The sequence below is a fragment of the Carex rostrata genome, chromosome 3 (genome assembly GCF_964058835.1).
Source record: "Carex rostrata chromosome 3, lpCarRost1.2, whole genome shotgun sequence".
NCBI lineage: Eukaryota > Viridiplantae > Streptophyta > Magnoliopsida > Poales > Cyperaceae > Carex > Carex rostrata.
In genome coordinates this window covers 15,525,683-15,668,533 of record NC_135920.1, presented here as the reverse complement: position 1 = coordinate 15,668,533, position 142,851 = coordinate 15,525,683, and the positions used below count along the sequence as shown (strand labels likewise).

The 142,851-nt window shown below is 34.8% G+C and overlaps 15 protein-coding genes across 17 annotated transcripts; 4 read left to right on the top strand and 11 right to left on the bottom strand.

Moving 5' to 3' along the window:
- Positions 1–4,469: 4,469 nt before the first annotated feature.
- LOC144551890 (uncharacterized) lies at positions 4,470–4,910 on the bottom strand. Its single transcript, XM_078299989.1, has one exon. The coding sequence runs from the start codon at positions 4,908–4,910 to the stop codon at positions 4,470–4,472; it is 441 nt and encodes a 146-aa protein (XP_078156115.1).
- Positions 4,911–9,752: 4,842 nt separating this feature from the next.
- Positions 9,753–14,989, top strand: LOC144551785 (histidine--tRNA ligase, cytoplasmic-like). Its single transcript, XM_078299895.1, has 7 exons — positions 9,753–11,265; positions 12,051–12,230; positions 12,520–12,777; positions 13,003–13,137; positions 13,246–13,527; positions 13,738–13,878; positions 14,442–14,989. Exons 1-7 carry the CDS (start codon positions 9,835–9,837, stop codon positions 14,733–14,735), a joined length of 2,721 nt encoding a protein of 906 aa, XP_078156021.1. The 5' UTR covers positions 9,753–9,834; the 3' UTR covers positions 14,736–14,989.
- A 4,716-nt stretch (positions 14,990–19,705) lies between these two features.
- LOC144551990 (myb-related protein Zm1-like) lies at positions 19,706–21,341 on the bottom strand. Its single transcript, XM_078300101.1, has 3 exons — positions 21,061–21,341; positions 20,688–20,817; positions 19,706–20,593 (listed from the first exon to the last, which is right to left on the bottom strand). The coding sequence occupies exons 1-3, from the start codon at positions 21,197–21,199 to the stop codon at positions 19,912–19,914; spliced, it is 951 nt and encodes a 316-aa protein (XP_078156227.1). The 5' UTR covers positions 21,200–21,341; the 3' UTR covers positions 19,706–19,911.
- Positions 21,342–24,921: 3,580 nt separating this feature from the next.
- On the bottom strand, positions 24,922–25,911 carry LOC144551989 (putative calcium-binding protein CML18). Its single transcript, XM_078300100.1, has 2 exons — positions 25,452–25,911; positions 24,922–25,324 (listed from the first exon to the last, which is right to left on the bottom strand). The coding sequence occupies exons 1-2, from the start codon at positions 25,786–25,788 to the stop codon at positions 25,143–25,145; spliced, it is 519 nt and encodes a 172-aa protein (XP_078156226.1). The 5' UTR covers positions 25,789–25,911; the 3' UTR covers positions 24,922–25,142.
- A 2,514-nt stretch (positions 25,912–28,425) lies between these two features.
- On the bottom strand, positions 28,426–29,503 carry SAMBA (valine-tRNA ligase). The gene is made up of 3 exons (XM_078299892.1): positions 29,224–29,503; positions 29,020–29,130; positions 28,426–28,649 (listed from the first exon to the last, which is right to left on the bottom strand). The coding sequence occupies exons 1-3, from the start codon at positions 29,375–29,377 to the stop codon at positions 28,585–28,587; spliced, it is 330 nt and encodes a 109-aa protein (XP_078156018.1). The 5' UTR covers positions 29,378–29,503; the 3' UTR covers positions 28,426–28,584.
- A 198-nt stretch (positions 29,504–29,701) lies between these two features.
- LOC144551784 (NADH dehydrogenase [ubiquinone] 1 beta subcomplex subunit 10-B-like) lies at positions 29,702–110,445 on the top strand. 2 transcript variants are annotated; one of them, XM_078299894.1, is made up of 3 exons: positions 29,702–30,055; positions 30,195–30,248; positions 110,435–110,445. In XM_078299894.1, the coding sequence occupies exons 1-2, from the start codon at positions 29,773–29,775 to the stop codon at positions 30,221–30,223; spliced, it is 312 nt and encodes a 103-aa protein (XP_078156020.1). In that variant the 5' UTR covers positions 29,702–29,772; the 3' UTR covers positions 30,224–30,248; positions 110,435–110,445. The 2 variants fall into 2 exon arrangements, with proteins under 2 accessions (XP_078156020.1, XP_078156019.1); XM_078299893.1 differs by lacking the exon at positions 110,435–110,445 and adding an exon at positions 30,972–31,236.
- Positions 32,258–34,942, bottom strand: LOC144551782 (heat stress transcription factor A-1-like). Its single transcript, XM_078299891.1, has 3 exons — positions 34,533–34,942; positions 34,061–34,387; positions 32,258–33,256 (listed from the first exon to the last, which is right to left on the bottom strand). Exons 1-3 carry the CDS (start codon positions 34,809–34,811, stop codon positions 32,393–32,395), a joined length of 1,470 nt encoding a protein of 489 aa, XP_078156017.1. The 5' UTR covers positions 34,812–34,942; the 3' UTR covers positions 32,258–32,392.
- On the bottom strand, positions 38,384–43,382 carry LOC144551781 (alpha,alpha-trehalose-phosphate synthase [UDP-forming] 5-like). Of its 2 annotated transcripts, none has more exons than XM_078299888.1 (4): positions 43,027–43,382; positions 40,426–42,469; positions 39,669–39,942; positions 38,384–38,858 (listed from the first exon to the last, which is right to left on the bottom strand). In XM_078299888.1, exons 2-4 carry the CDS (start codon positions 42,432–42,434, stop codon positions 38,556–38,558), a joined length of 2,586 nt encoding a protein of 861 aa, XP_078156014.1. In that variant the 5' UTR covers positions 42,435–42,469; positions 43,027–43,382; the 3' UTR covers positions 38,384–38,555. The 2 variants fall into 2 exon arrangements, with proteins under 2 accessions (XP_078156014.1, XP_078156015.1); XM_078299889.1 differs by having other exon boundaries at positions 43,092–43,382.
- Positions 57,848–59,314, bottom strand: ITPK1 (Inositol 1,3,4-trisphosphate 5/6-kinase family protein). Its single transcript, XM_078299887.1, has one exon. It carries the CDS (start codon positions 59,086–59,088, stop codon positions 58,066–58,068), a length of 1,023 nt encoding a protein of 340 aa, XP_078156013.1. The 5' UTR covers positions 59,089–59,314; the 3' UTR covers positions 57,848–58,065.
- LOC144551779 (uncharacterized) lies at positions 61,702–63,804 on the bottom strand. The gene is made up of 3 exons (XM_078299886.1): positions 63,415–63,804; positions 63,122–63,315; positions 61,702–62,926 (listed from the first exon to the last, which is right to left on the bottom strand). Exons 1-3 carry the CDS (start codon positions 63,766–63,768, stop codon positions 62,791–62,793), a joined length of 684 nt encoding a protein of 227 aa, XP_078156012.1. The 5' UTR covers positions 63,769–63,804; the 3' UTR covers positions 61,702–62,790.
- On the bottom strand, positions 74,506–75,961 carry LOC144551778 (uncharacterized). The gene is made up of 3 exons (XM_078299885.1): positions 75,372–75,961; positions 75,054–75,232; positions 74,506–74,892 (listed from the first exon to the last, which is right to left on the bottom strand). Exons 1-3 carry the CDS (start codon positions 75,909–75,911, stop codon positions 74,772–74,774), a joined length of 840 nt encoding a protein of 279 aa, XP_078156011.1. The 5' UTR covers positions 75,912–75,961; the 3' UTR covers positions 74,506–74,771.
- LOC144551777 (ER-based factor for assembly of V-ATPase) lies at positions 95,134–96,951 on the bottom strand. Its single transcript, XM_078299884.1, has 4 exons — positions 96,678–96,951; positions 96,207–96,345; positions 95,719–95,804; positions 95,134–95,404 (listed from the first exon to the last, which is right to left on the bottom strand). The coding sequence occupies exons 1-4, from the start codon at positions 96,924–96,926 to the stop codon at positions 95,261–95,263; spliced, it is 618 nt and encodes a 205-aa protein (XP_078156010.1). The 5' UTR covers positions 96,927–96,951; the 3' UTR covers positions 95,134–95,260.
- Positions 110,446–113,054: 2,609 nt separating the features above from the next.
- Positions 113,055–113,997, top strand: LOC144551889 (serine/threonine-protein phosphatase 7 long form homolog). Its single transcript, XM_078299987.1, has 4 exons — positions 113,055–113,126; positions 113,230–113,476; positions 113,565–113,950; positions 113,992–113,997. Exons 1-4 carry the CDS (start codon positions 113,055–113,057, stop codon positions 113,995–113,997), a joined length of 711 nt encoding a protein of 236 aa, XP_078156113.1.
- Positions 113,998–116,482: 2,485 nt separating this feature from the next.
- Positions 116,483–119,362, top strand: LOC144551776 (cinnamoyl-CoA reductase-like SNL6). The gene is made up of 5 exons (XM_078299883.1): positions 116,483–116,662; positions 116,780–116,937; positions 117,155–117,343; positions 118,745–119,085; positions 119,179–119,362. The coding sequence occupies exons 1-5, from the start codon at positions 116,545–116,547 to the stop codon at positions 119,276–119,278; spliced, it is 906 nt and encodes a 301-aa protein (XP_078156009.1). The 5' UTR covers positions 116,483–116,544; the 3' UTR covers positions 119,279–119,362.
- Positions 119,363–124,369: 5,007 nt separating this feature from the next.
- Positions 124,370–129,401, bottom strand: LOC144551775 (plasma protein). Its single transcript, XM_078299881.1, has 7 exons — positions 129,095–129,401; positions 128,678–128,779; positions 127,414–127,528; positions 127,212–127,327; positions 126,550–126,738; positions 125,499–125,641; positions 124,370–124,785 (listed from the first exon to the last, which is right to left on the bottom strand). The coding sequence occupies exons 1-7, from the start codon at positions 129,220–129,222 to the stop codon at positions 124,604–124,606; spliced, it is 975 nt and encodes a 324-aa protein (XP_078156007.1). The 5' UTR covers positions 129,223–129,401; the 3' UTR covers positions 124,370–124,603.
- Positions 129,402–142,851: the final 13,450 nt, after the last annotated feature.

Below are 142,851 nucleotides of genomic sequence, written 5' to 3'. Positions count from 1 at the left end.
ATTTCACCTCTCGGTTACTATTGATCTTAGATCTACTTCAAGTGCTCAATTACAATTGCAAGATACATCAAGGCCTAATTACTAGAAGAGATGCTATAGACATCTAACAGTAGACAATCAAGAATCAATCAAGAAATCACAATCAAGCAAACGATGAATACTCAAACAACAATCACACAAGTTCAACATTAGATCAAAACATCATTCAACTCAAAGAAAAGGTTTGGAGATTACATCTTAACCCTAAGAACTAGAGATCTACTCAAGCATAACAAAAGTAAACATGAAAGAGAGAGAGAATAAGCAAATCATGATGGAGCTCGAAGATCCAAAGTAGATTGGAGAGGATCTTGAAATCTTCCCTTCTCTTCTTCTTCAATCAAGCTCCAATCTCCTTCTTCTCTCTTGATCTTCGCTCTTTTTGTGTTCTGGAATGTAGAGGGGGAAAAAGCTCTCTAATTTCTGGCTTAGGACCTCTTTATATAGGCATTAGATCTGACTTGGAGCTTATCAGGTCGAATTTGAATTGGGCGGCAACAGTTGATGCGACTCGCATCAACTGGATGCGACTCGCATCAGATGGTCTTCAAGAGAGAGCAGTGAGGGTCGCATCGCAGGTCACTTTGGGCTTGGATGCGACTCGCACCAGGTGAATGCGACTCGCATCAGAGCTTTCTGAAGTCTGCCTTTTGCTTGATTTCACCTGATTCCTGCAAAGTAGGAACCAAAACATAGCAGTACCACATTCTAGGGATATTCAATGTAAAAGGTGCTATTTGTTGGTTCAAAATATCATTTTCTGTATGGAAACAAGTCAATATAATAGGTCTAATAATGTGACATCACCAGCCATTACTAAGTTGTCGGGGCGACCGAGACCTTGATTGTATCGTGTCTCGGACATCGTTTTCTGCTCTAATATACCCTTCTACTAGTTTCAGGAATTCGCCGAGGGTGTGTATCTCTTTGAGGTGAGCGTCATGTCTCAACGTTCCGACCCCGCCTCGTCGGAGTCCCTTTCGCAAAGCTGCGATGGCAATCTCTTCATTCAAATCATGTACCTTCCTGGAAGCATGCATGAACCATTCCAAAAATTTGCCGGTTCCTTCTTTCGGCCCTTGTTCTATGTCAAACAGCATTTCACAAGTGACTCTGGGCTGGCGGACTGCCAAGTACCTAGTCAGGAAGGCTTTGACCAAATCGTCAAACCTGTTGATGGATTTGCGTGGTAGTCGCATGTACCACTCCCAAGCTTCGCCTTCCAGACATGTAGTAAAAACGCGACACATTATTGAGTCCGAAGCCCCTTGGAGGCGAAGTCGCTCTCGGAAGCCGAAAATGAAGCTTTGCGGATCTTGAGAGTCCCCACTCCCCCGGAAGGAAGGAAGGTGATTGGGGTACTTGAAGTCAACCATTGACTCGGCATACACTCCAGGTGCTAAGGGGCCATCTTCCTCATTCATAGTATAGGTATACCGTCCCGACTTCTTCAATTCATATTCCTCGAGCTTAGCTGCCACTCGTACCTGGATCATCTCCTCTACTTGCGTCAAACTCAGCCTTCCAGCTGGGCTCCCGGACTTGCGTTTCTCTTGTCGTCCGTGTTTATCACGATATCTCCCTTTTTCTTGGGAATTCTGTCGCTTTCGCCTGTTATTCTCGAGACGTTCCCGCCTGTCCCTATCTTTGGGGGGCGAACGTTCCTTGTTCCTTCAGGGAGATATTTCGGCATCGTGATGAGAGGCTTCCCTTCGCAGGGAATGTGGTCGACGATCTCGCCTATCGACAGCGTCCTCATTTGGAGGGGACCGCTGGCGTCTATCTTCCTCATCCCGCTGGATTCCAGCATTATTCCCCGCGTTCTCTCTTCTGTTGCCTCCCGCTGATGCTGGCCCTGTCCCTTCGGGATTGTCCATGAGGTGTTCTGGCTGCGATCGTTCTGCGTGCCCTGTTTCTCGAGCAGTGGAACTTTCGCCGCTCCCTTCAGTTCTGACATTATAGAATTCTTCATCCAGGTTACGGATCGGGATACTGGGACCTGTTCTGTCGCGGTCCGGGTTGTTAAGTTGGAGACCTAGATGAGAGACAGTTGGGCGGACTGGTGCTATGGGTTCCCGTTGTCCAGCTGGTGAGGGATGTGGAAAGTAAGCAAGGGCGGGAGCAGAGTATTGGCCTTGCATTGTCGGATGGGTCTGGTATGCGTAATGGGTGTGCGGGTGGGTAAGGTGCGCATAAGCGTATGATGGGGGATATGAAAATATTTGTGGAGCATAGGAATACGAGAACATCTGGCTGTATGGGTCCAATGACGGTTGTTGTCCTCCTTGGGGGGTGTAAAGAGGTGGTAGTTGCCCTCCCGGCAGAGGTGGGACGAATGGTCTCGGGTTGACCGAGACATCGGTGTTAGGCGGGACGATATTCCCTCCTCTTGTCGGTGGGGCAATAGGTCTCGAATTGTTCGAAACCTCGGCGAAAGGCCGGGTACTGTTGCCCAGCTGCGGATTAGGAAGAGTTTCGGGAGGGTCTAAAGGCATTCCTAAAGGTAATGTCCCTAGGTCTCCTCCCGTCCCTTCTTGCGTCATCTAAAACTCAGGAGGTGAAGCTTATCTGGCCCCACGGTGGTTGATACGGATCAAGTCCCGGAGAACGAGACCGTAAGGGTTTGGTGGTTTCGGCAGCTCGACTCGTCCCAACCCCGAAGAGCTTGGTTCGAGTCTCGCGATGGGAACTTAGGGGAATTATCGAGGTACTCGCACTCTAACCTGTTGGTACCTTTAATTGTCCAAAAGTTCAGCCCCTAATATCAGTTTTTATTTCAGATTCTTGGTCAGAAGCATTATTTGGAATGTCAAATTCTGCCTTTTATTTTTATTTCGCATAATGTCGATAAAATGATAGATGTTTCGCTTGCATGGTTAAGCTAGTTAGTGTCATTTGCTGGTTTTGTAAAATGAGAACTTGAGAAGGGCTTATTTGCAACTTTTAGGCATTTGGTTGCTTCTGATAAGGTAGAATCGACCATGCATTTATTCATTAAATGTGTACATGCAGCAAGAGTGTGGGCTAGAGTTAATTCCATATTGGATATATCTATTATGTATGAGAAGGAAACTGTGCAGGAAACTTTTGCTGCATCTCGACACAGAGCAATTCGAGCAGGGTTCTTTACAAAAGCATGGCAGGTGGTTCATGAAGAGACCAAATGAGAAGGAGCTTACTGAGCATGTGGTTCATGAAGCACTGATGTGGAGTAATTATTGTTAGAGTTACAGTTTAATTTTTCGAAGCTGTGATGTAATAGTTGAACACAATTTACTTTCCTGTACAATTGACAGCCACTATCAAATATATGAAAAAAGAAAAGAAAAGATAAGGGCTCATCTGCTACCAGTACATGGATGGTCATAGATAGTTTGGTTGCTTTGGGCATTTGATTTTTCTCAAGTGAAATCCATAAAACTTAAGTGTAATCCATAATTGTGGTATGCATTAGTATATTTCTGTTCATGTGAGTAATGGAATTGACTGGTTAAAATGTGTTGGATTAGTTACAAGGACAGATACTAAGCAATTTAAGAGAGTAATCAAACTACAGTTTATGTGCCTATTCTTATATGAATTCAAATATTCAATACAATAACAGCAACAATAACAACAACCACCAAGCCTTTAATTCCAAACAAGTTGGAGTAAACTAGAAATGAAACTCAATCACAATCATAAAATAAAGATAAGTAGTAATAAAATAAAAATAATAAAAGTGAAAGTGAAAATGAAAGTGATAGTAATAATACTAATATTAACTATATTCTACCTAATCGTAGGGGTCAAAGTCCTAAGTTTACATCATTGACTCCAAATTCCTACACTTAGGATCTATAGTATTATCCCTAAATAATCCCTAACCAGCACTAGGTCATGGTTCTGATACGTGGATCGCTAGCTTTCACGCGCTTCTGTTCGAAGCCCACTCCTTAGCTATATTCTACTCCTTCAAGTCCCTTTTTACTGCTTCGTCCCATGTCAATTGTGGCCGACCTCTGCCTCTCCTTGTGTTTTCGATACGCCTTATAATTCCAGTACACACCGGTGCTTCAGGAGGCCTCCTTTGGAGATGTCCAAACCATCTCAAACGATTTGGATGATAACTCTTCAATCGGTGCTACCCTAAGTCTATCATGTATATCATCATTTCTGATGCGGTACCGTTTTATATGACCACAACTCCATCGCAACATACGCATCTTTGCTACACTTATCTTCTGAACATGTTGTCTTTTAGTAGCCCAACATTCTACACCATATAACATCGCAGGTCTGATAGCCATCATGTAGAAATTGCCTTTGAGCTTTTGTCAGACTTTTCTGTCACATAGGATGTCAGATGCCTGTCGCCATTTGACCCACCCCGCTCGAATCCTATGGCTAACTTCTTCATCAATCTCACCATCCCTCTGCAACATCAAACCCTAATATCGAAAAGTGTCATTCCTAGGCACTACTTGTTCATCCAAAGTGACATCTCCATCATCTGACCTGACACCACTGAACTCGCACCTCATATACTCGATTTTAGTCTTACTAAGTCTAAAACCCTTCGATTCTAGAGTATGTCTCCACAACTCTAGTTGCCCATCAACTCCTATCCTACTCTCGTTGATTAGCACCACATCATCAGCAAAGAGCATACACCAAGGGATCTCTCCTTGTATGTCCCTTGTAACTTCGTCTATCACTAGGGCAAAAATGTAGGGGCTCAAAGCTGACTCTTGATGTAATCTTATCTTAAGAAGAAAGTCATTGGTTTCGCTATTGCATGCTCTGATACTAGTCACAACGTCATTGTACATATCCTTGATGAGGGTAACGTACTTTGTTGGAACTTTCTTCTTTTCAAGAGCCCACCACATGACATTCCTAGTACTTTGTCGTACGCCTTCTCCAAGTCGATAAATATCATGTGTAGGTCCTTCCTCTGCTCGCTATATCTCTCCATAAGTTGTCTCGTCAAGAAATCGCCTCTGTGGTCGACCTCCCAAGCATAAAACCAAATTGGTTCTTCGTAATGCTTATCATTTTTCTTAAGCGATGTTTGGTGACTCTCTCCCAAAGCTTCATTGTATGACTCATAAGTTTAATCCCTCTGTAATTTGTACAACTTTGAATATCTCCCTTATTCTTGAAGATTGGTACTAATATGTTTCTCCTCTACTTGTCAGGCATCTTGTTTGATCTGAAAATGCTATTGAACAACTTAGTTAGCCAAGCTACTCCTACGTCTCCAAGGCACCTCCACGCTGTTAGTTTGTAATAATATAGAAGTTAATAATATGATAATTTATCATAAAGCTTTGTTCATGAATTGAATGTTTAATTATATATCATTTTGTTGCCTTGAATATTATTGAATTATGGATCATTTCGAGTTCATGACTGGAATTGTGAAACTCCATAATAAAGATGATATATATTCTTAAGAAGTCACTAACCGAGGTAATTAGCAGGAACACTAATTAACCGTTACTAGGTTAGTATGTGGATTAAAAGTGTTAGATATGTGTTCTAAAAGTTATCTTATGTTGATCACTTTTACATGTTATGTTAATGAATTGGATGCTACATGCATTTTGTTCCATGAAATTTATGTTTATCTATAGAAGTGTTCAAGAAGATGCTCTTGGTCTTGAACCATAGAACTCTATATGATGACAAACATAAATCTCTAAAATGTTCACAGACTTGGTTATTAGCATGGAACACTAATATACCATGATAAATTTGTCATGCTGATTAAAGTACATTGTAGTTCTATAAATGTTGATAAAGGCTTATCGTTTAATAACATGAGTATATGAAAGGTTTCATATATTGAACAGACCTAATGAATGAAAATATTATATGGGTTATGTTAGTGTCATTAATATTTTCATTGTGTCTCAGAATTCTAAGATATGAGATGTATTTATTTTTCACATGAGAAATATATAATGTAATTAGTATTAAAAGATGCTTATCATAAGTGGTGATAAAAATATTAGTTCCTTGTATATAACTTGTGCGGGAGAAAGTTATATGTCAATAGTATCATTGCCCCTCATTTATAATGAGTGATGATATTTTGTGGGCCCCTTGGTAAAGTAGAATTATAATGCATGCAATATAACTGAAGTGCAGTTATATATTTATATAATTTACTTAAGAGACCAAGAAACGAATATAATACAAAGATGACACGGTCCGACTTTGTATATTATTCATAATATCATGTGGCAAGGAATAGACACAAGTAATGTTATTTGTAACGTTACTTTAAAGGATCATGTATTGTAAAAAGGATATTTTACATCTATGTTATTTGGGTAACTATAATGTATAGCTAAAATACCGCTTATAGTTTATGGTAATAAAATATTTTATGTCATTGCCAACATAACACAGATCCTCCATATAGGTCACACCAACTGAACGAGAAACAAGAAGGATATTTTATTTATATGATGTATATTGTTTCATATGACATGAAATAATATATATGTGATAAATAAATATCATGACTGCTTAGAACGAGGATAAATTTATGAGAAATGTGCATGTATATTATTTGGTATAATATGGTGCATATTTTATAGTATAATATACATGACACATAATTAATAATGTGCAAAACATTGTTATAACATAAGTTTATTAAAACCCAAAATGAATATGAGTTGATGCTGGTACTGTAGCGCGCACTGTAGCAGTTACTGTAGTGCGCACTGTAGCAGCGGCTAGGGTTGTATCTTTTATTAAAGAGAATTATACTAGGAAGATTACACAATGGAAACCCTAGTATATTTGTATATAAGGAGGTAAAGAAGGTATTTAAAAAGTAAGCAAGCAAGAAATTTTCTAAAAAATTTATTTCCTTCTCTTCCTCTCCCTCCTAGCCGCCATTCCTATTCCTCTCATATTATTGGTTTCTCTAATAAGAAATTATTAGAAGAACAAGAAGGGTTATTAACTAGGTTCTAAGCTTAGATTAGATTAAGATCTCTAACAAGGTATTTCTAATCCTTGTTTAGTTCAAGGTGAACACTAGGAGGCCGTTTCGACAAACGAAGGTATCCAAGAGATCTAGAAGAGAATTCGACTTCTCTCTATTTACCAAATTGACATTTGGTAGAGGTATATCCAAATCACTTTTAGTAAATAGATTTGTGATTAATGAATGAGTAGATATCCATTTGCATACATTTGAATTGCTTTAATATAATTAGCATAATAAAGTAGATCCGTAGATGCTTGTAAGAAGGTTAAAAATTTTGAATTTATTGCCTTGCCGCATCATGAAATCCTTCAATTGGTATCAGAGCCAGGTTATTTATTATGCTAATTAGAATATTTTAATTATGTGATTTAATCCATAAGTGCCTAGTTAATCTATCTCTTGCAATATGGTGCAGTTTTATTTTCATGTTTGAAGTCCTTTTGATTTAAATTGCTAAAAGAATTTTTGGTATGTTATTTTTGGTAGTTCTAAAATTCTAATGTTTATTTAGGATGTTTAGAACAGAAAGAAAATATAAATCTAGGGTTTTATTCGGATTTATATAGCAATACAAAATTAACAAAAAAACGGAACAGCAGAAAAATTCCAGCAAGCAGTTCCAGATTTGTCTGAAATTAAAATCATTATTCCTGGAGTTTGGCTACACAGAATATTTAGTTCTTTATATCAAATTAAAGGTCTTTGAGTCTAGTTTTCAGAAAGTATAATTTCGCTTCACAAAAATATTTTATATTTTTCGGAAAAATTAAAAAGGCAGAGACTGCGCAGCAGCTCTTGCTCACTGCTTGGATGGGTGGCATTTTGCTACTTTGCTTCAAATTATTTTTGCAAATTCTACTTTACTAGATCTCATTAATATGATATAAAAGTGGTGAAAAATCGATCTGATTAGAGTGTTGGCCACTACTGAAGGTAACTATATGAGATTGTCTCTTTATAAATAAGGTATTAGCTAACATGAGGTCTAGGTATAACCTTACAATTTACGCAAGCTTGTTTGTCATCTCTCCTAGTAAGGACAAAATCGATCTGATTAGAGTGCTGGCCACTACTGAAGGTAACTATATGGGGCTGTTCGGCTGGACAGGATTAAGCCCCCTTAAGGCTAAAGGAGCCTCATTTAGCTTCCTTAGCCGCTTAGTCCTGCTGAACACCGGTTCCTTAGCACGGATTAAGCTTACCTCATTTAGCCTTCTTTTGCCCGGATCTTAATCCGCTGCCTATTCCTTAAGGCAACTTGCCCCCTCCTTTAGCTTCCTTAATCCGTTGACCATTCTTTTAACTTACCAAACACCGGTTCCTTAAGCTTCCTTAGGACTTAATCCTAAGATTAAGGGGTGTTGCCAAACAGCCCCTATGAGATTGTCTTTTTCTAAAGAAGGTATTAGCTAACATGAGGTCATAAGCTATGGCGAAATTCAAGATCTCTTCTCCTTCTTGGTTCTTATCGCCATATCCAAAACCTCCATCCACCCTCTCAAATCCCCCACTAGTTGTACCAACATGGCCGTTAAAATCTCCTCCTATGAAAAGTTTCTCACTACTAGACACACCTCTGACCATGCTATCAAGGTCTTCCCAAAATCCCCTCTTGGCAGCCTCACTTAGACCTACTTGTGGGGCATACGCACTAATGGCGTTCAAAACCTTATCGCCAACTACCAACTTAACTAGAATGATCCTATCCCCTTGTCTCCTAACGTCGACAACTCTGTTCTTGAGGCTCTTATCAATTAAGATGCCCACCCCATTCTTGTTTCGTTCTTTTCATGTGTACCATAGTTTGAAGCTTGTATCCTCCACCTCCTTCGCCTTCTGGCCCGTCCATTTAGTCTCCTGAACGCATAAGATATTCACGTCTCCTAGTCGCAGCATCAACTATCTCTCTTAGCTTATCTGTTAAGGACCCTACATTCCAACTACCTAAACAAATCCTACTTTCCTCGGCTAGCTTCCTTGCCTCTCGCACCTGTCGAGTAAGGTGCGAAGACTCTTGCTCATTTACCACTACATCCGGGCGCCGATGTAGTGCGCCACTAATGAGGTGACGACCCGGCCCTTGCTCATTTAACACCACACTCGAGTTCCGATATGGCACATCGCTAAGAGGGTTACGCCCTAACAAAATATCTATGAGTTTCATTTCATAAGAGAATGTTTTTTTTTTTTTTTACTGCTGGCTCACCAAGCCTATCACGAACCCTCCTCCTTTATTCTGACTTGGAACAGACTGTGTAGAAACTACACCGGCGGAGTTTATGAATTCAATGATATACTAATTTTTTTGTTTGTTTGTTAATAATTAGGGTCGAAAATACAATATTTGTAGGATTAGATGTAAGGACCAATAATTCTATATAATACTATCTACTAATAGTTACTGGGAAATGCTACATTATTGAGGATTCAAATCTGCTTCTTTTCTTAAGAAAAGGAGCACCCTTCTATTCCTCCATCTGAACCGTTCAAAATTGATCCAACGGCTTTGATTATATCTAATTTGTTTTAATATATTATATTGATATAAAAGAAAAAGTAATCGAAGCCGTTGGATCAATTTTGAACGGTTCAGATGAAGGAATAGGAGGGTGCTCCTTTTTGAATCCCATTATTGATATCATATTTCTTGGGAAATGCTACATTTTTTTTTTTTTTTCACTTGCTCAAGGCGATTCCGTCTCACAGCACTGCCACTGCACAGCCACCCCTAAACCTAAATCGCACCACTCAGGCAATAATCTCCTCTCCACTCAGTCATCTCTCTCTCTCTCAATCTCACATCCATGGCGGCGCCCACCGTCACCGTTGAGCTTGGCGCCAAGGGATTCTCTCTCTCCGCCGCCACGATATACTCCATCGCCAACTCACTTTCCCATGTCCAGATCGACTCTTCAGCTCTCGATAAACTTAAACCCTCTTCTTCTTCTTCCTTCTCTCTACCCCAGACCCTAGATTCAAACCCTAACCCTACATTCCTCCCTCCCTCCCTCGCTCGTGCTTCCATTGCTGTCTTCTTGAACAAGCTTCTCTCCTCAGACTCCTCAGTCCGCCGATCCCTCCCTCTACTACTCCAACAAACCCTTGCACTCTCCTCCGGATTCGATCAACTCGATTTCTCTTCTCCACCTGCTCTTCTTCATTCCCTCTGCACCATAACCAACACTGACATTAATTCCATTTCAGTTTCTTATGAAGAAATTGGCTTTTTCCAGACCTCCTCATCCCTCCTAATTGCCACTGCTGCCATCTTGGACTGCTGTGCTACCGCTCTCATTAGAGTTTCTGATGCCGTTGCAGCTTTGTCGTGTGAGGCGGCCAGGGCTGACTTGGCAGCATTTGATTTGCCAGTGTCAGGCGATGGGTTCTCCAGGAAAGATGAGACTGATGTGGCAGCTGACATCAAGATGCTTCTCTTTGGATCTAAACTTGCCGGAAAGAATGGTTCCGCTGTATTTTTACAAATTCCTTCTTCTTTTGGTCTTTTTAGAGAGGCTGTTAGGTTGCTTCATGCATGTACACGCATAGAATTGAATTCATCAGTTAAATTAAGGAAACCTGCACAGAATGATAATTGTGGGAATGAGGCATCTGTGGTTGATTTGGTTTGGTTTCTTGTAAAACCTATCAAAACCATGGCTCAGACTAGTTTCAAGAGAGCTAAATTGAATATTGAATCGATTACAGATGAAAGGATTCTATCAGAAGTTGAATCCTTGTTTAACCAACAGTGTGTTGGTTTTGATGGGTTCAAAGAGAGCTTCGATTCAGTACTTGTTAACTATATGAAAGGGAATGATAGTGTTGCCTTTTTGCAAGGAGTGTATGATCTTTTGGTTAAGTTTAGATCGATTCTTGCTTGGGAGGCAGCATTGGCTCTCTTCTCCATTGAAATTGATGATTCTATAGAGAAAAATCGTGATGCATTGGTAAATGCACAGCCAAATGGAGAGAATGCGAAGGGGGATAAGAAGGGAGAGAAGAAAAAGAAGAAAAAGACCTTGGGGAAGGGCACTTCTGCTATTTTGCAACTTCTCACTGACCATGTTGCTAATGGAAAGGAGGCTTCACGTGACAAAGTTGCAGTTTTGGCCGAGTGGGCCCGTGATCTCTCAGCATATTTTGACCCAATGGATAGCCGGCTTGAGATTTTGGTGGCCAAAGTAAAAGAAATTGTTGAGACCAATGAAGTTAGGAGACTTCCCAAAATTCCAAAGGTTAGATTCACATATTTATTTTATGGTTTTGAAGGTTAGCAGGCGAATCGGCCACTAAAAACTTGTATTGATGAAAAAAACTTTACAATTTATGTATATAGAGATTTGCATATTATTTCTTTCTCGGAAAGAATGAATAAAATTGATTTTCATGAAAATTTCTGTAAATATTATAGGCAATAGTCTGTAGAGGTTCTTATGCTATTTTGATTTCTTTTTAATTATGCATAAATGGTAACTTCAGTATTCGTTTAGTACACTCTTTACAGAGATTAAATTAACTGTGTTATATATCCATATGCACCAATTTGAGTCAGTGTTGTTACTAACTGTATCTTGAAGGACTTTGTGATGTGTCACAAGCAAAATTTAAACAATCATTTAGGGCCTCTTTTCTTGCATGGTTTTCCCAAATCCTTGTAATTATTTTTGTTTTGAAATATCTGACATAATTTTCATCAAATATTTTAAAACAAAACAGTACCCAAATAACTGTATTCGAGGGCCTCATCTCTGGACTCCAAATGGAAAAAAAAAATAGTGGCCACAACAATTGCAGACTTTAGTCTGGTTTTCGGCATTTCCCATGGCTTCCTATAACTTCTAAATAATTTGCTGCACCATCTTTAGCATATTTCAATCACAGCTCTCAATAAAGACACTAAGCTGAAAATTTGCATTATCAAACAGGCCGTTAACTTTCACAAAAATCTTTGCTCTTAATTTTGTGTTATCTGGGGTTACTAGATTTGAATACTGTTCCATCTCCTTTTATGGGTGTGTAGGGGACCCGTGATTTTGCTGGAGAACAAATGGCGATTAGAGAACAGGCCTTTGCTATTATTGCGTCAGTGTTCAAAATGCATGGAGCAGAGGCACTGGATACACCTGTTTTTGAATTGAAAGAAACACTAATGGGTAAATATGGGGAAGATTCAAAATTGATTTACGACCTTGCTGACCAGGTTGGTGCATTCTATATTCTTAATTTTCTTATGAAACATTTTTTAAATTTAGCTGTAGTAACCTTCTCCTCTGCTGTTGGTTATCAGTTCTCATGACAATTTCTTATGCACCATTTCAAGATGCCTTCTATACTTTTCTGTTACGTCCAGTTATCCATCATCTGCCAGCGTTTTTTTCTTAAAAATAAATATAGAAGGAAACAATAATAAAATGAGTGCAACTGGTATTATATACTATTTGAGCTTTCTTATGTCTTTTATTGGCAATAACTAGTAAATTTGTTTACAGGGCGGTGAGTTGTGCTCTTTGCGATATGATTTGACAGTACCATTTGCACGGCACCTTGCAATGAACAACCTAAGTTCGATGACACGGTATCAGATAGCTAAGGTGTACCGAAGGGACAACCCATCAAAGGGTCGATATCGCGAGTTTTACCAGTGTGACTTTGATATTGCGGGGCAGTATGAGCCAATGTTGGCTGATTTTGAGGTTATTGTAGTTCTAACCCAATTACTTGACAGGCTCGACATCGGTACCTATGAGGTAAGTTAACTTCCCTATACAACTCAATTTTAACAGTCTATGCATCAGTTACATGAGATTTCTATGGTGATTTTTGGCAAAAGTTGAGCAAGTGAGACCTTGTGCTGTATCTGCTGTATCTTTCCATACAGCAAAGTATTATAATCTAAATTCAAATAAGGGCCGATAGTTATTTTAGCACTTTCAAAACAAAAGTTAGCTGTTAATCGTTGCTTGTAATTTCAGATAAAGTTCAACCACAGGAAGTTATTGGACGGGATGTTGGATATCTGTGGTGTACCTGCTGAAAAATTCAGAACTGTGTGCTCCAGCATTGACAAGCTAGACAAGCTAACTTTTGAGCAAGTCAAGAAGGAACTGGTACGCACAATTGCTTTGTAGTTGGTACATACTATGTTGGATTGACCCTGATTTAATTTGTACCAAATACTAATATTTTCTAAATTGTATAAAAATGTTGGAACCTAGGTGGACGAGAAAGGGCTATCTGCTGAGACTGCCGACAAAATAGGAGCAATTGTCAAAAAGCGTGGATCCCCATTTGAAATTCTGTCAGAACTGAAAGCAGAAGGGAGTAAATTTTTGGAGAATAGTGGATCAGTAATTGCACTAGGTGAATTGGATATTTTGTTTCGGGCTCTAAAAGAGGCAAACTGCCTTGACAATCTGGTTTTTGATCTGAGCCTTGCCAGAGGGCTTGACTATTATACCGGGGTTATATACGAGGCTGTCTTCAAGGGTACCACTCAGGTATTTTACTCATTTATTGTATTAACTAATCAATTGTGTACCTATGGTAGGACTGTGTTTTCAAGGATTGTGTCACTACTAACCTGCAAAAACATGAAATTTATGGTGCCCTTGCTGTTCAAAACTTCTTTTTGATGTAATCCAAGTTTTACAGTGTGGATGGGTTATTTTCTGTTTTGATTTGCATCATTTTTCTTTACCGGAATATAGGTTGGTTCAATTGCGGCCGGAGGACGATATGATAATTTGGTAGGCATGTTCAGTGGAAAACAGGTACCAGCAGTAGGTGTTAGCCTTGGAATTGAACGAGTTTTTGCTATTAAGGAACAGCAGGCCAAGGACAGGAACCAGGTAAATATCTTTGGTCATAACCCTGATAGCAGTTTGTTTGCTATTGTTATAGAGAATAGCCTGTCCAACAGCTTTTTAAGGAAGCTTTTCCTCCTGGGGAAGAATAATCTCTCAGCATTAGCTAGGAAATAAATAGAATATTATTCATATCCCCATTCTTTGTTTTTTGCTGGATCAGTGCTGTTCCTTTTTAACTTTTCCTATAATTTATAAAGTTGCTTGCTATCAGAATCCATACTTCCCATTAATAAGAGAAGAGAGACCGTTGCAAAAAAAACCGAAAGACCAAAAAACCAAAAAACAAAAAACAACAAAGCCTGCCCTTCTTTCTTGAGGTCAACAAAAATACAAAAGCAAGTGTTTTGAGATAAAAAGCATAACCTAGTGAGAGAAGATCAGCTAGACTCAATTGCTCATGGTCAGTATAAATGAAATTGTAACCTGGTAATCAGGCAATGCAGGACAGTTATATCGTCAAAGAGCCAAAGGCCTTACATAATTTAAGTTAGTATGGTTGTAAGTTAGTTAACTATGAGTCCCAACTCACCCTAATATTTTGATAGGTTGTACGAGCAACGGAAACACAAGTGTTGGTATCCATTTTGGGTAAAGACGTGATCTCAGCTGCAAAGCTGGTGGGACCTTTATGGAATGCAAATATTAGTGCTAAAATGAAGGTTTCAAAGAGGGTGATGGATCATATAACATTTGCAAAGCAAAAGGGAATCCCGTGGATGGTCCTTGTTGGTGAATCAGAAATAGCAAGTGGTGTGGTCAAGTTGAAGAATATTGAGTTGAACGAAGAAATTACAGTATCTAGAGAAGATTATGTTGAAGAGCTACAGAAAAGGCTCTAATGGTGCTTGGGAAGAAGTGGTATTTCTTGGTAAGGTTTTTGTTCATAAGTACCTGTTGAAAATTAGTCTACGATTGATAGAAACTGATGGATGTTGCCTGTCAGATCTAATTGTGCTTGTTATAGTTGAGTGTTTTTTATAATAGTCTGTTTCTTGTAAGATTAATTTTGACCCAGCAAAGCTAAAGAATTGGAAAGCACATGATTATTTTTCTTCTTATTTCTGCAATGCAAATTGGTGATCTCTGTGTTATAGCTTTGGCATTGTTCTCGAGAATTTTTGCTGCATTATTAATACCCAAACAAAATCTCCAAATAAGTCTTCCAAGTAATTAATATCTAACTTCTATTTTCAACACTAATATTTAAGCATTTAAAGCTCTGTTTATAAGCATTCACGAAACATGTAAACCTCTATATATAGGTATTTAACTCCTAACTACTTTTGTCTTCAAGTTAAAAAAAAAAAGATTCATTTCATCACTTTTTTTTATCATTCTCGTTTATTTCCTTGACAATTCGTAATGAATTTTGCGGATTTAAAAATATAAATGTTTTATACTTGATTTTATTTTTCAAATGAGATTCATAAAGAAATACTTTTGAATTTTTTTTAAAAAAAAATTGTTATTTTTATTTTTTGTAAATAAAGTCAACAAGTACTTTACATTCTAAAGCTTTTAAACCTCAGCCTACAACTTTTTTAAATTAACTCATGCTACAGTCAAGCATTAAACCTCATATCAAACATATAAATTTCTTAAATTTTTTACAGCTGATACTTTTAACCATGACGACATTCTAGAAAGTCTGTAGCATCTTTTAGAGTGAATATTTTAAATCATTTAAACATCTAATGCTTACTATTTAACCTGCTACGTTCAAGCATTTAAGCGTCAAATCTAGGTTAATTTTTTATTTTTTACGGCTTGCACTTTTAACAACAACGACCTTTTAGAAGGTCGGTATGCTTCTTGAAACACAACTTCTGAACCATTTAAACTACTGCTTCCAAACGTTTGAACATCAAATCTATTTTTTTTTATTTACAACTGACACTTTTGACGACGAAGACCTTCTAGAAAGTCAGTGTGTCTCTTGGAACGCAACTTCTCAATTAAACCTCTTATACAATTAACATTTTAAACAAGGTTTGAGTGTGGTTTCCATTTGATTAAAACATTCTCCATTATTTTTGCTAGAGAACAACTATTCAAACCTATAGTATCACTCGTTTAAAGTAGTACACTCGAACATTTAAAACACACAATCAAGCTTTCAAAACTACATGAAACAAAAACACCAAATAAAAATAAACAACATATAAAGCATCTGTTCATTCCATCAAGTAAAATTTAATTACACGAACAAAATTAAAACATTTAAAGCTACAAAAGACCTAATTGTTAAATGAAACAGTAAAGCATTTGTACCACCCACCAGGTAAAAATTAACAACATATATCATCTCCTTATGATCAATAAGGACAAACATATTTTTAGTTTGCTCAGCTCACTCGAACAAGTAGAAAAGAAAAGAAAAGAAAAAAAGAAAAAGATAACTTATTATAAGTAGAGGCTTGAGTAGACAAAGAAATTTAAACATAGGCCATGATGCAGTTAATAGCTCGCTTGCATATTCCAGTCAAATTCACTCAAAGATATATGATCAATCTCACTCAAATATGACTGCGGAGTAGGTCTGATGTATGTTGGATTCTCTTTTCCGTAGCGCCCTTCTTCCATCATATACTGCAAGTGTCATTTCAAAAACAATTAACTGCAAAGCAACATATTTCCTTCTTAGTTAATATTTTGATATGAAAAAAAAGAGGCTGGAATCTGGGTGAGGTAACAATAAAAATTAAGTTGGAAAAATCTAGGTCAGAACATGCAGCTAGCACAGCCCACATTCGGATGCAGCTGAAAATAGGTTCCACATTATTAAGTTGTTTAATTTGTTCTATTGGCATATTTGGAGCTTAATTGAAGATTTGGGAAAAATTAAGGCTTAATTTGGCACAGTTGTTTTGTTCTATTGGTAATTTGGCATCCGGATCGGATGTGCCCTATGCATGCTTATTAAATTACACTCGATCGGTATTTTACAATTTTGTTGGATACAAATGAAATTCTCCATTGGGTCTACACAAATGGAGAATTTGCTCCATATGGCATTGACGAGAGTCGATCAGCCCTCAGAAAGAGAAGAACAAGAGCGATGACATCACACTCATCTCTGTAACTTTCCCTTCTAAACGTCTGACAAGTGACAACCCTTTCTTTTTACCAGAAAAATTCAAAAGTCGCCCTGTTTCCATGCTTAACTATTTGCATGACATATCACTCTGAACTGAACAGAATCTATAATCATCCCCATCCGTCTTAGCATTGTTTCCAAATGTCGCCGCCTTTGATCTATCTCTTCACTGACCTGAGTGCATTTTACAACTCAAAATTCTTCAACAACCAGTGTGGAGTGTGGTAAAATGGTAAGGTGATAGTATCCTGCTAGCTGTGTTATGCATATTCCTGTGCTCTTGTATTGCACTCATCAGTTTTAGCAACAACTAATATCCAATTTGCACTCATGTCATTAGAGCATTAATTTCTTAGAAATTAACTAGATCTTCAATTTATTTACAGTGAGATCTAACCTTTAAACCTCAATGGCCAACCATTCAAAATAAAATAATGAAGCATTTAAATCTAATGATCAACTAAATAAAAAATGAAATATACAACGATTTAACCTCAACAATGACACTTCAAATCTCTAGAATAATAAGCATATAAACCTATCGATCCTTTAAGTTGAGTTACCTCAGCATTTAAACATATCGATCCATTATAGTACTCCACAAATTTGGCGTCGTCTCGTGCGAACCTTGCAACCAATGTTTATAAAATACTGAAAGAAAGTACTTAAATGAAAGAAAATACTTAAATTTTAGAATGTACAATTACAATACTGCTATAAGGTGGAATGTTAATACTTGAAGCAACAAATTGCCAGAGGTAATTGTTTACTGTTTAAGAAAGGAATGAAATGAAGAAAGGGGAGCTCCAATTCTCACAAACTTACAGGAACACCAGGATTGATTCCTGAAGCAACCATCTGACCTTATCACCAATGTGATGCTATTGATATGGTGTGCAAAGTAAGAACATATTTTGTTAATTTGGGCAAATTTCACCAGAGTTGGTTTTTAAAATTGAAGTTCAATACTTCATGCGTAGTAAATAAGTATCATATCTACAGGCGATTTGAAAGGAGAAAACTAACTTGTGATTGCAATTTGCGACTATGAGAGTGTAGAAAGAGGATGCGATGGTGCGACGGAATACGAATTGGAAATGAAGATGGGTTTCAACGTTTCTTTAAGCTTCTCACTCACCGGAGAAGAGTGAAAGGTAAGATCTGTCTCTACGTCATGATCTGATCTGTCTTCAAGCTTCTCACTAATCGATTTGTCTGTAGGTCATGATCAGGTCAATTATTGCGCGAGTTGTCTCATCCAAGACGTCATCGGAGCTATAACAAACAAACGCTAAACTCGGAGCGCTTGAAAGGAGTTTAGCATCACCTCTGTCTCTGATCTCTCTCGTTCTCTCTCATTCACTCTGTCGAGTTCTCTGCCTCCGGTCTCTCTCGCTCTCTTTCTCGTTCTCTCTCTATCGGATTGAATGGGAGAGAAGAAAAAGGATCGATGTGTTTTGGCGGGGGTGGAGATGATCCAATAGGAGAGAAGCAAAGAATCCATCGGAGCTGATTAGGTTTTGACTGTTTTTCCATTTTGGAGCTGGACATTGGAGTAGGAGGCACCACCAGGAGAGGACTCTCATTCCATGGAGTCTCTGGCTTGAATTGCTTTGCAGTTATTATTATGTTTTGTAATATATTAGAACTTAGGCCTTTTGGAACTCAGTGTTATTTTGCAACATTTTGCGCACTTATGCCAGTAGTTATGTTTTCAAATATTTTGGACAATGGTTGTAATGTTTGAATGGTTTCTTTAATGAAACGGGCGTAAAGCCTTTTACCAAAAAATGTTGGAGTAGGAGGAAAACCGATCGGATTGGGGCTTAGGCGGAGCGCTTGGACAGAGTGCTTAGGTGGAAACAGAGGAAGGGATTGGGATTGAGAAAATAACAGCGGAGATGGGAAAAAAGAGGGAGGAAAGAGATGGGAAGCGGAAAGGAGAAATGGAAAAACATCGGCCGTTATTCGTGATAAAAAATGGAAAGGTATCGGTTGTTATTAGCAATAAAAAATGGAAAGTTTTTGGTTGGGGGATTGTCCAGGTTTGATGGCTCGGGGTATTGCTGTTAAAATAATGGAGATATGAAAAGAAAAAAAATAACCCTGGGGGATAGCTTATAATCCCCTGTTCATTACCATTTAGATGATGTTGAAGTGCCACAGAAGATCTGGAGTATATCAGAATGGAAAGTGGTGCACAATATTTGAAAGGCAAGCTGGTGCGCAATATTTGGAAGGAGATTAATCTTTGCTGTATACGATTATTATTTGTTGCATTATAATATTATGTAAACATAGAATTAGTTAAGCTAAGTTTGGAAAGTAGAATAAGGCAGATTGTTGCCTTCCTACGCATGACTCCTCTATATATTGATATATCTCCTGTAAGCAATGTACACAAGAATTATTATTTCATTAAAATAAAATTGGGAGGGAAGGGAGTTTCATGGGAGAGCTGTATTCTTTATCTTTATTCCGTTAAATTAACAGATGATTCCTTTTTGTCCTTCCCTTTTGGGAATTCTTTTCTCAAGGACATAACATTGGCCTTTTGCTCAAAAATTTTGAAGGACTGGCTGCAAACGTAGAGCCATAAAAGAAAAACTTCTTATATTATACTGTAGTTAGTTTGGGTGCAAATGCCAATACTTTATAAGATGATCTCTTGCTTACAGCACCATGACGCTCCAATAAAGAAGCAAGAAATGATTGGTGAGGAGTCGGTATAATCCTTTATGTCGTATAAATAAAACATATAATAATAAAGTCACCTACAATTTGACTCTTTTCACATCCTTCTTTAACCTGACTACTACTTGACATGCAAAGTAACCTACCTGTGACTCTCGTCAACAATCTTTGAAAATGTATTACAGAGTATCCCAACTATATCTAGATACATTTCTACATCATCACTAGTCAACATATGAAGACTCTATGTTCACATCATACAAATATTCTAATAGTAAGGGAGAAGCTGGCTCAATTTGAAAATCATCAATGCACAAACCATTTCCCTCCTTTAGACCGGTATCATCCCTCCTGAGTAAGCTTTCTTGGTTCTCATCTTGTGGTTCACACAACCCGAGTTCAATCTCGAGGCTTTCTAACCAGTCTGTTGTTTCATTAGTTGCTGTAGTATTTTTCTCAACAGCAAGGGATTCCCCGTGATCGTCTTCTTCAATCATACTCCAAAGTTCGGGTTCAATTGTCATTTCAGGAATCTCCAAAAATTCATATCCATTCTCTTCCCTGCGACAATTCTCAACTGTTGCAAATGAAAGCGATGAAGAGCAGCTTGACAAAGCAGATGAATTAGATTTAGGTTGCACTTCTAAGTCACTTTTATCATCTTTGCGCTCCATCTGTACCTCAGTTGTGTCGGTAGTTGGGTCTTTGTCGTTCTCTCTGTTTTGAACTTGTAATTGATTAGAATTACAGTAAGATCCGTTTAAGAAAAAATTTGGTTTATCTGTTGCCTTGTGCTCTCCTTCCTCCTCTTCTCTTGATCTTAATTTCTTCTTCAAGTATGTATTCCAGACATTTTTGATCTCATTGTCAGTTCTACCAGGCAGGTGTGAAGCAATTTTTGACCATCTGATGAAAAACTTGAGTTAAAAAAAAAATACCAGAATTCTAATAACGGCAAGAAAATAATGGGCCAAATGTAAGCTATACAAATTGTGATTACTTGTTTCCAAGCAAGGCATGAAGCTTTATGATGGTCTCCTCTTCTTCTTCGGTGAAGTGCCCACGTTTGATATCAGGACGAAGATAATTAATCCACCTCAGTCGACAGCTCTTCCCGCACCTAAGCAACCCTAATATAAACCAAAAGAAAAAAGATGTACTATTTATACTAGATAAATCTGTTTTTTTAATTGCCAAATGTTGGTATCCAATAAAAAACATGAAGAAAATTCTCTAATATGAAAACAATGTGCATTAATAATACCCATATTACTCTATTATTCCTTGTTTAATCACACTAGACAGGAGAAGTGAGATAAACATTGATATTAAAGAAAGCTTTAAAAGGAAAAAAAAATGATGAAACGGAGTACCGGCTTTCTTAGGCAGGGCACGCCAATTTGCATGCCCATACCTTTGAATGTGAGCAATTAGCCTCAGGTCTTCCTCAGGGCTCCATGTACCCTTGTTTAGTCCAACCTTGTCACAACACGGTGCTCGACCCTTGCCCATAGCCAACCCTCAACACTAAATTTTAACACTTTTAGAGCTTAAACTCAAAATTGTAGATAGATAGAAGAGCCAGTGACTTCATACATGTATGTGTGTGTTATATATAATACTAGGACAAAAAGGAGGCAGTTTTGTGAAAGTGATGTTTTTGCCAAGATTTGGGTGTCTTAACAACTCCCAACTTCAACAAGATTTGTTGACAAATGGCTCACAGACATAAAGCAAATACTCTTTTTTTTTTTTTTTATTATTGTAAGGCTTCTGATTATTTGCGTATGTCGTATAAAAACAAGAAACAGAGGTCTCATTTGTATATTTTCAAAATCTTGACTTGGACTTGTCATGCTTTTGTAACCAATAATTACGGAAGCAAGCTCCCAAACTTGCTAACATCAGGAGAAAATTGACATCAAAATAAAACTACCAAAAGAGATGGACGTAGAAAACCTAATTTACTTAGTCTGTGTCAATTTGACAATTTACTTCTTCTTCTTTTGTTGAGAAAAGGGATCTCAAGAGGCCACCTGTTTCCAATTAAATGATAAAAATTAAAACCCAAACTTCTTCAGTTTTTGTTTTTATCCCCCTAAACCGATACAATCACAACACACCTCACCAAAATGCAAGAACCCTAGCTAAAATTATATTGTTATTCTAATTCCTGTTCAGTTCGAACGTTCCATGGCCTTGCTCCTATTTATTTTCATTTCTTTTGGGGAATCCCAATGGTAAAATTGTTTAGTTTTTTTAAAAGATAAAACCAAACTTGAATTCCAATTTCAATCCCCCAATGTCGGCAACCAACTTTATCTCTCAAACAAATTAAGGCAGACAAGGTAGTGCAAACACTGTACAATTAACATAGTATAGAACTAGAGTGTTAATCAAGTTTGTCTCCCGATCACTGCTAATCGATAAAGATGTGTCTGTTTCTAGTGATATATGATTATGACCTCTACGAGTATAGAACTGGTATGTCATCTTCACAAATATCCTAAGAATGTTCTCGACTAAAGTATGTGTAATGTACGTAGAAGAAGAAATCCCTCTGATGTGTTAAATTCTATCCCTAGCCTGTTACATCACATGACGCCGTAACAAATTAGAAAAAAGAATTGAATACAGATTCTCCTTCTCTCCCAAGAACACATGCAGGGTGTCAGGGGCGGACGCAGGATTTTTGTCAGGGCGGGGCAATAATCGGATGCAAATAGCTTATCGGGTTCAAATCCAATAGCTTATCGGGTACAATTCAACATAACAAAAAAAAATACCAATCAATATAATAAAAATCTAAAATTACTTGAAAAAAATCAACAATTCAACATTTATAGGGAATTTTGGTTCAACTAATTTTCGCTATTTGGGATCAGCGCCTATTTGGGCTATGCTAATTTGTTTCGCTCAGAGTTTATATGGGCTCCGTTCCGTCTATTAGAATTCCAGAATGGGCTATGGGGGGCAATTTGAATTCCAGGGAGGGGCAAAGGTCCGAAAAGCAGATTTTTAGCACTATTTTTGAAAATCCAGCGGAGGGCAGCTGACCCCCCCTGTGCTACAGTGGATCCGCCCCTGCAGGGTGTACTGTACAAAAAATCAGTGAAATTCTCAAGCTGATATCAAGAGGCCATAATCAAGGTAAAAATCAAAAGTTGAATAAGAGCTACTTTTAATGAAGCTTGGCAGAGCTTGTATTGATGTGCAGGTACAAAAAATCGGTGAAATATTAGTCGCTGAAACATGCCAGAGACCCGTTGGGGACAAGTTGGGGCTGGTTATCATTTTACTATCAGAAGCTCAAGGAAACTTTGAATCAGCTTTGAGAGTACACATCATTAGTAACTTTAAAAAATAAACTTTTTGTTGTTTCAAAAAAATAAATAATAAATAAACCTGCTTAAGCAAAGTTGTACATCTCTTGTGCTTCTAATGTGCCAGCCACCACTCTAATTGCTACAAGGAAACCCGACGTGGAATAACAGAATCCACACAAACGGTTAAATCCAGATTTGCTATATTGCATTGGAGGTGTCACTCTTAGTAAAAACCCCTCAAACAAGAAATCAAGAAAGATACAGGATAGCCACATAAGCAAAAACTCGGGTCAAATTTTGGTTATGGTACCTACATTTTTTGTGTTTTTTATTATTTGAAATGTTCTGTGCTGGGTCCATAGTTTGGTCTGATTTTGCATCTTTCAAGTTATAGAAGTCTTGACCTTATCTGATAAACTGATACAACAAAAGGTTAAACAAAGCTAACCTGATAACATGATGACCTAATTTGAAGGAACCCGACTTATGTTAGTGCAGTTGAAGGTTATTTGGAATTTACACTTGACAGTCGATTTAATGTGGCGGGTCCAAGTCGAGATTGGTGCCTCTAATGGCCAGGTTCCATGAAGTGTTTGTTTATAAAGGTGAAATGCACTTCTTTAATAATGAAAATAGAATAGGCAAAGGACAATTAATGAAAAAGAGTGTCTCTGTTTCGCTTGGGTGAAATGATTCAAAGTTGATAAAATGGATATACCAGCCACAGATATCAGGTGATTTCAAAATCTTGCTAGTGATATCAAACGTGGATAGATCGCAGTATCATTTCTCTTTTTTTTATAAGATGCTTTATTTTTGTATCTTGATAATTTTGTCTTAATATTCAAAGGGGGTAGCTTTCACAAAATATAAAATATAGGAAATGGTTAGCACAATTTATATATATATACACATGATGCCTATGCTGTGGCCACCGGTGTGTGTCTTTTTGTATACGTGCAAATCCCTGTCATCTTTTTTTAATTGTGCTTGTGACTTGTGAGCGTGGCACTAAGCAGGGTGTCAGCATGATGAAAGTTTTGTTATTTTGCTTAAAATTATCAACATAAATAAATATGCTGGATTGACTTTAACTTTAAATCCAAGTATGAGGGATTTTGTTGAATAGCATTTTTAATTTAGTCAAATTGAATGATGTAACTGATCTATAATCCTATATAAGTTATCTTATGTTATATTATATATCAAAAAAATTGGTCCATAAAGCAAAAAAAAGATGTTTAAGTTGTCAAATCATTTTTAAATCAGTGAGAGAGAAAATATTTGATACAGTACATCCCGACTATTTACATTAATTGATCTATATATAATCGGTAGATTCAAGACAGATTTCATTGGGCTTCATTAATTGCAGCCCAAATTATAGCTTTGTAATCCTAAAACAATTTTAATTGCTCCAAATTAAAATGGATAGTTTAAATTAGCTGGAAGAAATATAGTATAGACTAGTATACACCTCGTTGAACCTCTCACTGGTTGGTGCGTGGTGAGTGGTGAGTAAAACATCATTGGAGTCTTTCTCAGCACAAAAGATTTGCAAATTATGATGTAACTGGCACTATATTAATCATCTGTTACATCTCTATCTGATTTTGAATGTTTTCTTTTCTTATACTAGAAATTGATAGATAGTCTGGTACATCATATCTCCGCTATGCTATTGCACTTATTAAGTATGATACTTATTTGTTGTTATCATTCGAATTAGCTCCTTCAATTAACTGCAAGTTGGTATTAAAGGATCTGCTACTGCCACTCTGCCAGTACCAGTATGAAATCACCTGTCATTCTTTTCACACAATTATTCAAGTACCAATAATAACTTCCTTCACCTTCACATGTATGATGTATCTATCTTATTCTTATCTAAGTTGTACCATCTTAATAAAAAATTGCAAATAGTTCCAATATTACGTAAAGTTATCAAAAAGAACATAATTAAGTAGAAAAAAAAAAAAAAACAACTAACTCTAATAAAGTGTTTTTTGTCCTCTATAGCTTTGAAACAGCCCCAACAAACTAAAACAAAGAATAGAAAAGAATAGAATTACACATACATACATACATGCCAAAAGAGTTTTGAGTGAGCAAGAGCAAGAGCAAGCAAGTCACGGCCAGGAGTTATCAAAGGCAGCGGCGGTAATTGCACGTGCAAACTCATGGAAGTTGATCTGACCGTCTCCATCGGTATCGGCCTCCTTAATCATACCAGTAAGCTCTTCAGCGGTTAGCGCATGTCCTAATTTTGCCATAGAGTGTGCCAGCTCAGCAGCAGTTATATACCCATTGCCTGATCGCCTCATAGTATTATTGTATTGTATTGTATTTTATTGAACAATTAAAATTAATTAATAAGCAAATTAACAATTGATATAAAGATTAAATAAGTTCAAATAAAATAACCCTCATTTGATTACCATCTCGATCAAACATGTGAAAGAGGTGTTTCAATTGATCCTGGGAGTAGGGGCAATTGTTGGAAAGGAGGTCAGGTGAGACTAATGCGACGAATTCAGAGAACTCAACAAGGCCATTTGAATTTATGTCAGCTCGTTGGATGAGGGCATCCAGTTGGTCTTGAGTCGGCTTCAGGCCAAGAGATCGAAGAAGTGATCTAAGCTCGAGTTGTGTGAGGCTGCCATCGTTGTTTCGGTCGTATGATCTAAATATTTCTCGCAATTGAACGACTTGCTCTTCATCTAGGCTTGATTGTTGGTCTTCGACGTTGCCGTTGCCGTTGCTGGTACTCATCATGTCTAATTTGGTTATTGTTTTGAGATGGAATATTAATTATCAATCAAATTGGGAGAGGGAAGAGGGAAGAGGGAAGAGGGAAGACTCCAGGCTAGTTACGATCGAATAATATCAAATTGGGAGAAATGGCAGTGTCTGTCGGACGGAGGAGGAATTAATCGGTCGGCATCAGCGATTCCCTTTTCGTTTGAATAAATTAAGCTTAATTTCCAAGGAGAAAGAAAGTGTGTTTTGTGTTTTGTGTTTTGTTTCAATTTCAATCTCAAATTCTCAATCAATCAAAGCCCTCCCTGACCAAATGGCCTGCAAGCGCAATCCTGCAAGCCCAATTTATTAATTTATTTCCTACGTGCAGGTGCAGGTGCAGGTGCAGGTGCAGCGTGCGACTAATTTTTTTCTCGTGTGTTGGAATTAGATCTGTGACAGTGACCCTTTATATTTGGAATTCATTTCTTTTTCGAACTTAAATGAAAAAAAAAAACGATACTTTTTGTTGTCATGTATTATTCATTTTTGTTATTTTTTAACTTTAATCATGCCTGTTGGCCTTTTACCCCCAAAAGTGGCCAAAAGGCATTTCGTATTTTCTTTAATCTTTTAAAAGGGACAACGATTTTGATAACTTTTGTAAGTGATATTAACTTTTCTTTTTACTTTCTGCCCAAAGCGTGAAAGGTCACAAAATCTGCTCACGTTCAATGTTAATGGAATGCTCATTATTAAAGCTCTCTTTAAACGTTAAATTAGCGACGACGGATACTGGATAGATATTAATTATCTAAATTTGTGGCGACTTATCAGAACCGTTGGTTTCTGAATTGCGGATGGACAATACGATACGATACGACCCCGCCACCCATTCCATTCCATTCCATTCCATGGCTATTGTCTCATTGTCTCTCACAACTCCTCCTCCTCTATCTACTCTCCTCCCCCAACCCAACCCAAACCCCTCTCTCTTCTAAAAATGCAGCGCCTGTCAATCGGGTCCCCGTCCAGAGTACACGTCATCGCCAGAGAGGTGGCTCCCACAGCACCGGAGGAGGAGATAAGACCAGAGAAACCAATCCGACAGAGCTATACAACGAAAGAGAGGTTGGTGCATGTCATACCTGTGCTCACCCTGCTGTGCGTGCTAGTTCTCTACCTCTCTTCACACGATCTGTCCTCCAATGCTGCTCTAGTTTCTACTACTACAGATACAGCGAGCTTTGGTGATGCATCGCGTTTTATACACTCCAACTCCAATTGTACATAGGGCTCTCTTAATTAATTACCTTAAATATTCTAAGTAATTAATTCTATAATCTATATGTATATATATATATATATATATATGGAATTTCTTTCTGATTATTGTTTAATTTACTGTGGCAGTGCCAGTGGCAGTGATTACTGAAATGGGGAGGTATGAAGGTGAAGCGGCAGGTGCGATCGTCAATCACCGTCCATTGAAGGGGAATACAAAACTTGGTATCCGAAAACTGGGATCCGTTAAGGAACAAGGATCCGCATGCAGGTGAGTCAATAACTACTGATCAGTAGCCGCTGGATGTGCTAGCGGCTGATGTATGACTATGAATCTATGATGATGATGAATCAAACGAGTGAGTGAGTGAGTGAGGAAGCAGATTAATCTAATTTAAGTTCCTTCCCTTTGAATGTTGAATGTTGAATGTTGAATGTGACCGTTACAGGAGTGGAGTTCCTTCTCCTTTATTGTTTTTGTTTTTATTTTTGTTTTTATTTTTATTATTATTATTTTTATTTTAATTGACAAGTGGAGAGGAGAGGAGTGGAGTGGTGTCAACTTGTCATTCTCGGAGAGTGTACTGTACTGTACTAGCTTTAATGTCCGAATGCATTGAGGAGTGTGGAGCCTTGCAAGGTACGAGCAATGAGCTGGATCCAACTCCAACTTGGAGGACTCTGCCTTTTCCCACTTCATATATGTTATGGCGGTTACTGCTGTAGTTGTTCCTGCAATCACCCAGTTTATCACACAGAGAGAATCTCCAATTTCTGAATCAATTCATCAACTGGCATCCCAATAATTTAATAGAATATAAAAACCATGGCAATTGTATTTGTATTCAATTCATCAGCCTTCATCACAATTATGACTGTGTTTTGCATTTTGATGCCATGCCACTAGGAATATTTGGACATGTAAAGGGAAGTTTTGGTGGATATTTGTGAATAGATTTTATAGCAATCTTTTTTCATTTTCTTTTTGAGGGAAGATTGATTGATTGATTGTATAGCAATCAGCGACAAATTATTTGCCACAGCCACAGCCACAGCCACAGATGATGAAATAAAATAAATAGAAGACAGCAGCATCCATCCCGTGAATCCCCTGCTGCTGCTGCTGACAAGTGATAAAAGATCCTATTCCTATCCACTTCTCTTTCTTAAATCCCAATTTTAAGATGCCATGGCCCATCAGAGTTGAGACTGGATCCATTTTAGGTTTAGTGGGCCGGAGTTATATAATAATGCATGCTCATGCTCATGCTCTCCTATTACTTTTAAAGGCAAGGGCATGAATAAGAATAATAGTGGATAAATAAATTTAAATCCTTTAACAAACTACTCCATCTATGATGCAAACAAATAGAAATAGAAATAGAAATAGAAATAGAAATAGGAAATAGGTGGGGTTGGCAACCCGGTAACTTACAAAATATTGATTTGCAAAGAACAAATATGAGACATAAACTGCTCGTAGGTTAGCAAAATAATACAAAGAATCAAAATGCCCACCCAACAACAGTTTTGCTTAATTATTCCATCTCAGAAATTTGAAGTTTTCTTCTGTCCTTGGAGTCTTTCTTCATCTCTTTTGGCGAAATTACTACCTAGAAAGTAGTAATTTCTATTAGGGATAAATTGATTGAACAAAGCTTATATTATTTGGTGTTCATATATAGGAAAATGTTTCACTTGCCCGCATAAAAGAAAGGTAACTGTCAATCAAGGTAAACTCCCTAAATACTTTTTATATGTATGATAATTCTATTAAATTTGATTGATTCATGAAAGCAACAGTAACAGTGATCAACCAAAAACCTACTACAGGCCTGGCCTGGCCTGGTACATATAACACACACCAGTAGGCAGTAGCAGCCTGCACCAGAACCAGTACATATAACACACACCAGTAGGCAGTAGCAGCCTGCACCAGAACCAGAACCAGATTGCTGAAGTAGAAAAATAGAAGAAGCATACCAGATCGATAGAAGAAATAAGGTTTGGATTGAGGCTGTGTAAACTTCCAACTATCATCTTCCAAGGATTTGACAACTTTGTCCAAATCTTCCATTACTTCTGATCTTAAAGCTGCAATTAATACAACCACATCACATCACATCACATAAAAGGATTAGAAGGGGGGGAGGGAGTTGGATGAAGAAAAGAAAAGCAAAGACGAACCAGAGAGATTTTCTTCCTTGCGATCAATAGCTGCGATGGCTTCAAGATTGTAGTGGAAAGTGACGGAGTCGTCGGCCGCCACTCCACCCGGGGTGCTTCCGCCTGTGGCCCCCACGCTCGTGGCCGACACCGTCGATCTCGCCGGAGAACTCATTCCAATCTTTGTTTGTGCTGTGCGTGCCTTATGAGTTAGTTGTGTTTAGAATTTAGATTAGAGTGCTCACACAAATCCAATCCCGCTAATCATAATTTATTTATTTCTTTCTTTCTTTGTGCTGTGCGTGCCTTAGTATAGTATAGTATAGTATAGTATAGAAGCCTATTTTATACAGAGTGAGTCAGCCTTTCTAAAAAAGGCCCATAAATTTCCCCAATTTATATCATTCGGGCTTTAAGCCCTTTTCTATTCTAGGCCCGGCCCGTATTATTTTATTTTGCACTTTAAGCCCTTTTCTATTCTCCACCATCGTCAATCAGAATTGGGAGGCGAGGAGGCTGCGAGAGAGAAGAGGGAAGCGAGCGAGAGCGAGAGCGAGAGCGAGAGCGAAGATGGTGCGAAAGTCGAAGGTGGAGTTCGATGAGGCGGCGCCGGATATCGACCTTTCAAATCCCTATGGAGACCCTGTGGCGATGCTTGACTACCGTGAGTACCTTGTGCGCGAGAAATGGATCCAGATCGAGACCGCCAAGATCCTGCGCGATCGCCTACGCTGGTGCTACCGCGTCGAGGGCATTAACCATCACCAAAAGTGTGCCCACCTCGTCGAGCAGTACCTCGATGCTACACGTGGTGTCGGCTGGGGCAAGGAATCTCGTCCCATGGAACTCCACGGTTTGTTTGTTGATTCATTTCTGCTTCTAAATCAGTAGTTTATCAGACCGACCTTATTTATCAAATTTTGTTTGGTTGTTATTGCATTCATCTTCCTGAAGTCTGAACTGATCTGATTTGGTCTGTTGATTGATTGCAGGTCCTAAGAAGGAGGTGGATGCTGAGTAGGTCTCATTCAGTTGATGCTTCTCAGGTTGATGGGATGGTTTCCTTAATTCAAATGCTATATTTCTATTTTGTTTCCTCGTTTTGTCTAGTTTCTTTTCTAATTGGGTTTTATATATTTGTTTTAGGTATGTTTTATTTAGTGAAGGTTTATTTAACAGAATATATAGCCTAACATACATAGCTTGTAGTTTTCATTGACCTCTTTAAGAAAAATAAGAGGGCCATTGATTTTGAGCTTGTGTAGGCTAATGCTAACCCTTGCATCAATAACAACATGAAATAGCTTACTACTTTTTCAATCACAGTTCATCAAACCAATTCTATCCTTCCAATATGGCTTTCATATCAATTAAAGCTTCAATATTACAATCACTGTGCTTGCTCTCCTGCAGTATGTTCTTTATGTACTTTATTTTATCCATCTTAAATTTTTTACTTGTAGTGGTTTTCTGTTTTATTGTGGGAACATCTGTTTGTGTAAATATTGTATACTCTTATAAGAGGTGATAAAAATTGTCATAACTGTCAGCGGTTATTACAACGGCGGAAAAATTATTACCATGGAATTGTGTTTTGTATTGTTATGTTCTCAATTTTCCTAAATGATATTGAAGATTGAGCAGTTATAGTAGTTCAACTAATTTTTGTATCCTAAAGCAACTGATGACTATTTTAGAATGAAGAGTCCAGCATCTTCAACATAAAAAAACAAAGAGATTGATTGCTTTTGTTTTACTCTCAATTTCAGATGGATCAAGCAATGGAATTGGGGATGATACTTCATTGAAGTGGATTAATCAGTTGCATCTCTTCAAAAAAAAAAAAAAAATTTTGTTTTCTTCTGTATCATTTTGCAGAAGCTTGTTCTCTGGAACAGTTAATAATGTATGGTCCAGAAGTACAGTTATTCTCTAGAACCAAGTATTTCCTTTCTTTGTTTGAAACAGAAATCAATGTCACTCTGGTTATGAATTTTACTTTCCATGTGTTACAAAATTTAACTGACTGATCAAGGGAGATAGTTTCATGTGTTGCTGAATTTTGCCAACCAAGGAATGTGGTATAGCTTCATGTGTTACACACAGTTTTCAGCTCCCAGACCTTTAATGAAAGGCGTTTGATAAAACATTGTAGCAATTCTCTATCCCTTCAGAAGCAAAAGGTATACTGCGCGTACAAAGAGGAAAAAAAAAAAAAAGCACCCCCAACCAACTTGGTTGGCTTTCTTAATAACTGTCGATCCGAATAGAGAAGTCCCAGTCGATCAAAAGTAAGTTGAGGTTTCGCAAAATTAATCTTAACATACGTTGAAGACGTTCCACCGTTTGTTTCAAATGAAATATTAGTGGTCTAAGCATTATGGGGAAACAAACAAAAAGCATACTACTAAAATTGCTTCGATTGCACCGTGTTCAAAATTTTCTTAGAAATGACAAATATTCTGAATGAACAAAACTGTTTATTGAACCTTGCAAAAGTACTCATCGAAAACATCAATGCAACAGAAACATGTATATACTGTCTAAATCTATTGCGACCCCCCTCCCCCCCACCTGATAAAAACACAGTAAAATTTGACTTGACCAGAAATACCTACACAGCCTGTCCTAATCATAAATCATCCCCCCGCCCAATTAATATGAAAACTCAACATCACAAGTGCTCTAGAACCCGACCTTAGATGAACTGACTCAACATCCCCCAGAGGGTCTAGAGCTCCGACTGACCAGGAATCCAAGCCAACTAAACCCAGATCACAGAGCTGCATGTCCCAAAACTAGAATTACTGACCAGGAATCCAAGCCAACTAAACCCAGATCGCAGAGCTGCATGTCCCAAAACTAGAATGAACGGAAATAATAAAATTTCCCAAGGATGAACCAGACAGTTTAGAGATAACAACCCAAGGTTCAACTGATCCAAACAGCAAGTGACCTTAAAGACCCAAACGAACAGGCCAAACCATGGGAAACACCAGTCTCCCTCCCCAAAGAAACCCAATTGCCAATTCTAACCTATTTATCCAGAAAGGGGGGCAGAGAACAGAGAAAATCTAAGCCACAAACCCAAGTTTACATAGTAAATTCCACAAAGACAAGGTAGTAAAATTACTATTGAGTTACAACAAAAAAATAACCCAAAATTATAGCATTCCTAGCATATTTATATTCAGGCCTGGCGATCCGAAGAGAGGAGTCCCATTTGTTCGGTCAAGTTCTCCATATTCTGACAACTACTGTCATTTTCATCCCACAACCTCTGTTGCATCTGGTTCACCTCCATTCTGGTCGAATCAACCTCTTCTGTCTCTCCAGAAATCGGCGAGTCCAAAAACTGCTCCCAAAATGAGTCAATAATCCCAGGAAGCCTATCATCATCTTCAGTATACATCAGCTCATCGGTATCAATAAGGACAGCATCATCAGACTCCTCGGGTATTGGGTTCAGGAAGTTTCCCTCCGGACCTGGCATCACAAACTCATCTCCATTGCCTATCCCAACCTCAGGCACTATATCTTGTAAATTAGGAAACTCTGGCAAACTGGGTGATTGGATCTTAACAGGTGATTGGATCTCAGGAGCACCAGTGGCAGAGGGAGGACAGATGGCAGAGAATGCTGAGCTTGCAGTCATGCATGGGACCTCTGAGAGAGTCACACCTGAAACTCGGTTAGGGCTAGGGCCAGCAGTATCAAAAGCAGAGTTCTCCAAGAGAAACCCAGAACTGTCAGGGTTGTTGGGGAAGTTCCCGACTCGACTGGTTGTTGGGTTTGTAGTGTCCATGCTCATAATTTTCATAAGCATGGCCTTGGCAGCCTCATTGATTAGAGGCTGGTATTTTATTATCTGGCCATCACTGCTGGTTGTGCCACTTTCATTGGCACCCCCTTGTTTTGGGAGACGACGTTTTTTACTGCTAGCTGTGATCCGACGGCTGGGATCATTTTGTTGCACAAATTGTGCAAGGAAGCCTGGGCTCTGCATGGCCTTAGCTAGGAATGACATCATCTGCTGCTGACGTTGCTCCATACCCTGTGTACACATTGGTGAAAGAGTAAGTAGGCATTAGCTCCTTAGTGCTAAATATTAAGCTACAATCATAAATTTATGCACTGAATATTAGCACTAATCAAATGCCTATGCATGCAGTGCGGGGATACAATAAATAGATAGATAGCACTGAAGTTTTAAGTGGTAAAAAAAAAATTAAATTTATATCACCAATTACATTTTAACACAGAAGTAATAAAAAAGTTAAAAGAGATGATAAGATAGGTGGAGAATGGAGTTTAACATAAAAAAGGATTCAAGGTATGTGAGTTTGGAGGCTAAATGGTTGTACAGGACGCATGTGTGATTAACAAGATAATAGATGCTGTAAATCCATCGAATATTATATATATTTCATAGTCCATGTTTGCTAAGGGAAGATAGACTAGACCAGCCTCTTCGAATCTGATAATTGCTCCTACTAGAAGGTAATTAACCTTGAGCTGTCAGACAGATCTCAATTTCATCATATTTCTCCTTTTTTTTTTGAAAGTATTAATTTTTTTGTGAGACTTCAAACAACGATTAAAGCTATAATCACAAGGCTTAATATTAAAGCTCCAAAAAATGGGGTTAAACGGAACTTTGTTAAAAGTCAAATACCTACAATGACAAAGTATGAACATCTTAGTAGTATTGTACCCACCATTTCGGAACATACACTGGTCTATATCAAATTCCATTTGTTGCTGGTTAACAAAGGTCATATGAGCTTAATACAGTTCTAAAAATATTCACCAATATACGATACTGGTCAGGTAGGGTATGAGTAAAAAAAGTACGCACTTGAAGTCGTTTCCCTAGGGTTTGGAGCTGGTGGTCAGTGGACTGCTGCTGCTGCCTGAGGCGAACGAGCTCTTGCATGAGGACGTTTTTGTCCCTCTTGAGGCGCTCAATTTCCTCTTCTAAACCAAACTTGCCGACCTCGACACAAGAGGCGACACTAGGGTTTTGGGGTGGGGTTTGATGGTGCTGGGGTTGATTGGGGGTGGAGGCAGTGTTGGAAGGATGAGATGATTTTCTCCTGGTGATGGTTTTTAAAAGGTGCTTCTGGCCGCGTAAGAAACCCTCGTTGGCAAATTCCCATCTATCAGGGTCAATCTTTCTAAATCCCTACACAAACAACCAAGAAAGAAATCCCCAACACTTTTTATTGAAATGAATTTGAATTAACCCAGTTTGCAGGCAGGTTTGGGAATCTGAAAAAAGTATTTAATAGAATTGAGAAAGAGAGAATTGAATTGAATTGAATTGATACATAGGTATTGAGCTGGCGAACGAAGGAGGAGAAGTTATTATGCTTGAAATATTTAGGCAAAAGATCTCTTGCGAACTCGGGCGTGTTCCACACTACAAAGCTGTTATTACCCGCTCCCCAAGAAACAACTGCATCTGTCGATGGATCGTCTACCATCTCGTACGTCTTGCTCAAAAATGGGGGCGGACCCGCCGCCAACGCCGCCGGAGAAGGAGCAACTCCATTCCCTCCCGACGAACTACCGGAGCTTGGAGTCGGAGATGGCCCGTTGGGATCCATGCGAGCGATCAGAGAGAAAGAGAGAGAGAGAGATTAGGGTTTTGATTTCAAAGTGACTATTGATCCAGGAAGAGATGGGACCATCGGAATCGGAGGAGGAGAGGAGAAGAGAAGAGAAGAGAAGAGAGAAGGACGATACGATGTACGGCTCTACCTAAGCACTAGCACTAGCACTAGGGATTTTTTTTTTCTTTTGGGAACCCATTCCTCCAATTCTCATTTATATCTCTCCAGTCATTTTCAGAAACGGATAACTCCTCTCCCTAATAGACGTCGGATGTCAATCCAAGTCACATGCCTGCATCTCAAATATCTCATCCACATTGTCCTACTGGAGTTCACTATCAATATCATATTAAAAAACCAATACAAAAATTTCAAAAAACATAAAATATTATCTCCAACCATATTTTAATATAGATATTATAATAAACTTTAAAAATAAAAATAAAAAATACGAGCGACGATAAGATACGAAAGAGATAAGGCATTTTAACCTAACTCGCTTTTTTTTTTTGAACAAGAAGAAGAAACTATTATAAAATAAAGATGAACAAGTATAAAGAAGAATAAATAAGATAAAGAGAAAAAAGATGACAATCTCTTTATTCATACATTTCTCATATGTGTATAATACAAGATTACAAAGGCTCTATTTATAGGCCACAAATTGTGAATGAAAAACCATTTAAATTAATTACAATAATAAATGAGAAAATAAATTCCAATAGTAGTGGGGGTGGTGAAGAATGAATGTTGGGAGTTATGGACATCCACATTAATAATTTATTCATAACATTCTCCATTTGATGTCCATTACCTAAGAATATGGCTCATTAAAACCTTACTAGGAAAAATCCTGTGGGATAAAACCTAGTGAAGGAAAAAGAGTACAATATTCTTCTAAATATGCAACTACAGCCTTACTAGGAAAACCCAGTGGGAAAAACCATAGTTAAGGAAAATATAGTGCATATTAACTCCCCCTCATGATAGCATCAATCAAGATCTTTAAATCAGCAAACTCCAGTATTACGAACTAGTTTTTCGAATATTGCAGTAGGGAGCGCCTTAGTGAATAAATCTGCTTGATTTTTCACTTCAATGGATTTGCTGAATATTAATAACATTATTCTTTTGGAGATCACTAGTTTTTCGAATATTGCAGTAGGGAGCGCCTTAGTGAATAAATCTGCTTGATTTTTCACTTCAATGGATTTGCTGAATATTAATAACATTATTCTTTTGGAGATCATGTGTGAAAAAGAATTTTGGTGAAATATGTTTTGTTTTATCTCCTTTAATGTATCATTCTTTTCATTGAGCAATACATACAATATTATATTCATATATGATCTTCAGGATCATTTCTCTAAAAGACAATCTACATGTCTGACGAATGTGTTGAATCACAGATCTTAACCAAACACATACTTGACTTGCTTTTGTATATTGCTAAATTTTCTCATAGGTAGCGAAATATATGTTTAATTATATGCCAATATCTTCGCGTGGGAGAAGAACTATATCTTACTAATAAATTTACTATAAATGATATATCATGTATTGTATGCCCATCAAGATAAGTGCTCATATTGCACTGAGATATGGTACTTCGGGACCAAATAGTTCTTCATCATTTTCTCGAGGTCTAAATGATCTTTATTCACATATAATGATCTTACAACCATCGAAATGCTTAATGAATGTTATTTATCCATATAAAATTATTTTAGCACTGTTGCAATATAATTTTCTTGATGCATAAAATATCATTTTTAAATGTTCAATTTGCAATCCAATGCAAAATTTTATTCTTCCAAGATCTTTCATCTCAAATTCTTCCTTTAAATAATTTATTCTTTTGGAAGCTCTTTAGGAGTTCCAATGATACTTAGATCATCAACATAAACTACAATTATAATAAAATCATTTATATATCTTTTCATGAAAATACATGGACAGGTCGTATCATTCTTATATCCATGTTTCAATAAATATTCACTTAAACGATTATAGCATATGCGTCCATATTGCTTTAATGGATATAAAGATTTATTCAATTTAACTGAATAATGTTCTCGAGAACCTAAATTACATGATTCAGGCATCTTAAATCTTTCAGAGATTTTCATATAAATATCATTATCAAGAGAGCCATTTAAATAGGCTGTAACAATATCCATTAGGTGCAAATTAAGTTCTTCATGGACTGCCACACTAATTATATATCAAAAAGTTGTTGCATCTACCACAGGTGAGTATATCTCAAAATTTCACATTTCTCATTTTATTTTCTCATAAATATTCATTTATATCCTACTGATTTTATACCTTGAGGTACAAGGACTACAGGTCCAAAAACTTTTCATTTTTCAAGAGAGTTTAACTCTACCTCAATTGCATCTTTCTATTTTGGCCAATCATTTCTTTGTCGACATTCTGTAATAGTCTTCTAGTCATGATCCTCAATATTTATTATGTTTAGCGCTATATTATATACAAAAATATTATTGATATCAATTTCATCTTGGTTCCATCTTATTTCATTTATGATATAATTTATCGAGATCTCTTTATTTTCATGAATTTCATATACTTGAGTTTCTGCTGGAACTCCAATATTATTTATAAATTTGATTCTCTTCTGGAGCTTTACCTGAAATTATCATATCCTCGATTTGATCATTTTCATTCTTTGCTCCTTTTTTTCGAGGATTTTTTTTTTATATTTGGAACCGATTGATCTTCCACGCTTCATGCGTGTTCTAATTAGTCTGTCCAACAGGGACATCGACTTTAATTGGAGCATTAGCAGCTGGTACATGTGATTTGGTCACTTTCTTTGAGTCTGTAATTGTGTCTAGCAATTTATTCGCTAATATTTGCAAATGAATTATCATTTGAATATTTAGTTCACAGAGCACTAGGAGTATCTAGAAATTATTTGGGTCTTAACATTCAATTTCAGAGTTAATATTGTGCCTTATAATTTGACAATTTTAACATATAGTGAATCCATTTATTTTTAAATTATCACAAAAATAACCTTAATCACAAACTATAGTAAAAATAATAATTTTTAACCTGATTTTTTTTATCAAACTATTTAGATGGAAAAATTATTTTTAAGGAGTGCATTGATAATTTTAAATTTTTATTAAAAAATTAAAATTAAATAAAAATAATAACTATTTTTTAATAATTTAAGTATTTGATTGAGCATTTCTAAGATTTCGATGAGCACAATAACTTTTCACAATTTCAATAAAATAACAATTTTTTTAAAGTATTTCAAACTAAGAAATTTATATTAAATTGGCAGTTTTGACTTTTTGGTAGATATCCTCTCGGAAGTAATTTTTTTTTTTTTTTTTTTTTTTGCGTAATGGGTTTTGGAGCAAGAAATTTATATTAAATTGGCAGGAGAGAAGATAACCGCGCGCCATGTGAACGACGCTCGCAAGCCTTGTTGAACAGCTCGGATGTACGTACGTTCGGAGAAAGAAAAAACAAAAAAATGAGAAAAATCGCCTGATCTGATCAGCATATATAAGAAGAAGAACAAGCAGCAGCTTAAGCAACGACACCAGATATTAAATCTCCCACTAGTTTTTATTACGAATCAACATAACATATTCTTCATCACTCCATAAACACAACCAAATTTCATGTTACCAGCATATAAACATAAACATGATTCAGCTAATCACTGCACATTTTGCCAAATGAAGTTGCCACAATTCAAGCCAATCGAGGGCCACTAGAGGAAGAATCAGAGAAATTTGCAAGTCCCTGAAGCATTCGAAGGATCTCTGACGAGTCCTCCAAGTAATACTTGGCCTTGCTGGGTTTCTGGCCCACAGTACAGGCAAAAACCTCTGCCACCGGGGACAGAACAGGCCCTGTTGCTGCTGCCTGGTTTATAACCTCAAACATGTCCTCGTCAGACCTGTCATCGCCTATGCAGAGAACAAAGTCAGCTCTGATGCTTTTCTCTTGCAACTCTGACAGGATACGCACTGCCACCAGGCCTTTCGTTACACCCTGAAACAAATTAAGATGTCTGTTTAGCTTTGCTAGAAATGTGCTTTCCTTTTGGATATATTGACACATACGTCGACAAAAATTTCATATATGCGCCGGCAATATGACAAGTATCTCAAGTTACCCCTGAAAACATCTAGGATACACCAGAGGTAGAGCCGGAAAATTGAGATCGGAAGGGTTGAAAAATCTTATGTAGTGTAATTTTCATTTATGAGAAGGGCCAAAAATTTTAGTTCTAGCAAAAATTACAGTCTGAAGGACAAAAATGCAAATTTTCAATTTACAGGAGAGCATGGCCCCCCTCTGCTCCCCCTCCCTCTGGCCCTGGTTACCACCGACATTCCTGTTTTCTTATTTTTAACTGATACTTCAGTATGGTTTATTTGTAGTTTGCACTGAGGGCTTTTTTCGTTTTTGATAGGATATAAATGATAGTTCTTTCATATTATCCTTTCTTTATTGCAATCAAGATAGTCACCATTTTTTCCCAAATGTTGAAGGACTTTATTGATTTCTCAAGCTGGATGCTTCATCATTCTATAATTCAATCAATCACTAAAACAGGGACGATGCTTTCTAGAACTTGCCCTTTTCGGTGCAATACCATAAGCTAGCAGTATAATAATATATTAACATGGAATGGCTTGACCACAACTAAAGCAATGCACTAAGAAATCTCAATACTATACACGTGTACTGGTACCTGAACTTGTGTGATTCATATAACATGCACCACCATAACAGTCAAAATGGTAAGTGGCAGGTCTGTGACTGCATGTACTTGACAGGAAGGAAAAATAGACTGACCTGAGGCTTGACCTCGACATAATGGTGGCCGGTTTTAACAGTAACGGGCTCGTTCGAGAGAACGCTCTCCAAATGCGACAAAAGCTCCTTGGCCTGACATGATCCAAAATCCGGATCTGCATACTGGTACTGCCACACGAGTGCGCTCTCTGTGGCATGTATGGACGCTCCATCAGTTGTCTCTGTGTAAAGTTTCATGATTGGCTCAGCTATCTGTTTCCACTCAAAATCAGTAAGTGGTACAGTGGTTTCCCATTCCGATTCTTTATTTTTCCTGAAAAAAGATTTACAAGCTTCCAAAAATTATCACCTGATACATTTGAACAATTGATCATTAATGATTTAGTTTCAGTTCATGTACTGCTGTAATTTCCTGTATTAAAACATGTTTATTTGAATTAATATATAATAAGTTTGTTGCTTGGCCTTGTATTGCTTATTTCTGCTCTCTGGTAGATACCAGCACCTGCCTAATGGGGCAATCCCTGCTCTTCTTTTGGTTCCAATCTAATTCCTGTATAATGGCTCATGGGCGATGGATGATAGTGCTACGTACATGTAGCAGGTAACAGCTAATGCATACAAAATTATATTTTTGTTTCAATTTACTTAATTATCGGATGAATGTTCTATTCTGCTAAGTTCATTTAGTTAGGACATCAAGCCTTTTCATAGTACAAGTCACAGCTAATACTGGAAAATACTAATCAGTATGCGTAGTGACCTGACGTTGATACTCAGCTATAAAACAAAGTACCTTATGAAGTAGCCATGCTCTGCTGCTATGACAAGCCTCTCATCAAAGGAGAACCAGCGGCTCATGGTTTCCTTATTTATCCCACTGACAAGGTAAACGGTGTTTTGTGGGTCCTGGCACAAGCTAGTAATGACTCTTAAACTCTCCTCTGTGGGCCCTCTTTCGATAGAAAACTGGGGCATCAGTGCCCCATCATAATCCAATAAAATCATACGGTTTCTTGACCTTTTATAAGCTGACAAGATATGCTCCACCGATAGCTTTCTAAAATTCGGGTCAAGAGCTACAATCCGATAACTCAACCCGAACCCAACACTCCAGCATCTCCTCTTGCCGTGGTCCTTACATGCCCTCTCCAAATCATTCACAAAACTGTTCGCCCAATAAGACACATCATGAGTGCTCACGTATCGGTAATTCTTTTCGTGCCTAAGTTGTCTTTCCATATCACCCATATAGAGTGCAGAATGCATAGCCTCCGAAACAGATTCGATATTCCATGGGTTTACCCGGATTGCTCCGCTAAGAGAAGGGGAGCACCCGATAAACTCTGACACCACCAACACACTCTTCTTTGGGCTGAATGGGTCTCGGGCCAAAACCTGATCCAGGCTGCTATTACCATGCCTGGATATTGTGTACTCATAAGGTATCAAATTCATACCATCTCGTACTGCTGTAACCAAACAACAATCAGCTACAAGGTAAAAAGCTACTCTCTCATAAAACTGAAGTGGGTTGTCAATAAGCACAACTGGGTCATATCCTGGCAATCTGTATTTCTTATTTATCCTTTCTGCAGTTGAATAAGTCTCTGCTTGTACCTCTTGCACGTCTCGGCCACGGCCTCTTGCTGGGTTTGCTATCTGTACAAGTACCACTTTTCCTATCCAGTCGGCATGCTGCTCCAGCAATTGCTCCATTGCTAAAAGCTTTAAACTAATCCCTTTAAAGATATCCATATCATCAACACCCAACAAAACAACAAGGTTTTTGAAGCGTTCAGAGAGCTCAGCGACCCGCAACCCGGTTACATCATGATCCATTACCTGTTTCAACTGCTCCATGTGGATCCCAACTGGTAAAATCTTAATATTGACAGTACGCCCATAATATTCAACACCGATATAACCCCTTTTTGACTGGTATGTCACACCTAGTAAGCGGCTGCAACAGGACAGAAAATGCCGGGCATAGTCAAAAGTGTGAAACCCGATAAGGTCTGCATTGAGTAGAGCACGCAAAATCTCATCTCTTACAGGAAGTGTGCGGTAAATCTCGGATGAAGGAAAAGGACTGTGTAAGAAGAACCCTAATTTGAGCCGGTTGAACCTTTTTCTCAAGAAGGTTGGCAAAACCATTAAATGGTAATCATGTACCCATACAAAATCCTCATCAGGGTTTATCACCTCCATGACCTTATCAGCAAATATTTTGTTCACAGAAACATATGCCTGCCACAAAGACTGGTCGAATCGACCGCCTAATTCAGGAGAAAGAGGTAGCATGTAGTGAAATAACGGCCATAAATGCTGTTTGCAAAAACCATGGTAAAATTTCGAAAAAAGGTCTGCCGGTAGAAAAGCCGGTACGCAATTAAATGTCTCCAGTAATATTTGTGCCACCTCATCTTGTTCTGTCATGTCAATTTCTTCTCTTAAACAGCCGATATAAGTAAGATCTAGATTGTCATCTACGCCATCTTTCAGTTGTAAAAGGAGAGAATCTTCATCCCAGGTGAAGTACCATCCTTTATCATCGGTACGGCGGTGGGCCCGTATTGGTAGTTGATTGCTTACTATGATAAGCTTTTCTCTTTGGACTGATGAGGGTGCATCAGAACCCGCGCTGCTGATAGGGTTTTCTTCTTCTAACTCAGAGATTATACCAGCTGCCGTCATGACTCGGTTTAAACGCCTGCTGACATTGCCCGTAACAGTATTGGTACTGGTTTTAGGTGAATCACAGGAGATGAGGTCTAGTAAGTTTGAATAGGATCTTGAGACCATTTTTTTTTTATAAAGTGTGCAAAGAATAGACTACCCTGCATTTCAAATATAGAAAAGAAAAATTAAATTCAAGTGATATAATGAAGAATAATTCAAAATTAAAGCAAGTCAATACCTGGCAGTGGCAGTAATAAAATTCAAGTGAGAAAAAGATTATTTACTAATCTGTGGGTCCTCTGCAGGAATGGACAGACAGACAGATTGATAAATGATAATCAATCATACTAATAGACAAAAACAATAGAGTAAGTTTTAAGTAAGTTATTATAATTGAAGATATATATATTTTTAGGAGGGGCATTTATGACCATCTGGGGTTATTTTAGACATTTATTTATTTTTCTTTGGAAATAATTGGTGATGAGAAGAAAATGACATTTGATATTGTCCATAGCCGTAGTTTGGGAAGGGGGACAAACATTACATTTTGTTTGGCTATGCAAGAGCCAACAAATTAATTAAACTAGAAACCAAAAATAGAGTAGAGGTAACAATTTAATGAGACCACATTCCATGCATGCATGAAGAAATAAGCACTAAACAAACACTTGACTAAATCTCAAAATCTAAAAAGGAGGGGCTTTCTTTCTACCTCACTAAGAAGATTAAGATAAGCACCGCACCGCACCGCACCGCGCCACGAAGAAGGGAAATTACCTTTTTCTCTTTCGTCCTCCTTGTTTTTGAATGGGAGGCGGAGGCGGAGGCGTCGAATTCAAAGAAAGATCGCCACAAAAATTAAGAGGGAGGAGGTTGGGAGAAGCGAATCAAAGAGTAAAAAACAGAGAGCGAGCGATATGAAGTTGGGACCTTGGAACTCGCAATCCGTCGCAATCGATCAGCATCTCTTTCTCTTCTATTATATTATTTCTATTATATATAATTCAGTGTAGTTTTGTTTTCTCTTTTCTCTATGGCTCTATGCTTTTCTCTTCTCTCTGATTCCAAGTCTCCGTCAGTATCATTTGGTACAGACAAAAGAAAGCTGGAGAGAGAAATCAAATCTTTTGCTGCCTTTGAATGTGTGTGGACTGTCGATGGAGGATGGCACTACAACTACAACTACATGTTATCCATTTCTCCATAATACATATGCACTTAAATATGTAACGGGTCAAACCACCACATATACTGACCCTCTTTCGATAAAATACCTACGTATACTTTACAGGAGATGAATAAGAGAATCTCGTCACCTGTATATCTTATTGCATTATTTTTGTGAAGCGGGCTGTTTCCCAAATAATTTTACTACTCACTATATCACACATCTACATAAAAAAGTTGCAGAAATTTTGGATTGCAAGGACAGAGATACTCGCACTCATAGATTAGTGGGACATAGGCGTCAATTCTTGGTTGTACTCGGCGCACAACACAACACAACACAACACAACACAACACAGCACAGCATTTTGAAATTAATAGATAGACTAGTATCATACCCGTGCGTTGCAACGGGGACATATTATAAGAAACTAATATATCAATGAAAATAATAATTATCTAAAAATTAAAACACATGTTAATAGAACATTTATATGATTATGTATTTTTAATTAACTTTAATCGTGATCTCTGATAACAATTTAGAACACACACACATTGATATATTCTATATCGGAAATATATTCTAAATTGCCCACACCAATATGTATATAAACAAAGAAAGAGAAATAAGGAAATAAAAAAAAATGATTTCCATTGTGATCCGTATAGAAACGAAGAAGTAAGGAAACAATAAATAAGAAAATGGAAGGTGGAGTCTTCTCAATTGAAGATGAGAAATATGGAAACAAAAAAAAAGAAACGGATAAATATATCGCTAAATTTCAGAATTTATTTAATTTTAATTGTAACGTATCGTGTGGCAGCATATGTGGTGGGTATGTTTTTAACTAAATTTAGACTTCTATATATAAAACAGATACATTTAATCAAAAGAAGACAAAAATATGTAATTGGAGAGCTGAGATCAAATCCGAAGTTTCATCTCTCAAACGTAGTCGTTGGCGGATCGGACACCCAACGTGCTTAATAATATAATAGAGATATGTTTTTGACTCATGCGGCCAGCATATGCGGTCGTGGTCTCGTGGAGTGGAGTTGGTGTGCCACCGTAAATATATAGCACATAATTAAGCAGTGCAGTGCAGAGCAAAATTATCTTCAAGTTATCGCAAGTGCGCAAAATCAAACAAATGGCATGCATGTGACAACTTGTTCAAGTGCTACAAGTTCACTTCTCTCAGTTAAAGTTTAAAAAGCGGACTTCAAATATCTCATATCTTTCGTGTCTCATGTTCTTCATTTTCATTTCTAAAGTTTAAACAGTCGATCCGATTCGTTCGACGTGATCTTCATCAAATATAATTGGAGACCACATTTTATTATTTTTATTATTTTTTTGAATTTTTTTTCACTATATTTTCAAATAGATACAAAATTATTGTTTCTAGATAGTCCAAAAATAGTGATTTTGCACTAATTTAAAAAATAGCTTAAAAAAAGTATCAAATTTGGTCTCCATGTACATCTAAATTTGGATATCATGTTGAATGACTCAAATCACTGTTTGGACTTCATAAACGAAGAAAAAAAATGTGAGACACGATTAGAACTAAAAGACAATCTATTTGAATTTTTGAACGCTTCTCAAGTTTAAAATAGAGTGAGTCTATGGTACTATGCATATTACGATTTGGCACTGTGCTACGGCTCTATATTCGAGTTTTCAAATTCTAACGGTCGATCTGAACCGTTCATCTTGTTCTCCATATTAATATGTGTTTGGAGACCAAATTTTACATTTTTTTGAAATTTATTTACTATTTTTTTAGATTTATTGAAAATCACTGTTTTTGGATGGTCCAGAATTTTCAGATCAAGTGATTTTCCAAATATCTAAAAAAATAGTACAAAAATTTCAAAAAATGTAAAATTTGGTCTCCAAACACATATTAATATGGAGAACAAGATGAACGGTTCGGATTTGAAAACTCGAATATAGAGCCGTAGCACGGTAACAACCCGTGATATGCATAGTACCATAGACTCACTCTTAAAATAATGACAAACTTGTACTTGAACTATTTGGCTCTTATTTTCTAGAATACGGACATTAATTGGTTTCGGTAAAATAAACGAAGCATTTCGATACGTCATACAAGTTATTAATATTAAAAAAAAAATTACAAGATCAAGATAAACATTCAGAGTTTGTTCGGCCTCCAATTGGATATGGGTATGGGCATAGAAATTGAATTGAAAAGTACTGCTTTCGTGAAAAAAAAAATTCAGATAACGCACCCGAACAGAGCCTCAATGCAAAAAAATAAAATTACTTTTGAGCCTCCAAAGTTTTCAATGACGAGGCATTATAAAATTTAGAGAAAAAGTAACTTCCCCTGGGCTACAGTCTCCCGAAAATCCTCGCGTATAAAAGTCTTTCCTTTTTAGCTTAGTTCCGACGCGCTTTCAACTGCCATAATTTCAAGTACAATATGTATGTTCACAGGATAATATGTGTATGTTTACAGGATAATATGTGTATGTTTACAGGATAATATGTGTATGTTCACAGGATACTATGTGTATGTTCACAGAAGGTGGTCTCCAACAGCTGTCACGCGTTTTCAACAGCTGTTACGCGTTTTTAACAGTTTTCACGCGTTTTCATCTGGGACCACGCAGTTTCATCTGCAGAACATCCATTGAACTTGTTTATAGGATTATTTTCATAGTATTATAGGATTTAATGAACTTGTTTATAAAATTAGTGTAAAAAGTTCGGAGATTTTCAGAAGACTGAGGACCGGGAACTGTTAGCTGCTTCCTAAAATTTAATAATAATATAGAGGACCACCAATAATTTGGAACTTTTTTCCTGCCATCTCGTCCCTGTAAGCAATCATTCCATGAAAAAGAGAGCAATAAAATTAACCCAAACAAATCATGACATGTAACAATTTTATAGTTGTGATATATTTTACTATGATGATTTCAAATTTATACGATTCAAAGAGTACCTTTTCGGTCCAAATCAACAACCACGATTCGTTGGTGTGTGCTTGAAAAAGGAGAATCAAAATATGATGTTGTTTTCTATTATTTTTTATTTTCTTACGATAGCATCGGCATTAGAACATATTGTGTAGCCGTGTAGATTAATATTAGTCAAGATTACGATGGAACTATTAATATAAGTGGGGAGATTAAGGGTCTCAAATCATTGATTCTAAAAGAGAACGGGTTCGCATATTACGTGCATTGTTGGGCCCATCAATTGCAACGAACTCTTGTTGCGGTAGCCAGACATCATCAAAAGATTGGAGAATTATTTATCAAGATTTCTAATATTATCAATGTTGTTCGCGGATCTTGTAAAAGAGATGAACTATTATGTAAGAAGCGGAAAATTGAAATCGTGAAAGCTCTTTCAAATTATGAGATTGTAACCGGAAGAGATTTGAACCAAGAAATGACTCTAGCACCGTGGCACGTGCAGGTGATACCGTGATACTCGATGGGTTCTCATTTGAGGACTTTAAATATTTTGCTAACACTATTTTCAGTCATTCTTTTTTTTCGTTTTCTTTTGGATTCTTACATGACCGGTAGGTCTACAAATTATCACCACTATTTCCTAACAAATCTAATCCTTCTAACCTACCCCGATTAGCCAAGTTATGAGGGATATGCATCTCATTCCTTTCTCTGCTATAGTAAATAAATTTGAGATTATATCCACTTGACTTTGGATTTGCCAAGCTTTCTAGACTTCTGGAAACGATCTCCAATCATGGATTTGGGATTGCCTATGAGCCAATGAATCAACAACTTCTTTAGAGCCTGAGCATACCATTCCTTCAGAGAAGTCGTTAGCTAACAACAGGTTGTAGCCTTCCAAAACTGCCATTGCCTCAACTTGAGAAGCATTCAGTGCCAAAACCGATCTAGATACCCAAGCAATAGTGTCTGTTCCAAAACAGAGATGAGCTCATATTCTAGCTTTGTTATCAGTAGACCATGAGCCGTCTACATAACAAATTGGAATAGCCAAGTCACTTGGATTAGGTAGGTTATGCGGTATGTGAATAGGTTGCAGGTTGGAACTCAAAATTTCACTGCACTGGTTGAGTGTTAGGTTGTAGTAGATGTTGCATGCTTGGATGTTTGGTTGCTTGCCTTCAAACACATCTTCGTTTCTCACTCTCCAAATGGCCCAAGCTATCCAAACAAATTGCTGGACTTCCATTTCAAATAGAGATTCCGTGATTAATTTCTAGATTTGACCAAACGAACCTTGGAGAGCATATGATCTCAAATTCAGGGAAGAACCACACCAAGCTGTCCTTGGGAAATCACAACCAAACAGTGCATGTTCTACTGTTTCAGCATTCCTTCTGCACAACTGACAATCAACTGGTACCGCCTGTATTCTAGCCCCTAAGACCCCTTTAACTGGTAGAGCATTGTTGATGCATCTCCAGATGAAGAGTTTTAGTTTTGGCATCAACCCCTTTGCCTTCCATAGCCCCATCCATATCTTTTTGTCACTGACTATGCCCTCATCCCTCCTAATCATTTGATACGCCTTTTTAATTGAAAATTTACCATCTTTAGAGAATGCAAAAAGAAGGGTATCTGGTACCTCTCTATGAATTGGTACAGTCAAGGAAATGTGGAGGGCAAGCTGAAAACCGAAGATAGATTGTAACAATTGGAAGTCCCATGAGTTGGATTGAGTGCAGATTAAAGCACTGACCTTCAATCTTCTTTGCATGTCAGAAGAATGCAGAAGAGCTTCCCATCCTTGGAACCATGGGTGGCAGTATACTGATATAGAGTCCCCTGATCCGACCTTCCAGCAAAGGTGCTGCTGCAATAGGGACTTAACACCAACTATATTCCTCCATAATATAGTGCACTGATAGGTACGTTTGGATAGCCAGAAACCTATGCGAGGGAAGTACTTCGCTCGTAACACCTCAGCCTCATTCACTACCAGAGGCAATTTTCCATGCTAGCTTCATCACTAAGGACTTGTTCATTTCCTTCAAACTCCTTAATCCCAGACCCCCCCCCCTCATTCCCTTGGGCTTAGACACCTTTTCCCATACCACGTAAGCAAAATGGTTTTTTTCCGCATCACCCCCCCAAAAGAAATTCCGAATAATTACTGTTAGTTTGACCAGTACCTTGGGTGGAATTAACACAGTACCCATCGAAATCCCTCCTCTTGATCCGATGTTGCGTGTGCTTATGAACCCGAGGTCAATTTTTTAGGCGATTAAGCAAAAATAGCAAAAATTCCACAAAAATAAAATAAAAATCAGCGACGATAGTGAATCAATGGCAATTGCAAGAGAGTTGAGCCTCTCGCGTAGTGAAGCTTTGGAGGCAATTCCGAAGCAATGTTCGTATTCCCCTTTGAAAAATCCATCTGGGCCACTAGCTGAGCTGGATCAAGTCTTCCAGACCTTCTTTGAAGCTTTGACGTCAGCCATGGTGTCAATCCTTGGGTCAGGTCACAGCTCAATCTCTGAGGCATACAAACAAGACTTGCTAATACCACTGCGGTATGAGAATAAAGCAATACCGATGCAAGGTAAAAATTGGTGTAAAAAAGATGATCAAAATCGACTTAGCAGATTCGATATTATTAGCATAAAACTTGCAAAACTCAAAGCATCTTCTTCTCCATCTCGCCCGCTGTGCTTTAAGTGTGGAGATCCAGGTCACATTGCCAATCAGTGCCATAATGAGACCCTTTGCTTTGTGTGTAATCGATTCGGTCATAGCTCAATGGAGTGTGGATCGATGACTGCACACACACCAGTCTCCCCTCAACCAGCATAGATGCAGTATCATCAAGCTTAATCTTGGACAAACCAGCAGTCCATACCGGTTTCGTACAAGATACCGGTTACGGAGTCAATCAAGAGGTTGGAGACAGAGTTAACAACTATAAAGCATGAGTTAGTGTTGCTGAAAAAGAGAAGAGATGCAATGGAGATAAACATAGCAGGTATCAATACTCAATTTCATAGAATTTAGATTCATTTAGCAGAGATTGAACAAGGGCCAAAACCATATTTCCAGCCATCTAAAAAAGGATATGATAACGATAATGGGATTGGGAAAGGGAACAGCACAGATGATGCGATGACCATTGGGATTGATCCAAGTGCTGATAAATTGGTTATTGGGGTAGAGAAATAACAATCTGATGTGCATCCAATAGATTCCCCAACCAAAACTATTGAGACTCACACTTCTGAAAAACCTGCTAGTAAAGGTACGAGTAAGGACTGCCGTATAGTTTCTCAAGTGATTGCAACACAAAATTTGAAGCCTACTCCTCTACAAACATCAATTCTATCAACCTTTTCTCAAACCCAAGCTGATTCTGGCATTTCCCCTGCTAAAAGAGTTGATGGGGATGTCAGTAAAGAAACTCTAGTATCAGTAACCCCGGTGGATCAGGGTTCTTGGATAAGTCAGGTTGCTAGAACTAAATTCAAGAAAACCGAATCTGGTTCCAGAGAGCTGAACCCAGTGACACGTAGTAAAGAGAAGAGAAGTGTCCACTTCAAATGGGTATAAAAAAAAGGCCCCGAGAGAGAAGCGAATGAGAGGTTGATGCCTGTGAAGATAGAGGTAACACTGGTGCCAAAAAATTGAGAGGCAAATGTTTTCTGAGTTTTACTTTTTGTTGAGATGGTGAAATAGATATACTGTTGTAGAGGTGAGTTAGAAATGATAGATATTAGATATACTGTGGTTATTAGAGGTGAGTTCTTTCCTGCATAGGTAAAATGATTGGGCAAGATTTTAGTGTTTTGGCATAGAAGTTAGGCGCAACAGAAAAATCTAGTATAGAGGGAGTTTTGTTTGTTTTTGCTTTTTTTCTTTAACATGTTGTAATTAAATGTTTTAGTCAATGAAACGGGCATTATTTGCCTTTTTTCAAAAAAAAAAAAACATAGTACCCATCGCATATACATGGAGACTTTCAAGGACTGATTTAATTAAGATTAGCCTCCCTGCATGTGACAGGAAACGAGCCTTCCATGTGTTTAGGCGCTGCTGAAATTTTTCCACCAAGTAATCAAACAAACCATCTCCAGTGACTTTAACCGGGCAACCCAAATGTTTTTCAGCATCAGAGGCCTCTTGTACCCCAAATTTGCTCAACAACAAACTCTTGTTCATCTGAGTTGAGTTGTGAGAGAACCAGACCTTCGATTTGTTGCAATTGTCCTTCAAACCTGACAAAGAGAAAAAATTTGTTAAGGTGTCGTGGAACTTCTCCACCTCCTCAGCCGACGATGAGCCCATCAGAATTAGATCATCGGCGAACATTGAACATGCCATCCTTGGAGCAGTTATGGCCAATTGTAACCCTCTGATAGCATATGTTTCCATTGCATGGTTTAGCTAGTGAGCTAGCGGATCCATGGTTATGATAAATAAGTAGGGGGACATCGAACAACCCTGCCTCAACCCTCTTGTTGGATTAAAAAAGCCATCGCTCCTCCTGTTAAATTGTATTGTGAACTTAGCCGACTTTACACATGCTTGGACGCAATTGCAAAATCTTGGAGGGAAACCATAAATCGGCAGGAGCTTGAAAAGATATTCCCAACGCACCATATCAAACGTTTTTTCCAAATCATCCTTTAAGGCAAATTGGGGAAGACCTTGCCTCTAATTTTGGAAGGAGTGGATAATTTCCCTCAACAGCACCACATTTTCTGAGATTTCTCTGTTGGGAATGAAGGCAGTTTGGGATTGGTCGATGATCAGATTCATCCAAGGTTGCATTTTGAGAGTGAGAAGCTTTGAAATCACTTTGTATAGAAAGTTACAAACACTAATGGGTCTGTATTTAGTCACTATTGTTGGGGCTAGAACTTTGGGAATTAGGACAAGTGTTGAATGAGACACAGATTCCTTCATTCTCCCTAACTCGAAGAAGGAAATAACCTCCTTAAACACCACCGGGCCAAAATAGTCCCAATTTTCCTGAACCAACGCCGCAGTGATACCATCCAGGCTGGGAGATTTCGTGGCCCAAGCCCAAACACGGCCCTTTTGATTTCCTCAGTGGTGGGGATCAGATCAAGGCTTTGAGCCTGTTCAAACGGGATGCTCTTTATTTTATTCCCTACTGCTTATGGGATTTGGGCTGGACTTAGAGCCGGTTGGTCTTGTGTGTAAATCCGCTTGAAGTGAGTGACAAATTCAGCATGAATTTAAGTCATTCTAGATGTACTTGAGGTTGTACAAAAGGAAGAAAATACAATTACCAAAAAGCTGATGGTGGTACATATCATTTATCTATGCAAACTTTTGAGTTTGTATTTTTTTTGTTATCTCATGAGGCAAATAATAAACATCACAAATGATCTATCGCAAATCTTGCAACGCAAAGATCAAGATATGTTGAATGCTATGTATTTGGTGAATTATGCAAAATCTAGGTTACAAGATATGAGAGATAATGGTTGGGATCTATTATTTCAAGAAGTGTGTACATTTTGTGACAAACATGGTATTATAGTTCCAAATATAGAGAATTTATATGTAGTGAACCCACAATGTTCAACAAACTTAACTAATCTGCATTATTATCGTGTTGATTTGTTTTACATGGTTATTGATATGCAATTGCTAGAGCTTGGTGAAAGATTCACGGAAATCAATACCGAACTTCTTATTTGTATGTCATGCTTAGATCTGAAGAACTCTTTTTTCATCATATAACAAAGATAGGTTGCTTCAATTTGCTCAATTTTATCTCATTGATTTCAACCAATACGATCTATTAACCCTAGAGAGTCAATTGGAGAATTAGCACTTAGATATGAAAGATGATAGAGATTTTGAGCTAAAGAGTTTAAGTGAACTTTCTCAAAAAATGGTGGAAACGGACAAGTACAATGTTTATCTTTTGGTTTAAGAATTAGTGAAATTGGCATTGATATTGCCGATGGTGACCACTAGTGTTGAAAGGATATTTTCGGCAATGAATTTCTTGAAAAATAACTTAAGAAGTACCATAGGAGATCAATGGATGAATGATTTGTTAGTTACTTACATTGAGGAGTTATTTATGCGTGTCAATGATGAAATAATTATGCAAATATTCTAATCTATGAAGACCCGTAAAGGAAAACTCTCTCCATTGACTTAATTATATAGTATCTAGTTTTTTTTTAATATGTAAAAAAAATACTATTTGTATTGTTTTTGTTATGAAAAAAAAATACTATTTTGTTGGTTTTTTGTCATGTTTAATTAGTAGTTTGATTAGTTGATTATTTAAATATTATAGAGTAAATTGTGTTATAATATTGTTTTTGTTATCATGTTTTATCTGGTACCTGATTATTTAATGGGTTTGGACTCGATTATATATTTAAACCTGATTTAATAATTTCTTACCTTACCCTGATCAAAATTCTGCATCCGCCCCTGCATGTAAGTGTAGTATGCAATCGTACAATTCTACGTGTAGCAACTAACAAATGAAAATTGATTATAATATTGAAGAATTTACGACAAAGTTATGAAAATTTATATGATGTAATTATCAGAAATTTTTATCCATAACGTAAAAAAAATTAAAAAAAATCCATACATAACATTACTTTCAAAAATCTTCGAATTATAACTCAACTGCTAACATTATAAACGGTACCATTTCTCTCGTGGCATTGTCAGCAATAGGAGATTTTTTTTAACTTCTCAAATCTAATTAAAAATTGTTACCATGCATGGTTAATAATTTAATAATATTTGAATTTTTTTGTCAACTTTATAACTTTTTGTAATATCGGTACTCAATTTTAGAATGTTGATTATTGTAAAATAAAATTTCTAATGAATAATTAACTGGTCGTAGAATTAGAAGCTTCAATTGAAGTTTTAAGGTCCTAAATGATGTATTTTTGTAGGGTAATTATGGCTCTTTTAGCTTCCTCAGCTTATGCTTAGAACACTACATTATTAGTCTCTTCGCGATCTTTCTGAATTGAGATAAAATGTTCAAATTGGTGTCTTCTACAATAAATTATAGTTGTTTAAAGTTTGAAAATAATGCATTGATGTTTCATTACAAAAATATCGATAATGTTTTATATCCGGATTAATTATGACAACAGTGCATATTTCATTGCAAAAGTACCGATGTTGAATGAAGTGCTAATGTAAATTACACTCTTATTGGTCCGAGTCAAAATTCTATCAGAAAAATGATATCGTTGTTAATGTCAGCAGTTGGGTAATGATTCGAGATATTTTAAAAGTGATGCTAGCTAGATTTGAATTGTTTTTTTTTTTTTTTTTTTTTTTTTTTTTTTTTTTTTTTTTTTTGCGTTGTGGATAAACTACCTCAGTTTATACGATAATTGACGGTTCATAATAAATTTTATATATGAATTCGAAGAAGAGGCGCACATCAACATCAAGAATAGAGGTGAAATAATAAATAGTGAGAGCTAGAGACGTAACAAGCCCTTCCACTAAACTAAAGAAGGCTGTGTGACGAAGATAGAGAAGATTAATTGCATCTCTTGATCTCACACTCAATTAAACAAACATGAGAATCTGGCTCATCGGTTAATTTGCCTCATAAGTCTTCATTTTAAAATTGGTCCGATTATATATTCTTAAGATCAAGTACCTAAAATTCTTCAATGAATTTAATCTTATATATATAATAGTTTGACTTTGACACACACACACACACACACACATATATATAATTCAGTATAAAAAAAGTTTTTTTTTTTTTTTTTAAGTGTCCTATAATTTCAAAGCGCCTATATATCTTCAACATTAAATGTACTGGCTAGTTTACTGTGATTAAAAAATGAACGAAAAAAGAAGAAAATTCTGATGCAGACTGCAGCACAGTGAGCACACACACTTGGCCGCTGGGCGCTGGCTGCCTTCTCTTCTCAGTAGGTTAGCAGGGTCTCTCTATCCAGCTGTCCATTTACGTGAGGCAAGTGGCACTCCCCCTGCTCTGCCACGTGTAGAGCTACACTCCGTTTGTATCCATTATATTAGTGACAAAAAATGTGATCTTATTAGTGTGGAAAAAACGTGCCGTGCCCTCACTAACACGTTGTGATTTTGGTTTTGTACCGTGATCAAGTGAACAGTGACTCGTATCGTGACCAAAATGTCAAGGGGTGGTCATCGCACGCGAGTCATGCTGTGACTATTCGCGTGCCGTGTTCAAACGTAACTGATCACGTTTCTCACTTTTAACTATTTTTTCATAATTGAAGTTAGTTTATTCAAGATTTACCATTTGATTAAGACCTAACGGTCCTAATTATACGTGACTCGCATGATTACATGCTATGCTGTGACCGGATCTTTGGCATGATGTGCCGTGACCAAAATGTCAAGGGGTGATCGCGGCATGCAACACGCAAGTCACGGCACAAAACAATAATACGTGCTGTGCCGTTTCTTAACGAAACCGACTCCGCTGTGCCATTTTTCCCACTCTAGACCTGATCGTAAGATAACTAATATCGTTTCCTGTTGTAATTTGATTACGTCATATTTTATCAAAAAAAAATATCACGTAAATGTGTAACATGTGAGGCTTAATTTTTAGGAGCCTGATAATTTTATCTCAAACAAAATCCTCAAACGTGTCATTAAGTAGTTTAACAAAAAAAAAACTTTTAATATTGTCTAACTTATAGTTCTAACATTAATATCCAAACATTTAAAACTCTATTTATAACATTTTAAAATGTTACTCGCAAACATTTAAACCTCTATCTGAAATTATTAAAATTCTAAATTTAGGTAGATTTAACTTCTAACTACTTTTGTCTTTAAGTCAAAAGAGGAAAGATTCATTTTACATACTTTTTTTTTTCCCTCTAATCATTCTCGTCCATTTTTCTGACAATCCGTGATGAATTTTGCGAATCTAAAAATATGAACTTTTACTTGATTTTCTTTTTCAAATGAGATCCATGAAGAATAATTTTCGAGTTATATTTGTATCGTCTTTTTTTACCTCTTTAAATCTCTGTGACTTTTAGTTTTTTTTTTTATTTCGCCTCAAAATAATTTAAACCTTTGTTTACAAGCCCTCAAATCTTTCATATAAATCTCAACAGTAACACTGCATGTACAAAGCATATAAATCTCATGTACAAAGCCTTGAAAATTTTAATGGTTATAGACTAAGATTTAAAAACTTGAAAATTTAAAGTGCCTATGAGTTCTACTTTACAAAAAACAAATGACATCAAAATTACTCAAAAGTATCTCTTCATTGATCTTATTTGAAAGATAAAATCGAATAGAAAACGTTCGTATTTTTATATTCGTAAAATTCATCACAAGTTGTCGGGAAAATGAATTAGAATGATCAGAGAAAAAATAAATAAAAAAAGAGTGAGTGAAAATAATTTTTTCTTTTTGGCTTGAAGACCAAAGTAGTTAAAACTATTTAGAAATGCTTTCAGATAAATATTTAAATGTTTGTGAGTAACATTTTAAAAGGTTATGAATATGTGTTTAAATGTTTGGATATTAGCGCTGAAAATAGTAGTTAGACAACATTGGAAGGTTTTATGTTAAATTACTTGAGGGATGCGCTCGAGTATGATGGCTCGGGGACTAGAACATTTATGTAATTTTTAAGATACACTAAAATTGAAAAGTAATTTTTTTTGAGAAAATTTTAAATTTGACAAAATACTTAAGCTATGTGAAATTATGACTTAAAAACTTAGACAAGTTTAAAAAAAGTAGGCAAAAGGAACACTAAAGAGTTGAGATTAAGCTACACTAAGGAGAATCTGTTCAGTAAGCTTAAAACTATTTAGAGCACTAAGGAGCTCTGAGGAAGCCTAAGCTGAGCTTGCCCAACATCATCGATAGGAATGCTAAAACTTAAAATGCACAACATATTATTGGTGAAAATTTAACCCATACTCTTCGCAATTATAAAATAAACTTTAACCACCAATCTATAAGTTGACATGTGATATTTTACGAGGGGACTATATAAAAAGTTATAAAATATTAAAATTCAATTAAAATTGTATATATATAATTAAAATTATAAAATTATAAAGTGGCTTAAGACCTGTACAAGTAAATGTACATCTTTATATGTGTGATTTACTATCAAAGTGATACATGAACGTTACACGAATAAACAAACTATACAATATATGAGTGACGGATAGGTAATGTTACATGCCGTGACGAACCTGTTCTGATCAGGGACCCTTCTCCTTGTCGAGGCCTATTCAGACCATTTATGGAATTATGGATATTTAAGATGTAAAACGATGAATAAGAATCTGTCATAAGCCCAACTTGGTGATATGCAATTCAGCAATTGCAATCCTCTGAAAACCTTTAAAATTTTAAAACGCAGCCCATTAGTGATCTATAGCCTAGCCTGATCGATTATTCGATGTCCAGTGAACTTTTATTTGATCTATAGCCTGCTTGGATAGGATAGATAAGACATAAGATAAGAATGTCTATGGTAATTACAAATTCTATTGGATTTTTCCTATCCTTGCCTTCATTACAAGATTTATTTCTGTTTATTTGTTAAATCATAATGCCGCGTTTCATCCATGTGAAGGTTGATGAGGGGTCCCTTAAATTTAACAACAAAAACAACTTGATTCATAATCAATATAGGGTTGCAAACAGTACTTATTTATTGCTGGAATCAGCATTTAAATTATTTATTACTTGTACAGACAAGAGGACCAGAACGTAAAAGGTAAAAGGTAAAAGGTAAAAGGTAAAAGGTAAAAGGAATAAATAGGCACGCATCACTTATTTATTGCTGGAATATCAAGAAGAATAAAAGGTGTTTCCACTTTGCACTTCGCATCTGATTCCTAAATATGTAGTACTGTTATGTTATAACCAATTCAGAAAACAATATCTGATTATCTCTAAAAAGAATGGATACCAGCCAAGAGAAAAAAGGTACCGTACAACCATGGAGATTGAGATTGGAGAGAGATCAGAGAATCAATATAACAGTAAACAAGAAAAGGATTGGTATCTCCATCTCTAGGATGGGTACACATTCAATTCAATTCACAAACTATTGGCTGTTAAGTGGCTGTGGATTTGTGGCAGTAGCGATAGATAGATAGATAGATAGATAGATAGATAGAGCTCTATACCATGTAATTAATACCTCACCTCACCTCACCTCACCTCTCAAAGCATCAGAGAGAAACACAAAATGCACATTTCCTCCTCTCATTAAGGAAGTTTTTAACAAGTAACATGCAACATTGTTGACCAATGCAAGGTGCCAGCTTCTAACATCTAATCACAAAACCAACCCAAAAAGACTGCTAGAAATCAACACACAATAACAAGCCGGCAAAAAGAACTTCTTTGTAAATAGATTCCCTTGATTGATATAAAAAGTAAAAGGAGAAACAAGAAAACTGGTCTCTAGACCCATACCCCCCCCCACCACCCCTACCAATTCATACAATTTAATTCATACAAGAGTAGAGTAGAGTAGAGTAGAGTGTTCATATATATACCTATCAGTTAGAGCATCCACTTCAATTCAATCTTGCAACAATCCCCATTACGCCACTTCAATTTTATGGTTATTGGACTCTTCATTTTGTTCATCCTCTTTGTGCACAATCTCAGAAAAGAAATCAGTTAACACGCTCTCATAGCTTGGCATCTTAGCATACCCTGGGAAATAATTGATATCAATTATAAGATAGCGAGTCCCAACTCGAGTATCTCTAATCATGTCAAAGTTAAACAGGCTCAATCCCAATGCCTTTCTTAATCCACTAGCAATCTCTGTCACAAAACTGATAGGAGGCATCTCAGCTTCATCCAGCCGGGTCAGCTCCTCCTGCGCACCACGTATTTGCCCTTTGGCGGTCAAGTTAGAGATCTGAGAGAAAGATACTGACCCTTCTGCCGGGCATTGTAGAAGGGTTTCCTTTGACACATCTGGTAAAGATCGGCGCTTTACACAAGTGACATGCGTCCCCACAACATACACCTTAAAAATGACCCCACCATGGTTAACAAATTCTTGAAGGACCAATGGCGGTTTGAGTTTGTGCAAACCGTCTCTCGTAAAGACAAGGGACATCTTGTGGGACCGGGCAGTGCCATCAGCCACCAATGGTTTTGCTATTATTGGAAAGCGGAGGGCCTCAACCAAACCTGAATCTGCCAAGGAGCCTGAGTCGTACACCACGACTTGGGAGGGTATACCAAATGTGTCACCTGAGGCGGAGGCGGAAGTAGAGGTGTCCAGCTCAGAGACTACTTGAAGCATTGAGATTCGGTTGTGCAGCCTCTCAATTGCATCAGGACGGTCGATAATAGGAATCTGTGGATGGACAGCTGAGAAGGCATCTAGGTTAGATCGCCATTCATCACCAGAGAGTTTGTGGAGCACACAATGGAAAGGACCTTGGGATAAAAGAGGTTTTGCTGGATCGATGGCTATGAGGTCGATGCCTCGAGAACGAGCGAGAGAAATGAGCGAGGGTTGGATGAAACTCTCTTGCTTCTTGGGTGCTAAGGCGTAGCCGATGGAGAACCTTCCAGAAGGACTTTTCTCTGTCTCCATCTCCATCGCAAATTGAAGAAACCCTCTTAATTTGTCGATTTGTTGTCCGATTGGGGGTTGGTTGAGAATTTTAATTAGTAGAGGAGGAATTAGTAACGAGTCAGTAGAAGAAAAGAATTAATGGAATCGGTATCGGTAGAAGATTTACCCAAGAAGAAGAAGAAGAAGAATTACATGAGACATGCAACATGCGATGCGAGGGGGATCGAGAGAGAGAGAGAGAGGTGAGGAGGAGGAGAAAAAAAGAGAGAAAAAGATAAGGGTCATCTTTTCTTTATAGGGAAGCCTTCCAATCTCATTTTTGGGTCTGGGTCTGGGATCACCCACCGCCACCGGTTATTTGTTTTTGCGACCAAAACGAACATAATCCACTTCCAAGTTCCAACAAATGAAGGCTGACAGTGGGACCCATATGGCCATAATTTTAATTTTAAGTTTCGGTGTTTTTAACATATGATAGGACAGGCCTAACTAACTCATCTGCAGAGAGAGAGAGAGAGAGAGAGAGAGAGAGAGAGAGAGTGGATACTGGATAGGGTCGGGTCGGGTCGGCTTTAGGATAACAAAACAAAACAAAACAAAACAGGGGAAAGGAAGGAAGGAAGAGCGGTGGACCAATTCTAATTCTGAGGCGATTATCTTCTCCATCTAAATCTAATCCCACCAAAATCATCTACCAGAAGGAAGGCGATTATCTTTTTCCTTAATTCACTTGAAAATTATGGATAATCGTTAAAATTGGAAAAAAGAGGAAAGTGTGCTGCGGTTGGATTGGGATGCGCTCTGACTCTGACGATAGGCGGATTAAGTGCGACAGTGTGAGATATATGCGTCGAGTGAGAATCGCTCAAGCAGAAGGTGGCCCAGAAGACACCCCAAGGCCCAAGGGTGAGACATGCATAGTCAGTCTACTTGGTGGTGGAAAATCTAATCTAGCTCCGTGGATCGTGATAGGATTTAGAGTTATCGATCAGAATCTTACCTTTTGGTCTTTTTTATTCCTTGTGTTATTATATATATATATATCATCTCATCTCCAATGGTTGCAATTTAATTAATTTTCCAAGTGCATGCGAGTTGCAAATGGAATGACATGATAAGATTCCTTCTTTTGACTTTAGAATCTGCCAGCTGCAACTGCAACTGCAAGCCAGGAATAGGTTCCTTCATGCATGCATCTTCTTAATATAATATAATATAATATAAAAGGCCATGAGTGCGTTTAGAACTGCTTCAATCAAGATTTCACCATCTTAATTAATTAATAGCCCATATCAAATCGGTCCATATTTAGGCTTAATTAATTTGCAGCCTTATGGAAATGTATGCATGGTGCTTTTTGGGCTTTGCTGCCAGCTGAAAACCCATTGTCTGAACTCTGAACGGTTATACTTATATTATATGTATGATGCTCTCTATTTCACCATATTAATTATTCGAATATACAAGGAAATAAAAGCATCATCACACCAATACATATATGCATGCGAGATTAAATATGAGTAACTACTGATGCCAGCTTTCTGGTACCCAGTACCGACTACTTTTACTTTATTATGACACCACCAAATACAAAAAAGGACTAAGCTTGATATGAAGGAGCAATGACATAATCAACGGACACAACTGCTCTCTCCTGGGGATCTCTCCGCCGAGCCGCAGAAAAGAAAAAAAAAAAGAAAAAGAAAGAAAGAAAGGGCGATCTGTTCCACGAAGCTGGTTTGAGAGTCGGCCAGCTCCACCACGCCTCTCCACCCCGCCCCTCCACCCACCTCTCTTTGTCTGTTCAGTTCAACTTGCTGCATTTCAATTGAGCGGATATATTCGTTCAAAAATTCCGCCGCTTGTTGTATTTTCCGTTCGTCTCGACTTTTCAGATTCGACTGAGGGTTTGTGAATTCATTCTGCTCCGTAGTATCTACTATATCTATATATGAATAAGGTATGTATTTTGGTTGTTACCGATGACGAGAACGCGACGAGTTGTCTTCTTTCTTCTCTCTTTCTTCTTCTTCTTCCTCCTCTATCAATGATGACTGCCATGATCTGGTTGATTCAGTTTCCGATCTGGTTTGATTCAGTGTCATCTCGGTTGAGTGGTGACTGTCCTGGTTTGGTTTGATTCAGTGCCCTCTTCTTTCCTCCTCTTGAGTGGTGACTGTCCCGATCTGGTTTGATTCAGTGCCATCTCGGTTGAGTGGTGACTGTCCTGGTTTGGTTTGATTCAGTGCCCTCTTCTTTCCTCCTCTTGAATGGTGACTGTCCCGATCTGGTTTGATTCAGTGCCATCTCGGTTGAGTGGTGACTGTCCTGGTTTGGTTTGATTCAGTGCCCTCTTCTTTCCTCCTCTTGAGTGGTGACTGTCCCGATCTGGTTTGATTCAACTGTGAACTCCTCTAGGCGGCGTCAAATTCGAAAAGAAGATGTTTCGTCATCTAGAAAGAGTTTGATGCGGCATAGTCCGCAGGATATGCAACTCGAAGAAATTACTGCTGTGTCTACATTCTCAGAGAAGAAAATCAGAAGGCCCGCCTACTTGTTATTCAGACACAAATAGATCAATTCGCATTCTCTGACTTCACGTATATTTTATTTTCCGACATAGCAAATTAGATGATTGTACAGGTAGTTCAATGTATAAGTTTTAATGCTTCTTAATTTTAACAAAAAAAAACCTATGTAATAGCTACTTTGTAAATCATTTGATCAATGCAATCGCCTATCAGCTTTCAACCAAAAAAAAATACAAAAAAGACTTAATTGATTCATGAATGATAAATTCTTTGAACGATCTTTTCCATATCACATGCTCTAATAATCGCTCAGCTTTTATTTTATTTTTTCGTTGGTCCCTATTACCTCCATTTCTCCAAATATATTTAGCATTGCATTTTATATAATTGTGGACCTAAGGAAAAATATTAATTTAATTAATAATTAATAACTATAAACGTACATCCCATAGACGACAATACAGAACAGTTATCTCTAAATACTTTTAGCAATACCTTTTGTGTCATTGTGGAGCTACGAAATAATATATTTAATACGTAAACCCAAAATCTATATATACGACTAAGTAAAAAAAGAAGAAGAAAAAATAGAAAAAAGATATTGCCATCAATAATTGAGTCATGATTTGGATGGAGTTCCTTCATCATTGGTTAACTGATGCACAGTCAAGTTTATGTCAAAAGAAAATTAGACAGATAGTTAACCTCTCTCTGTCACAGTGTCACTTACTAAAATTATTATTATTTTATTTTGCTTCAAACTCATCTGGAAGATATTACTCATTTTTTGTTAGATAACCTATTATAGCTAGTCCATAATTTTTCGATTGTTTGTTTTACTAATTTGATTGATTCCCATAGAAATTAAGGAGCAATTAACAAAGAAGACAAAATGAGCATGCACCTCCAGTCAAAACTGTCCTAGTCAAATTAAGTAGCACCAATTAATCCTGACGCCAGCACACAGCCATCAACGGTGCAAATTAACCAATCTGACATCACACACCTCTCTCTCATTCAGGTGGCACCTAGCTCTCTGTTAAATAAAAGACTTGGAAGGCTTGTTGCTCTCAACCAAAGTACTCTGAAAAGGAAACACTGATCTCAGCCTTGGTCTTACTTATTTACAGTCCACTTGGTGGACTCTTGGCTCCTTTCATAGTATTCACAGCCCTTCAATTATATTCATTGTATATCAGGATTTGTTATCTAACGGTGGACTTGAATCAGGGGTTGGGGTTGGGGTTGAGGTTGTGCTGTCCGATTCCGATTCCGATTCCGATTCCTCCTCTGTTTCCCACAGGAAGTGTGCGTATGAACCCAGCACATAGCTGCATGTATATATATATGTTTTTCTCCAGCATTAGACTTTCACCAAATATTTTGTTGGTATAATTTACACCGTACGTCAACTTCATTTTTCTTTTCACAAGTTAATTAACTAGCTCTCTTCAAAAACAAATAAATAGTAGATATAATTCTGTTCAGATTAATTAGTTTGTAATGAACTGCAATAGTTAGCTAACCAGTCATTAGGAGAGGCGTTAACTGCTCTTTCCATGTACACCTCTGCTCTGTCCTTCTCCCTCTCCTTTTCCCAAATTAGCGTCCCGTAAAGGGCCATCACCTCTCCATTTTCATCTCCAGTGCCGCTAGTACCACCGCCTGCCACTATGGCTCTCTCATAGCACTCCTTTGCCCCTTCCACGTCCCCTTCCACCTGTAAATACAACTTCATTCATTATATTATATTATATATATTTAGTTAATTGAATTTTGTATGTATAAGTAGCTAGCACGTATATATATATGTACGTACCTCGTGCAAGAATTTGCCATAGTTTGTGAGTAGAAGCGAGTTTTCCGGGTCCAATCTTAGCATCTCTCTGTAATACTCTCTCATCCGCTGCTTCTCTCCCTCCATCTTCTTCTCTGGTACGGGTACCACCATCTCTGTGTCAGACTTCGTTCTTCTTAGAACAATACCGGGCCTGTTTCCAACCCGATCCCTCTCACCCGACCCGACATGAACCGCCATGCTGATGCACCTCCTCTGAGAGAAACTTATTCGAGTGCCTCTTGTCGGGTACTGGAGAGAACTGGATCGGATAAGATATTTGGTTTCCATTTCCTTGTACTGGTGAGTTGGTGGGGAAGAAGCGATAGAAATCATGAGATTGCTCTGGAATCTGGATGCTGCGCTGTTGTTTATGTTTATGTTTATGTAATTATATAGGCAGCGTGATTTTTCTTCTCACTAGTGGGCTCTAACGCTATGTGATGTGGGGTCCACCACCACCACCAGGATAACTTTTTTTTTTTTTTTTTGTTTTATTCAACTTTTTTATTAACAAGCGCAAAAGGGGAGAAAAAGGAAAGAGAAAAAGAAACACCGTGTGTAATTGTGGAGCAGCGGCACGTAGTAAGTAGCCACGTGACGATGGTATGGAAGTGGTGGTGGATAGGGGTGCAAACGGGTCGGATATTACCCGTCCGATTCCGGATCCGTATCCGAATTTTTGCGTATTCGGATACGGATTTTTTTTATGCGGATTCGGATACGGATACGGGTTGAGTTTCGGAATCGGATACGGATAATTATCCGGATCCGGATATTTTAATTTTTAGAATATCTGGATAGGAATATGCTAGCATGATATGCATAGCATAGAACCCCTCCATGCAACAGCTTGGATTTCGAGTTTTCAAAATCCTAATGGTCGATCCGAACCGTTCATCTTGTTCTCCATATTAATATGTGTTTGAAGACCAAATTTTACATTTTTTGGAATTTGTTTACTATTTCTTTAGATTTATTGAAAATCGCTGTTTTCAGCAAATCTGGACCATAAAAAAATAGCAATTTTCAATAAATCTAAAGAAATAGTAAAAAAAAATTCCAAAAAATGTAAAATTTGGTCTCCAAACACATATTAATATGGAGAACAAAATGAACGGTTCGGATCGACCATTAGGATTTTGAAAACTCAAAATCCGAGCCGTTGCATGAAGGGGTTCTATGCTATGCATAGCATGCTAGCATATTCCATCCGGATATGTTAAGATTTGAGAAAAAAAATTTGTGTCTATTTATCTTTTGTATTGTATAGTTATGTTGGTGAATTTTAGTTAATCAGATATATATTTTGTAATGGTGTAACAAGTTAATTAGATATATATTTTGAATTAGAAATCCGAATTATATCCGTATCTGTATTCGTATCCGAAAATATCCGATCCGTATCTGTATCCGTTTAATATCCGATCCGTATCCGTATCCGGTTACTATCCGATCCGTATCCGAAAAAAAATACGGATACGGATATGAATTGAGCACTATCCGATCCGTTTGCACCCCTAGTGGTGGAGCTCTGTGTAGGGTACCACGTCGGATGGAGTGGGCTCCACCAATTTGCTACTTTGTTTGTGAAGTTGGTCCATTGTTTTATGTCTCAACAGTCAACAGTTGTTCAATTTTGATAAGAAAAAAGAAAAAAGAAAACGAATATTATTGACCCTGATTTTATTTCAATCTTTTTTTGCGCTTGAAAAAACGTTAATTTACGGAATTAACGTGGACATGGACGAACTCAATGAAATAATTTAGCAATTAAACTCGACTATAATTTTATGCAAAAATGAAATTGAGAAATAACAGATTGACTTGTATTTTTGACAATCATAAAAAACTTAAAATACAATAGATCATGTGTTAGCCACAAATTAAAGTTGTATGCTAATTGCGTTGGTGATAGATATGTTAAAGAAAATGTTCATTGATCAATTTAATTAGTACGATAATTAATATCTAAAATTGAAAATATGGCCGTATGACCGGCATGGCATGCTTGCACTTAGACTTCACTGAAATTAATTAAATCATCCAGCATTCCAGCACGTAGCAATAACAAAGTAATAAGTGTATCAAAATGGGGACCTAGCTCTGGCTAGCTTGTAGCGGATTTCTAGATCTGCTCCAAATTAATTATACCATTATCTATTCTATTCTATTCTATTCTATTCTATCTACATATGATAGGAGACGCAATTGCTGACTTCTTTGACTATCTATCTTATATTCTTATCATCCATCAAATACAAATACAAATACAATAAATCATTTCATTCTCATTCTCATTCTCATGGTGGGCTCCGTTTTCAGACAAGCTTAATTCATGACTTATCTGAAAATAAGACGCAACTGTTGATCGATCATCCCTCGATCTTCAGTTGCCTCTTTTTTTTTCTGTCATCTTAAATGTCATTTTCAGCAAATAGAGATATATTTTTTTTAATCATTTAATTAGCATTGTCGATTATGTCATTTCAACAACTACAAAAGATATTTTGTTTGTGCATTCTGAAATCGACCAAGTGAAAATACAAATTCAGACCATTGAATTTTGTACCCATTTTAATAAATAATAAAAAATTCAAAAAAATATCAAATTTGATCTAGAAACACATTTTATTGTAGAGATCATATTGAACGGTTTGAATTAATGATTTAAATTTTGAAAATATAAAAAATAATTGTGATAACTCAAAATTGTGGTAGTCAGATCCCTCCTTGTATAACTATTTAGTTATATATATTTCCTAATAAAAAATCTCAGTTCAAATGTAAGGTAAGTTTTGATTGAATCATTGAAGTAATTTCGGATTAAATGTTCCGATCATTGTTCTGTTCTCTGACAGCTGTAAAATTACTGCCGTATAAAGACAAGACAAGTAAGCTTTTTAGATAGGAATAGCCGAATAGCCGAATAGGATAGGGTTGGAGTTTGAAACTTCAAAATATCTCAAGTCTCATCATATAAAAATAAAACTAGATTTCCTTTTTAAATTATCTCTCTGTAACTGTAAGAGTTATATTTTAGTAATTAAATTAGATACAATATTTTCCAGTAGCAGGTTTGAAATATGATTGATAAAATTAAAAAAAAAAAAAAAATTATCTTTATCTAAAACACTTTATTTAATTTATATGCAGTATTTTATTAAAAATTAAGTCATTTGATCTGCATCAAGTTTTGTGCGTATATATAATCTGAAGAAATTGTAAAATTGTTATGAGAAATAGATCTGATTGCGGGTCAAATAACTCTGACTTGATATCGAATGGAATTGATATGAAACCGCGCGTCTCCGATTTTGAAGTGAAATAATAGTTAAGTGGTGAAGGCAGAAGGTGAGAAGGAACATGTCCATTTCATTAAAAAGGAAAGCATGTGGATGTGATGATTTTTAGCAATTGTGATTTCGATTCGATCGGTTAAACCAAAAACAGGCTACTGCAAGACACAGCACACAGCACACAGCACACAGGGATATGGATCCATAGTATTGTGATTCTCTTTCTACTTTCTAGCTAGCACTATCGATTGCGATTGTACGGAACAGACAACAAAACCTTCTAACAAATTGGCAAATTGCCTTCTTGTGTCCTGCCTTTATTTCCTTTTTTTGTCCTCTCTTTGTCTTAGCTACATGCCTACATTACATACATGGCAAGTTCTCACAGTCTCCTCAAAGATTTAGAAATCGATTTACTTAGCTCATAGCTAATTTCACCGATTCCCTTATTAGGAAAAAAAAAATGAAAAAGAAAAAAAGAACAACTATTAGTTACTGGTAGCATTGAACTAAATTTTATATAGACCTGTTATTTACTATTTCCTTTTTGAAATAGTCGAAGGATCCCACCTGCTCTATTAAAAAACAAGAATAAAATCCGCTGTTGTTCTCTTTCCGTAAACAGTAATCCTGCTATCCCTACTTTTTCGAATTCAACCGTTCAAGTTTTTTCGGAAACAAATCTCAAAGCAACTTTTTTCAAAAAATTTATGTGCACGCATCTCGAAACAATTTAATGACTGAATTTGAAAAAACAAGAATAACAGGAACACTGTTTATGCACGAGAATAACAGCAGATTTTGATCCTAAAAGACAACCATAACAGTACAAATTCTACACGAGAATAACAGCAGATTTTGATCCTAAAAGACAACCATAGCAGTACAAATTCTCCGATACCAACATGCTGATAACGATAACCATGCTTTAAAAAAAAAAAAAAAAAATTTCGAGTTACAATATTACTCTAAAAGCTAGTTTTTTTTACCATAGCAATTAGCAAATCTCATATCGAATCTCACAACCTTTGACCAATTCATTAAAAAACAAAGAAGATAAGCTGATAATGAACCGACCACCAAGCCGGAAAGAGAAGAGCATCAATCTCTTTTCGAAGGTGTAATTTAAAATAACTATCATCGTCTCTCTTAATTTAAGGCGAAAAATTGGCTAAGTCCGGATATCCACTCACTGGAATTAATTTGTTTTTCCAATTATCTCGTAATGGCAACTTCAAATAATATGAAGATATCCAGTCACAGTAGAATTTTCTTCTCCCATTATCTCGATCGTGATATCAACTTCAAATAATATGAAGAAATCCACTCACAGATAGAGGTGTCAACGGGTACCATAAGGATTAGGTGGAAGAATTTTCATACTCGTACCTTTTATATATTTTCCTTACATAAATAACGTGTTATTCTAATATAATAATTATTTTTAATATTTACTAAATAAAACATTTAAAACACATTCATTTCACACATATATACGTGTTTTAAAGGTCTAAACATTAATTGAATTTGTTTTTTTTTTAAGGTCAGCTAGCAAGAAGCCAGCTGACAATATATTGATAAAAAAATTATTTACATATCCAAGTGGGTTTTTCTAATATAATTCCTACACGTTAAATAGTAAATAACATTAATAGAATTTGTTGGAATTTATTTACATCTTTTAATGTTAATTAATTAGTGTAACACGACTACCAAGAGTAGTTGAAGAATAGATATTCATTGTTTTTTTAATATATATAATATACTTTTTTTTTTTATAATTACTTGATCGGGTAATGGTTGGAGTAGGCTTTACCCGTAACCTTATCCATTTAGATAACAAAAAAAATATTTACCCGTACCCGGTAAGTTTATGAAAAAAAAATCTTATCTGTATCCGTCTTATCGAATATGGTACAGGAGGGTGCCATTGACAAACCTAGTCACAGTAGAATTTGATTCCCCAATTATTTCCAAATTGGGGAAAAACATAAAATAAAACAGAACATGAAATTGTCCAATATGGATTCAATCAACAGTATTAACTATTAATAGATGTGCATGTGCACCCCTTCCCCTTCCCCTTCCCATTTTTTTTTGTTTTTTTTGTTTTCCAAATTCCAAATTCCAAATTCCAAATTGCAAATCCCATCAGGAGTGTGATGGCTTATCACTTGAGAGTTGAGAAATAAAAGCATCCAATAAGCAGCCGCAAGGAGGTGAATTGAGACAATCTAACTTATGGACCTAACTATTCTAAATACTAAACCAATGGGTAATAGCCAGCTTAATACACTACAGACTACACAATGCAGGTGGGCCCCACCCGAAAGCAACTCCAAATAAATAAGCCAGCTCAGAACTCAGAAGGCATTGTTAATTCAATCAATATCAATATCAATATCGAATGTGTATAAATAAACATTGTAAAATCAATCAATATCGAATGTGTATCTTTCAATATTTTGCCGTTTTGCTTTATTACACCACTTTTCAACAGAAAAAAAAAAGAAAAAAAAAGTTGATTATAGTGGTTCGATATAATATAATAAAAATAAATATTGATTTTGAACTTGTTTGATAACAAATTTAATAAATTGAATATTGATAATTGAGATCATTGTACAATCGAATTCTCTTTATTGGTTTTTAAAAAATAACAATAATATTAATTAGTGTCTTTAAGAATTATATATCTTTCAAAATAACTATCTAAACTTTTTATAGTATACTGACGTCGTATGACCTGTTAGATGTCCGTATATATATATATGTGTTTGTGTGTGTGTGTTCCCCAGAGCAGAGCAGATGATGATCTAGATGAACCAATCGAACCGGGACAATGACCCCGGCCCGGCCAGCCACTGGACCGAGTCTGTCTATATATAGATACGTAGCATCTGTTGCCATCGTTCTATTCATATTCATATTCATATTCATTTTCATTTTCATTTTCATTTTGCTGCTGTGAAGCGAATTTACCAAAGTGGTTTTTTTATTTGCCTTAATTGTTCTTCAGAAAAGAAGAAATTAATAAGAAAACTTGTGGGCTTGGTTTTCTCGTGGGTCATATCTTAGTCTTAGAAATTCTTTTCTCGGACATAATAATGATATTGAGAGCTAGAGCTATCTTAACTTCACGCAATGGACGATTAATTAATAAAGGAAATATATACATATATAATTGTATATAATTGATATGTTGTGTGACATCAAAATAGTTTGTTACTTTTTTTACTCAGTCGGAACAAATCACAAATCTTATAACATAAAGTATTATTTCAAGTAGTGAATGAAGGTGAAGGGTCTATTAATTTTCATCAAAATAAAGAACAATACGTAGAAGACGTTCATACATAATAATTTGAAATAAAAATAATTAAAATAAAAAGAGGTCCGATAATTAGCACAAACAAAAGGAAGCTGTGTTTGTGCGCTCTTGGAAAATATTAATTCTAGATCTAGAATTACAGACAGAGAACTCTGTTTTGAATTTTTTTTGAAAAAATAGTAAAAAAACTTTCAAAAAATGTAAAATTTGGTCTCCAAATACATATTAATATGGAAAACATGTTGAGCACTTTAGATCAACCATTTGAACATTGAAAATACAAAAATAACTTATAAACATATGCTTTCATATGCTTGTGAAAATGAGGAGGGTTCAAATGCCTCCATGTTTTTGTGCCTCCATCTCTCTCCATCATTTTCAAAGTTCAAACAGTCGATCCGAACCGCTCAACCTAACCTCCATACTAAAATATGTTTGGAGACCAAATTTTATATTTTTAGGAATCTTTTTACTATTTTCTTAGATAGGTACAAAATCAGTAAATTTGAACCATCTAAAAACAGTATTTTTTTACTTATCCAAAAAAATAGTAAAAAAATTCCTAAAAATATAAAATTTGGTCTCCAAACATATTTTAGTATGGAGATTAGGTTGAGCGGTTCGGATCGACTGTTTGAACTTTGAAAATGATGGAGAGAGATAGAGGCATGATAGAGGCACAAAAACATGGAGGCATTTGAACCCTCCTTTGTGAAAATAGAGTAGCCAACTTCGCCAATCATATTGATTATTATGTATGATTCAAGAATAATTTTTCAGTGCTCCACACACGCAAGTAAGATAAAAGTCTGACCCAACTAAAATTAATAGGTGTCTAAACGATCTCATTTTGTGAATAAAAATTTTCACAAAGGGGGTTGACATTATTGTAAATTTGTAATCTCAATTTGTAAATTTGTAATGTCATTATTGTAAATTTGCACCGTTAGAGATGCAACTTCTCTTTTTATTTCAATCGTTTAGATAGCCAATATAAATTTAAAGATTTGAATAGCGTGTCGTTTTATTAGTTTTTTTTTTTTTTTTGGCTGAAAACTCCTAGGCAGTTTCATTGATAGAAAAAAGTTACAAAGTATCTGTTAGATAAGATTAGATAGTCCGTTTATGTGAAAAACATACAGTTAAACAAAACAAAAAACGCAAAGGATATCAGCATCCTGTGTACACAAATGATCATGAGTGGATTGACTAGATCTATTAGTATAATTTTCCTGTCCGCATGTAAATAGGACCGGTTTTTTTATTTATATCCATAAAATAATTTAAATTATAAAAAATAACCAAAATGTTGATGAAATTGCAAAATTACCCAAACCGGTTAACTGTTAACCGAATTCAAATCAAATTTGCGGTTAACTGTTAACCGGACCCGTTGAAATAGTCTGGTTAACCATTAACCGGAAATTTGATTTGAGTCCGGTTAATGGTTAACCGGTTTTGTTATTTCCAGTTAGCGGTTTAGCGGAAAGATGGTCCGGTTAACCATTAACCGGGTTTTTTTTTTTTCTGCGTGGGGAGCGACAGGCTGGGGTGTTGACGCGTGGCAGCCGCATGCTGAGGCGTGGACGCGTGGCAGGCGTACTGTAGACCCGTGGCTTGCATCCGGATTTTGAGAGGGTTTTAGAATCACAGCAGATTTATTTCGTAGAAGAAGAGCGCCATTGTAGAAGAAGAGAAGCAAGCTGTGGGTAGTAGAAGAAGAGCATCATTGTATCAGGTTTTTATTTTTTTTATTTAAAGAATATTAAAATAGTTTATAATGTTGATTAGGATAGTTTAGAATATTAATTAGATTGTTTAGAATTATTGGAAATATTATTTAGATTGTTTAGAATTATTTGGAATATTGTTTAAGATTTTTTAGATTGTTTAGAACTGGTTTAGATTGTTTTGAAATATTGTTTAGATTGTTTAAAGTGGTGCCCGGATATTGTTTAGATTGTTTAGATTGTTTTGAAATATTATTTAGATTGTTTAGAAATGGTTTAGTTCAATTTAGAAAATTTCAAAACGGTTAAGAAAAATTTAAAATAGTAGCCCGAATAATTTAGAAAGTTGCAAAATAGTGTAGAATAATTTAGAAAAGTTTCAAAATAGTGTAGAATAATTTAGGAAGTTCCAAAATAGTGTAGAATAATTTCGAAAATTTTAAAGTTGTGCCCGGATAATTTAGAAAGTTCCAAAATAGTGTATAATAATTTAGAAAATTTTAAAATGATGCCCGAATAATTTAGAACGTTTTAAAATGGTTTAGAGTAATTTGCAAAATTATAAAATGGTGAAAATTAATTTAGGAAGTTGTGAATGGTGAAAAATAATTTAGGAAGTTGTAAAATTCTAAAATGGTGAAAAATAGTGTAGAATAATTTAGAAAGTTTTAAGATGGTGCTCGGATAATTTAGAAAGTTCCAAAATAGTTTAGAGTAATTTGTAAAATTCTAAAATGGTTAAGAATAATGTTGAAAACTCCAAAATGATGTCTGAATAATTAGAAAGTTCGAAAATGGTGTAAAATAATTTAGACAATGCGAAATTGTTGCTCGAATAATTTAGAAAATTTCAAAATGGTGTAAAATAATTTATAAAATTACAAATTGGTTCTGAAACGGTTTAGAATGATTTAGGTAATCTAAATTGGTTTCTAAATTATTCTAGCCCATTTTGAATATTCCTAACTTATTATGCACAATTTTGCAATATCCTTAACTATTTTCGAATTTTATAAAATATTCTAAACCATTTTGGAATGTTCGAAAAAATTATAAATTATTTGGACAATATCCTGAACCAGTTGAAATGAACTAATTAATTATATTATAAATTATAATTAAAATTTTAAAAAAAATTATTTTTAGTCTGAACAATATATGTACCGAAATTTTTATAAATATCCAAATTAATTAATAAATTACGGATTCTAACTTTTTTAGTACAAATAACAACAAAATTAATTACAAATTAATTCTAAAAATAAATTCTAAACATTCCAAACAAATAAATTCTAAACAATATTCCAAAATAATATTCCGAAAAACTCTAAATAATCTAAACAATATTTAAAATAATTCTAAACAATCTAAATAATATTTCAAAAAATTCTAAACAATCTAATCAAAAATTTAAACTATTCTAATAAATATTATAAACTAATTTAATATTTTCTTTCAAAAAAAAAAAACCTGATACGAGCCCTTCTTTTCTTCTCTTCTCTTCTCTGCTTCCAGTTTTTCAGTTTTCAGCTTCCCTTCACTCAGCCAAACCACAGCTTAAATAAACCTTAGCCCCCCCTCTTTCCGGTTCTCTGTTAACCGTGATAAACATTTCCGGTTATCGGCTAACCTATCCAAAATCCGGTTAACCAATAACCGGTTCCATTACACTTTTCCGGTTATTGGTTAACCGGTTTCATTTCACCGTTCCGGTCAACCGTAACCCGGAAAGAAAAGTTAATACCGGTTATCCAACAACCGGTTCGGGTATTTTACGAGATTTTTCAAAAAACGGGGTAAATTCGTTAATTTATTATTTAATTTGGATATTTATAAAAAAAAACGGTAAATAGGATATTCGATCGGTTTCAATTATATATGTTAGACTGCTATGAAATGATTGAAGAATACACGCCGTCTGTATTTCGAATTGATGATACTGATTTACTATTTTCGTTGCGTACGTACTATAGAAAGTGTGCTGATGAATACTGTAGCACATGCAAAGGTGCAAATACGTACTGAGGAGACATAATTTTATCTTTTACAATAAAAGTTATTAGTAATAATTTTTGTAAATTTTAAAATTTTTTAACAAAAAAAAAAAAAAAATAGTTCACAGGAAAGGCCGAACACTTTAATTTCCCAACACATATATACCACCGCTTCTGAGCATATGCCAAATTAAAGGATAATTATTCATCAAATTTAAATTGATAAAAAAATATTCATTATGAAGTTGAGAGCACCACTTGTATGAAAAACATCAATTATATTTGAGTTTGAGCACATGACTTTGGGCCCCATAGTGTCCCTTTTCTCTCTCTAGAAAATCGACTGATTCTAGAAGTCTCTAGCAGCAAAAAAGAAGAGAATATATATTCTCATACTAAAATTAGAACATGGGCTGGCTCTGGCTGACTGGCTCACATGGAAACAAGAAATTAAGTGGATCATTCATCCGTCAAACCCCCTCCGTCCCTATTCACGACTCACGAGTCACGAGTCACGACTAAATGGGTTGAAGTTGAATAATCTCATGCTAACACGGGCTACTTGTCTCTTGTGGGCCGCAATAATGCGGTATATGCATGGGTCCCAATTACCAGTCTCAGTATGCATTAATTCTGCTGCTCAATAATATAATATAATATAATATAATATAATATGAGACAAGTTGATCGATTCGGGAAGGGAGGCAAAAGGGAAAAAATAAAGAAAAATAATATGAAATAATAATCTATCTCTTAATTAGATCCTGTTTGCATTTATTTATTTATTTATTTATTTTATTTACTAGTTTTATTACTACTCGATCCCTCATCAACAAGTTAACTAAACTAATGTTACCTCCTGACCATGCCAGACAAACAGGCTTGCTTCTACTACAAATTAAACTATATATACATATATTTTATATAGCAATTACATCAGCTGCCATGCATAAAATTAATTAGGTGATCATCATATGCGCGCATATCAAGATGCTGCAACCAACGGTTGAAATGGCGTTGACGTCATAGATTCATCAGTATTTGTGTCTTCATCGTTTTCGTCTCCAACTTCCCAGAGAAATTTGGCATAGGCTGCAAGCACCATACTGCAATTAATATGCATGCATCATTTCATGTCAAAACAGTAGTCAGTCATATCAGTAATATATATAATTAATGGAGCTAGATGAATGCATGAGTTGCATTATGTTCAGATTAATTAATTCTAAGCAGAGAACGAAAGTATATTATATATATATATATGTACCAGTCGTGAGGCGAAACCTCAGTAGCTTTGTGCAAGTAGGCCCCAGCCCTCTCTTTCTCTCTGTAATTCTCCCATACCAGCATACCATACAGCATCAGTAACTCCCCATCTCCAGGCCATGGGTTCACCAGTATCGCTCGTCCATAGCACTCCTCAGCCCCCTTCACATTTCCTTCAACCTTTTTTTTTTTTTTTTTTTTTTTTTTTAATTAATAATAATTAAACAAAACAAAATCACATTTGAAATTAATTAATTAATTAATTAATTAGGAAGAAATTTTTAATAATCAATCTTTTAACTAGCAGTAGTGTAGCTACCTCTTGCAAAAACTTGCCATAGTTTCTGAGCAGCAGAGGATTTCCAGGGTCTGATCTTAACAACTCCTGATATCGATCATGGAACCGTCGGTTCTCGCTCTGATCTCCACTGCCTTGGCCTCCCTTACTGCCGTTGGTGAAGTTACTGTTACCCCCGTTTCCCATCCCACTCCCAAAGGACTCTCTCGCTTCGAATTCTTCTTCTTCCAGTTCCAGTTCCAGGGGTTCTTCTTTGGTGACCATACCTTGGACAGTCAATGCTTGCCTCTTCAGCTCCGTCGTCATAGCATCTTTCTCATCTTCCTCCAGGGGTAACGGCAACAACGGCATCCTTGCGGATCCTGATTGAAACAGATCCGTTTCTGATCTGGCTCGCCTGAGCTCCATACTGATACTGTCTCTAAGGCCCAGATGGACCTTCACAGGACGCGGCGAGGCCAATTTCCCCAAACTGGTGCTCCGACGGAATTGGAATGATCCCGATAGGGAGTGCAACGAAGTGGATCGGACGAGATTGAGATTGAGATTGGATACCTCCATTTGTTTTTCTGTTTAGTTCTGTAACTGAGGTGAGGTGGATTGGTGGCTTGGTGCAGTGATGATTTCAACCTGGCCGGCTGGCCCTTATATTATATATATATATATAACTATATAAGAAGAAGTCAAAGACTTGGCACTTACTTTCTTTCTTTCTGTGGGCCCTTCCTTATTATATGATATGGTTTAAACTTTAATTAGATTTAGATAGACACGTACGGTTTGGTATCCTCGATCGACCTCGATGATTTCCGTTTCAAGTCACGAGAAAGACCGCACCAAATTACCAAAAATTGCCATCTGGAAGAGGTTCACATGTACATGGGGAAACAATAGGCGCCGGACTCCGGTAATCTGGTGTGGAGGTTACACGTGGCGGCCCAATGCACGTGATATATATATATATAATTATATAGTCATGACTCATGCATGAGAAGAGCGGGCGCAACGGCGCAGGTGGTGCCACGTCGGTGGGGTACGTCTTTTTTTTTTTTTTTTGAGGAAAAGCCCGTAGGCGTAGGCATATTTGATTGAAATTAAAATTGTTCAGTACAATATAGGAAATTAAAATATTACAAGCAAGATAATATTGCAACATGCTGCTAAGGTGCTGTTCTATAACAGTGAGGAAAAATGGAGGGTCTAATGCTTGTCGCGATGGGCTAGCATTGATGTTTAGTCTTCTCGTTGGAACTCACCTAAATCCAATGATTAGAGATGCATATATATATGTATACAAAAAATATATCTGTCCGTCCAACTCATTCGCCTAATAATCCAACTCGTTTTTATTGATTACTTCAATTTAGATTCAACTGTGATTTTGCCTTAATTAATTTATAATCCTATTCTTAATCCAACCGCCGGTATCCAATATTGTATTATCGAGTGTTTTAAATAGTGCGCTATAACAGCGCAATAGTTTTTTCGAACCTTAAACGCTAAGTTATGAGATAAATTAATTTGCATTATTTCAGCTACAACTGTTATATCGGTAATAGCAGTCCACTGTAGCATGTAGTATGTAGAGCAAATAGCGCATGCTATGCTACATAGACTTTTATTTTTAAGATCAAAATAAAAAAAAATAAAAAATTTAAGGACCATTTTTTCAAGGCCCAAATTACTTTTGCTTCTAAATAAAAAATATAGATAGTTTATGACATGATACATAGATTATTTCGAATAAAAATAATAATAAATAGATTATTTTGAATTTAAAACCTAAATAGTTAATGATATTACTATGGATATTTTGAATAGATTTTGCACTGATTTAATATGAATATCATAATTTGTTAATCAATTTGGTGATAAGAATTATATTATATAATTTTTGAAAAAAAATTGCTATGTTGAATAGTTTTCGCTATAACTATGCTATTCGTGATAGTTTTCTTTTTAACCTTTTCGTGCTGACGCGATAATCACTATTTAAAACCTTAATATTATATAATCATTTAATATTTAAATCTCCGGCCGATTGATCAACATTGAATTACTACTCAAACATGGCAACTTATTATTTTGATTGATTGCTGCGTATTATAATTTTTAAAAATAATTAATTAATTGCTGCATATATATTATGTTGAACACTTCTTTCTATATATTATTTCAAAATTCAGTACAACTAGAAAACTTTGTCTGTCACAATTTTTTGTTTCACAAAATCCCAAAATCTCATTGTTTTATATTTATAGTTAAAATTTTAAAAACAAAATGTCCATTTCAAATAACTAATATTGTTCTATAATATTATGATGGATACTTTGACATAAAATTTTATTTGAGTTCATATCATATTCAATCTAAATGGTTAAAAAATTAACAAATCTAGTTAACTATGGTAGATTAATTCTAATTCGTTTACTTTTTTTGACATTTTGATCTAATATAAAATTAATTATAAAAATTGTACAATTTCATGGAGATACGAGAATGAGCCTTTAGTCTAATGGTAAAGACAATGTCTTCTGTTTTAAAAGTCGCAGGTTCGAAATTCATATGAAAAATCTCTATGGATATTAAATAATTATGCGGCTTGACCTCCAATCTTTATTAAAAAAAATTATGAGGATAAATTTCTAGTAAACATAATTATATTAATAGTTTGGATTTAATATTTTTAAAATATAAATAAAAAATTAAAATTTGTAAATATAGTTATGATATAAAAAAATTGAAAGGATTAAGACCCTTATCATGGCATATACTTGTATGAAAATCTCTATGGATAAATAGCGGCACAGCTTGTTGTTATAACTGATGGGTGAATTCATTCTAACTCAATTGACGTAAAGATGAACGACACCAATTATATTTTTTGGTGTCAAGTAGTCGAGATGTATGTTGATAGACCTAAATTATATACATATCCAATCTAATTTTTATCACGAAATAACGTCAAATATCTTGTATTTTGAATATAAAAAGAATAAAATACATCTAGAATCAAGTTACTGTGTTTGTTTGGTTTTAATTTGCAGGAAATGAATAAAACCGAAGAAAAATGCTCAGTGCGGACGCACGGATTGCGATACAGCCGCACTAAGTACTTGCATGAATTTTTGGACGTGGGCCAATTTTTAAAAGGTATAATGAGCTATGCATCAAAATCCGTGCGGACGCACGGATATCAATGCAGCCGCACTCTGGTCGCACAGAAAAATTCCGAGCCCAGTGCAGGTGGCCTGGCCGCACTGGAGCAGCACGCAGAATTGGAGCCATAACTTTTGACTCGTAACTCTATTTTGGACATATAACCACTTTTTAGAAAGCTAGTGAGAAGATCTAAAACTTGAGAAGCATAGTGTGAATGCACTTTGATCGTAGACAGCCTAAAAATGCGTTTTTGACGCGGTTTTCTATTTTCATAACTGCTGGCCATGTTTCAAGGGCTAAAATTAGACATAACAAATCTGTAAAACATGTAATGATAGCATTCACTAACCCCACATTCTAGCTTCTAAATTGGGCATGGTCTTTAGCTATAAGGGGGGGGGGGGGGGGGGGGGTCATTCTCCATTCAATGCATCTCTTCGCAAAGATCAATCTCATCTCTCAAAATCTCTTCTACCAATCCTTAGCGTAAAATTCTACAATCAAGAAAGCAATTCAAGGAGGAGGAAGAAGAAGATTTCAAGAAGAAGGCAAAAATAAGAGTCCTTCTTCTAGAGAAGGGCGTAATATATTTCTCTATTTAATTTCTCTTTGTTTTAGCCAATCTTTTGTAATGAATTCTTTGTTGAATACTTGCATCTCCATGAGAGGCTAGTTTTCTCTCTAGGGGTTTAGTTCAATGCATGAACTTGTTTAATTCTATCTTATTCGGTTATATTGATTTTATGATGATTGTTTGATTTAATGTTAATTTCTGTGAATTATTCTTTATGAACTTAATTAGTACTTGACTTATAGTTCACCTGGTTAGGTTTAGTGAATTAATGTAGCTTGAAATCATGGTATGTCTTGTCTTTCCGCTTTAGTTTATTAAATTCTAGCATTGGTCAAGGTAAGGAGAGTACTAATTGAAATCATAAACATACACCTTAGGATTTGGATTAGAAGCGAACGTACTTTGATATCTAAACCGGATTTCCAGAAATTAAGGTTAGGATTTGGTAAAGTATTAAATTGAAGTCAAAACCTAATTAGGACACCTTAGAAAAAATATTGATATATACTTTGGAGCATGTGACTTAAATATCCCTCTAGGTAGTGACAGCCCTAGAATTCAAGGAACATTAATCCATCCACCCAAAGTATTTGTATCAATATTTGTTCCAAAGGCTAACACAAATTATAAATCATTTTTAAGCTTTCTTAGAGTAAATATTGATGTTTGTTTTGGAGCATGTATATTAAATATCCCGCTAGGCATGGTAAAACTCCTAGAGATATTGAGGAACATTAAACCATCCACCCAAAATAATTGTATCAATATTTATTCCAAGGAAGACATAAGTTAGAAACCTCGTCATAATCAAACATGAATTTAATCAAACGAATAAATATAATTAGCAAGGGATTGTAGACCAAATGCCTATAGATCTTCCCAATTCTTGAAAGCAACCAAGATTCTATTTTACTTTCCTTTTTTTACTTTTATTATTTTAAACCTCTTCTTCCTTGGGTATTGAACCCAAACTTAGGATTGTTAGAAGAAAACCTTCCCAATCAACCTGCATAAGTCTGAAACGAATCAATAGAGTTAAAGACTAGTATTTCCCAATTTCTCTGTGGATCGATACCCAAAGTACTACAATGATAGGTTGTGCGCTTGCAACTAACATTTCTTTGAGTATTTAGGTTTATAAATTTAAAAGTCTAAAGAGTATAAAAATAAGCATAAAATCCTATACTTAAAATACTCAACATATGTCAATGGAAGGAATTGAATGAAGCATCTCACGGGGGTTCCTGCACCTCTGGAGGCGACACATCCTGGATTCTGAAAGTGGGAAGTAGATAATGTAGTCGTCAAAGGGTGCCTCATAAACTCTCTTGAGCCACGACTGCGAAGTAAGTACATGTGACGCCCTATCGCAAGAGAGATATGGCAAGCACTAGCAAACACCTTCTATGATGAAAGTGATGAGGCACAAGTGTTCGCCCTAAATCGACAGGTCTCACATGTCAAACAAGACTGTAAAACTGTAGAAGAATTCTATGATGAACTGCATGGTTTGTGGCAAGAAATTAATTTCCGCAGTCCAAATACGATGGTATGTGCCTGTGACATAGAAATGTTTAATAATTTCATTCAAAAGACGTATACACATTTCTTAATGGACTTCATGCACACATTTCTTATTGGACTTGATGATTGCCTTGATAACATTCGAGCACAAGTTCGACAAATGAGTCCCTTTCCATCTCTTGAGCAAGCCTATGCTCATGTCAGACATGAAGCAAATCGCCAAGGCATAATGGTCAAAAGTGAACAACAGACGGTGCAAAACTCGGCTACCATGGCCACACGTGGTTACAGACCTCGCAAGGTAAACAATAATACCGACAAGTATCTAATTATAGAGATTAATTAAAACTTAAGTGTAGTCATTGTGGCGGCATGAAGCATCTTCATGAGCAAGGTTTTGTTGGATATGCAAGCCCATGCTCATGTCAGACGTGAAGCAAATCGCCAAGGCATAATGGTGAAAAGTGGACAACAGATGGTGCAAAAATTGGCTGCCATGGCCACACGTGGTTATAGACCTCGTGAGGTAAACAATAACACCGACAAGTTTTCTAATTATAGAGATAAATCAAAACTTAAGTGTAGTCATTGTGGCGGCTGATGAGCGTAAATTAGGTACACTTTTACCTAGGGTTTTGTGTCGATAAGTTGACCAATTTCCATGCATTTAGTTTAGTTTAATTTAATTTAGTTTAGAATTACATCAAGATTCAAGTTACTGCCCAAGTATGTTTAAATTACAGGAAATAGAGCAAATTATAAATCTTTTCGCAAGCTTTCCGAAAAGTATTAGAACACTGAAAAACAGAGTTAGGGATAATGAGTTATGCCCATTTGAAGTTCTGTTTACAGCCCAAACAGAGGCTCTGTGCGGCCTGGCCACCCCTGCCCGCACTCTTGGCCACATAATCCAAATTCAGAAATTCCAGCTTTCGACACCCTTTCGTATTTTGACCATATCTTGGTTATACAAACTCCATTTTAGGCAAATAAAAGCTTGCTGAAAAGAGGACAACGAGATCTACAATTATAGGTAGGTTAGAAATCAGAATATCTAATGTGCAAGTCACAAGAATCTTTTTAGAAGAAATCAGCTGGAATCTATTGTCATATCTCATGAGATCTTGATTGATTCACCTTTCATAATTGGTTGCTTCTTCCTTAAGTCACAAAATAGCTATAAATGAAGGGGATGCAGCAGGAGGAAGAGCATCTCCCCTTTGGGGAAAGCCATCTTTCATACCACAATTCTCTCCATTGAAACCGGAACCTCCTTCTCCATCCATCTCATCTCTCAAGTGAATCAAAGGCGCGAAGGATTGAAGAGCTTGGCGGATCTCGGGGAGCTTACAAGGAAGAATTGAGGCATAACTTGGGAATTGGTCTATTCTATTTCTCTTGTTATTATCCTAATTTTACTTGTATGGATTTCTTGTTTTCTATCGTGGATGTTATTGTTTTTGCACCCATGAGAGGCTAATTTCCTATCTAAGGGCTTAGGTTGTAGCATAAACTTGTGTTAGTTTATTTACTTGGATGTTCTCTTTATGATGATTGTTTTGGCTTGATATTTGGTTTTATTTATATATTTGTCATGCATGATTTGTGTTTTGGTAATCGAACCTTGTTAGGGTAGTGACAACATTTTAGCATTAAGAGTGTATGATAAAGAAGAAACACTTTCATTGTACACAAATAATCTTAGGGTTTAGATAAAGTTGACTGGATTCATATCTATTCCCAGAATCATAGAACCAAATACGGTACCAAGTAATAGTAGTAGATGATTCATGTTAAATAACCCAATTAGGTGGATGAGAGCCCTAATTAAGAGGTACATTAGCAGGATAATCATGAATTGTGAAAGGTAGTTGTAGGATTTAATAGGCCAACCTAGTTGGAATTCCCATCAAGACATGACATGAATTTAGATAACTCCAAAAGTAAATAGATTGACCAAGTGATTGTAGACCAAAAGCCCTTAGATCTCGTTATCTTGTTTTGCAAACACCTTTTCATTTGCATTTGATCTAATTTCTTGTTACAAACCAAATGTTTTGGGTATTGAACCCACACTTAGTTACTTTGAAACAAATCCCCCCTTTTTATTACTTGCAATTTATTTAGTTTTAATTTAGTTAAAGTGAAAATTACAATTGCCTTAGTCTTTAGTTCGATACCTATATTACTACAAGGATAGATTGTGCGCTTGCAATTTAATCTACTTTGTGTTTTTAGGTTTATAAATTTAAAGCATTTGCGTGATTATTTGTTCAAAATAAATACACCTAAATTTCAGCGGCATGAGGCATCTTTGTGAGCAAGGTTTTGTTGGATATGCAAGCCTATGCTCATGTCAGACGTGAAGCAAATCGCTAAGGCATAATGGTGAAAGTGGACAACAGACGGTGTAAAACTCGGCTGCCATGGCCACACGTGGTTACAGACCTTGCGAGGTAAACAATAATACCGACAAGTTTTCTAATTAAAGAGATAAATCAAAACTTAAGTGTAGTCATTGTGGAGGCATGAGGCATCTTTGTAAGCAAGATTTTGTTGGATATCCCGAGTGGTGGAAAAATACGAAAAAGGGTGCAAAATGAAGTGAATAGAGGCCGAGCAAGCATGGCAACAACTAGAGGAAATAAGCCAGAACCAGTTCATTTGACCGAAGTGAATGGCAGTAGAGACTCTGGTGAATCAATATAGGCAGCTAGCAACCTTACAGCAGTGGTGGTACAAACTGGCCATTGCATCATAGATGAAACTTCAGTTACATGTAAAGGTGTAGATACCTTGGTACAAGGTGAGAAGCATAATCCCTTTTCTAATTCAAAATTTGGCAAGGTACTTCAACTCAGTAAATCTCATAAGAGCTATGCCATGGACTCTCAAGATTGAATTATTGATTCTGGTACGACAGACCATATGACACATGAGGAGAGATACATTATTATCCATAAAAGAGTACAAAAAATGGTATAATAAATGTTAATAGAGGTGTAAATCCTGTAACTGGCGTTTTTGATATCAAAATTTCACCACAATTGACTCTTACCAACACATTATGTAGGGAATTGGTGCTAACCTTTGATTAGGCTTAAGCTGCGGAAAGACCGTAAAATAAAATTTTTACTTCTAACTCAAGCCAAGGATTAAAAGAGGTATGTTGGAAAGACTAGTGAAAGTTCTTTTTCCAGTCTTTCATGGATAAAGCCTTTTTAATCCTTTAAAGATCTACTCCTTGATTGTTTTCTAAAAATTAAATCTATTTAACAATTAAATAAATTAATATAACATTTATACCTCGTTTCCAAATTCTAATTGGAATGAAAACCGACTCGTCTTGGAGCACCAAACGTCTAATGCCTCTATAAGTTATCCACCAAGACTAACCAGAGAGTAGTTTATTTCTTTTGCTAGAAATACTATAAACCGCGATATTATGCAAAAATACTATTCATGGGAAACGTAAAAGCACTATTCATGATCCGCAAGATATACTGATTCACAAATATGCAAAAACAGAAATACCGCAATCTTCGCAAAAATACTATTCACGGATCTCACAAAAACACTAATCAATAACCTGCAAGATTTATGTTGATTACGTATAACTGTCTTTTCTAACTGAAACACTATTTGGTAGAATGCATTATGATCATCCAATTTACACAGATGATGATGTACTGTTCAATATTACGATATAGTAAACTATTTACTTGTGTTAATTCTTTTGTCTCATAGCTATCAGATCAATTTCAAAGTAGGTGCGTGTCATTCTTGCAAACTTAATATTTTCTTAATCTTGACCAGATTATTAAATATGATTACTCTTATAATCACACCGCTAGCAAATAACCTTACTCTATCAAGGGGTCCAATGATACTATTACTTGTATAGAAATACGAGGGACAATAGTACTTTTAGTAAACATCTCTTCCTCCGCATAAATTATGAATACCGAAGTGCCACCGTTATAGCTACTTTTTTACGGATAGCATTAGAAAACACTCACACATATACATCTCTTATGTAGGAAAGATGATACCTCATACTTTAGAAGTTAACACTGAAAGTATTTGGTGCTGACCATTGCAACAGTACATGGACCGTTACAACGGTAGGGTAGTTTGAGCTGGTTTAAAATGTAACGGTTGAGGACCGTTATAACGGTCTCCACAACGGAAGTCCCTGTCTCAACTTTCAGCTAGAGCCACTTGATTTCGATTTAATTCGGCACAGTCATTTTTGCGAATTAATTTATTCCGTTACAACAGTCCCTGGACCATTGCAACGATAGGCCTCACTTAGGTCAGTCTCAAGCTTATTTTACCAATTTTACAGATTAATTGTCCTTAATCTTGAGTAATGCTTTTGCTATCCAATATCTTGTGCTCAATAACCACATTCTCGATGTTATATTGCAGTTCATTAATTCATCCTCGATGTGTATTAATTGAATCTTCAATTGTCATGAACTTGCATATGTCTCAAGAAGAAAAACTATAAAATGCAATTATGTATGTTTTGCAAATCTAGTTAAATGAGCAAGTCGAGAGCTCCAACGGCCAACAATCTCCCACTTTTTATGATTTGCAAAACATGCATATCAAGTGAGTGCATATATTAGTTATTCCCACAAAGTTCAAAAAATTTGAAAATTTTATTTTTCTCTTGTTTTTGTGTTTGTGTTTAGTGTGTCATGGAATACCAATATAGCATGAACTTGTAATATTTCTCCTCCTTTTTGGAAATGGTCAAAAGGGTTAAAAATAAAACATAGTTATGCTCAAAACGAAGAGATGACTCCCTTTCAATTCATGCACTCCTCCTTAATTTGATAAAATTGTAAATTAAGGCCTATGAATAAAAATATTAATAGAATATTGAAATTAAAACATGTAAAATTTGCACTAAGTTTGAATTTTGAAGTGTATGTAGTGCAACATATGATAATTTGATTCTTTTTAGTCATGAAATTGTTGAAATTAAAATAAATGAAACTTGATCATATAAATCTTCTAAAATAAGAGAATATTGAGGTTAAAATATCGATCAAGTGTATTAGTCTCTTACTTGAGGCAAAATATTGAAATTATAGCGTGAGCTTTTAATGAATATTGAAATTTAGGAATATATAAATTGATTATTTTGGTGATTTTTCTAATTGATATAATTTTGAAATGGAATAAATGATCAATAGGTTGTGCCTCTAAATTAGACAGAAATATTGAAATTATATTGTTGGATTTGATCATATTTTTGTCCTTTTATTTAGACAATTTTTAATTATGATTAACTAAATGTGCCTCTAAAATAGGCGGAAATATTGAAATTAAAACTATTTTATTTTGATCATTTTATTCTTCTATAAATAAGGTATATTGAATTTTGAGAATGATCAAATAATCATGATGATCACTAAAAGATGCATTTCAACGGAAAATATAGAAATTTTAATTATGCCATAGGATATATCATTTAAAGAACATAAAGTTTAAAAAAAAAATCAAAATACGCATAGATAGATAAATCAATCTCTCATAAACTCCAATGGACTAGTTCTTTTCGGGTTTAGGCTCCACTTCAATTTCTTTCTCCTCGTTTGGATTTTTGGCATCCTTCTTGTTGATCTATTCATTTGGCTTCCTCTTATGTTTGTCTCACACCTCACAAATGCACTTGCAATCGACGCATACGAATAAATTAAACCTCGGGTTGGTGGGATGGACTAACTTGATGAGAACACAACGAGGGTGGAATGGTTTGTTGCAGTCATTGCATGTAAACATGTTCCATGCCGTGCCATTCTTGTCACATACAAGACATATGTAGTACTCGATGGGAAAATCGGCATCAGACTCAAGGTTGGGAAGAATTGCATAAAATGAATACTCATTTTGAGAGTCTTGAGACCAATTGGAAGACATGTTTTATGTGTATTATATGATGAGGAGGAGAATAGTATGGTGCAAGATAATTGTATGAGTTTGATGTCCAAAGATTTGCCCTAAATAGGAGAGAGAGACAATTCAATTAGGGTTACACATCTTTGTTCATATGGCAACTTAATGTTGCTTGAGAAATAAGGAATGCTAATAATTTTGGCAATATAATTGTAATTTTGGACAGAATATCAATTAATCAGAAATTGGAAGGTTTAGAGAGAGAAACATACAAAAAAAAAACTTGAAGGAAATATGCTTAAATTTTGGTCTGTCGTTAGAGACCGTTGCAATGGTTGCTGGACCATTGTAACCGTAGAGATCACAGTAATATCTGGATATATTTTGGAAATAAATTTGAAAATTTTATATTTACAATTTTTATTTATATACCATAAATTAATCTTCTAAGAATAACATTCCTAATTTATACCAAAGTTCATTATGTTGTTGAGCACTTAGAGATTTTGTAAATATATTGACAATTTAATTTTTAGTGTCAGCATGAATAAGTTCTACATCCCCCTTTTCAATATGATATATCGACAATTTGATTTTTAGTGTCAGCATGAATAAGTTCTACATCTTCCTTTTCAATATGATCTCTAAAGAAGTGATGTCTAATTTCTATGTGTTTCGTTTTTGAATGGAGAACAAGATTTTTCGATATTTGAATTGTGCTTGTATTATCACACATGATTGGAACTTTACATAAATTGATTTCATAATCTTTTAATGTTTGCATCATCTATAGTAATTGTGTGCAACAATTTCTGACCGCGACATACTCGGCTTTCATGGTGAAAAGTGTGACAGGCATTTGCTTCCGACTTGACCAAGATACTAATGATCTGCAAAAAAATTGATAAGTCCCGCTTGTACTCTTCCTATCCACTCTATCACTGACGAAATCGGCATCCGTGTAACCTATGAGGTCTAGACTGGTATGTTTACCATACCATAATCCTAAATTCAATGTACCTTTAACATATTTAAATATTCTTTAAACGATTTTGTTATGTGACTCTTTAGGATTAGCTTGAATCTAGCACATAAACATACGACATGCATGATATCGGACCTACTAGCCATTAAATAAAGTAAACTACCAATCATACCTCGATATTTAGTGATATCCACAGGGTGACCACTCGGGTCCGAATCGAGCTTTACCGATGTGGCCATGGGAGTTGGACTTGGCTTGCTATCCGATATTTCAAATTTCTTTATCAACTCTTTTGCATACTTAGTTTGATTTATGAAAGTTTCTTCCTCGAGCTGCTTAATTTGTAGTCCCAAAAAAAACTTGAGTTCACCAATCATACTCATCTCAAAATCGTTATGCATTAACTTTGAAAACTCATCGGCAAGCATCGCATTAGTTGAACCAAAAATAATATCTACATAGATTTGGACTATCAACATTTATTTCTCATCCTTTTTGGTAAACAAGGTTGTGTTATTTCTACCCCTATTGAAACTATTTTCTATTAGGAAAGAACTAAGTCTTCCATACCATGCTCTTGAGACTTGTTTAAGACTATACAATGTCTCAGTAAGTTTGTAAACATGATTTGGACAATTTCGGTCCACAAATCTGGGTGATTATTGGACATACACTTCCTCTTCTAGGTATCCATTTAAAAATGCATTATTAACATCTATTTGGAATAGTGAGCGGCATATGCTAAAAACATTCGAATGGATTCTAAACGAGCTACCAGAGCAAAGGTCTCATCAAAATCTATACCTTCTTGTTAGGTATAACCTTGTGCTACTAACCTATCTTTGTTCCTAATTACATTACCATTTCCATCTCTTTTGCTCTTGAAGATCTATTTAGTACCTATAATCATACGGTCTTTTGGTTTTGGTACTAGTTCTCAAACATTGTTACGCATAAATTATTCAAGTTCCTCTTGCATAGCGCATATCCAATTTTTCTCATTATTGGCTTCCTTGAAATTTTTATGTTCTAATTGAGATACAAATGCACAATGAACAATCATTTGGTGTAATCCGGACCTAATCCTAGCACTTTTTCTAAGGTTACTTATGACATTTGTAACAAGGTAAGAGGAAACTTTTCTTAGATTATCAAGAATTTGATACATGTCTTTGTGAGTCTCTTGAGGCTCTAAAAGAAGAGTATTTTCTTCATTTGCAGTTTGCTCAAGAAGTGAATTGATTGCCGGATCCTCTTCACTAGTGAATGTCTATACGGGTCGAGGTTCATCTGTGGACACATCATTTGTTGCATTTCCTGGAACTAGCTTGTTTGTGTTAGTGCCCCTCTTTCTCTTGATTTTTTTGAAAGTCTTCGACACCTACAAAATCATTTTCTTCCTCGGCTATTTTATTAGTATTTTCATCTAATTTGACATGTACGGATTTCATAGTACGATGTTGAAATATGTATACTTTATATGCTTTACTAGTCATGTAATATCATATGAATATGCCTTCAATTACCTTAGGGTCAAATTTGCCTTCAATGGCCTTAGGATCAAATTTGCTTACCTTTTGTGATTCATCTAGTATAAAATACTTTGATCCAAACACCCTAAAGTGTGAAACATAGGGTTTGTAGCCTTTCAAAAGTTCATAATGTGTTTTATCTAGAATTGGTCTTATGTTTACTTGGATAATTATGTAACATGCGGTGTTAAAGGCTTCGGCCCATAGATGGTGTGGGACAAGATATTCATTTAACATGGTTCTTGTAATTTCAAGTATGGTTTGGTTTTTCCTTTTGGCTACTCTATTTTGTTGAGGTGTCTAGAGGCCGAAAATTCTTGAGTATACTATCTATCAATGCAAAATTCGCTAAATTGGACATTTTCAAATTCTCCTCCATGATCACTTCTAATTCTACTTAATTTTAACCCTCTTTCATTTTCAATCTGGTTACAGAAGGTTTCAAAATTTTCAAATGCTTCATTTTTATGTTGTAAAAACATTACCCAAGTGTATCTACTATAGTCATCTACTATGAGGTCCATATGAATCAATTGTAATGGTTGAGTAGTAGATACCATCCTTTTTGACTTAAAGCTATTCTTCGATTGTTTATCTTTTACACACGCATCACACAATCCTTCAGTCTCTATGTTACTTACTGGTAGTCCTCTAACAAGATTTAGTTGAATTACTTTCATAATAGTATCATTATCAATATGGCCTAGTCTCCTATGCCACAACATATAGTCGGATGTTATGGCACTAAGGCATGTTTCACTCATTTCAAAATTGGTGAAATGTAAATGGTAGACATTTTTATCTCTTTTACCTGTGTAGATTACTTCACCACCTGAAGATCTAACTAAATAGCACACATTAGTATCGAATTTAACATAATATCCGGCATCACACAACTTACTAACACTCAGTAAGTTATAGGTTAAACCATCGACTAGGTACACATTATTGATGGTTAGATTTTGGTTACCCACCGTACCTAAACCTATTATTTTGGCCTTGCGTTTGTGGTTACTAAACTAATCCAACCACCATTATATGGTTCTAAAGTAGTAAAGTTAGATTTGTCACCGGTCATATGGTATGAATATCCACTATCAATGATCCAGGCATTTTATTTGTGTGAAGAACTCAAACACACCTCATTTGAAGTGCTTGATGATCTGTTCCTCAAGATCTTCTTGTTTCTTGCCCTAGCTACTTCTCAAAGTATCTCAATGGCTAGTTTGTCGGTGATATTATTTTTCACGAAGTATGAGCCTTCATTTGTTATTGTCTGCAAGTCTTTCAACATTTTCTTACCTTGGAATCTAATTGATGAGGGCCATGATCTCCAGTATGACCTTCCTCCTTCAACCTTATCTCTTAGATAGAGTTTGTAGTAGGTCTTCATGATATGTCATTTATTGTGACAAATTATGCACATGATGCGTTTGTTCTTCTCTTCTCTTCTCTTGTTGTATTGTTGTTCGAATTGAAGCATACCCAAGATTATTTTGGACATAACAAGGTCTGTGGAGGCTTCTTGACTAGCATTGGTTAGAAATTGATCACTTAAGGAGGATGCATTTTGAAAGGTGTAAGATTTGTTTGATTTGAAGGTTTGTTTTTGTGCATGAAGAACAATATTTTTTGTTTTGGGTTCTAGATCGTTAGATTGTCGAAGTTTTTCTTTACAACAGCGGAGATGTGCAAAAAGCTTTTCTGGAGAAAAAGGTTGTACACTTCAAGTACGCTTATCATTAACACCCATTTTGGTTTCCTAAGCATCACATGCAAAATCTTTCCTACACCTTTAATGTCAGAAATAGGTTTTCCCAATTCTACAAATTCATTTTGTATTTGCATCATCCTATTGTACATATCATCTATTAATTCATTATCCCCAATGTCAAAGGTTTCAAATATAGTTTCAAGACCAGTAAGTTTGGTTTGCTTTATTTGGCATTTTCCTCGAATTTGTATACTATGGCATCCCACATATCCTTGGCGATGATCATATCACCAAAGATCATTGACACAGACTCATCAACCAAACTATAGATAATATTTACGGCATTATAATTTAGCATCTTATTTGCTTTTGATTCATCTATCATTTCAGTGGAATATTCTTTTGGCAATGGGAGTGTATCCGGTAGCAATAATATCTCAAAGGTTAATTATATTTAGGTAGTTTATCATTTGTTTCTTCCAAGAACTAAAGTTTTTGGTTGAGTTGGTTAACTTTATTGGTTCTCTCACATGAGTGATTGGTGTCATTTTAGGATCTAATAGAATAATCAAATTAAGTATATCTTAATTTGAATTTCCTGCTCTGATTCCACTTGTTGGTCCCAAAGGCACTTAGAGGGGGTGAATAGGGACTTTTTTAACTTTTAATCTAAGTTATAAAGTTAGAGTGTATTGTAAAGTTATTCTTGGCAGAAACTTAGAATAACTTCGTCCTAAACTAAAATATAAAATAAATAAAGTAAATAGTAAAGTTTGGAGACACTTAACACGAGAGTTGTTTACGGAGTTCGGTACTAACGCCTACATCTCCGGGACCTGTGACCTTCGAGATGGCACGCCTTTCTTTACCCAATGAGAAGGGATTACAAAGTAGAACCGGTAAGCCCTTACAATCTTCTGAGAAGTCACATGGCCTGAACAAGGAGCACTAAAGACTCAAAAGAAGACAATCTGATTTGCGAGGACTCAAGGATTGCTGGGTGAGCACAAGGCTCAAAGTAATAATTGTTTTGATCATGCATGATCACTCTAGGAGTTGTTGTATTGATTGAATAAGCTTGAGATTGTTTGTGAGTATTGAAGTTTAAGCACACAAGCAACAATGGTTTTCTCTAGATCTGTAAATACGAAATATTGAAGTTGGGGGTGGCTAGGGTGTCAATCCAAATCTTGGTATAGCTTCTATTTATAGGGAGCTGATAAAAAAAAGTATTTGGTGCTGACTGTTGCAACGGTACATGGACTATTACAATGGTAAGGTAGTTTGAACTAGTTTGGACTGTAACGATTGAGGACCATTATAATGGTCTCCACAACGGAAGTCTCTGTCTCAACTTCAGACTGGAGCCGCTTGATTTTGATTTAATTCGGCGCAGTCATTTCTGCGAATTTATTTATTCCGTTACAACGGTCCCTGGACCATTGCAACGGTAGGTTAGTCTCAAGCTTATTTTACCAATTTTACATATTAATTGTCCTTAATCTTGATTTATATTTTTGCTATCTAATATCTTGTGCTTCATGACCACATCCTCGATGTTATATTGCAGTTCATTAATTCATCCTCGATGTGCATTTATTGAATCTTCGTTGTCATGAACCTGCACATGTCTCAAGAACAAAAAATTATAAAATGCAATTATGTATGTTTTGCAAATCTAGTCAAACGAGCAAGTTGGGGGCTCCAAAAGCTATCATTGTCAAAATTGGGTTGTAGGTGGTATGTGATTTTTATAGATGATTAGACACGCATGGCATGGCTTTATTTATTGAAAAAAGTAAAGATGAAGTTACACACACTTTCTAATCATTCTATAGTATGGTTGAAACTCAATTTGAAAAATGGATCAAAATGGTAAGAAGTGAACAAAAACCTTAGAAAAAATTTCGGTGACAAGGGACTACACAAAACCTCATGTGTAGGAACCCTACAACAAAATTGTATTGCAGAACAGAAAAATAGACACATTCTGAATGTAACTCGGTCATTGTTGTTTGAAAATAAGGTACCGTCCTATTTTCGGGACAATGCAATCATGTTTGCCGCATACCTTATTAACCGAATGCCTACGATAGCCAATGATTACAAAACCCCTGTGCAAACTTTGTCATCATATGTAAACATACCTGCTATCTTGAATCTTTCTTCCTGAATATTTGGGTGTATAGTATTTGTTCATATCTTGCAATATCATGGTACAAAACTAGATACAAATGCTTAAAAATGTGTGTTTTTGGGCTTCTATCTGTTTAAGAAGGGTTATAAATGTTTCAATCCATCTACCCGAAAATTTCATACCTCAATTGATGTCACATTCTTTGAAAATGAATTGTTCTTTTGGGTCGGGGGTTTTTTCCTAAAAAAACGAGATTTTTGGGCTTTTGGTCTTGACTGGCAAAAGTGACCAAAATTTGGTTTTCCTAAACCTACAAAATACAAAACCAAATCTTATGTCATACCCGGATAATCTGAGTCCCACTTCTCCGAGTCCTACTTCTAACTCGGGTCCGATTGAACATGAACCTAAGCCATCAACATCTGTTGTTACTCCAAACAAAGAAAACACGAAAGAGTCCACAGAAGCTTCAACTAGTTGCTTGGAGTTATGGATTGACTTGAATGACAATCGGAGCCAATATCATTTTTATGTAATATGACGTGAAGTGACGTGACTAAAATAATGGAGCACAGTTACATCACATGTGGTCACCGTGACACCACTATTCCCGTAACGTGATTGATCGTGTTTGATTATTGTTTTCAGGTTTAAGTTAGTTCAAAGAAAATAAAATAAAATGTACAAAAAAATAATAAACTGTTACAAAATAAATTATAATTAAGATGTAATTTTGAAAAAGAAAAAATTGGTCACGTAACCTGTCACATGACATGACGTGACGTGATGTGGCTAAGATGGTGGAGGACATTCACATCAATTTCCTTCTCTAGCCATGCCTATGCTCATTAGTACCGCCTTCAAACTTAACCCTATTTTTTTTTAAATGTGATTTATAATTTAGAAAGTGTACCAACTTATCTAAAATGTTACTTAGTTGATGTACCAATTTGTTAACTAGACTTGGTTTAAGTTTTTTTAATTTAAAATTGATGCATGTATTAATTTTTTAACTGCTCGTTGTTCTCTGTTACTTAGTTTATGTACCATTTTTTTTAAATTGCATTTTAGAAAGAAAACCTGAACAAAAGTAGTAGACAGGTCAAAAATTCGCTTAAATTTGTATATGTACCGATTTGTCAATTAAATTTTGAAATTGATCAAGCTATGTGAAAGCTCTTAAATTATGACATGTATAGAAAAAAAATTGCAACTATATATGCTCTCCTTTTTAGTTGTCGATTTTTGTCTAGCCATGATTAAAATTCTAACTTCGCCCTTGTATGTACAAGAAGGCTGAGACCAAAACCTTCCTGTGGGTTTATGTTTGGCAATTGGGTAGTTTGTCCTTTTGCTATCTAACGAGTAGTCGTAAGACTTTGTTTCATATCAACGAAACAGGTGGCCTCAATGGCTACTTTTTATCAAACAAACAAAACAAAACAAAAAACAAAAAACAAAAGAGAGAGAGAGAGAGAAGAAGAAGAAACGAACAAACTTGGGCCTGACTTCATTTGTAAAGTTTAAGCCCAGCTCAAACTTGGGCCTCACCTCATCTCGAATGCTTTATTCAAATCTGTACGGCAACCCTTTCTATAATTAATGGCTAACTGGTTGACACAGATCATCCATAAAGAAAATTAAACCCCAAAGGATAAATTTCCATCATTCTTTTCCATTGAAGAGCTATGGTACATAGATGCTCAAATTCTTTCAAATGATAAAATATTATTTCATGGACTTTATAGCTAGAAAGAAATAGTATGTGTTTGAGGGGTAGACAAGTAAAATATGTGAGGGCTATGGGATCCAAAATGATTGCTTTTGCTTATTTCCGGAGTAAACGTAGGAAAGAAGATTATGTAACAAAACTCTACATATATCACTAGATACACAGGAAGAGGAACTAGAAGAGCATCCATCCGGTAATACTAGGGTTTGGATCAGATTATGAGGATATTACCTGTGATTGAAAGAAATTCAATAGCTTGAGACCTCTTTTCATATTTTGATGTACTTGTTAGATTTTTCGCAAACTGGTTCTTGTCTGAGAAGTATTAATGGCTACGTTTTGATCCAGAAGTTTATTGTAATGTTTTTTGTCAAAGTGGTACCAACTGTTTGGTACTGTAACAGAAGGTTGATTTCTAAAGAAATCAGTGGGTATCTCCCACTTCTATCAAAGAAAGGAAAAAAAAAATTAGTTTCCATTTAACTGCATTAAAAAAGAGAAGATATATCATCATTTATCATAACATCTCGCATGATTTTGAATAGCTGTTCTATAAATTTGAACTAACACAAGGAAACAATAATATTACAGAAAATGAATAAAATCTACATATAACTCATGGTAGAAACAGGACTAAAAGTTACTGATACTTCTTTATTTTTAACCTTGAGGCGGATGAGGTAGCATTATTTTTAACCGTATCTTTGGTCGATGCTCTAATTATGAACAGTACAGTCTCAAGCAACATGCCACCAACCAATCCTAGTATACCTCCCGCAGCATTCTACAGCAAGAAAAAAAAATACTAATTTTTTTATAATTTTCAAAAGCACCTTGAATGTACATGAAGATGAAGTTATCAAAACCCTCTGTAACAAATTCAAAATTGACCCCCCACTAATTATTTAACAAAATTTATGTCAAAAGTAACCCCCAAAGCCATCTTAAATGACAAATGATATTTGATTCAAAGAAGCAAAATTAGGCAGTTTTAAAACTAACCCATTGATCCCTTTTGTTGTTTTGTCCATACTAGGGGTGGTTTATAACAGAAAACCAAATAAATAACTTCCAAGCAAAAGCTAGTGGAAAGATTACCATAATGGGGTTGTGATTGAAGAGGGCTCTAAAAGTGGCATAACCGACCAAGTAGCCTGTGAACATTACCAGCACAATATGTAAACCTGCAAAAGGAAGTATCTGTAAGTGCACTTCCCGTAAAAAGTTTAACAAAAGAAGTCACTTATTGGAATAAGACTGGTACTTCATTGGGCAGTGTATATTCAGTAACCAGGGGCAAAACCAAAAAAATCATGGTTTCTTCATTACATCTCGATGTTGTACAAGCCTAAATGTATAAAAGTTTTATAATTTTTGCCTAGCAAGGCAACTCAGCTGGTTCTTACGAGTCACAAGGCTTCAAGCTACGAACTGTTAATGCAACAAAACAAAGCAACAATCTGGTATGATATGTATAATTTTAGATATTATCCTTGCTGCCCCGCGAAACCAAGTAAATAATCTAAGATTCCCTTAGCCTCTCAAAATTCTAGAATGATTTTGAATAAATGATATAATTCTCTTACCAAAACCAATCTGATCCTTGTAAGAAGAGAATGGCTCTGTGTCATCCTTTTTGGGAACAACATCTTTTACTAACTCTGTGTATTCCTTTTGCTCTGCCAGCTCAGCAAGTTTCTTCAACCTTGCCTTCAGCTCCTCACTCTAAACTCGATACAAGTATACCATTAAGAAATTAGGATATTGGAAATATCGTGTTAAAGCCTTCTGGCAGAATTTGAGAAGCTTTCTACAGCATCACTATATGAAAACGCACAACTTTTATTAAGAGAATAAGCAAGTATATTTTGCAATGGGGAACTCAAACTCAAACTCAAACATCAATGGAAAATAATACAACTTTGAGCAACAAATTCTAGCTTACAAATATTTCATATACTGATTTGGTTAAAGAAAATGAAGTTAATTTCATATTGGATTGGGTATACAGTTGCACATTTGAACAAATTTTGCAAGGAGAAAAATTAGGATTGTACCTTGACGCGTGGTTTGGGAGTGGTGAAAACGAAACCTGATCCATCGAGGAGGAGACGGAGTGATGGTCGAGATGAAGCGGGAAGAGCGCACCAGATAGACCTGAGAGACTTGTAAGGGACTGAGCTAAGAGCCGAGAGAGAATCGGCGAGGACTCGGAGTTCGTCGGAGAAGTGATCCCGGTCGCCGGAAGCATCGACGAGAAAGGATCGGATGAGGTCGGTGCTGGAGATCACCAATCCGTCCGCCATTATTCTTATTCGGTTGAAGACTGGAGAGAGAGAGAGAGAGAGAGAGAGATTGGATTGGGCTCTTCTTAGCTCCATCTTAAATGTTCTTATTGGGCTGGGCCTTGATTTATTTTCTCAAAATTGATACCAGGTGAAAATGATGATAAGTTTCTACAAAATTAAGTGAATGGAACATACATTAATTGTAGAGAATTCATATATATCCTGTGTAATACGAATACCTAGCTACCTGACCTGACCTGACCGTGTAGAATATATAAGATATATCATATATATGGGTCGTCCATTTCAATCTGAAACGAATTTGAAAGCGAAAAATAGTCATCAAATTGATTTTGATCCGACTGTTGAGAATATATACTCCGTCCATTATATATTGATCAAATTGAGTTGGACTAATGTCAATGCATGATATTGATGGATCAAATACCATCCTTGACGTGGCAATTTCTATTGTCTAGTGACACCTCACCAATGGGCAATGACATCAGCAACTCATCAAGGAAATCTTGTCTCAATTCCTATATCAATGACGAATTCCATCGGAACCGTTCTTTTAACTTCACACAAATCTCAAAGCAAAGCCTCTATAATTTGTATATGCACTCAATTGAGTGGGACTTGACTAAAATTAATCTGGATTATCCATTTATATATATTGCACCTCTGCTATCTGGGAGAATACAGATTCATGAATGAGTGGGACATTAAAGTTTTACCGAAAATCCCATTTGAGCCACAATAACATGTAATTATAGTTTATACAATTAGTATCGTGTTCATGCATTGCAACGGGGACAATATTATAAGAAAATTCAAAAAATTACTCGTTCTATTTTTTCTAATTCAATATAGCCAAGTAGGAAACTAAGAATCTATATATATGGGGCATGTTCAGCAAAATAAGGAAAAAAAAATGTTAACACAATTAGATATTTGTTCCAAAATATATTTTTTTTAAATAGTGATATTTACCACCGATTTCATTGAAATCAAAAACCATAGTATATTTGACCTAGTACCTAAAATTGGTACCAAAATCAAATATGACAAGTCTTTACAGCTGTTCAAAACATAAGCAGAAATAATAGAAAAAAACCAAAACATCATACCATGCTCATAACACAAGAAGGCAACAATCCTAAGAAAACACAAAAATATCATAACATGCATAAAACTAAATACTACAAATCTAATAAGTCTTCATCATCTTTCTCGTCACCAAACATTGGATATGGGGGGCTGCCATCCCTAGAACCCTGCACGAGGAGGTTCAAAGCTTAGATCGTGTCTGGGCTTCTTTCCTCTTCCAGCAGAAGGAGATCTTGGAGATTCTTAACATCAAAAGACATTATAAGATTTAATTTAGAGAATGAATCATCCTCCGTAGATTTACACCAAAATTGAGTCAAAGTTGAATTTTGCACTTTTTTGACAACACAATGTTAACACAATAAGATATTTGTCCAAAACATTTTGCATTTTTTCTCAAATAAATCAATTATTGAATTGCTAAATTGTTGAATTGGGCTCAATATTGAATTTTGCACTTTTTCGGTGGTAGGCTCAAACATGGCACCTCCAGTATAACAATTGGGCTCTCTGGTACGAATGAAACAGACGTACCACTCGTCTTAGTTGCTACCATTGCTTGTCATTTTTCTCCACCTTGCCAGAATCTGAGTCACTACCATTGTATCCTATTCAAGCATACAAAAAAAAAATGCTTTAAACTATAGGCCCTACTAAGTATAATTGTCTTTTTTCTCTTTAAAAAATACTCTTTAAATTAATATTTTCTTCAATTCAAATTGTGTTGTAAAATTATATTGCTAAACTTGTCTGAAAGTATTATCTTCATGACATTCCCATTAGAAAGGACTTGTTCTAGAATTGTTTTCATCATGTCACAAAAAACTCCCTATCCAGGGACTGTTTTCTAAAACAAATTTATTTTCTGCCACAGTTCAGTCCCTGAATACTGTAAGACCTGAAATTTTGCACTACAGACCATATTATTTACCAGAATTCACCAAGATATGTATAGAATACTGGAAATTTATAGAAAAGGTCCTGGAATGTTGCAGAATGATGCAGAATTGTGCAGAATACTGGAAAATTACAGAAACACCTTTGAAAAAACCAAAACAACATACCATAACATAAAAGAGGGGTAACGGTATGTACCAGTGCTCAGAATTCATGAACAACACTTGATTTACTAAGAAAAACACTAATACTAATATAAATTTTTACTATTGCAGATGCTAATATTGTTACCTCACAATTTAAAGTTATCTAGCCGGTATGTTGTATTATAAATTATTCCAGCGGTTACTAACTGGTGCATAACATTAGGGATGTATTTACTACTGATACTTGCAACAAAATTAGGGCCTAAATTTAGGACGATAACAATAATGAAAACAGCGCATAAACAATCTCAAAAGGTAGTAAATTTTTACTCCCACTTCTTTATACTTTATTCTACAGTTTATATTAACTTAATAGACCAATTCGGTTCAATAATTAAGACGATAACAATAATGAAAACAGCGCATCAACAATTTCCAGCTTCGGGTTTGTGAAACGAAGAAATAAAAAATATATCACTGAAAAGATATCTGTGCAATTATAAAGAGAGTAGATAGAATGAGTTCGCATCTTTTGAGATTAATGTAGACTGTACAATATCTGAGCAAGAATTCCAGTATGTAAATTATTCTTGACAAGACGCATCCAAAACCATACATATTTAGTGAAGTTACATTGCACAAAGAGGCGGTCTATGCTTTTATTTTGATTGCGCAACTGACATGTTACCTATCCTAACCAAATTTTTTTTTTTTTACTGTAAATTGATACACTTTTGCTATATATTAATAATTTGATCCTCATATGTTGCATCGATGTTCTCTATTTTAACCTTCATAATTATTATTTTTTTTTTAAAGAAAGATGGAAGTCAAACCTCCAAATTTCATACTTCTATTATTATAGCAAATGATTTTTTTTTTTTTTTCATTTGAGTTTTGAATCCATAACCTCTCAAATGAGATACCATGTGTCTTTGTTACTAGATCAAAGACTCATTTATGACCTTCATAGTTATAACAACAGATTCAATTTATTTTATTACTCTCTTTTTTTTCCTTTTATTTGATAAAATGCATGTAAGACACCTTTTCATAAATTCTTGGGCACTTTACTACTTTCAATCCTCTAATTTAATTCAGTCAAAATGTTAAAATTGAGATCTAAATGTTTGTACCGAAAGACATATATCACTGGCTACTGGCTAGTGGCTTCAACCGTTGGCCCGATGGCACGGAAACTAATATTTTATTAGTAACTTAAAATTTCGAATTGATTACCCTATTTAACATCACATATTGGTTTCATCTTTTGACAAAGATCTATAGCATCCCATAATACCTTTGATTGAATCACTGTAGTTTGAAAGATCAGTTCTACCATCATACAGTATCTCATCTATTAATTTTTTTTCTACTTTCCCTTTAGTTTAAATAAATCTCTATCAAAATTGATCTGCTTGTTTCCCCCTTTTTTTAGTTTTTTTTTTTTTTTTTAATTTTATTTTAACCACAATGGCTGGGCACTAGTTATAATTAAACTCTCGATCGCGTCACTGTGATATAATCCGTATTAATTAAAAATGGGGTAGCAGATTCTTGAACCTCTACTGATGGAATGGAACTTTGGAATCATTACTGACAGCACCCAATAACAGAACCTTAATTGCCAACGGCAATGGGCTACGCTGGAGAATGGAGATGAACAATTAAAACTAATTAATTAATTAATTAATTAATTAATTGGGTTGTTGCGGCAACTGTAAACAGCTGATCGTGTACCGCCGCTGTTGACCTGTCAAGTCACTTTGTTGACCCAGAATGAATACCGTCACGATTCAAAGTTACAATTTTAACATAGTCAAATTCAGAAAGAGAAAGAAAAACGATCAGAGTGATTTATATTTAGCAATCAAGTTTTGTTTTGGCACCGTTTGTTGAAATTCTTGTTGAAATTCCTGACCGTATAGGAATAGGATGAGATCTGACTGACTCGTTCGTTTTAAAGTGGCACGAATATCAAAGCACACCCTTTATAATTTTTTAAATAAATAAATACTTCGAAATGATTTTAGAATTTGTCTTACTCTATCTTATCCACATCCATTAAAATTAGCGGGTAATGAAATAGTAGCGGACGAATAACGAATAATACAAATATAATAATTTTTTAAAAAATTTAAATAAATCATCAAAATTTATCATGTTATACATATGCAATCACAATTACTGATATAAAATTAAAATATAAATATGCAATTGATTCTAAGTAATAATTTTTTTATTAAGCAAAAAAAAATCAAAATTACAAATATCTCTTCTAACAAATTCAATTCCTTAACTAAATAATAAAGCATTCAAATAAAAAAGTAAAATATTTAGCATAATATCCTTCGTATGATATAATTTATTTTATATAATTACCCGTTATCCAATGGGTACGAAATAACCTTTACCCGTACCCGTATCCATTTATCTAATGAAAAATAATCCTTACCCATACCCATACCCATACCCGTTTATCTAACGAAAAAAAAATCTTACCCATACCCATCTTATCGAATACGATACGAGACGGGTAAACAGGTGTCATTGACACCCCTAATGCAACAAGTCGTGGCATCAGGGCACTCAATAAGGCATCTATAACACTCATATCGAAAAAAGAGGCTCCGTCTATGGTCGCAGACTACTGTTTAACAACACATTTATCAAGATCATTTCATTACAGAAACTCTAGCATCCATGGTACAAGAACACCTTCCTAAGCGAGAGTTGTTTATCTTGATAGTGGACACACTAAATAGATTTCTTTAGAACCATCAATCAATCGTGCCACCAAATTCCTACCTATCACCAAAAATAATCTAGTTTGCGGATGATAAGGTAATCATCTCGGAAGCAAACCCGGTAACCCTACGCATAACAATCTAGACTGGAGATGAACAACCACGGGACTATTCTCATGCTCATCGGCCTAGCGGCACAACTAAACATACCGTATATGATTGGAACAAAACCAATAGAAGTATGGTGGGAGGGAAGAAAACATCTACGAGGAGAACAAAGAAGGCGTTGGGACACAGCTTGGGCAGCAAGCTCGTGGGCATTGTAGAAAGAACGGAATCGCTGAACTTTCTCACAACAAAACAAACCAAATACCATCCTTATTAATGCAGCGTCGATTGATGTTCATAATTGGATGCATTTCATTTTAGAGAACAAAAGGACCGGGAATGGCTTTTGACAACCTTAGTTTTTTTTTTATAGAGGGAATATTTACGAAATGAGGAGCTATTGTAATATACAAACATAAGACTGCGAGAATATTTGGAGGGGGGGTGACTTTTGTACCTGGAATGATCCAAAATTTTTATTAATATTTTAAAAAATTAATTAATTTCAAATTCTACCCACCTATTCGCTAGAATAGTGCCCAAACCAACATTTTTTAAAAAACAATATTGTAGGGGGAGGAGGGACTTTTGTACCTGGATTGATATGAAATTATTATTAATATTCAAAAAATAAATAAATTTTAAATTCTACTCACCTATTCGCTAGAATTCGAAAAGTGTCCAAACCAGTATTTTTTTCACCGGTTTTAAGCCAACTTTTCAGCAATAATTTAACCAGTTTCTCCCTTCCAAAACCGATGATAATTTAATCGGTTATCTAGGTCCAGTGATAAAACTTTCGGTTTGTACTCCAAAACTGGTCATAAAATCAACAGACACGGGTATGGTCTTTTTGATTGGTTGTTAGTAATATCACTTTAAATATGAATGATAAAGAAGATACCCTAAACAGCTGTCAAAAAGAATGAATAGAATAGCTTAATAAAAAATATTAAGGAACAAATAAATTTTCCACCGGTTATAGAAGCCGGCAAAATTACCACCAATTTCCGAAGGCTTGAAATCGGTTATTTTATTGTCAGAAAGTTGGCTTGAAACTGGTGAGAAAAATACTGGTTTGGAGTTTGGACACTTTTCGAATTCCAGTGAATAGATGGGTAGAATTTAAATTAATTTAATAAAAATTTCGGTGGAGTGATTCTCTCGGCATAGTGCCGCTTTCCTTTCTTCTCTATGATTTTTTTGCTTCTTGAGCGGGTGAACGTCACGGTAGCTCTGGTCTGAGTGCGTGTTAGCTTTCTTCTATTTAATGGCCATGATTTGGAGTAAATCTTTAGTGAAAAATACCAACATCTAATGCATGTAAAACTATTATTTTAGGGTTTCTTTTCTTGTTGGATTCTTATTTTCTATTTCGACTACTTGATCTTGTCTCTTTTTCTTAATATGTAACATTTGACACTGCTGGTGTATGTATTAAGGGTATGGTTAGTTGCAATATTAGAATAGCTAGAACATAAAAATTAGTGTTTATCTTATTAGAATAGTTTGTTTCAACTTTTTGTGAGAATAGCTTGTTCTAATAAGACAAACAAGTTTGATTCCTTATTCTAGCTAATTCTAATCAAACCAAACACCGAATAGTTTGTTACGAATAGCTTGTTCTCAAGAATAATATTTTCTCATTGCAACCAAACATACCCCTAATAGAATATCGAGGTTTTATCTATCTGTGTATTTTTTTTTTTCTAAATATTTAGACTGATCTAACAGATAAATCATTATGGTGAATAATTAATGAACTTACCTATCCGAATGGCTAGTTGGTACTGTTTGATACCCAACTGATTAGTGTCTCTAGTACTAGACAGCACCTGCTGGATGTAAAAGGTATCAATCTAGTTAGATTGAATAAGTTTGAAGTGTTGTATTTTTCATGATGTTATTAGAATTTATATCACCTGAGGTAACTCAAATTTTGAGTTTAGATTTATATCGTCTGATCTATTTTGACGCGAACATTAAAGAGACCTGTACATTTTACCTCAAACCGAATCGAATTGGTACGGATTCGAAACCCAGATGTAAATTTATTATGAATACTAAGCAAAAGCTGAAAGACAAAATCTTCATCTTTCTATCTCGAAAGAAAAACAAAGAAGGGACCTTAATCTTAATATTTACAAGCAAAGTCGTACAATTGAAAACGAACGGATCATATTTATATGGACCCTCCCCTCTCCTTCCGATTCCATATCATATTAATTCAATATGTTCATTTTAAATCGAATGGTCCAAATTAAAATTACAAAGTGTTACATTTTCTTTTAAAGTAGTAGATACAAACTCATATCAAGAAACCTTTTTTTTTTTCTTAAAGAACAAAGAAAACTTTATTCTTTTCTTAGTTTTTCTAGATGACATAGAAGCATGCATAATTTTGTTCCTTCTCTTTACATAGAAAACACTTTATTCATCATTTCGCATGTTGTGCACTTCATGTGAGATGTTGCATGCTTCATGTGATATCCTATTTTGACGCCACTTTCAGAAATAGCCTAAATATGATGTTTTTGCTTCGTTTTTTTGCCTAAATACGTAACTCTCTAAAACCTACAAAAATAGCATAAAAACATATTTGCGATAAATAATTCAGAAAAATTGCTACTTTGCATTCGCATTTTCGCCATTTTTCATACTTAAAAGCAGTAATTTTCGCTATATAATTTGACGTTATCATCTTATTATTGATTTTTTTTCCGATAATGACAGTATTGTAATATTGGTTTCATATTTTTTTTCGTTAACAAATTGTTAGAATAATTAGAACAATATAAGTTCTGACACGATATAGACATATTATATGAAAAGGAAGACGTGGATTGCTAGATGGCTTCTGAACGGCAAGTCGGATGGTATCTATCAGTGTCACCATACTAAAAATTGTAAAGTTGGGATGCCTAACGTTACCAAACTTATGGTTTAAAAGATTTAGACCCAAACCATTTATTTTGATAAAGTTCTTAGAGTTCTGATTTATTTATGTAATTTTTGTTGTTCAATTGAATATTGTTATTGATCATTTGCATTCGTTATTATAGAATGAACTATTAGTTTCTCGTGTGGAGATTTTATTATGAATATGGATTTCTTTCGAATCCAATAATCTGAGTGAAAATTTGCACTGAGAAATAATTAGATTATTTTTCACATGTTTTCCCTTGTGAGTTACAAGTCTGTTAGACGAAGATTGGAAAACGCTTTTGGAATTGTAATTGACAGCAGGCCACCTAAAAGTATGGGATATTTGAGATTACTTTATCTGATATGGTGCAGAAAATTCATCTAGCATCATCCACTATATATATAAATGTCAGATAGTTTCTTTTTAGTTATTTAGGATGTGGTAAAAATAATAGATGTTACTGGCAATGCATACACAAAATATGTGCCTTACGTTATGTATATTAAATGATAAATAGACGCGGCAGGTTGTGACACCTTCAAATCGGAGGTGTGACATATAAACTATAACCTGATCCAATAAAGTATACCTATTTAATTCTTTCATCTGAATAAATCTCTTTATAACAAACTCTATGATGGAAGCAATACGAATTTCCAAAATATAAAAATTTGAAAGTCTAACATGGTTGTGTACTAGGAATCATGTTTAATTTTTTCGGTTTCTTTTCGATCTTTGCTTTGAGACATTAATGATTAAATATTTACAAGTCAACAACTTGAGCAAAATGACTTCTTATCTCTCCACTTTGTTTAATAAATAAAAAACAAATTATATTTCTTTTTTGCTTCCATTAATTAATTATAGCTTTTTGCTAGAACGGGACACGTTAGTGAATCTAATTTTTTTTTAAGTATCCATCTAGATTTAATGTTTCATCTATTTAATTTAAAGTAGAGGAGGGTTTTGTGCCTCTCTCTCTCTATTTTAAAGTATAGAGTATGCATTCAATTATTCTGATTTAAATATAGTTTTTTGTTTTTTTTTGTTTACACTCTAAATGAGCGAGTTCAAATTGCTGATCGCTACATTAAAAATCAAACATAAATTCTTGTTAAATTTGTACATTCAAAAGATAAATGTTATTGATTAAAAATAAGGGATAGAAGAATAAAAAGTGAGTGAGTCTATGGTACTATGCATATTACGATTTGGTACTGTGCTACGGCTCTATATTCGAGTTTTCAAATCCTAACGGTCGATCCGAACCGTTCATCTTGTTCTCCATATTAATATGTGTTTGGAGACCAAATTTTACATTTTTTGAAATTTTTTTACTATTTTTTTATATTTATTGAAAATCACTGTTTTTGGATGGTCCAGAATTTTCAGATCAAGTGATTTTCTAAATATCTAAAAAAATAGTAAATAAATTTCAAAAAATATAAAATTTGGTCTCCAAACACATATTAATATGGAGAACAAGATGAACGGTTCAGATCGACCGTTAGGATTTGAAAACTCGAATATAGAGCCGTAGTACGGTAACAACCCGTGATATGCATAGTACCATAGACTCGCTCATAAAAAGTTCCCAAAAGAAACCCGGAGCCCGGGAGGACTTGTGGTTTGGTAGCTAAAACCTGTCGGCCTAATCCAGTTGCTAATAATTAATATCTACTTGTTACCAACATATATGTCTCTCTCTCTTGTGAACTGTTGTGGTTTATATATATATATATATAGGTAATTAAAGATGATTTTAATGAGATTAAGCTTTTAAAACCGTTACTGTTATAGGTTGCATCATTTGTAGCATTCTATTACAATTAAATTGAGTGCCACAATTTATTACAAGTACTTGTTTTGAAATAATATTTCAACAGACCAATTCGAACTGTTCATCCAGTTCTTCTTAATTTATTTTTTTTGAAAACCTTCACAAAAGATGCGAAGTCGTGAGGGGGAATCGAACTCTCGATCTTTGAGTATAATTTATGAATTAATTGTATGTGATAATTGGGAGAAATTGGTTAAAAGCCATTTAAGCTGATTGAGTAAGACAAAGACGGCGTCACTTGGTTGAATTTGAATGGCATTCCAGACTTCCAGTCGGTCTATGTAAGACTCGTACTTTCTAATTAGGAATTGAATTAAAAACCATAATTCACCAACCACGGTACATAAAAAAAAATGTCAAACTGACCTTCAATTTTGACGATCAAAATTTGACCTGATCCAGATGCTTCCTCTTACTCTGAGAGAAGAATTAAATTAATGGAAGGACAAGGGACTAAAACTTTTTATCCAAACAATCCTTCAGAACTGACAAGTCTCATAAATTAAAATCATGGTTCATGTTTCAATATGATTATATGAAGAAAAAAAAAAAAAAAAAAGCGGAGTTGTTGATGTCAGATTTTGGGAGATTTTTGCACATTAATTAGCACATTAATTAGCACATGAGGATGAGGTATATACGAGGAGGGTAAGTGTTTATAAAAAAGTTTGTGGTGATTTCACCCTTTTCGGCTGAACATATAATATAATATATTCGTCTTTACAGTTGGTTTACCAGTTTACTTTACCTTACCATCAATGCAACTGGGGCCCGCTCCTAGCTCAGCGCCTCAGCCTCTCCCCACACTCAGAGGGATCGTGTTGGTTTCAAGTTTGAATTTTCAGTTGACAGCCAAGGAGAATATGACACGTCGTCAGAGCTTTTTTTGTTGTTTCGTTCTTGAGCCATCAATCATAGCTTGCTTGCTTCTCCATTTGTATGACTATGACTATGACTATGAATATACAAAGTTCAAATTTTACTATCTTTATGCAAATAATTTTACAATAATTCATGTAATATAAATATTATTTGTATATTATGAAAACCATACAAGTATCTTATATTTTTCTAACATGTGAAAAAAGAAATGAAAAATAAATAAAGAACCACCTTGTAGATCTGATATGCGTGATAGATGTATATATGTAATTATAAAATAAAAAGAGCATTACGGATTAATTGTCAACCAATACATGCCTCCCTGTTATGCTATTGCTAGCTAGTGCGTGAAAGATGTTAATCTGTGTCTAGGCAACTATATATTAACATGCACCTAGTTTTTTTTTTTCAAATATATGGGTAAAGTTGTGAGTTTTTAAAGTTAAAAGGATAAAATTAATTAAAATGATATTATGAACTTTAGAGGGGGGGAATAAGTAATTAAAAAAATGATATTATGAAATTCCCCATTTTTTAATACAAGAGTATACAAAAAAACATTAAAACTCCTTGGCCTTGACAACATATATATATGTTACTCATCTCATGATTCATGAACGATTTTTAAAAAGAACTGAATGAAGTATATATAAAAATATGTTTGGATATAATTAATCAAGAACATTAAAAAAATATATATATGCATCTGCCAATGGTGGTCCTCTTCTAGGTCTTTCAATTTCATTTCATGCGTTTTGATCTCGTGAACTAAAAACGCAACTTAATTTCATCCATATATAAAACATAAACATCTTAATTTTTGTATGTAATTAATAGTTTAAAAAAATTTAGGACATGAAATTGAAATCTACTGGTCAACCAACAGTACTGGTTTGGCATATCTAGCTGAGAGCATTTTCATTCTACATGAAAATGAATTGTAAATGTTGGCATATCTAGCTGAGAGCAATTAATTAATGTTGGTCAGGAAAACATTTTCTTTTATTTGTATTGTATTTTATTTATTTATTTATTTTTCTGTTTTTGTTTCTCTGGTCAAACTACGCTACCTCTCCAAAGTCCAATCCATCGATCTCTCGTTGACATCTTCCTCTGTTTTCTCTGTTTTCTCTGTTTTCTCTCTCTCTAATTAATATCTCTTCAAAGTTGTTTTTATGTTAGCCGGTGGTAGTTGGCCGTATGGATATCCCATCGATGATCGATCCCAGGACTAGCAGTAGAGACCAGAGACTGGTGGAGACTAGAGATACGACTAGTTACTTCTCTTTTCCTAACCAACCTACCTACCCTCCACATTTAATGTTAATGCCAAGGTATTTTGCATATCACACCCCCGGATTTTCATAATATTTTAATTAATTACACGTACACGTACTCGTACTCGTACTCGCTCCCTAGCTAAGTTCATTAATGATAAATACTATTCTATTCTATTCTATTCTTCAACTTAATTTAAGTAAATTCACACTTTATTCCTCATCAATATTAATATATATTTCTTTGAAATTTGCAGATAACTGGAATGCAAATTATCATACAATTAAGGACAATTATGGAAATGCTTCATTTTATCCATTCATTGAAATTTTCCAGTGCTAAAAAATAAAAATACTGGACAACTTCGGCAGTTATTTGCAGATAACTGGAATGATTGTCAAACAACAAATATTGATGTAACATGCATAAGAATAGCACATATATATTTATTTTGTATAATTTCTGCGCGCTGAGCCGAACATGTCATATATGTCATAAATAAGAACAAACAACTTACGGATAATGCCAAAAAAATTATTAATAGCATCAAAAAATAAAAATTTCTCCGTTTTGAGATAATTCAATTCTATGATTATCCAGGTCGCATATTGACGAGTACAATACAAATACAGTTCCCTAAATAAACCTCCAATCAAAACAGTATATGACGAGAAAACTTACAGATGAAGGTTTTAATTTAGTAATTAATTAATTAATAAAAATTAGGAATCAGCGATGGTTCTTAGACTAGATACTAGACCAGTTCTGTGTAGCATACAGCAATATATATATATATATATATATATATATATATATATATATATATTTAATTGTCTCTTTATAGATAAGTAGATAATTAATTTATATATGTTTATGCGGCCATTTTTATTAATATCCTTAAAAAAAACTTAATTTTAAAAATAATTCTACATTTAATTTTTTATTAAAAATGCCCCAACCGCCAGGCCCACGGGCGGCCCAAAACACAAGCGGACCGCCCATGGCTGGGGCGCCCATGGTCCCTTTTTTTTTTTTTTTTTAGAGATCTTAGTATTTTGATTTGAATAATTTTGTGAAATAAAAGTTTTCTTATTTATAACTTTGATTTTTTTTTATTTTTATTTTTTTGGTGAACTTTGATTTTATTTGTCAGTTGGATATCACAAGTCTAAATATAACACTAATAAGGATTTGGTCTTTATTATGGTTTTTATAATATATGTATAATATACACATACACATACACATACACACATACACATACACATATACAGATATACATATACATATACATATACAAAGCTACATATATACACATACTATTTTAGTAGCTCTAAACTACTGTTTTGAATAAAAGCTAAGTCCTTAATTAGTGTTATATTTAGACTTGTGATATTCAACTAACAAATAATATTAGTATACATATACACATACATTTTTGCTTTGGTCCACACTACAATTATAATTTGATATTAGTTAGTAACAAAAAAAGGTAGAATATTACAATTCATGCAACATATATATATATACAAAGCCTTTTGTACATGCAATCTCATGTAATAAAAGTTATATCATTACCACTTAGTAACCACATGATCAAGCTTTGGCCCAAAATTCGCTAAGTTGGGCTCAAATTGCCAAAATGCTTGGTTATGATCTAGTTTGGACCGAAATTTCATACAAACTAAGACGTATTAGATCCAACATATCAAAAAAAGAGTATGCATGTGATCCATGACATGATGTATCTTAGTTAAAGATCTCCAACATATTGCATCTCCAAATGACATTCATTAACATATATGCATATATAATAAAAAATAAAAATTCTCAGTTAAAATTTTCGTTAAAAATTATAAGAAAATATTTATACATAAAATTAATTGAATCTGTATAACTTTTATACGAACCACTGAAAATCAATTTCATAAAAAAAAAATTATTGCATATTATATGAATTTACGACATCACTTCATAAATATATCCAAATGTTTTATTTTTTGGCATACACTCTAAACAAGAAAACTTTTTCAGTGGTCCGCTTGTGTTTTGGGCCCCAGCCACGGGCGGTCCGCTTGTGTTTTGGGCCGCCCGTGGGCCTGGCGGTTGGAGCATTTTTAATAAAAAATTAAATGTAGGGTTATTTTTAAAATTAAGTTTTTTTTAAGGATATTAATAAAAATGGCCGATGTTTATGCTGCTCTTTTTATCTCTTAATTAGTTAGCAGCACGCAGCAGGCAGCAGGCAGCTACCAACCACCTAGCTAGCTATCTTCTCATCTCCCCTCTCTTAATTTGCTAGCTTGTAGTCTTGTACCCACACGCACGCCCTTTGAATGGAATTTTTTTCATAAACCATAATTGAAAAATAGATTTTTAGGGAACCAATATGATTACAATTTTTTTTTCAAAAACCATAAGGACCGTGGGAACCTCACGGTCTGGGTTTTTTTTTTTTTCCAGACCGTGTGCTTCTCACGGTCTTGCAAAAAATTGTTTTTTTTTTTTTTTTTTTTTATTTGTCCACACTTGCACCAAAACTGTCACAGAAGATCCGGCCTGGAAATCAAGACCGTGTGCATCCCACGGTCTGGCGAAATTGAAACCGAGACCGTGTGCTTCCCACGGTCTGGCATTCGGTTTTAATCACCCCGCGAGACAGAACCCTTTCTTCCCCCACGCCCCTTCTCCATTTTTTTCCTTCCTCTTCTTTCTTCCTCTCTTCCATCAGCCGAATTTTTTTTTGTACTCTAATTATTAGAGTAATTTTTATTTTAATTACATAAGTTTATATATTTTTGAGAGAAGAACAAAAAGAGCTTCAGATCTACAAATATCGTTAGGTATGTATTTAATTCTTTTATTTTTGATAAATAATTCATAATTATGAATAAATAAGTAGAATAAATTGTTTATGTAGTATAAAAGGTTTATGTAGGAATTGTAGTCTAAATAAATGGTTTAAGTATAATTTTAGTGTAGATGCATGTATTTTTTTTTAGTGTAGATGAATGTGGTAATTTTTGGATTATTTATTTGTATATAGGTTTTTTTAGTATGCATGTAGTAATTGTATGGTGATATGTCTATTTGCATGTTTTATGTGCATGTAATTTTTTTTAGGGTAGATGCATGATGCATGTAGTTTTTTTTAGTGTATATTAATGTAGTAATTTTTGGATTCTTTATTTGTGGTTTATGTAGTAATTTATTTGCATGTAGGTTTTTTTAGTATGCATGTAGTAATTGTTGGGTGTTTTATTTATTTGCATGTTTTATGTGCATGTCATTTTTTTTAGTGTAGATGCATGATGCATGTAGTTTTTTTTAGTGTAGATTAATGTAGTAATTTTTGGATTATTTATTTGTGGTTTATGTAGTAATTTATTTGCATGTAGGTTTTTTTAGTATGCATGTAGTAATTGTTGGGTGATTTATTTATTTGCATGTTTTATGTGCATGTAATTTTTTTTAGTGTACATGCATGTAGTTTTTTTTAGTGTAGATGAATATAGTAATTTTTGGATTATTTATTTGTGGTTTATGTAGTAATTTATTTGCATGTAGGTTTTTTTAGTATGCATGTAGTAATTGTTGGGTGATTTATTTATTTGCATGTTTTATGTAGATGTATGGTTTATGTGCATGTAATTTGTTTTAGTGTAGATGCATGATGCATGTAGTTTTTTTTAGTGTAGATGCATGATGCATGTAGTTTTTTTTAGTGTAGATGAATGTAGTAATTTTTGGATTATTTATTTGTGGTTTATGTAGTAATTATAGTATAAATGAATTGTTTATGTAGTAATTTATTTGCATGTAGGTTTTTTTTAGTATGCATGTAGTAATTGTTGGGTGATTTATTTATTTCCATGTTTTATGTGCATGTAATTTTTTTTAGTGTAGATTCATGTAGTTTTTTTTAGTGTAGATGAATGTAGTAAAGTAATAGAATGAATGTAGTATAAATAATGTAAAGTAATAGAATGAATGTGGTAAAGTAATAGAATGAATGTAGGATAAATAATGTAAAGTAATAGAATGAATGTAGTAAAGTAATAGAATGAATGTAGTAAAGTAATAGAATGAATGTAGCATAAATAATGTAAAGTAATAGAATGAATGTGAATATTTGATTGGGTTTGCATGTTATGCATGTCAATATTGAATGTTAATTTTTTTTGTATGTATTTATTTATATTGCAGTGAAAAATGCAAAGAAGTGAAGAATCTTTATTGCAATTGCCTCATGCACAACATCAATCACATGCGGCATCTGTAAAGGTGTTTGTTCAATATCGGTTTGGATTTAAATTTACTTATTAAATTCTTGAATTGAAATTTAATTTTTGGTTAAACTTTTTTTGCATTAAAATTATTGTTCCAGCCTGATCATGCACTGCGTCCTGGAGCTTTGCAAATGCACATTGACTACCATGAAACTATGAAAGAAGGTCTGAAGAATTTAGGACTATATCAGATGGTCGAAGTCCACCACTGCCAGGTTGATAGAGAGTTGATCACTGCTCTCGTGGAGAGGTGGAGGCCCGAGACAAATAGTTTTCATCTTCCGGTAGGGGAGTGCACGGTGACATTGGAAGATGTCAGCTGTTTGTGGGGCTTATCTGTTACCGGTACAATATTTTTTGCTGCTAATTTAAATTTTTGTCATTAAATGAAAATTTGTACTAGTATAATTTTATTTAACATCTATGTTGACAGGGAAGCCTATTTCTGGATGTACTGATGACAATTGGTCACAATTGATCCTAGATTGCCTAGGACAGGAAGTGTATGATGGTTACGAATGGGATGATAATGATTTTTATCATAAAAAGGTGGAGAATAAGGGTGAACCCAATGAGAAAGTAACAATTTTACAAAACTATGGGCGTCTTGCATGGTTGAGGAAAATTTTTGCAAATGCGGATTTGGATGAAGAGGAGGACCAGGATGTTATCGATCAGCACACACGAGCATATGCTATGGAGTTGTTCGGGACTATAATGTTTCCCGATTCGAATTCAAGCTCCGTTCGATTAATGTATTTACAATTTCTGGAGGATTTGGGACCTCGAGGTCAGAATTATTACAACTGGGGAGGTGCTGTACTAGCATGCCTATATCGGGAGTTGTCACGGGCATGCAGATATAAAGCAAGTTCAATTAATGGTCCATTACTACTGCTGCAGATGTGGTCTTGGACCCGATTTCCTATAGGCCGGCCCAGACCACACGGGTGAAAATGCGGATGCCCATTTTTGTAGATGGTTCGTGCTCAATTACGTATTTTGTTCCTGGGGTAGACATCTGGATTGCACCGAGCAAGGAAGGTAGCAATTCGTAGGCTTTTTCCCAAGAACCAAATAAATCAGCAATAGCCAACTCCCTCCCTCTCCAAATCTTGTTGTATGAAGGCTCAACCATTGTGTATATATTTCTAACTGCAAATCGACATGCTTTAATTGACATCTCCAGGTCCTCCTTCAAACCAGGTTTGATTATATCTGCAATCATCCTGGCAGTCAGCTGACGACTGTCTACTTTACAAGCAATACTGTAACAATTGTGCTCGTCTCGGTTTGTTGCAATTGTCCAATTTCCCGTCTCAGTCGTTTTTGCGTACACCCTCCATGGACACCCCTCTGCTCTACATACAACTACATAACCAGTACGATTGGTATATTGTTGTTGTAATTCTAAGTTATTCTCTAGGGCAAATGCACCCAACTGGGATTTAAGATCGGCTTTGGAGTCAAACATTTGTCCCTCTGAAAATTGACCGTCAATTCTGGGTGGATAACCAAAAAATGCTTCATCCTTGTACGGCATCGGCACATCATCATTAAATGCTGGAAAAGGATGCTGCAATCCTCGATTAATAAAGGGAATAGAATTTACCCACTCCTTCATTACATCTTGCATTCTAATTTGATCCTCCATTTCAGCCATATCATCTTCCCCCACAGCTGAGCCACCAAGGTCAGAGGTTGTGTCTGAGCTAGAGTTTGTGTCTGAGCTAGTATTATTATTCATCTCGTTAAAACGAGTTACCAAATCATCCACTATCGGTATTTCGGGTGGGTCATCACAATATATGGGTGAATCAGACACCGTTGTGTCTCTACTACTTCCAGGTACACTACCCGGATATGGGTCATAATTGGTATGACTATCAACTGGTACTGACTCAACTACTAAATCAAGAAGTTTAAAATTCAGTACCGGAGTGGCATATTCAAGCATCATGTGCCATATCGTTTCCTCGTCTACGCTAAATAACTGGTATTTCTCTGCTGAGCCAGGTGGTGCCGTGTTCAAACGAGCCTTGATTGTTAGATCGAACTGACTAGGGAGCAAATGAATACTAACATATATATGTTTTCTTAGCTCATGAAGACTGGTTGAATTAGTAACAGGAAATGTGCAGGTCGGTGCGTCTGAAATTTCACATCCATAATAAACATTTATTATCACTTGAGACATTATCTGAACAAAAAAAAATTCACAATCAATAATCGATATCATTTTCAATTTTACAACCTAAAATATCATCGTCATTGAAAAAATAAACTTACTACAATTACTTATACTACAAAAAGAAAAAATTATACATAAATCATTTATTTATACTACAATTACTACATAAACTATAAATAAATAATCCAAAAATTACTACATTCATCTACACTAAAAAAATCTACATGCATATACACTAAAATAACTACATGTACATAAACCATGCATCTACATAAAATGTGCAAATAAATAAATCATCCAACAATTACTACATGCAAATAAATTACTACATAAACTATTTTTTTATACTACAATTACAACATAAACCATTTATACTACAAAAAATACAAAATTATACATAAACCATTTATTTATACTACAATTACTACATAAACCATTTATACTACATAAACAATTTATTCTACTCATTTATTCCTAATTATAGATTATTTATCAAAAATAAAAGAATCAAATACATACCTAACGAATTTTGTAGATCTGAAGCTCTTTTTGTTCCTCTTTCAAAAATATACAAACTTACTTAATTATAAAAAATAAACACACTACTTGTGAGAGTACAAAAAAAAATTTAGCTAAAGAAAGGAAGAGAGAAAACAGAGAGAAGATGAAAAAAATGGAGATCCACGAGCAAGAAGCAGAGGTAACCGGGCTAAAAAAACCAATGGGGGCCAGACCGTGGGAAGCACACGGTCTCCCTTTCAATTTCTCCAGACCGTGGGATGCACACGGTCTTGAGATTGGAATTGTTAAGACCGTGGGATGCACACGGTCTTGATTTCCAGGCCGGATCTTCTGTGACAGTTTTGGTGCAAGTGTGGACAAATAAAAAAAAAAAAAAAAAAAAACAATTTTTTGCAAGACCGTGAGAAGCACACGGTCTGGAAAAAAAAAAAAACCCAGACCGTGAGGTTCCCACGGTCCTTATGGTTTTTGAAAAAAAAATTGTAATCATATTGGTTCCCTAAAAATCTATTTTTCAATTATGGTTTATGAAAAAAATTCCTTTGAATGCCTTAATTTCTTTAATTTCTTTAATTTCTTCCCTCCCCCGGCCCCTTTATATACTCCTCTCTCCTACCCCCACCTCTCCAAACATTCTTTTCTCTCTCAATCTCTCTCTCTCTCAGACACACACAACATCAGGTCATCAGGTCATCAGGTCATGGATGATAACCCAAAACCAGTATGTGTGATGGATGCATCAGGATCACTAGGTCAAACTCTCGTTCAGAAGCTCCTAAACCAGGGATACACTGTTCATGCCGCCTCCTCTAAACAGAGTATTAATTGCTTTCTCTTAATTTCTACCATTTTTAATTTACCAATTAATATGGTGTTGGTGTCATGGTGTGTGAGATGCTTGCTAGCGCTAATTGATTTATATTTTAATTAATTAGGTGGTTTGAATGGATTGAAGAACATATCTGGCGAGAACACGCGGTTGAAGTTGTTCCGGTCTGACCCGTTTGATTATCAGAGTATAGTTGATGCCATGAAAGGTTGCTATGGTCTCTTCTACATGTTTGAGGCATCTCAGGACCAATCTACATATGATGTAAGTAACCAAAAAAAGTACTTTTTCATGAGTTGGCCATATTTAATGGCACAGCTAGCTGGTTATTAATTTCTTTTCTCTTTCAAATTAATTTGCTGCTAATATATATTATTTCCAAGCATTTAAGGTTGCACATGGCCATGGCCACAAGTCAGCAATTAAAATAAATAAAAAAATAAATAAATAAATATTTACTTTATTTTGAAAATATTTACAGGATTTGATGGTAGAGGTAGAGGTGAGAGCTGCGCAGAATGTGATCGAAGCATGTGCACATATAGATACCATGGAACGGATTGTTTTCACGTCATCGGTCACAGCCGTTGTCTGGAAAGAAAACAGGAAATCTACGCCGGTTTTTGATGAGAGGGATTGGAGCGAACCCAATTTCTGTCGCAAGTACAAGGTAAATATTATCGATCATTTCATACTTGAGCTAGCTAGCTTCTTTCATGTTGTTAATAAAATTAATTAGACGATTTAGATTACCTACTTCTCACATTCCTTTTGGGAATTAAGAGGTAGTTAGTTAGATTACCTTTCTAATACGTATACATCACATGCATATATATCTTCTATGAAACTCTTATGTAGCAATTCGTAAATCCATTTAGTATTTTTGTAATTTAACTAATTATATAAACTATAAAGCAAATAAACATCAGGAGTGACTACATCATGGGTGCCACAGAAAACTACACCCAATAAAAATAAAAAAAAGTCTACATCATAATAAACTAGTCAGTTAATAAGCGCTATCAGAGCCTTCCCTTCTAACACTAGCTTTTAATGCACCAAGAAAAAAGTGCTTCTGCCCAAGGGCTTTCAAATAAATAAATAAAAAATAAAAAAAAGTGCTTCCCAGGTTTATTATTATTGTTATTATTTATTATATTATATTATATTATATTATATTATATTATATTATATTTTCAGTTGAGTACAAGCTTGTAGTTGTAAGTGGTTGCCAGATAGCCAAAATCAAATGGTCCCTTTTCATTCTATTCATGAAATTAAGTCTATTGTTAATTAGAAACAGCGGCGAGCAAATTTAACAGAAAAAACAATAAAGAAAATCAAGTGAACATATATAGAAAAATAAAGATTCTCCAATCTCAAAATATATTTTCCTCTGAACCACGAAAGTTGAGCTTAGCTAAACTATATATATATTTAATTTAACGCATGCCTCACATGCTTAATTATATTTAAAAAATAATTAAATATCCAGATTAAATGTTTGACTAGATTCAAGTCAAATGTTTTCTTGCAATTTGCACCCTAGATATAACGTAAGCTCCAAACTTGTATTTTTGTTTGACAAGTTAAAAAAGTTGACCTGTATAAATAGCATGAAATTAGCGTTGCAGTAATATAGAAATTGAAAAGAAAAACGGTCTGTATTCTGTAATGTTATTTTATTTTGAGAGGAAATTAAAGACACCAATTTAAGGAAAATGTGTTGCCCTTGTGGATCAGAAAAAATTAAGGAAGGAAAATGATTGATGTGACAAAATACTGCTACTATCTATCTGTCTGTCTGTCTTTGCAGTTTGCATTGATTAAAGGTGTTGACAATACATCACATCCTGAGTTTTACAGACAGAGGGACCGGACAAGTAGTCATAACTCATAACCGGAGCAAACCCACATATATATATTATATATATGTGCATTATTTTGATCAACTAATTTTTATGGATGCATATCATATTATCATTATCAGATATCATAATTAAAGAAATTTAATTAATTGGCTGATAAATGCAGTTTTCAGTAACCTACCTTTTTCGTTTATGTTATCCAGCTATGGCACGCTCTGGCAAAGACTCTGTCGGAAAGGACCGCATGGGCATTGGCCATGGATCGGGACATCGACATGGTTTCGGTCAATGCCGGGCTGGTAACCGGGCCTGGCCTCTCAGCCTCCAGCCCATACCTGAAGGGTACACCAGAAATGTATGAAGATGGTGTTCTTGTGACAGTCGACGTAGATTTCTTGGCCGATACACATATAGCCGTATACGAGACTCCCTGTGCCTTTGGTCGGTACCTCTGCTTCAACCATACCGTCTGCCGACCAGAGGATGCCGTCAAACTAGCACACTTGCTAGCGCCTTCAGCCCCTTGCCCTCCCGCAACCGCAAGGTATAATATTATAATTAATAATTAATGTTTTCTTTCCCTTTTTAACTATTGTTAAACTAATATCTCTTTGTACGCCTTTTATTTTAATTACAGCGATGAGTTGGAGGCCAAACAGCAGAGGATCCAGAACAAAAAATTGAACAGGATAATGGTGGAGTTTGCTCAAGGAACACATCTGGAAATGTATGAGTAAAAGGAATTAATTAGTTTCTTTCTTTCTTGAAATCTGTTCATAAATGGCAGTGCTTTTTCAAATTAGGAGACTGGATTTGTATTATTTTGTGCATGGCCAATTTGCCTCATGTATCTATTGAGTAAAAATGTTCGAATCATTCATGTATGTATAGTTGTAAATGACTATTATTCATTAATTACCATTTTTTGCAGCTCTTAACAATCACTTTGTGTTTCAAAGCTTATAAATTGATTTTGCACTACAATCTCTACTCTCTAGCAAGGAAATCTTTATTATCTTCATTAAATTAAAACAAGGGAGAAATAAAATCTACATGTGTGTTCTTTTATAGAACTGAACTATAACAATCAGGCTAGAAGGTAATCAATCCAGGTGTATTGTATCAACAACACAATGTTTGGGATAAATTAAGGCGTACGAAAACCGAAACTACACTAAACCAAACATAGTTAGTTACAAGTTTACAACAAATAGATGTGATATGAAATCTGATTTCAAAAAATTCGAGGATGGAGTTATAATTTCCGATTTTTTTATTTTTATCCAAAATATAAATTGAATTTTAAAAATTAACCGAACCGGTTGTCAAATTTTAAATCTACCCAAACCGGTTAACCGTTAACCGGACCAAATTTCCGGTTAACGGTTAACCGGACCCTTTAAAAGAGTCCGGTTAACCGTTAACCGAACCCGATTTATTTATTTATTTTTTTTTTTTTAAACAGAAAATTTTAAATGTTTTTTTTCTATTGAAAATATACATGAAAATTCGTATTTAGATTTATCAAATTTACACAAAAAAAATTTGTAAATCAAATATGAAATTTAAAATTATAGAAAAATACACATACACATATACATAAATAATATACGGTTACCAATTTTTTTTTTTTTTTTTTTACTTTTTTTTAAAACAGAAAATTTTAAATTTTTTTATTTTTCTATTGAAAATATACATGAAAATTCGTATTTAGATTTATCAAATTTACACCAAAAAATTTTGTAAATCAAATATGAAATTTAAAATTATAGAAAAATACACATACACATACACATACACATATACATATACATATACATATACATATACATAAATAATATACGGTTACCAATTTTTTTTTCTTTTTTACTTTTTTTACTTTTTTTTAAAACAAAAAATTTTAATTTTTTTTATTTTTCTATTGAAAATATACATGAAAATTCATATTTAGATTTATCAAATTTACACCAAAAAAATTTGTAAATCAAATATGAAATTTAAAATTATAGAAAAATACACATACACATATACATATACATATACATATACATATACATATACATATACATATTATTTTAAATTTCATATATAATATGTATATGTATATGTATATGTGTATGTGTATGTGTATTTTTCTATAATTTTAAATTTCATATTTGATTTACAAATTTTTTTGGTGTAAATTTGATAAATCTAAATACGAATTTTCATGTATATTTTCAATAGAAAAAAAAACATTTAAAATTTTTTGTTTTAAAAATAAAAAATAAAAAATAAGGTTCGGTTAACGGTTAAGCGAACCAACGAATCCGGTTAACGGTTAAGCGAACCCAAACCAAATTTCCGGTTAACGGTTAACCGGACTATTTCAAAGGGTCCGGTTAACCGTTAACCGGAAATTTGGTCCGGTTAACGGTTAACCGGTTTGGGTAGATTTAAAATTTGACAACCGGTTCGGTTAATTTTTAAAATTCAATTTATATTTTGGATAAAAATAAAAAAATCGGTTATAATTTAGTAGGGGAAAAGAAAAGGGTTAAAGCATGCTTACTTGAGGAAATAGATGCTTTTGAACTTAATAATGAAACTAGGCTTTTGAGTAATTCTGAATTGGAAAGATGGACTGAGTGTCAAGTGCAATTTAGGCAAATTATGAGTGAAGAGAAATCTTATTGGCAACAGAGAGCTAGGTTGACATGGTTTTTAGAGGGTGATTTGAATACAAAATTCTTTCATATATGTGCCTCTAATAGAAGAAGAGAAAATACTATTCTAACTTTAGAACATGAGGGGGTAATCATTAGTGATCCAGCAGCTTTGAAAAGTCATGTGACTAATTTCTATAAAAACTTGTTAGGAACATGTAATACTAGAGATATATCTATGCAGGAGGGGTATGGGTTGCATCTGAAAAGTTGAGTGAGTCACAATGTTTTGACTTAGATCAGATGTTTTCTTTAGATGAAATTAGGGAAACTGTTTTTTCTTGCAATGCCTCTAAAGCTCCAGGACCAGACGGGTTTTCATTTGCCTTTTATCAAGCTAGTTGGGATTTCATTAAATCTGATTTATACAAAGTTTTTACATCATTTTATTTTCATGAGCTAGATATTTCAAAATTGAACATGGCTTATGTTTGTCTCATACCTAAGAAGGAGATAGCTCCTTGTATTTCTAATTATAGACCTATTAGTCTTATTAATTGCAGTTTTAAACTAATTACCAAATTGTTGGCTGATAGGTTAGCAAAAGTGATGGATTTTTTAATAAGTGATACTCAAACTGCTTTTATCAAAGGTAGGTATATTTTGGATAATGTGGTTTGTGCTAATGAGGTATTACATCAAGTTCGAGTCTCTAAAACAAAAGGTGTCCTTTTTAAGTTGGATTTTGAAAAGGCGTATGATTTAATAAATTGGGAATTTCTACAAGAAGCTTTACTTGCTCGGGGTTTTGGGTCTAAATTTAGATGATGGATTTCTGATATTTTGCAAGGTAGTCGGACGTGTATTAGTGTAAATGGTTGTTTGGGAGAATACTTTAGTTGCAAGAGAGGATTGCGACAGGGGGATCCTCTATCTCCCTTTCTATTCGATATAGCGGCTGAGGCTTTGCATAAAATTTTACAAAAAGCTAAAATGGCAGGTTTTCTTAAAGGTTTGGGTAATTTTGTAGGTGTTGGGGATATCTTGAATCTGCATTTTGCAGATGATACCTTATTGTTTTTTGAAGCAAGTGACAAGATGGTCAAAACTCTTAAATTATTATTGTCAGGTTTTGAGAATATGACTGGTCTGAAAATTAATTATCACAAGAGTGTTATGATACCACTGAATTTAAATGAGTTAGAAAGTAAGAGATTAGCGGATAGGTTTGGTTGCACCATAAGTCAATTACCTATAACTTACTTAGGAGTACCTGTGCATTGGAAATCTATTCCTGTTGAATGTTGGCATGCCCTAATCGATAAAATTGAGAAAAAACTACAGGGATGGAAAAGTAAATTACTTTCTATAGGGGGTAGAGTAACATTACTAAATGCAGTAATTTCTGCCATTCCTTTGTATTGGCTTGCTCTGTATAAAATGCCTGTTCAAATTAGAAAGCATATTGACAAACTTAGGAGAAGGTTTTTATGGTATGGGGGTAGTTCAGTTAGAAAAAAGATTTATTTAGTTTCATGGTCAGTAGTTTGTGCTAGTAAGTCGCAGGGGGGTTTGGGTCTTTTAAACTTGCATACTATTAATATAGCTCTATTAGCTAAATGGTGGTACCGATATAATGACCCTGCAGTTGTAGGGATGTGGAAGTATATTATTCTAGCTAAATATGGGTCGCAAGGGTATAGTTATAGGATGTTAGCTTTTTGGAGGAATGTTCTCAAACTAAGACCATTTGTTGACTTGGGGTTTCAGAAAAAAGTAGGAAATGGTAAGGAGGTTTTGTTTTGGACAGATAGATGGATGGGCGAATATCCTTTAAGTGATTTATATCCCCAGTTGTTTTTAGTTGCAACTAATATTGGTATATATGTAGCTTCAGTTCTAGATTCTGGGAATATTAACTTAGCTTTTAGGAGACAACTAACAGGGGAACTTAGGGATGAATGGTATAGTTTAGTTTCTCAATTGAGGGTAGTGCACTTGGATATTGATGCGATGGATAGTTTGAGTTGGAGATGGAATACTAATGGTAGATTTACGGTAAATTCTTTTTATAGTTGGCTTGAGTATGGAGGGATTCAAAATGTTACTTTTAATACTATTTGGAAAGCAAAGATTCCATTTAAAATTAAGATTTTCTTGTGGGTTGTTAAGCGGGATAAGATACTTACCAGAGTAAATTTGAGCAAAAGAGGATGGCTAGGAGATGTAGCTTGTCAGTTTTGTGGGGCACCTGAAACAATAGATCACTTGTTTGTGCAATGCCCCTTTTTTAGAACAATTTGGAATTGGATTGCTGATTATAATAATTTCGCATTTGATATTACAACTATGGAGGAATTGTGGTTTATTGATGCTTTAATTCCTTCTAAAGATAGGTATTTGATCGAATTGGTAAGAGGGGCAGTATTGTGGGTCATGTGGTTAACAAGAAATAAACTTTGTTTTCATGGGATACATACTTCTCTTAGATCCATAGGATCTCAAATTATTTCTTTAGCACAATTTTGGGTGAGATCCAAAGGAGGAGAGGGTAGCTGGAATAAATGGGTTAGAGCATCAGACTGATGATGATACCTTACTGGTAGTTCATTCGGTCGTTTCTGACATTTAGCTAGATGATATGCATGTTATTTCGTATATGTTGTTGTTTTTGATGGCTTTGTGTTGCCAACTATTTCTATAGTTTCAATTTGTAGTATGCTATGTGATTTTTCTTGATGTATCGTTTATAGGATGTGTGTAAACAAGTACCAGCGGTTTGGTACCACGTTTGATAAACTCTGTAGGTTTCGTTTCTTAATGAAATCGGTGGTCTGTACCACTTTTATCAAAAAAAAAAAAAAAAAATGAAATCTGATTTTGTAATAGAAAGTAAGAAAAATTGTTACCAAAATCAATTGGGATCATAACTGGACACGTCCAGTATTTATGAGGTGTTCTTTTGGTTGTCTTAATTCAAATGTGTGACGCCAACTTATTAACTAATTGCTATGCCAGGCTTAATTTGTTTTACGCATTTAAGTTTTGCTAGGCCATGCTTTGTTTTTGTCCCAATGCATTATATGATATATCTGCCACAAGGCCCACAACCCCCAATCAATGCAAGTCACCAATTAAACGAGCTTAATTAACACACTAAGCTTTACTTTACTACCCAACAAATTAAGATATCAAGTCACATTATTTCGATTAGATGTTTGACATTGACATTCTTTCTTATTCTTATCACTTATCAGTACAAGGTCTCTTTTTATACTACATAATTACAAACACTACGTGACAGTAATACAACCAACCCAACCAAGTACTAGGCAATGTGTGGATGTGTAAACAAACAAACATTACTATAAGATCGTTAATAATACAAACATCACTGATATAGTTAGTATTAAAGACTCAAGAACTAAGAGAGAGGGCTTCGACCCTAGAAAGCTTGAACTTGCGAGGTTTCTTCGAGTTGAGAGGCTCAAACACAATCACTGTATCTGGTTTTACTGCAATTTCCTTAAATTCAGAAGAGGAAGAACCATCTGATCTATAGTCTCGAAGTGAGTACATAATTTGAGTTCTCGACCTCCCTGAAAAAATTTCATTGCACAAAACGCATTATTTACTTTTTTCGTTTCTGAGGGAAACACTAGCACTTAGCTTCCATGGTTAGCAATAAACAGGTTTCTCAACAAAATAAAAATATAGGTCACTGAAATTGGCAAAATAAAAAATTAAAGATATCGTTTTTTTCTTCTTACTCAGTTTGTGATTCATTCTTTGCTTGTATTGTATAGTTGAATACTTGAGCATTGAATTTGTACTTGCCAAAATAACAGTACTTAAGATATATTTGATAATTGAGGGTATTTTAGTGCTGCATTAGAACTGTGCTGGATGAGATGTTTGTAATAAGTGGATAATAATTGTTTAGGGCTATTTTGTGAGGGTTAGGGGATTTATGTTTTTCAAGAGGCTTTATTTGTTGTTATTTGTATTTTGTTTTGTCTTAAAAATAGTCCTGCTATACTAGTGACATTATGTACTATAGCTTTTGAAAAAGTAAGGAAAGCCAGTACCCCCGCTAGTAGTTTTTTTTTTTTTTTTTAAAAAAAAAAAGTTGTTAAATGAAGGAGTATTGCAAACTATAGGCTCAACAGCATGAGTTTGATTGATTGCTCAATGTTGGAGGTCTAATTGGGGCCTAAATTTGATTGAAAAGTTTGATCTGAACAGCTGAAGAGCGGTTACCAGTCACAATAATTTTGTAATAGAACTGTAATTAATGAAGGGAAATAAGTACCTAAGCCAAAAAGAGATGCCTTTTGGACAATGATACGGCTGACTTTTGATCTCTTGATAGATTTCAAGGCTGCCATGTCACCTTGATGCCCCTTAAATTCTATAAATTCACCTAGCATACTCCTGTTCCCATTTAGTTCCAACCTACAATATCATAAGAAAAGACAATTTAATGAAAGTCTTTCATTTATATAACATGATGAAGGCATATTATTAGTTGAGTAGTCAGATCAGGTAGAGGGAAGTATTTTTTAGATGATTTTATTTTAATTTGAATGATTAAATGTGTATAATTTTTACCAATAGTGGTCAGGTAACTCGTATATTTTTTATGAGGATTAATGTAGTACGATAAGTCATTTGAAGACTTGGTTATTAGAGCAAAAGACTGTCATTCTTGTAATTACAGCAGAAACAACAAACATAAACAATCTAACATTATAACTGGATCGTTATTACCAGACAAAACGATATCATAACATATTATGTGTCAAAATATAATGTACACCCTTGCAAATTTAATATTATTAAATATAGTAGAACTAGGGTGTTCTTAAGGTCACCAAGCTCTTTCATGAGCTTAATTCCAAAACCTATCGGATTGACTTCAAACAACGAATCAAACCGTTCAAATCGATCTACTTAACGAGTGATGTGTTTACATGTCAATTTCAAATTTTTGATTTAATTTAGTATAAATTCAAGCGGTCCAAAATCGATGAAAAATGAACACATCAAAATTAACTTATAAACCTTCTTTTTTTTAGTCAGCAAAAAAAAAAGAAAAAAAAAAGAGAGAGACAAAGAAAAAAGTTGCCAGGGTGAATGGAATAATTCACAGTTTATTAAACGATTACTGTCATGAGGCAAAATCAGTAACCTCAAAAGAAATTTTACAATAAAAAGAAACATCAAGGCATGTTATGTTGGGACCCTTAGAAGAAAATGGGGAAGTAATGGATATGGGGCAAATTTGCCGTTTTTCCTTATTGAATATACAAATTCTCCCTTAAAATTCCAACGTAATGGTTAAGTATATGAGAAATCGTTACCTGTCCCACATCGGAGAGGAGCTGAGAATAAAATTAATATTTTGATGTAATGCATCTTGATTGTCTCCTTTTCCACCAGAAAATGCACTTTTAACCCAGTTAAATTTTCCAGCCCCTGAATCAGGCTTAAGATCTCTCCATTTGTCATGTGTCAAAACCTCTGTCTGTTGCCCAATTGATGGAAACACTCTACGAGTATGACAATAATTAATTAAGTGTACAATTTACGAGACTTCTTGGCATAAGCACCTGATATACGTAGTATTCCAAGGTCTACATATCTTTAAGACTGTTTAATGGTAATGGCCCACATCCAAAATGATGTTCAAAGTGTGTGGAGATTACAAGTTCATCATTGATTTTTGTTTTGTTTCTTCATATCGAACCAAATAAAAAGAACAACAGAAGTTTTCTTCTTTTTTTGGTATAAATCAGACAAAAACCCAACATGTTATTATTTGCAATTAGGTTTACACCATTCTAGTGTTATTTGCTGAAACTCTAAACTGACAAAAAAGAGGTTGTATTGGCCCATTACTGTAACACCAACTCACAATTTTGGCTTCTTTTTTTTTTTTTTTTGGGTTACTGTTAATACATAGTACGCTTAACACCACTATAAAATTGCATAATATTAAAATAAGTAATTTCTGATAACATACATGCAATAGGGATTGGGAAGAATAACTCGACCAATGATAAGCCCTTTTGGTAGAGAGGCTCCTCTTTGTTCCAAATATGATTGGAGGGTTGTAATTTGACCACTGAGCTCCAGTACCTACAATAATTAGCAATAATATAAGAGCAACAATTCAAGCCAAAGTGAATAAAGTAAATTATTTAGAGAACAGAAAAAATATTCACAGGATCAGGATGAGTTTCGGTCTTATGTTTCTTGTCACTTATACAAGTCCAGTTCCCTTCCTTGTCTACTTGGACATATCCTGAGAAGTTTCTCACGGCCACCACCAATATTTCCCTGACAAATGGTTTAAATCCAATAAGAGAGAATTATGAAGGAAGATAAGACCTTTTTTATCTTCTCTTTCTTTCTCTTTTGGGTTGACAATTTACGCCCAATATGAAACTGCATAGTTATATTTGCAATGTTATGTACAATTTTCTGGTCATTCATAAAAATCAGAAGTTGAAAGGAAGGGCTAAGTCCACTAAAAGGGACCAAATGCCCTCTATTTTTTTTAATATAAATTTTCTGAAATTGCCTAGCAAAAGTAAGTGAACATTTTGTCAGTAAAAATTAGATGACCAAGTAATTCCTAACTTCAAATTAAATTTGATATTTTTTATCTTACATTGATTTATGGTAATACATGACCTAATGTGATCACCATTTTAAGAAAAAGATGTATATAGTAACAGGATGGGTGAAAGTCCCAACTGTCAAACCATTTTCCATTCCACTAAACAAAATAGCTGTGTTTTATTTCAGAATGGCATCAACACATGTAGAATAGGATGAAGAAAGGTAGGTTGTCTTGGCAAATACACAAAAACTTGGTCAAAATTTGGAAAAGTCCTAATGAAATGGGTATGAAGTCAAATTACACCAAGCTAGTACCTTTCAGCACCGCCAGTATGGACCACTCATAACATCGATACAATATATGGGGGGCTCAAATGCCCTTCGAATTCAGATCTCCTAAAGTAACTCAAATTTTGAGTTTAGATCCGAACCGTCCGATCAGCTTGGCAGGAATATTAAAGTGGCCCCGTGCATTCCATCTTGGGCTGGATTGGCCAGGATTCTGATCAGACGGTCCGGAACTAAACTCAAATTTTGAGTTACTTTAGATATGATGATCTATGTCACTTTTTGTATCCACATATAGTTAATTTGTTTGGTTATTTAAGTTTTGACAATTTTGCTACAGAGATAAAAAAATTGGATGCAGAAAGAATGGAGGCATTTAAACCCTCCTCATCTCATACAATATATAAGAAGGAGATCAAATTATCAATGACTTATTGAACAAGTATTTCCAATCACAGGTTTTGGAGCCATACCAGTGAGATTAGATTAAAGACTGGACAAAATTACAAACCTTGGCTGATCTAGGCAAAGAAGAAAATAAGTTAGAAAAATAAAAAGAGGGTATAAAAGGCAAACTTTTTAGTTATGAGCACAATGTCTATGTGCTGACGGGTTCCAGAATCTGGATCAGGTATGCGGAGTCCGACGAAACATTTCCCTCCATACAGCTTTTCCAATCTGTGCAAATTAGCAAAAAGATTTGTAGTATGAGTTAGGATGAGATTTTCCCAATGAAGGGTTAATTAATTAGTAAATAGTAAATAGTAATAGTCTTGAGGGATGAGTAGGCAGATTTTCTTTAGTGAAAATCTGAGAGAACTTTGTACCAGTACAGGTAACAGGGATACAGCTTTACTAATGAGAAAACCAATTATTTTGTCAAATACATACCCAGAACAACATCCAATATAATAATCGATGGGAAGGGGTTGAGGAGACATCCAACAACTATACTATGACCAAAAACCAAACAAAAGAAGATTAAAGGGAAACCTGGAGGCGACCGTGAAGCACATGTCGGAATGAGAGCTGTCGATATCTCGAAAGTCGTCGACATCATCGCCGAGGAATCGTCGGAAAAGCTTGTAGAACACCAGACAGCACAGTATCTCCACCCACATCTCTCTCTCTCTCTCTTTTTCTTTCAGCCGCTAAATAGAAATTGCAATCAGTATCTATCTATCTATCTATCTATCTATCGGTTTTCACTGAACCGACCTCAGGAAAGGAATGAATATAGGATTAATAGGAAACGCGCCTCACGCTCACGGTCTCTTGCTTCGCCACCAAGGACCGGATCAACCAACTCCTTTCTCAAAATCCTCTCAAATTCATAATATCATATTGATATATCCCTCTAAAATCTAAAATTATAAAAACTCACCAATTTACTCAATTTACTGTATTTTCTATTAAAAATCATTTACAGTTATAAAGTAGCATTTTATTCTTTATAAAAAAATATTAAAATTATGTACCACATTTATAAGATAACTGTCCAGACTTCTAATTAGTCGGTTGTCATGCCAAATTATTTGTTTTGTTATTTGTGGCGTGCAACAAGTGTGCCTGTAATAGTATATGAGTTAGGCTGGGGTGCTATGGATAGCATAGTGGTCTCTATGCTACGGCTCAATATTCGAGTTTTCAAAATCCAAACGGTCGATCCGAACCGTTCATCTTATTGTCCATATTAATATCTGCTTGGAGACCAAATTTTACATTTTTCTGAATTTTTTTACTATTTATTAAGTATTTTACAAAATTGTTGATCCAACGGTGGCTGCACAAAACAGTAAAACCGTTGGATTAGCGATTTTCAAAGTGGCTTAATAAAGAGTAAAAAAATTCAGAAAATTATAAAATTTGGTCTCCAAGGAGATATTAATATGGAGAATAAGATGAATGGTTCGGATCGACCGTTTGGATTTTGGAAACTCGAATATTGAGCCGTAGCATAGAGGCCACTATGCTATCCATAGCACCCCAGCCTAACTCATAGTATATGTGCATCACTACTCACTAGTAGAAAAATGTATCATTGTACATAAGGAAAGAAAAAAAAATGCTCAATAGAATTGTACATCTCAAATTAAAGTTCTACCCGATATATTTAGAAAAACCAATCTTGCTCTACTTTTTGCCTAATTTGTGAGGAGGTTAAGATCAATACGAAGTTAATTGGAGCGGAGGAATGAGTTGTGAGTTGTGAAAATATATAATTATTGTAATTTTGTAAGCGATAGGCATGTTCTTATAATTATTTTATTAAAAAAAGCAAATATATATATAGAGAGAGAGGTTGACTAATATCAAATCGATTGTTTCTGAGGTTCTATGCAACTAAGTCGTTTTTTAATTTTCAAAGTCCAAAAAGTCTATCCAAATCATTAAATGTGTTATGAATAAAATATTAATGTGAATGTCCATAACTCTCAAAATCATCAATTTATCCCCACTACTCCATGCACTACAATTGGAATTGATGACCACTACTATAGAAATTTATTTCTCCATTTATTTAGATGGTTTTTTCATTTACAATTTGTAACCTATAAATAGAGGCTTTGTAATCTTGTATTGTACACATATGAGAAATATATGAATAAAGAGATTGTCATCTTTTCATCTCTATTTTGCTTATTCTTCTTTATGTTTGTTCATATTTATTTTATAACACGTTATCAGCACGAGAGCTCTACTAGTTGAAGATTTGAGGTAATTTTAATAACTTTTATTTCAATTTCATTTATATAAATAATACTTCCTAGTAATTGTTAAATGAAATAAGTTATCAATTTATTTATATTTATTTTGAGATGTTTAGTATGATTCATAGAATTTTATATGAAGTGCATTTTTTAATTTAATCTTCCCGAAGAAGATTTAAAAGAAAAATCTTCTTGAAGAAGATTTATATGATGTATAAATATTGTATAATGGTTCTGTTACGTTACGAAATTTTAAATAATTAAAGTCAAAGGATTTAAAAGCAAGAATCGAAAATTGTGCTAATAAAATGGAAGTTTAAACCTTAATTAAGGTTCCTCTAAATAATTAAATTAAGTATGAATCAAAACCGCGTTGAAATTTCGAGATTTCGAGATTTTATAGGCTGAGTGCGGATGGGTTGACCCGCACTGCGGGTGGGTGCGTCCGCACTTATGCAAACATGTGTTGATTTGAAATTCTGAAAAATTGACTAAGTGCTGAGTGCGGGTGAGTGACCCGCACTGCGGATGGGTTCAGCCGCACTCATGAATTCCTGTATTGAACTGAATTTCCTGAAATCGGCTAAGTACTGAGTGCGGATGAGGTTGACCCGCACTGCGGGTGGAATTCATCCGCACTACGCTCGGACTTTTCCTGAACTCTTGCCTAAGTCCCGAGTGCGGGTGAGTGACCCGCACTGCGGATGAGTGCGTCCGCACTGTGTTAAATTTCATGTTCTGAAAACCGACTAAGTCCCGAGTGCGGATGGGTTGACCCGCACTGCGGGTGAAGCCACCCGCACTGCGTATGATTTCTGTGTTAAATTTCACTTCCGAAAACGACCAAGTTCTGAGTGCAGGTCAAGCCACCCGCAGTACGGATGGGTGCATCCGCATTCAGGGTAATTTTAACCCTAAAACTCAAATCGAACCATCTCTCTCTCTCTCCCACTTCATATTTTCCCCATTTTTCAAGTGATTTCGTCCAAAGAGAAGGAAAAGAGTGTAAGAACTTTCTGTTTCTTTCAGACTCCTGATTGTTGCGAGAAATCAAGTTTGGAACCGAGAAAGCAGCCGAGGATCTCTCCTAACCCTCTTATTTGGTATTTCTTTCTCTCTCTATTTCTCTCGAAAAGCTCAGATTTCTCGATTTCTCAGATTTTCATTTTAAACTCGAGATTTGTGTTCGAATTGCTCGAGGACTAGTTCCTCTACACTCCTTGCTTGTTTATTTTCAATCGTTTTCCCGATTTGTGGATTTTTGATTTCTAGGGTTTCGAGCCAAAACCCAAATTGAGTATAATCGTGAATTGATTTGTTTAATCCAACTGATTAGACTCATAATCAGTAAGGTTACCTCCTGATCCTGAATTTCTAGAACATTTAACGGCTGATTTGAGGTTTTGACCAAATTAGGGTTTAACCAATTGGTGAATCAAATTGATCCGAGAACCAAAGTAGTGAAACGGTGAATGAATGGTAACCTAAGTGGAATTGTGTAGGGTTTAAAGGATCCAGAAGTAAATTGTGTGAGTTTAAAGGTTTTTAAGTAAGAAAGAAGGAGCCAAAAAGAACCGATACCAAAGCATCAGAATTGAATTAGGACAGTATGAACCATTGGTAAACTAAAGTGAACGTATAGACCACTAAACTCGAATTAAACCAAGTATACGTATAATATAGGTGTAGGCTCGGTCGAGCAAGACTTAACGAGGCAAATTCGAGATGCCTGATCCGTAACTAAGCGGTACGCTCGTCGTAACCAGGTGCGGGATTCTTGGACTTGTTTGATACTTTATTTTCAGGAATTAAACTGTGTATTCGTTTGTCATGTTGAATATCATTGATTGCATCATTGAATTGTATAAAGCATTTGCATAGCCCAATCAAATTAAACTCGAATTGATGTGACTTGAGTGATTTGCATGCTGGTATGGTTGTAGGTTGTGTCGATCTATTATGATCTGATTTGATTGAAAGTCACCACGATTTGATTTGATATGTATGTGAATGGATTTACGAAGTTAAGCACTTGGATCCAATAAATTTGCCAAGTCGGGCTGTATGCTGACTTGGATTCCCAGGATCCTAATGGCCTTAGGTGAACGGCCCTCGATGATCCCAGTACCGGTTGGGACGAGGGAGGGTGATTATGTTATGGGGTGTGATTTGAAATCGTGGGTGACATGTGTAACGTCTATGGCTCGGTGGCATTCTCCTACGTGTTAATGCATTTGGAAGGTCAATTGAATATTGCGAATATTGGAAACGACATCTCAAGAGGATTTTCTTTATGTGACTTGAACCAGACCTTAATAACTGTTAAGCCAAGCAATTGCAGATGAGTGTCAGATAAAGGGTCCAGCTCGGTTGGCCATCTGTAGGTGTCAGTAACCCTACAGATGTGGGTTTGATAAAGGGTCCAGCTCGAAAGAACATCTGTAATTGCTACAAGCCCTAATGAATTTAGTTAAGCCAAAATATCTGTTGTGTTTGAAATTCATCTTGGAAATTCCGTGAACTGTGTTTCAGGTTGATTAATTATTGTCGAGTATTGACATTCTGTTATTTATGATTATATATATATCTGTTTGCATTGTTATTGTTTGGGTTTCATTTTTGAATATAGAGTTTGATTGCAAGTCCAATAGTCTAAACTGTGGCAAATTCGCACTGAGAATTTATTCTCACCCCCACCCTCCCGGTTATTTTACAGGTACTGGTGCGACTGATTCCGGAGAGGCACGCGAGTAGTAGGCCATAGTAGCTTACCATCTCATGACCCCAGATATATTTTGGTGTATAGTTTTAGGGTAGGCCTCATGGTTGGTATCCGGATGAGATACTTTTGTTGTATTATTTACTGTCCAGACTGTGTACTCTGATTTTATATTAGAAACTTGTTTTTATTGCTTGTTGTTTGGTTTGAATTGTTAATTGCCTTGTAAGCATACACGGCGTTGTATGCTTACGGCGGGGGACTGTTACGACCCGTGGCCGCGGGGTGTGACAGGTTCGTATATTTTTTTTCTTCAATAATTGAATCTTCTTGAAGAGGATTTCAAGAGATATTACGAAAATTCTCAATTTTATAAAATGCACCGAGCAATTGGCCCGAAACCAATTCACCTCTAAGGAATTCAATTTAACTGATATCATATTATTGAATTTTAACATTTATTGAAAATTGGCCCGAAGCCATTCTATCATAGTATTGATTTCAATTTTAAATTGATTAATAAGAAATTGAATTTATTAAAAATTGGTCCGAAGCCATTCTGTCACCATAATTCAACTTTTAAATGTTCATATAATTTTTTTTTTTCAATAATTCAATTTTTCGGAAGAAGATTTTAAGAACAATTCTATAATTTTGATCTTCCCGAAGAAGATTTTAAGAAATTTTCCTAAAGAAAATTTAAATAAAAATTCATGTGATGTTCATATTTTTTTTTAATTTTAATCTTTATGAAGAAGATTTCAAGAAATATAATTTGTTCAAGAAGATTATAATAAATTTTCCTGAAGAAAATTCCAAGGAAGAAGATTTTAGAAAAAAAATTCAAGTAATCTTTCTGAAGAAGATTTATGTGACTCAAAAAAAAAAAAAAGATTTCAATAAGGTTTATATGATGATGTAATCTTCCCGAAGAAGATTCAAGAAATATTTCGAGTTCATATATTATCTTTTACATTACATTATGTTAATAAAATGGCCTGAAGCCATCTAATTATATTGTTAATGGCCCGAAGCCATATGAATATAAATTATTGTTATATAGACATGGTAATGAAGAAAAGACGCATCATTCCACTAGAAGTGAAAAAATAATGAACAAAATGAATTACCACTAGAAGTGGAAAATAATATGATGGATAACTAGTCATGTGGACAAAATTGAGATTATTATCATGGTGATTATTCCAAAAACACATATTTCCACCAGAAGTATAAATATAATGAAAAAAATAAAAAGAATATGAGAAAAAAAGAAAAATATGACATAATAATTCATATTATCGTTGTGGTGACAAATACCATTGATCACGTACCTGTCGAATGTCAAAATATTTTGTTGATCTATATCAAGCATCACTAATAATAAAGAAAAAAAAATTGAGATAAATTTTGTTTATGAAGGTGATCTCGATCTTATCCAAATTGATGTCGCTCATTTGGATTTTCTAGTAATTTGAAGAAAATAAATACTAATGTCTTGATTAATAATGATAATATAATATATATATATATATATATATAGAGTTAGGCTGGGGTGCTATGGATAGCATAGAGGCCTCTATGCTACGGCTCAATATTCGAGTTTTCAAAATCCAAACGGTCGATCCGAACCGTTCATCTTATTCTCCATATTAATATCTGCTTGGAGACCAAATTTTACATTTTTCTGAATTTTTTTACTATTTATTAAGTATTTTACAAAATTGTTGATCCAACGGTGTCTGCACAAAACAGTAAAACCGTTGGATTAGCGATTTTCAAAGTGGCTTAATAAATAGTAAAAAAATTTAGAAAATTATAAAATTTGGTCTCCAAGCAGATATTAATATGGAGAATAAGATGAATGGTTCGGATCGACCGTTTGGATTTTGAAAACTTGAATATTGAGCCGTAGCACAGGAGGCCACTATGTTATCCATAGCACCCCACCTAACTATATATATATATATATATATATATATATTTATTGAAGTATTATTGATTGTAGAGGTAATTATTATATGAAATTAGATTTACCCTATATAAAACAGAATTGATTGGTTGTGGTTCTTATATGATAATTTAATTCTTTGCATTGATTTATTTTCTTTTTATGTTACAATAAATTTGAATATTATTTTTTTGCTGATAGTATAATTCTTGAAATATATTATTTTATTTAGTAATTTAAGAAGTCAATATTAGCATTATTTCGGGTAAAAAAAAATGATTGAAAGCTCCAGAAGAGCTATTTTATTGTTATATGGAGGAATACAAATTTATATTGATGATGTATTGTATTCTTGTAAGTCTCAAATGAATTTGTTAAGTTTTAAGAATATCCACCAAAATGGATATCATATTGAGACAACTAATGAAAAAATATTGAATATATGAAAAACAATGCATATTGAAAATAAATTGCATATGTTTTTTCTCTGACTTGTACTACACATATATTAGTGCAATTGAAACACATGTTATTGTAAACCAGAAGTTTACATACAAGAATATGTTTATAGTTTGGCATGATCGGTTGGACCATTCCGGATCAATAGTGATGCGAAAAATAATAGATAATTATTGTGAACATTCATTTAAGAACTAGAAGATTCTTTAATCTAATGAATTTTTTTTGTGTTGGTTTTATTTCTAGAACGTATACAATATGATATTTGTGGAACATTATATCCACCATGTGAATCATTTGAATATTTTATGATTTTAATTGATGCATCAACAAGATGGTCACATGTATGTTTATTATCAAATTATAACCTGACGTTTGCGAGATTACTTGCTCAATAGATTTGATTAAAGAGCATAATTTTATGATTATCCAATTATGAAAATACGTTTAGACAATATCGAAATTAATGTTGAACATCTTGTAGATGTTCGTATATATAAAAAAAAAGATATGATATTTTACATACAACAAAACTAATTCGCATCATGCCAACTAGCTATTATAAAGCTTCCTCTTATAATTGATTTTTGGTCACATACCTAATATTTTCCATATAATAATTTTTGAATGTGCGGTATATGTTATAATTGCTCCACCACAACATACTAAAATGGGATATCAAAGAAAGTTAGAAATTTATATTAAATTTGAATCTCCATATATATAATAGAGTATCTAGAACCATTGATGGAAGATTTATTCATGACTAATTTTGTATAGAGGCTTTGTAATCTTATATTGTACACATATGAGAAATATATGAATAAAGAGATTGTCATCTTTTCATCTCTATTTTGCTTATTCTTCTTTATGCTTGTTCATATTTATTTTATAACAAAATGTGATTTTTATATTAAAATCGATTTTTTTTTTCAATGATTACATCTTAACTTGATGATTTTTTTATTATTTTTTATTTTTTATGGGAATGACAGATAACATATCAGAGCTACTTGCGGTCTCAAGCCAAGAGAACACAGGGCATGTTGACGAATTATTCTCTATGACTATAATTAAAAATAATAATTTTAGAAAACTAACATGATTATTTTTGTTTTTAAAAAAATTATAAGAATTAAAATGTCATTTCAGTCCGTTATTTTTTTCGGACTGAAATGACAATTCAAACTGTGTTGGTTTTACAGCTTTTCTGAAAGACGGCCAGAGAAAATCCGATAAAAACTCGGGATTGAAATGGCATTTTAAATTCCGATAAATTTATTTTTTTCCCTTCCGTAACAGACAGACTCCGGTCCTCTTCTCTTTCCTTCTTTCTCTTCTCTCCTTTCCTCCTTTGCTTTTCTTTCCACCGAACTAATATTTTTTTTTTTCAACTCTCAAAATTCCATTATTTTTTTATTCTAATTACACATAGATTTGTGTATTTTTGAAAGGAGAACAAGAAAAACTTCAAATCTACAAGTTTTTATGCTATGAACTATAATTAAAAATAATAATTTTAGAAAACCAACATGATTATTTTTGTTTTTACAAAAATTATAAGAACTAAAATGTCATTTCAGTCCGTTATTTTTTTCGGACTGAAATGGCAATTCAGACTATGTTGGTTTTGCAGCTTTTCTGAAAGACGGCCAGAGAAAATTCGATAAAAACTCTGGACTGAAATAACATTTCAATTCCGATAAATTTATTTTTTTCTCTTCCGTAAACAGACAGGCTCCGGCCCTCTTCTCTTTCCTTCTTTCTCTTTTCTCCTTTCCTCCTTTGCTTTTCTTTCCACCGAACTAATACTTTTTTTTTTCAACTCTCAAAATTCTATTATTTTTTTTTATTCTAATTACACATAGATTTGTGTATTTTTGAAAGGAGAACAAGAAAAACTTCATATCTACAAGTTTTTATAAGCAAACCCTAAATAAAAAAATAGATCGAACCAAATGTCATTTTAGTCCGAGCTAAAAAAATAGTGGACTGAAATGACATTTCAGTCTGTGGGTGTTACACCAACGGCCACACTAGTTTTGCTAAAAGTTTGTGAAACCATTTCGGACTAAATTACCATTTTAGTTCTAAAAAAAATAGCGGACTGAAGTGATATTTCACTTCTTATGAATTTTGTAAAAAACAAAAATAATCATATTGATTTCCTAAAATTATTATTTTTTAATTATGGTTTATAAAAAAAATTCTATGTTGACGGAAGACTAAGAGAAGCTGCAATGAACCACCCAAAAAGTTTTACTATCGATGAAAGACATAAAGAGGGAATATATTGCTGACAATCGGAAAAATTAGCGATGTCGGTAACTCTTGATTTTCTTAAGACTGAAAGTTTACGATGGTTCGGTGTCACAAAATACCACGACATCTCTTTCGCGTTGATATTTTTCTATCTCACGGGGGATGTATCCTTACAGAAATTTATCTATTTTATTGTATTTTTCTATTAAAACTCATTTTAATTATAATAAAAATATATACATGCGTATTTATAAAAAAATAAACAAAGGCTGCATATTTTTACGAGCAAATTTTCAAGACAAACAATTCATTTGTCTACCTCTAAAATATATAAGGACATGTTCAGCAGCTATTAGTGTTTTAAAAATCGGTCTATTTGGCCGAATATTCGTATTTAGTTGGAATGCGAATAGAAAATGAGTATTCAGTCCAATATACGGTTTTGAATATTCGGTCGCATATTCAGTCCCATTTTGACTGCATATTCGGCCGAATTGAGATCAATGTATAAATATTTCAGTATTTCATTTAGTATGAATGAGGATCGATATTTTAATATTTCATCACCAGTTTAACATGTACAGTCAATCATAAATACTTTATTTGTATACAGATTAATATGAATTTTCATTTTAAAATATGCATATATAAATCCAAATAAAAATTCGTATATGCGGCTGCATATCGTACATGCGGTATGCGGTGGCTTTTCGAATACTGCATAAGAACCGATTATTAAAACACTAGGTGTCCGTGGGAAAAAAAATTCACTCAGAGTGAATTTTTTTTTCCCACGCGCACATAGTATTTCGGCCATTTAAATTGGATTCAAATCCAAACCCATTTCTTTTCTTGCCTGACAGCCGAACAGACCCCAAGAGTGTATACCTAAACGTCACTATGTGTACTGTATAAATAAATAAACGAATCATTTGTTATTGGAAAGCGATTAATCAGAAGATTTTCGTTTTTCTTAAACAAGCTACGTGTTTTTTATATTTTAATGAAGCTTAAAAAATTATATATTTAAAATGATTTTTAATAAAATAAAATAAAATGGGTAATAGGTTTTTAAAATTCAGAAGGATAAATATAATATTATGGACTTTAGAGCAGAGAAATAAGTAATTTTAAAATTTTGAGGGTATACATGAAATTCTCCCTTTGTTTTTTAATTTTTTTTATTGGTATAGACTATAGACGTATAGTTGTTAGTTGTAATACGCCGTATTAAATATTAGGAATTTTTTTATAAACCATAATTAATAAATCAGTTCTTACGGAACCAGCATGAATACTTTGTTTTTTTGAAAAACCAGAAGGACCGAGTGCTCCATCCGGTCTCCAGTTTTCCCTTTTCTCCAGACCGAATGGAGCACTCGGTCTCAACCATTTTTTCAACTTTTTCACAATTTCCTGTGCAGCGGATGGTGCGGTATATGCCTCCAGACCGAATACAGCATTCGGTCTTGATTTGTTTTTTCCAATAAAATCCATTTCCACCGACAATTGACATCATTACAAGTTAGAAATGGTGCAGTATATGGTAGCACTTTTACCTTTTGTTCCTGTGCACGCACCGACATAATCCGTCTATATAAGACATAGAGCATTATGTTAGCTGAAAATCAACTCTCCCAAGCGTATCCAATTCACTCCCTTCTCAAGTTTTTCTTCTCCAATTCACTCTTCCATTTTCACCATTTATAGCTGAAAATCAAGCTCCATCGCAATATTGTGTTTTTACATATCGGCCTCTGCATTGTGTTGGTAGCTTTCATCTAAAAATTGTAGTAATTTTTTTTTAATTACGTTCATAAGAGCATCTTTTATTTGAAGATATTAACTGTATTTTTATTTTCATTAGAAAAATCATATAAAATAAATAAATCGATATATAAATATTGATTGACATTAGCTAAATACTTTTTAAGACAAAACATACACGTAATTATAATTTATAGAAGGAGTCAAAATGTTTACCATTTTTTATGCTCCACTGTATATGGTCAATTTTTCTTGCATTAGGAAATTAAGATTTTAAAAGAAAAATGTAACTTCAAAAAAGTTATAATAATTTAGTTTTTTTTTTATACAAAGTAATGAAGTTGAAAAGTTGTTTTTTTTTAATTGATCTTGAGGGTTTACCATTTCGTGATTTTTTATAAAAAGAACTATATTTTTTAACATTCTGACATGATAAGAAAATAAAAGTTACATGCAACTTCATAACTTTTATAAATTCTCAGTTTGAAAAAATAATATAAAGACTAAGGTATATTGTTTCACAAGCGCTTGCTGCTTTTGAATGATAATTTTTTTTGTGTGGTGATATACTGATAAATAATTAATTAGATAGTTTTGACAGTTCTTAGCAATTTTTGTGGTGATATACTGCTTTTTGAATAGTCAAATTATTATTTTAACCTAACACAAAACTTAACTTAAATTAAATTCGACTTAAAATAAATCTAAATTATAAAATTATAAATCCCACTTAAATATGTTGTAAAATTAAAAATGATATCGATGATTGATTGTGAAATTTGTTTTTTTCAGGTAATGTCTCAAGTAATAATAAATGTTTATCATGAACGCGAAATTTCAGACGCACCGACCTGCACATTTGCTATTACTAACTTAACGAGTCTTGATGAGCTAAGAAAAAAATATATATCTTGGCATTCGTTTGCTTCCTAGCCAGTTCGAATTGACAATCAGGGCACGTTTGAATACCGCACCCCCTGGCTCAGCAGAAAAATACCAGTTGTTTAGCATAGACAACGTAACGATATGGCACATGGTGCTTGAACATGCCACTCCGGTACTGAATTTTAAACTTCTTGATTTAGTGGTTGAGTCAGTACCATTTGTCAGTTAGACCAATTATGACCCATATCCGGGTAGTGTACCTGGAAGTAGCAGAGACCCAACGGTGTCTGATTCACCCATATATTGTGATAACCCACCCGAAATACCGATAGTGGATGATTTGGTAACTTGTTTTAACGAGATGAATAATAATACTAGCTCAGACACAAACTCTAGCTCAGACACAAACTCTGACCTTGGTGGCTCAGCTGTCGGGAAGATGATATGGCTGAAATGGAGGATCAAATTAGAATGCAAGATGTAATGAAGGAGTGGGTAAATTCTATTCCCTTTATTAATCGAGGATTGCAGCATCCTTTTGTTGTTCGTACAATAATCTTTTACGTCTATTTGACTAATTTGCAAAAACATACAATTATTGAATTTTAGGATTTCTTCTATTTTGAGAATATGTAGGTCCAAGAAGAGTAAGAACTGCAGTATAATATGCTTGGACTGAAGAAATCATGAAGACTTTTATCAAGAATACAAATTGTAAAATCAGAAACTTGGTAAAGTATGTGTGAGGTTGAGTAAAATGGGATAAAACGTTGGTAACGTTTTCAAAACGTTGTAACGTTTTAGCAACAAACTGATCAAAAGAAGAATCAAGTTATAACGTTATAACGTTATACAACCGTTGTGACGTTTTACAAACGTCATAACGTTTGACAAACGTTTTAACGTTTAATAGCTTTAGAACTGCTGAAGCACAGCTGAACTGTACCAACATGAAACGTTGTAACGTTTGAGGAATATTTAAGCTTCAAATAAATTCTGTTTTGATCAAGTTTTTACAGGTTAAAACGTTGTAACGTTTTATAAAACGTTGGTAACGTTTTACTAAGCTGTCAGAGAATTAAAACCCTAAAATCGCATTTGAATAAAACGTTGTAACGTTTTATAAAACGTTGGTAACGTTTTATGTCAAACAGCTCATTTTTGAGCTGACACTATAAATAGAGTGATGGGATCTCTTTCTCATCACCTCAGCCGACCCTAATCAATTCAAAAGCGATTTTCTAAGAGCTTAGCCTACTCCATTGTTGTGAGAGCTTAAAACTTCAACATCCCTCAAGCAACCTCAAACCTACTTCACTAATCTTGATATAGATTAGATTAGAGTGATCTATTGAGTGTTCCTCTTGTGTTTCTAGACAAATTGAGACCTTGTTCTCATCTCCTTGAGTTGGCCGTTTGACTTCCCGCTTGGTGTGTAAGGGCTCAACGGTTCACAAGTTGTAATCCTTTCATACTGGGTAATAGAAAGGCGCACCTCACAAGGTTGCGAAGCCCCGGAGACGTAGGCCTTTGTTTTGCCGAACTCCGTTATCACCCCGCGTGTCAAATTTCTCTAAACTCATCTCTTTACTTTCAATTGCAATTTAATTTCAGTTTTTGAGCAATTAGAGGTGCCCCTAAGTTCAACAAAGTGGTATCAGAGCGAGTTACTCGAATTAAGACACACTTAATTGGAGATTAGATCAACTTGACAAATGGCACCCTGTAGATCCGTGAAAGAACCCCTAATTTTTGGTACTACCACCAAAAATTTCATGCATTGGAAGAAAACCATGATTAATTACTTGAATATCCTTGAGGTGTGGTATGTGGTTGAAAAAGGGTATACACCAACATACACAAGTGTATCTACCGAGGGTTCAACCGATGCCAAAATTGAGACCGTTGATTCCAAACAAACCAAGAAAGACAATGACCTAGCAACCAATGCCATATTCAATTTGGTTAGTGAATCGGTAGCCTCACTCTTTGGTAG

What these genes read in the sequence shown, in the direction of transcription:
- LOC144551890 (XM_078299989.1), bottom strand. Translation starts at nt 4,910, where the DNA reads ATGTGGTGGGCTCTTGAAAAGAAGAAAGTTCCAACAAAGTACGTTACC.
- LOC144551785 (XM_078299895.1), top strand. Translation starts at nt 9,835, where the DNA reads ATGGCGGCGCCCACCGTCACCGTTGAGCTTGGCGCCAAGGGATTCTCT. An exon ending in TCTTCAAGGGTACCACTCAG is followed by an intron (nt 13,528 to 13,737) that starts GTATTTTACTCA and finishes ACCGGAATATAG; the next exon opens with GTTGGTTCAATTGCGGCCGG. An exon ending in AGGCCAAGGACAGGAACCAG is followed by an intron (nt 13,879 to 14,441) that starts GTAAATATCTTT and finishes ATATTTTGATAG; the next exon opens with GTTGTACGAGCAACGGAAAC.
- LOC144551990 (XM_078300101.1), bottom strand. Translation starts at nt 21,199, where the DNA reads ATGGGCAAGGGTCGAGCACCGTGTTGTGACAAGGTTGGACTAAACAAG. An exon ending in TGCCCTGCCTAAGAAAGCCG is followed by an intron (nt 20,818 to 21,060) that starts GTACTCCGTTTC and finishes GGTTTATATTAG; the next exon opens with GGTTGCTTAGGTGCGGGAAG. An exon ending in CATGCCTTGCTTGGAAACAA is followed by an intron (nt 20,594 to 20,687) that starts GTAATCACAATT and finishes GTTTTTCATCAG; the next exon opens with ATGGTCAAAAATTGCTTCAC.
- LOC144551989 (XM_078300100.1), bottom strand. Translation starts at nt 25,788, where the DNA reads ATGATGAGTACCAGCAACGGCAACGGCAACGTCGAAGACCAACAATCA. An exon ending in TCACATGTTTGATCGAGATG is followed by an intron (nt 25,325 to 25,451) that starts GTAATCAAATGA and finishes TGAGGCGATCAG; the next exon opens with GCAATGGGTATATAACTGCT.
- SAMBA (XM_078299892.1), bottom strand. Translation starts at nt 29,377, where the DNA reads ATGAGTTCTCCGGCGAGATCGACGGTGTCGGCCACGAGCGTGGGGGCC. An exon ending in CAAGGAAGAAAATCTCTCTG is followed by an intron (nt 29,131 to 29,223) that starts GTTCGTCTTTGC and finishes TATTAATTGCAG; the next exon opens with CTTTAAGATCAGAAGTAATG. An exon ending in TTATTTCTTCTATCGATCTG is followed by an intron (nt 28,650 to 29,019) that starts GTATGCTTCTTC and finishes ACTACTTTCTAG; the next exon opens with GTAGTAATTTCGCCAAAAGA.
- LOC144551784 (XM_078299894.1), top strand. Translation starts at nt 29,773, where the DNA reads ATGGTGCGAAAGTCGAAGGTGGAGTTCGATGAGGCGGCGCCGGATATC. An exon ending in TCGTCCCATGGAACTCCACG is followed by an intron (nt 30,056 to 30,194) that starts GTTTGTTTGTTG and finishes GATTGATTGCAG; the next exon opens with GTCCTAAGAAGGAGGTGGAT.
- LOC144551782 (XM_078299891.1), bottom strand. Translation starts at nt 34,811, where the DNA reads ATGGATCCCAACGGGCCATCTCCGACTCCAAGCTCCGGTAGTTCGTCG. An exon ending in TTCGCCAGCTCAATACCTAT is followed by an intron (nt 34,388 to 34,532) that starts GTATCAATTCAA and finishes TTGTTTGTGTAG; the next exon opens with GGATTTAGAAAGATTGACCC. An exon ending in CCCTAGGGAAACGACTTCAA is followed by an intron (nt 33,257 to 34,060) that starts GTGCGTACTTTT and finishes ATGTGTACACAG; the next exon opens with GGTATGGAGCAACGTCAGCA.
- LOC144551781 (XM_078299888.1), bottom strand. Translation starts at nt 42,434, where the DNA reads ATGGTCTCAAGATCCTATTCAAACTTACTAGACCTCATCTCCTGTGAT. An exon ending in GAGCATGGCTACTTCATAAG is followed by an intron (nt 39,943 to 40,425) that starts GTACTTTGTTTT and finishes ATCTTTTTTCAG; the next exon opens with GAAAAATAAAGAATCGGAAT. An exon ending in ATGTCGAGGTCAAGCCTCAG is followed by an intron (nt 38,859 to 39,668) that starts GTCAGTCTATTT and finishes AATTTGTTTCAG; the next exon opens with GGTGTAACGAAAGGCCTGGT.
- ITPK1 (XM_078299887.1), bottom strand. Translation starts at nt 59,088, where the DNA reads ATGGAGATGGAGACAGAGAAAAGTCCTTCTGGAAGGTTCTCCATCGGC.
- LOC144551779 (XM_078299886.1), bottom strand. Translation starts at nt 63,768, where the DNA reads ATGATTTCTATCGCTTCTTCCCCACCAACTCACCAGTACAAGGAAATG. An exon ending in ATGGCAAATTCTTGCACGAG is followed by an intron (nt 63,316 to 63,414) that starts GTACGTACATAT and finishes TTGTATTTACAG; the next exon opens with GTGGAAGGGGACGTGGAAGG. An exon ending in AACGCCTCTCCTAATGACTG is followed by an intron (nt 62,927 to 63,121) that starts GTTAGCTAACTA and finishes ATATACATGCAG; the next exon opens with CTATGTGCTGGGTTCATACG.
- LOC144551778 (XM_078299885.1), bottom strand. Translation starts at nt 75,911, where the DNA reads ATGGAGGTATCCAATCTCAATCTCAATCTCGTCCGATCCACTTCGTTG. An exon ending in ATGGCAAGTTTTTGCAAGAG is followed by an intron (nt 75,233 to 75,371) that starts GTAGCTACACTA and finishes AAAAAAAAAAAG; the next exon opens with GTTGAAGGAAATGTGAAGGG. An exon ending in GAGGTTTCGCCTCACGACTG is followed by an intron (nt 74,893 to 75,053) that starts GTACATATATAT and finishes TATTAATTGCAG; the next exon opens with TATGGTGCTTGCAGCCTATG.
- LOC144551777 (XM_078299884.1), bottom strand. Translation starts at nt 96,926, where the DNA reads ATGGCGGACGGATTGGTGATCTCCAGCACCGACCTCATCCGATCCTTT. An exon ending in CTCCCAAACCACGCGTCAAG is followed by an intron (nt 96,346 to 96,677) that starts GTACAATCCTAA and finishes TATCGAGTTTAG; the next exon opens with AGTGAGGAGCTGAAGGCAAG. An exon ending in TCAATCACAACCCCATTATG is followed by an intron (nt 95,405 to 95,718) that starts GTAATCTTTCCA and finishes TTCTTGCTGTAG; the next exon opens with AATGCTGCGGGAGGTATACT.
- LOC144551889 (XM_078299987.1), top strand. Translation starts at nt 113,055, where the DNA reads ATGCAAAGAAGTGAAGAATCTTTATTGCAATTGCCTCATGCACAACAT. An exon ending in CACATGCGGCATCTGTAAAG is followed by an intron (nt 113,127 to 113,229) that starts GTGTTTGTTCAA and finishes TTATTGTTCCAG; the next exon opens with CCTGATCATGCACTGCGTCC. An exon ending in GTGGGGCTTATCTGTTACCG is followed by an intron (nt 113,477 to 113,564) that starts GTACAATATTTT and finishes CTATGTTGACAG; the next exon opens with GGAAGCCTATTTCTGGATGT.
- LOC144551776 (XM_078299883.1), top strand. Translation starts at nt 116,545, where the DNA reads ATGGATGATAACCCAAAACCAGTATGTGTGATGGATGCATCAGGATCA. An exon ending in TGCCGCCTCCTCTAAACAGA is followed by an intron (nt 116,663 to 116,779) that starts GTATTAATTGCT and finishes TTAATTAATTAG; the next exon opens with GTGGTTTGAATGGATTGAAG. An exon ending in ATTTCTGTCGCAAGTACAAG is followed by an intron (nt 117,344 to 118,744) that starts GTAAATATTATC and finishes TATGTTATCCAG; the next exon opens with CTATGGCACGCTCTGGCAAA.
- LOC144551775 (XM_078299881.1), bottom strand. Translation starts at nt 129,222, where the DNA reads ATGTGGGTGGAGATACTGTGCTGTCTGGTGTTCTACAAGCTTTTCCGA. An exon ending in TCCTCTCCGATGTGGGACAG is followed by an intron (nt 125,642 to 126,549) that starts GTAACGATTTCT and finishes ATGATATTGTAG; the next exon opens with GTTGGAACTAAATGGGAACA. An exon ending in GGCATCTCTTTTTGGCTTAG is followed by an intron (nt 124,786 to 125,498) that starts GTACTTATTTCC and finishes AAATTTTTTCAG; the next exon opens with GGAGGTCGAGAACTCAAATT.